General features: G+C 37.5%; 2 protein-coding genes across 8 annotated transcripts; one reads left to right on the top strand and one right to left on the bottom strand.

Annotated features, from left to right (window-relative positions):
- Positions 1 to 28,645: 28,645 nt before the first annotated feature.
- LOC117409198 (aminoacyl tRNA synthase complex-interacting multifunctional protein 1-like) lies at positions 28,646 to 54,973 on the bottom strand. 2 transcript variants are annotated; one of them, XM_034014835.3, is made up of 7 exons: positions 54,833 to 54,973; positions 42,439 to 42,572; positions 41,357 to 41,470; positions 40,520 to 40,681; positions 39,211 to 39,410; positions 33,068 to 33,236; positions 28,646 to 28,939 (listed from the first exon to the last, which is right to left on the bottom strand). In XM_034014835.3, coding segments are annotated over exons 1-7 (948 nt in total). In that variant the 5' UTR covers positions 54,835 to 54,973; the 3' UTR covers positions 28,646 to 28,772. The 2 variants fall into 2 exon arrangements, with proteins under 2 accessions (XP_033870726.1, XP_033870727.1); XM_034014836.3 differs by having other exon boundaries at positions 54,824 to 54,902.
- Positions 54,974 to 55,097: 124 nt separating this feature from the next.
- On the top strand, positions 55,098 to 141,746 carry tbck (TBC1 domain containing kinase). 6 transcript variants are annotated; one of them, XM_059000366.1, is made up of 27 exons: positions 55,098 to 55,249; positions 56,391 to 56,615; positions 56,836 to 56,908; positions 63,693 to 63,807; positions 64,176 to 64,249; positions 67,298 to 67,439; positions 68,895 to 68,955; positions 69,289 to 69,350; positions 70,744 to 70,805; positions 70,965 to 71,113; positions 73,277 to 73,412; positions 73,786 to 73,885; positions 74,060 to 74,109; positions 75,034 to 75,163; positions 76,139 to 76,237; positions 76,558 to 76,620; positions 77,524 to 77,650; positions 78,351 to 78,401; positions 78,723 to 78,806; positions 84,913 to 84,998; positions 87,780 to 87,816; positions 96,585 to 96,746; positions 110,954 to 111,129; positions 115,905 to 116,080; positions 122,024 to 122,183; positions 136,065 to 138,173; positions 140,186 to 141,746. In XM_059000366.1, exons 1-26 carry the CDS (start codon positions 55,237 to 55,239, stop codon positions 136,173 to 136,175), a joined length of 2,724 nt encoding a protein of 907 aa, XP_058856349.1. In that variant the 5' UTR covers positions 55,098 to 55,236; the 3' UTR covers positions 136,176 to 138,173; positions 140,186 to 141,746. The 6 variants fall into 6 exon arrangements, with proteins under 6 accessions (XP_058856349.1, XP_058856344.1, XP_058856331.1 ...); XM_059000361.1 differs by having other exon boundaries at positions 56,388 to 56,615; XM_059000348.1 differs by having other exon boundaries at positions 55,098 to 55,258.
- Positions 141,747 to 144,179: the final 2,433 nt, after the last annotated feature.

Below are 144,179 nucleotides of genomic sequence, written 5' to 3'. Positions count from 1 at the left end.
CTGTTATGGGAGTACAGCCTCCCTCCTCTCCCTACACATTTCAATACATTTTTCTGGTGACAAATACATCTTGTTAAAGAACAGCAGAGACTGCCAGTACTGCAAGAGCAAACTAGATCCTGTAAAAGCTCAGAAGCTGTATCAAGGATGGCTTTGTGGTGATGTCAGACCAGGAAGAGAGACACAGTTCTGCGAGGTATGAAGCGCTACTGCGCGTGTTTATTAATTAAATAAAAAGTCTGAATACAAAACACTGAACACAAAAACAAAACGTCACGGTGGCCAAAACAGACAGACACACAAAACAGTGAACCAAAGTAGCGTGCTGGTTTAAAGCCAGCATGAGTAGCAATTGTTAATATTTCTGTTTTCACTCACATTTCTCGTTCTTACACCCAACCAAGAGTGAGCGATCCGTGCCTCTTATGCAGCTGTGCCGGGACTCGATTGCTTGTTAATCATTCAGTCGAGTCCAGGAACAGTCTGCGCATGAACATACATAAATATTAAATAATAACAACACATAACAAAACACAAAATACGCACAGGGGCGGGGTGTACCCCGCCACAGGCCCAGAAAAAGCACTGGGACTATGTCAGTTTCCTCCATTCTCCTCCCATTGTCAGGTTGCTGAAATTGAGCGAAGCTTGCAGTGTAGGAATGTTCACTGCTGTTATAAATATATATACATGCTTCTAAAATTATAAGCCAATGGTTGCGATATTGTTGAATTAAACCAATTCTTAAGCCAGTTGTTTTAAATGTATTTCCAAATAAAATTGCATATTACCTGTCAGAAGAGATGATGATTGAGATGGAAAAAAGTTAAAATAGTTCACTGCTGTATTCAAGCTTAGTTTATATTATTTTTGTGGTTTAGGAATAAGCATAATATAATAAAATATAATTGCATAATACATATTAACAGTTTTATATTAAGGTTCTGTAAAAAGCATAAAATGGTAGTATAAAACAAAGGGTTAGAGAGCTTTAACTTTGAAGATCATTTTTGTTGTTCATACTTTCAATGTGTTTGTGTTTTTGAAATATGCAGCATTAAGTACAGTGGAACATACTTCTGGAAGGGCGGAATGTTGGGGAGCAAAATGGAAAAATGACATAAATCATTAAAGGACACACTGCTGTTAACTGGAGACACTGATTTGCCCAGCTTGTCTTTCATATGATCAGAAAGACTGTAATTAGTTTTATACATTGAATTAAGCATTTCAACAGTCTTCAATACAAGACTAACAATTGCCACATGTTACTAATTTCATAGTCAAAATTACCTCTTTTTTTGTGCTGAAAAGGGTGAATATTTTCATGAGTAAGGCCTTTAAAGGATTAAATTGTGTCAAAATAAAATTATCATGTTTCAACAACCCACCATTCAAATTTTGGTTTGAATAGGATGATCAAGGGTAAATTCAGAGCTTTTTTGTAATCTCCACAATTGTCATGTTTTCCATGTGTAATTTTATTGTTTAAACCAATTTTTACAAAAACTGTACACAGTACAACAGGGCTAATCTTGATCTAGAGAAAGTTAGCTTTAAAATGATACACGTAGCCTTGTGGCCAATGGGTCCATTAAGTCACTTTAAAACGTGCCCCATGTGCTCAGCTATTGGAGCAGTAAGAATTTGTGCGATTTTAATTTGTTCAATAATGGCTTTAGTTGAATCTGATATTCTATGCGACCTGAGGAAAATACGTTTTACAGTAAGATCCCAAGAAGAGATATGTTCAGTTGTTGAGGACGGCAGAATAACACTAGCACATTTGAAGAAAGATGGTAAACAATGTCTTGTTAATGATTTTGTTATATTGTATTTGTGTTTTTATAGCGAATGTTTCACGCCGGTGTAATGACTTGTAGAACTAAATACTACGTGGTTTTAAGGTTCTGATTTGCAAATCGATTATAAAAACTTGTATCAGCAATTCTGTAAATTGTGTGTTGTTTACAGTGCTAATGTTTTTTAATTGATGGTGTATATTTTACATAGCTACTGCAGTCTTATTTGAATGCATTAAAATGCCATCAGCGGAGGCATATATGCAATCAGCTGAACAAAAAAGCCAAAAAAAGTCATGAGCCGCCACTGAAATGCAGTAAACAATCATGAACACAGGATAATAAAAGGGTTTAATAAACAGTCAGGTAACACACACAAAGCTAACAGTCTCTGTGTATCTGACTAAGTAATTAAAAAAAAAAAAAAGCAGGTTCTCTCCCACAGCTCCAAAACTCACACTCTTCACCCAGCCCCTCCCTCTGCCAGGCTTACATTTCGCTCCATCTTGCGCGTTCTCCTGCAAATTCATGTTTGCGGTCGGCTGCAGTCTCGTTGTCCGCGCGAAGGGGACCGTTAACTCAAAAACCAGGGCTGGCCGTAGTGTGAGAGAATGTTCGTAGAAGGGGCACCCCCACCAGGTTTGTCTGCCTCATTGTTACAATATGTTAGTTTAATACCATTTTATTTTTGTTACTAAGAATTAATTTGATAAAAGCAAACATTTTAGCAACCTGTAAAACTATCAAAGCCTGAATGCTTATGTAGTGTAGTTTGTTACAAATAAATTAAACGTCGCTTTTTGATTGATTAAGTTAAAATACCAAATAGCTATGCAAACCGAGAATGTTGTGTCTGAGCTGAGCTTGCTGTGAAAGTGAATCGCTGGTTGCTGAAGCCAGGTTATTTATTATACGCCTGTATAGGATAAGGTTTTGTTTATTGTATTTTATGTCTCTTTCCATAAGTTATTAACTGTTCAAGTGCTGCATTTTATCCACTGTTCCGGGTTAAGTGCAATAGCAATAAAGATATTTCCACTTTTGGATAAATCCAGTCGTTTGTTTCTGTGAGTTCCTGCAACTTTAGCATCAGACCCTGGGTCGCCCTAACAGTAAGAGAAAGAAGCAATATTAATAACATTAGTATAAAATCAAATAAAACTGTTATAATGCCGTTGCTTTCTAAGTTTACATGCACTACCCTCCAACACATAAATACTCCCAATACTGTGTTCCCATCAGTAATCATCACCATATTAATGCTTGCCATGTAGGTTCTTTTAATTTTAAGACCATTTTTAACCACAACATTTGTATGCACTTAGTTTCCAATTATCAATCTATTCATGAAAAAGGATTATTTGTTGAAACCTTTCACAGGCAATTTCACCTGCCATCATCAGTTCTCACGCAGGCATTTATAATTCTACCAAATTACAAATACCTGAAACTCAACTTGCACTGTGAGAAGTGGGACACTGTCTTAAATGGTTGTTGCACTGCTGTTCCCCTTCCCCTTTTTTGTGTAGTCTTTTCAATAATCACATTACTTCTCTTGTAAAATTAGACTTTGAAATAAACATGTTTGACTATAGTTTATTCCATAGAGATATACTGGTCCAATTTAATTTAGTTTTATTGTTTGTCACAGTGCTTATACTACTACACCAGCAGTATGATTTCATGATGAAAATCTCATAGCTTGTCATTTTAGAGTAGGGCATGTGCGCATGGTGTTCTGAATAATCTTTATCAGAGCTGGGTGACTGTGAACAGGATGGCTTTGCAGGGGCGATGTCAGACCAGAAACACAGATTCAACACAAGGAATTGCAGGGGGAAAACTGAAGTGCAACAGCGCGTTTATTAAATAATATTTTTATTATTTGTTTATTTAGCAGACGCCTTTATCCAAGGCGACTTACAGAGACTAGGGTGTGTGAACTATGCATCAGCTGCAGAGTCATTTACAACTACGTCTCACCTGAAAGACGGAGCACAAGGAGGTTAAGTGACTTGCTCAGGGTCACACAATGAGTCAGTTGCTGAGGTGGGATTTGAACCAGGGACCTCTTGGTTACATGCCTGTTTCTTTAACCACTGGACCACACAGCTTCCTATAAAACAAACAAAAGATTTAAACAAACACAAAAGACACAAAACAAAAAGCGCGTTGGCCAAACGAATAAACAAATAACAAATAAGTATCGTGCTGGTGTATAAACCAGCACGCTTAGCAATTGTTATATTCTCTTTACCTCCTGTCTCTACTCTCGTTCTCTACTCCAAACACCCTTTCCCAAACAAAGAAAGCTGCAGGCTTTTATATTCTGGCCGAGGGACACCCCTATATATATGTGTGCTGGGGCCTCGCATTGATGGGTACTTCCTACGAAGTACAAGTGAAAGATAAGTGAAATCCAGCACGCCAGGATATCAGCACCCCTGTTTAGACAAGAGTAGTTCCAATAGGAGTACAGCTAGAGATGAACCAGCCTAAGAGAGAAAAGAAACCTTAATGGGCACAGACCAAGGGTTAAGTGGCCAAAAGCCTCTGTGAAAATGTCATGGCACACTGTTGACCCAGATTTCTGCTTTTGTTGGAGAACTTAAGTGTAACAGTAAAAAGGAAGTTGGATACGTTTTGGGATACCATCTATGCTTATGGATGTGAGAGGTTGGGAATAGAAGACAGAAAGCAACAAATAACTATGATTCCAGGAGAGTCTAGATGGCAGCTGGAGATTGAACAGCTGGTTAGAGAAAGGAGGCAACTGAGGAAGCAGTGAAGGAGGGCTGAAAAAAGTGAGAAGGAGCCCCTCAGTCTTCTATGAAAGGATTTAAAACATAAGCTTGTGAAGTTGCACAAAGCAGAGCACCTACAAAAGCACTGGAAAAAGGAGCAAGCAAGAATCAGCTTTTATAAAGATTTGTTCAAGTTTACACCATTTCTCCACTGTCCTTCACCATGGCAATGGAAGTCATTATAGGGCTTCGAAATGGGTAGTGGGAGGAGAATAGCTGGCTTCTGGCTTGTATGCACCACTTAGAGCATATATGGACGACATGACCACAATGACTACAATGGTAGCCTGCACCAACCGGTTACTTGGCAAACTAGCAGATAACATCAGATGGGCAGCAGGTGTGCAGTTCAAGCCCGTCATGTCAAGTAGCATCTCCATCATCAAAGGCAAAGTAGTGTTCTATATTGATGGCAAGGCCATTCAAACAGTGTCAGAAAAGCCTGTTTTATTTATTTATTTATTTATTTATTTATTTATTTATTTATTTATTTATTAGCACACGTCCTTATCCAGGGCGACTTACAATTGTTACAAGATATCACATTATTTTTTACACCTTATTTTATTATTTTTTTTTTACATACAATTTCCCATTTATACAGTTGGGTTTTTACTGGAGCAATCTAGATAAAGTACCTTGCTCAAGGGTACAGCAGCAGTGTCCCCCACCGACCCACGACCTTCCGGTCAAGTGTCCAGAGCCCTAACCACTACTCCGCACTGCTGCCCTGTAAAGAGTCATGGGAGGTGGTACGGTGGGGATTTAAAGGATACAGTCCGATTGGGAGAGGTGAAACAGCAGGCAGTGTAAGGACTGAAGATGATTGACAGTAGTGCACTACCAGGCAAGCTTAAAGTCTGGTGCCTGCAGTTCAGTCTTTTTCTAAGGTTGCTGTGGCCTCTTACTGTGTATGAGGTTTCCCTGTCAACAGCATAGAGACTGGAACCTTGATTAGTTCATACATTAGGAAATGGCTGGGAGTTACACGATGCCTTAGCAGGGTAGCACTCTACAGTAAAGGGAAACTACAGTTGTCAGTCTCTGCTCCTAGTAGGTTGTACTGAATGGGACCAACACTTTCAGTGCTGCAGAAGAAGCAGTGCTGCATTCATCGGAGCACTCACACCAAAATGAAACTATCCGTCATTTGACAGTGTCATTTGACATTGGTATTTTTGCCAGTTCTTTGGCCTTTTGCTCTCCAAACATTTCCTTTACAGTTTCAATGGCACATGGCTTTATCAACTCCTCAGCAATTTTCAGCACTACTATGTACAATGACACTATAAGCTTTTTATCCGCGGTAGTTGTGGATTTCATTATGGCTTCAGTACCAAGCAGTTGCTTAGCTTTTCACTCAAAAAATGAATGTTGCTTGTTTTTATATATTTCATGCTTGGTAATTAAATGTCTCTGTAATTCGGGGGGTTTCAAACATTCATTTCTACAATAAAATCTAAACGACTAAAAATAGTTTACAGTTGCTTAAGATACAGTAAAATTATTGTATCTGCTTTCATGAGTTATCATTGTTCAGGTATGGGTTACACAGGGACTTTTGTGTACTATGTATTGGCAGTTTGTTCAACATTCATAGTATAGTACATCTATTTGTCATGTTTTCCTATTGTAGTTATTTAACATTTTTGCTGTAACCTTTCCTGCTTTGTCCCAGCAACTTTTGGAAATGTTACATGTTCTATTAAAATCTTTGTTTAAAAATGTTACAGCCAGATAACATTAATATTTATTGCATTTATATAGCGCTTTTTATACAAAAGTATCGCAAAGCACTGTACAGTACATAGCAGAAAAAAAGAACAAACCACAATACATTTGTATAGCATGTCACACATACAACTGCCACAGTCAGACCGTTTAAATAAAAGTATACACAAAATACAAAATCAGCAATTTTAAAGTTACATTAAAACCCACTACGATAAGAAAGCCATTTTATAAAAGTGTGTTTTTAGTCTTGACTTGAAAACTATAACACTGTAAGGCAGAGCATTCCATAATTTAGGAGCTCAACAAGAAAAAGCCCTTTTGTTGACCCCAAGAATAACCAGCAGCTCCACATCCTGTGATCTCAGAGTGCGGTTTATAAGATACAGGGTCAGTAACTCCTGCAAATAACTAGGTGCTAATCCACTGAAGGCCTTGTAAGTTAACAACAAAATCTTAAAATCAATTCTATACTGCACAGAGAGCCAATATAAAAAGGCCAAAAAAAAGGGTACATTTTGTAAAGAAACCTGTCCTGGCTAGGTTGTGTTCTAACTGGATGCAGAGTAGCGTGTAGCTGCCACCACCTTTGATAAACCGGGACAGTCCGGATAAATAACCCAGGAAGCAGGATATTATGGTAGCTAGGGAACAGAGTGAGGCACCAGGAAACACCTATAGTAAAAGAGTATCTTTACTTCACAAAGTATCCTGGGACACTATCACCCTTCATGTAAATGTGCTTTATTTTGCTCTTATCTGCCCCCTATTTTACTGCATTTAATCCTGTACTTCAGAATACTGTAATCTGCCAAGTGTTTAACCTGTAGTACTTTGTATTTAATCATATCCTGATGTAACTATCACTATTTAATCATATCCTGATGTAACTACCACTATTATCTGCTGTATTATTGAATTGTGGTTTGTCACACTTGTACTTTGCTTGAACAAAAGTTATTGTATTTCTTGCTCTTATTGTATTACTTGTATTGTAACACTTGAAATGTATTTGCTTACGATTGTAAGTCGCCCTGGATAAGGGCATCTGCTAAAAAATAAATAATAATAATAATAATATAAATTAGTACAAGAAAATTGAACAACAATAGAAAACAGTTACAATAATCCAAAATAGTGTCTTGATCCAATCAATTCACACAGTAAGTCAAGTTCATATTCAAATCGATTGCCATATATTAAAACTAGGCTTTAAGTTAAATTACCATACAGCAATTAACCAACCTTTAATATAAAAGCAATCACATAAAAACCAATACCCAACCTATAACCAAAGATAATCACACAATTGACACACAATATTTCAGTGAAAAACCAATCACACGTGTTTCAATTATACAACACAGTGAATATACCAAAATTAAAAGTTAGGTTAATTGCTGCATGGATAATTGGCAAGATACAACAGCAAACTCAATCAATAAGCACTTAATTACTAGGTCAAAATTATCTGGCTGAAATTAATATTTTAAGAACTATTCAGAGTTTTAACACAGGCCTAATTTAGTTTACAAACCCAGTTATATCAGTAATTCATAAATTATTCAAAGCATTTTCAAATAGTGGGCAATACAGACTAATAAGATCAGCAATACATACACTCAATGAGGTAGGCAACAGTATTCAATTATCCACAGCTTACAATTGTACATAAACCCAGCGAAAATGTAAACACAAACAACACAATAAAACAATGATAAAAATACAGAAAGAAAACTTCTTTTCAATGAGTCCCCCCAGAGTCTCATAACAGCGCACAATTCAGTTCCGTTCCTTTCGTCTTGCACATCACCTTTATACAATCTTTATACAATCTATTTGTCTATAACAGTGTCCCACTATTGGTCACAATGTTGAGTTTATTTAAAGTTAACAATGCTTCACTTAATGCATGACTGAGCCTGCTGGCTCGTCACACTATGTTCACTTTTCCTGGTTTTGGTCAGAATTCTAGCGGCGGTATTCTGAACAATCAGCAAGCGGCATACCACGTGTTTTGGGACACCAGAAAAAAGTGCATTACAATAATCAATTCTAGATGAAACAAAGGCATGCATTAGTCTCTCGGCATCAGATACGGAAATAATTGATCTAAGTTTGGCTATATTTCTCAAATGGTAAAAAGATACTTTAGTAACTTCTCCAATATGAGTCTTAAATGATCTCAGGATCAAAGATGACCCCCAAACTCTTAATTTCTGAAGCTCATGTAATCCAATATTTCCTTTTAGTTGGTTCTGTGATCCCACTAGAATAACCTCTGTTTTATCTGAATTAAACATTAGAAAATTCTGTGATATCCAATGCTTGATGTCTGTAAGGCAAGTAGCTATTAACACCCAGGCAGAAGAAATTCCTGGTTTTAGGGATAAATATAGCTGGGTATCATCAGCATAGCAATGGAAGTTCACTCCGTGTCTGCGGATAACGTCACTTCACAGTAGCATATATAATGAAAACAGCAAGGTACCTAGAATGGAGCCCTGTGGAACACCACAGACAACTTCCGATAATGCCGATTTTACCTCCCCAATAGAGACGAACTGAAACCTGTCAGAAAGATAAGATTTGAACCAGGATAGGACAAGGCCTGAAAGTCCTAGTGTGCTTTCAAGACGATTCAGTATGATGGAATTGTCTACAGTATCAAATGCAGCTTACAAATGAGTTTATCAGCAGATCGTTTACAACTCTGACAAGGGCCATCTCAGTGCTATGTGAAGCACAAAGACCAGACTGAAACTTCTCAAATATACCATTAAGAGTTAGACATTTTTGTAATTGTATTGCAACAACTCTCTCTAGAACCTTATCTAAGAATAGTAGTTTGGAGATTGGCCTATAGTTATTGAGGATTTTATGGTCCAAATTGTGTTTCTTAAGCATAGGCTTTACCACAGCTAGGGGAACTATACTGGAGGAAAGTGAACCATTTATAATTTTTAAAATGTGGGTATTAATAACACCAAGAACATCTTTTAATAGTTTTGTAGGAAATGGATCAAAAGAGCATGTAGTAGCTCTCATATGTCAAATTAACTCTGTCAGTTCCTGTAAGATCATCAAAGAAAAAGCTCACATATTAACCTTAATAGGTGTAGTTGGTAATAAATTCTGCTGGAGTCCTCCTTAATAGGTGTCTGTGGGATCTCATTTATGATGTCTAGTATTTTATTTTTAAAGAAATGTAAAAAAGTCATTGCAGTGTTAAAAGGTATGACTGTTAGGGGGAGGATTAATTCATTTATCTAGGGTAGCAAAAAGAAATCTAGGATTATTTGTATTTGTTTCAATTAAATTAGAATAATATGATGATCTAGCCAACGCCAGAGTCTTCCTATATTTAACCAGGTGGCCCTTCCATGCGATGTAATGAACATGCAATTTTTTATTCCCACCATCTCTGTTCTATTTTACGACCCTCATATTTCATCTTAATAGGTTTTGTCTGTATAGTATCTTTACTTTCAAAAAAGTATGCTGTCAAATCTTGGTAGCTTTCAAATAAGTAATGCAAATAACAACATATATGGTAAGAATGGTGATATCTAAGAATGTGTTGTATATATTTACTGTAGGGTTAGGCTTACTTTCAGGAAGCCACATCTGTATTTAAAATTGTTTAGTAGGATTTTTTCATTGTTTAGTTATTTTTTTTCTCTACAAGTACAACTGTTTTCACATAATATTTAACATGAAAACATTCTTATTTGAATTTCCATGCTTTTTATTTACGTATGGCAAGACTACCTCTTTTCTATTGTTTTAAAGTGTGCTGTCTCATGCATTCTTTGTATTTAAGCCTGAAAAGCAATTAAAGTATAGAAAACATTTCAGTAAAACCAATAGAAATTAAAAAAATAATTGTTACCGAATGCACACACATATGGAGGGTTCTCATACTCTCGCTATTAGAAATGAAAAGTGGAAGATGCAATCCGAAAGTTGTATCGGAGACTGGGTGTATATGATACGACCTGAATTTTATATAGCGTAAGTAATTATTATTTATTTATTCATTTACTTATTTATTTTAATGGGAAACAACAGAGTGATCACACATTATTTAGTGGACACAGAACAAATTACAACCTTGGGATTATAAGGAAATACTGCATATGCAGATTGTGAAAGAGGTCAGAACATGATTTGTGACTGCCATCTTCTTCAATATTCTGACCCAGGTGAATTGAAGCCGCCTTCTGTATTTAAAGGCAAGATTGATGTCTTTGTTCTTTCCTATAAATCTTGTTTTTGTATGTGCTCTGAAATGCGGCTGTTAAAATAATAGAAGAAACACAATACTACTGTAATAACAGGCCCTTTTCATTAAATGCATTCTTTAAAACAGCTGCTTTTATTTCCCATTAAATTAACATATCTTTGTATTGAGTCTTGAGAGCCGACCTATGCTCACGAAGCACATGTTTCTCATTTGAAATCCCTGGGTTTACTGTACATGCATACTCAGGGGGAATGGGATAAACAACTATACTTTCTGGAGGAGACTACTCTGGTAATGCTAATACCAGAAAGACAGTGTGGTTAATTGTTACAGTTTTTAAAATGACTGTTCACCATATGCCCATTGGCGGAATTGGTTCTGATTACATAACACAGATAGGATATGCAAATATTTTTATTTTGTTTCTTACTGTATTGTGGAATTGTGTGTGTGTGTGTGTGTGTGTGTGTAAGATGACATTAGTAGACCGGAGTTACTGCTTGTATCTGTTACAGAGCACATCTAAAGAATAAAATGGCCATGTTATTATTATTATTATTATTATGGTTGTTGTTTTCGTTTTGTGTTTTTATTTGGATTATGCATTATTGTTATGATTTGTGTATGTGTTTTGTTTATATAGACAAAGACATCTGTTATTGTAATTGCTGGGTTTTGTTTTGTGTTTATAAATGTTTGTCGGCAGGGAGGGGGTTAGATTCATTCCACCATGGCAAAATGTGGCTGGAGCCTTAATGAGGTAATGGTTTAATTAATGGTTAAATAGGGATCCAGCCACATAATATAAGAGAGCTCAGACTCACTTGTGGGAGAGAGTTGGAGGAGAGAGAAAGAAAGCAAAGAGACGATTGCTACCAGTGTCAGTATTGCTGAAGATGTTTGTTTGTACTGTTTATTTGTATGTTGGTTTAGTTTGGCCCACATGCCTTTTCATTTTGTGTTTAAGAATCTGTTTTGTTTGCTTTACTTTGATTATTCTTTAATAAATACACTGCTACAGCAGTTTTAGCCCCGCATTTGCCTGTGTGTCTGTACTGCTTCCTGGCCCGTGATGTCACCACTACAGCCATCATTGTCACACACCCTTATCAGTAGATGTGTTTTTGCCACCTCTAGATAACCATTCGCAACCATCCATTTACTTGCCTCCTCCACAACTGGAGTAAAGTCAGCATCGATAGCTGGTCCACTTTTGCCAAACCAGAGAGCATTGAATAAAACATGTTTTTTGCGCACCTCTGGAGGAAATGGAATACCCTGATGACTCAAAAACGGGAACACCATCACAGTTCCAAAGTAAGGTTAGAGCATGTAAACCAAGATGGTTTTCACTAACAATCCTTTTTATTTCATTCCCATCAAAAATGTCTTCTACTACTTCCACATTTCCCCTGTTACATTTATCAATTAGCAAACTAGAGATGTTATGATTTTCCAAAAGATCTTGTAGTTGTGAAGCCAGCGGTAAGAAAAGACAAACGTTTCCTGCCTTTCTACATTCATTTAAATTGAATTTTGCATTACACTTGTCATTAGGACACCTTTCTATGTTGCTTGTTTTCGCCATGTTAAAAAAAAAATGCTGGTAGTTTGTTTACTGTACTATATTGCTGTGTCTTGACAATATTTTATGTTGTTATGTATTTCTAAAGTAACCAGTGTTACCGGACTGTTAAATTATTTAATGAATACGCTTCTTTAGAGCGATGTTTCTGCGCATGCACAACCGGGACAGTGCTCAGAAAATAGCATTTTTCATAATAATTATGTATTGTCATAATTTGCTAATGTTGCCGTTTTCTTCAAAAGGCCTTGGGCAAATGTGAAATCTACTTCAAAAGTTGTATGCATTTTTTTTAACATGGCTAAAACCAGCAACATTTCTTACGCCTGCATTGACTCTCCATAGAATTTTTTTGCCTAACTCTCTATATACCACAATGCTTTGCGCGCAGTGAGACGGATATCTCCATTGAAAATCAGTGGAGGCGAGTATCTTGTTAAATAGAATATCTTTTGAAACGCCCTTCTAAATATTATTGGCTGAAGCAGTTTTGAGTGAGGCTGGATGTTCATTGATTAAAATATTAGTGTGTGCTCCCATTGGCTAGAGAGGTTGCAGTGTTTTCGGCACAGTGCGAGATTGACAGTTGGAAGTTTGTCTATCTGTTGGGAAGTTTGTCTGGTTGATTGGAAATTTGCAGGTCCGTACAGCCTTTCGTATTAATGAATTGACAAATTAATTAATGAATTATTAGATGAATTAATAAATACATGTATGAATTACTGTATGAATTGACAAATTTATGGACAAATTGCTGGACAAATTGACCAATTCACAAATTGACAAACAAATTGACAAACTAACGGTTGGATAGTTTTGGCACAAATGGCGCTCCATTTATTTTCGCCCCTTAGTCGTGCCTGAATGATTTATGGCAGAATGTCCTTGCGGAGTCAGACAAGTTGGTGCCCTCGTGCTGGGTCTGGCTGCTGATTATTCTTAACCGTCATTTGTCTGGTGATAGAGAAATATGAAGTACGTCTTGTTTGACTTCTTTGAAGAAGGGACAGTGGAGATTGGAGTCACAGATTTAATCTGTCCCAGAGACGACATTCAAATGAAGCATTTTAACAACGTTGATTGGGACTTTGAGAGAGCTATCTCAACCAAAAACGTGTAAAATGTGTAAAACATTGAGGTAACTTTTTTTATTTATTTTTTAAATAGGGTTTGAGTGCATATTTGTGCAGCCAGCTAAATTTCAGTATGTTACGCTCCTTTTTAAAAAAAAATATTTTTGGTAATCATGCTGTTTGTTGTATTCATAAAATTTATTCAAAATGTTGTCAGGTGATCTGATGCTGGTGATCGGTTAAGTTTGCATCCATTGTTTAATTTTTACAACTTGTGTGAATGAAACCATAGAGTCATCTAGTTTTGTATATTATTTACTACATTTAAGTCATTCTATAAATCTACTGTTAAACTGCAAGAACAATTTGACTGTGATTTTACATCTTTGAAAATGTCTACCTAAGTAAATTAATATTATTATTTTTTTTTAATGAGGAAATTGCTAATAAGTACAGATAAAAATACACTGGTTCCTGACTACAGTATTTGCGCTCAACGAGCATGACTGTACAGTGCAGTGTTTCAAATGTTTTTGTATATTTGGCATTTCCCTGTTTGTGTTTTATGATGGCTAATTGAGATATATTTTTTTTAATTCTATACATTACTATTTTATTTCTTAGCAGATGCCCTTATCCAGGGTGACTTACAATTGTTACAAGATATCACATTCTTTTTACATACAATTACCCATTTATACAGTTGGGTTTTTACTGGTGCAATCTAGGTAAAGTACCTTGCTCAAGGGTACAGCAGCAGTGTCCTCCACCTGGGACTGAACCCACGACCCTCCGGTCAAGTGTCCAGAGCCCTAACCACTACTCCACACTGCTGCCCTACATTCCATGTTATTTACACTAGAACATAAAAGTGCATAGCTATTTGTTTTACGTTAGAAATAAACAAAAATCATTTATTTGGAAGTTCTTCTGGCTTTTGTGGTTAGTGTTTTCAATTTTTGTAAGCCTAATGTAATGTAAAAAATAGTTTAAGGCCTATTATTTGAAATGTTTCGACATTATTTATAGCTGCTTGGGCACACAGTCACTCAGCCTAGGTGTACATGTAGGTTTTAAATACTCATTCACCTTCTATCACTGATTATTATTATTTATTTACTTACTCTGTACAGTACAATATGATGCTTTGTTACACTTGTGAATGAAATGTTAGCTACGATCAGCCGTTTGGTGTGCATTCTGGGAGCTGTAGTTCAAACCGGAGAGCATTCCTAAGTGTTTGTATTGTGTGTGTACCTAAATTCAATGGTACTGTTGAGTGTTGACTCAACAAAAACGTCACTATTGTCACAACACTTCTGGGTATTTAGGAACGCTTCGTTGCGTCCCTAAACTAAACGGTAAAATTTAAAATGAGCGATTCTGCATATCGGCCTGCAGCGTCAGAATCTAAAAAGAATATTACAAAGTTTAAATATGCTGCATTACTCTGTAATATATGTATTTGCTGTGTTTTATTTGTTATACAATAATATATAAATAAAATAATTTATATATTTAAATATATATATATATATAAATATATATATATATATATATATATATATATATATATATATATATATATATATATATATATATATATTAATAATTACTGTTTTGAAGGCGGATTGCAGTATCATTATCTACAGTGCCTTGCGAAAGTATTCGGCCCCCTTGAACTTTGCGACCTTTTGCCACATTTCATGCTTCAAACATAAAGATATGAAACTGTAATTTTTTGTGAAGAATCAACAACAAGTGGGACACAATCATGAAGTGGAACGAAATTTATTGGATATTTTAAACTTTTTTAACAAATAAAAAACTGAAAAATTGGGCGTGCAAAATTATTCAGCCCCCTTAAGTTAATACTTTGTAGCGCCACCTTTTGCTGTGATTACAGCTGTAAGTCGCTTGGGGTATGTCTCTATCAGTTTTGCACATCGAGAGACTGAAATTTTTGCCCATTCCTCCTTGCAAAACAGCTCGAGCTCAGTGAGGTTGGATGGAGAGCATTTGTGAACAGCAGTTTTCAGTTCTTTCCACAGATTCTCGATTGGATTCAGGTCTGGACTTTGACTTGGCCATTCTAACACCTGGATATGTTTATTTGTGAACCATTCCATTGTAGATTTTGCTTTATGTTTTGGATCATTGTCTTGTTGGAAGACAAATCTCCGTCCCAGTCTCAGGTCTTTTGCAGACTCCATCAGGTTTTCTTCCAGAATGGTCCTGTATTTGGCTCCATCCATCTTCCCATCAATTTTAACCATCTTCCCTGTCCCTGCTGAAGAAAAGCAGGCCCAAACCATGATGCTGCCACCACCATGTTTGACAGTGGGGATGGTGTGTTCAGGGTGATGAGCTGTGTTGCTTTTACGCCAAACATAACGTTTTGCATTGTTGCCAAAAAGTTCGATTTTGGTTTCATCTGACCAGAGCACCTTCTTCCACATGTTTGGTGTGTCTCCCAGGTGGCTTGTGGCAAACTGTAAACAACACTTTTTATGGATATCTTTAAGAAATGGCTTTCTTCTTGCCACTCTTCCATAAAGGCCAGATTTGTGCAGTATACGACTGATTGTTGTCCTATGGACAGAGTCTCCCACCTCAGCTGTAGATCTCTGCAGTTCATCCAGAGTGATCATGGGCCTCTTGGCTGCATCTCTGATCAGTCTTCTCCTTGTATGAGCTGAAAGGTTAGAGGGACGGCCAGGTCTTGGTAGATTTGCAGTGGTCTGATACTCCTTCCATTTCAATATTATCGCTTGCACAGTGCTCCTTGGGATGTTTAAAGCTTGTGAAATCTTTTTGTATCCAAATCCAGCTTTAAACTTCTCCACAACAGTATCTCGGACCTGCCTGGTGTGTTCCTTGTTCTTCATGATGCTCTCTGCGCTTTAAACGGACCTCTGAGACTATCACAGTGCAGGTGCATTTATACGGAGACTTGATTACACACAGGTGGATTCTATTTATCATCATTAGTCATTTAGGTCAACATTGGATCATTCAGAGATCCTCACTGAACTTCTGGAGAGAGTTTGCTGCACTGAAAGTAAAGGGGCTGAATAATTTTGCACGCCCAATTTTTCAGTTTTTTATTTGTTAAAAAAGTTTGAAATATCCAATAAATTTCGTTCCACTTCATGATTGTGTCCCACTTGTTGTTGATTCTTCACAAAAAATTACAGTTTCATATCTTTATGTTTGAAGCCTGAAATGTGGCAAAAGGTCGCAAAGTTCAAGGGGGCCGAATACTTTCGCAAGGCACTGTACATTTAAATCCCATTCATAATTTTTATATAGCAGCTTGATCGCGGTTGTGGGTGTTGCCATCTTTCTGTTGAGCAGCTCACCAGCTCTGAGAGTCAGTGAGTTCATTGAGTCAGCGTTGAGCCAATGCTGCGCATCACTAGCTCTCAACGGTGAGTTTAGGAACGATTTTGAGAGTTGTTGCTTCTCAGCATTGAATTTAGGAATGTATCCATTGTTACAGGTCCAGTCAGAACTACACAAAAACAGTTACCAAATTGTACAACTGCGCATGCATAGCATTTGTTTTTAAAAGTACTTTTTTATATTAAAATACATATTTTTAAATCTCCACACCCACAAAAGGTACTAAAGACTAGTGCAGTAACTTGCCTATGGGAGTAGTAACTGTCCAGTAGTTTTTTTTACCTACAGGTGAATAATAAAAAACACTCTCTCGGCACCAAACTTGCACAAAAAACAACCCGGTTTTAAAAAGTGCTGTAGCTCAAGAACTACCGGACAGAATAGCACAAAACTAGTACAAAAAATTCAGCCTACCAATCAGACCTGAAATCCAAAACAGCTGGCAGATTGATTGATCTTAACCCCACTTTTGGAGCTGCACAAAATAGGGGCTTAAATTGGAAAGAACACTGCAACCATAACTATGTCTAACATAATCTTAATATATAAATAAGAAAGTTTGTCTGTTCCTTTATGTATTATGACCCCACAGGAGCCAGTGCGACCAAACTTTGCATGGCCTCCTCTTTCATCCAGGGGAAGGTCAAGGGCTATGTTTGGATCCAAAATTTTGACCCGGTGAGCCCAGGACACCCTGGCCGACCTAAGCCCCCCCCCCCCCCCCCCCCCGGGCGGCACTCGACCAATTGTGCGCCGCCCCCTGGGAGCTCCCATCTACAGTCGGCAATAGAATAGCCTGGACTCGAACCGGCGACCTCCAGGCCATAGGGCGCATCCTGCACTCCACTCGGAGTGCCTTTACCAGATGCACCACTCGGGAGCCCCCTTTCTCTTTTTTTAACTTTATTTTTTTTTTGTTTTTGCCATTTTTAAATTTTCTTTAATTTGTGTTATTTTTATTTATGTTTTGGTTTTGTGGATTTCTTTAATTTGAGATACATGGCTACTGTAGTGATCCAGCAATGGGGTTACTAAATTATTATTATTATTTGTTTATTTAGCAGATGCCTTTATCCAAGGCGACTTACAGAGACTAGGGTGTGTGAACTATGCATCAGCTGCAGAGTCACTTACAACTACGTCTCGTCCGAAAGACGGAGCACATGGAGGTTAAGTAACTTGCTCAGGGTCACACAATGAGTCAGTGGCTGAGGTGGGATTTGAACTGGGGACCTTCTGGTTACAAGCCCTTTTCTTTAACCACTGGACCACACAGCCTCCTTAAATAAAGTACCCCAGGCGCCTGCCTGTAAGCTGCCCAAAGCTGCGTTGTCCTCCGACGCTGTAGCTCTGAGGTGGCTGCACAGTGAGTCTGCAGTGTGAAAAAAAGGGGTTGGCTGACGGCACACGGTTAGGAGAACAGCATGTGTTCGTCTTTGCCACTCCCGAGTCAACGCAGGGGTGGTAGCTGTGAGCTGAGCCTAAAAATAATTGGATATGCCAAATTGGGAGAAAATAATAAAATAATTGGTGATTAGTACATTAAAAAAAAAAAAAGGGAAAGGGGTCAGAGTGCATTGTGCGACACCCAAGATAGGTAACTTATAAGAAACCATAAGGCTACCGTTCCCCAGTTTGTCATGCATGAAATATTGAAATTGAAGTGAATGGCAATTACATCGTTTCAATACATATTGATGGCACATTATATTATTTGAAACCGAGTTTCTAAGTAAGGTTTACCATTTATGATCAGCTCAAATGTCATGAAATATGAAATGCAGTCATTCAGTTAGTTTGTTAAAATTACTAGGAATAGATGCAAGATCATTCCGTCCAGTTGGGTCAACAAGACTTCTGTAGCCACATCTTCCAGTCCTGTCCTGTTTAATTGAACTGACTAAACCTCGATCCAGGTCCTAAATGAGGTAATTATTTCATGTTCCTATTAAACCTGGACTAGAATGGCCTTCCAGGACCACAACTAAACACCTCTGGTCTGTGCCCTTGACAATATTTTTACATTAGAAGCTGTCTACCTAAAAAAATGTGCAGACCTTGTTTAATCTGACTAGACCACATTCTTATTGTGTCAAAAATCCCAAATCAGATTACCATTGTCCGTTGTCAGAGAAAAATCTCCTATTCACAGAAATCTGTCGGCACCGTCTAACAACAAGTTTATTTTAGATAACACTTACCTGCATTAGCTGTTTATCTTGGCAATGTTTTTGTCAAAAACTGTTTTTCTGTCTAGAATTTCACCTATAGATTAGATTATACTAGTCCCCTTGTTTTAGAACAGTAAAGTTCCTGGCCTCAAACTTTCCCCTGGGGCTTTCCCCAGAGGTTAAAGCTTTCTGCATCACAGCGTTCTGGGAATATAATCTTTTTGAAAGCGTGCAGCATGGTGCCGTGAAAATGAAGGAAATCAATGCAGTCTATGAAACGCTTTGTGTCTGGTAATGTGAGTTCGATGCCAAGACTTCTGCATCCTAAATCCTTTTGCAACAGATATGTTCCTACAAACCACAGTGCAGACTCTGGAGCTGTTAAAAGACAGGGCAGCCTCATTATTTCTGCTGACAATCTTATACATGAAACATTAAATTGGGACCTCTTCAACTCACAATTTAATGTTTCATGTATAAGACTGTCAGCATACTCACAACCAGAATACCAAATGGAGGACTGCACACCTAAGTGAAAAGGAGAGCAAGCTGTGAAAAAGGCAAGGGCGTCATCATCTCCTGGGCCTAATGGAGTTCCATACAGTGTACAAGAGTGCCCCTGGTGTTCTACGAATCCTGTAGAAATTGATGAAAATAGCCTGGGAAAAACAGGTTGTACCAAGAGCATGGCGCCAAGCAGGTGGGGCGTTTATGCCCAAAGAAGAAGATTCTAGAGTATCAGTCAGTTTCACCCTATTTCCCTGTTAAATGTGGAAGGCAAGATTTTCTTCAGCATTGTTGCACAGACATTGTCAGCTTACCTATTGAGAACTGCTTCATTGACACATCAGTACTGAAAGCTGGTATTCCAAGTTTCCCAGGATGCTTAGAGCACATCAGTGTGATCTGGCAGCAAATCCAAAAAGGAGAGGCAGGAGCTCCATGTGACATTCCTGGATTTCGCTAATGCATACGGTTCAGTACCACATGAACTTATTTGTGCAGCATTTGATTTTTTCAGTGTACTGAGTACAATAACAAACTTAGTGAAAGCCTACTTCGGAGATTTGCAATTTTGTTTTTCAACTTCAGAATTCATCACTACATGGCAATGTCTAGAAACTGGAATAATGGCAGGATGCACCATTTCTCCACTGGCTTTTACCATGGCAATGGAAGTAATTATTAGGGCGTCAAAATGGGTAGTGGGAAGAGAATGTTTGGCTTCTGGAATGCGACTGCCACCAATTATAGCATACATGGATGACATGACAATCATGACTACAACAGTAGCCTGCACTAATCGGTTATTGGGCAAACTAATCAATAACATTGAATGGGCACAAATGCAATTCAAGCCCACTAAGTCAAGGAGCATCTCTATAATTAAAGGTAAAGTAGTGGATAAGAGGTTCTACATTAATGGTGTGGCAACACTAACAGTGTCTGAGAAGCCTGTGAAAAGTCATGGGAGATGGTATGATGGGGACCTAAACCTAAAGGACATAGTTTGTGTGGGAGAAGTTAGACAACAAGCAGTGCAAGGGTTGAAGAGCATAGACAGCAGCGCTTTACCAGGCAAACTCTGATGCTTTCAGTTTGGTCTACTGCCAAGCATTTTGTGGCCACTCACTGTGTATCAGGAAATGTTTAGGAGTTCCACACTGCCTCAGCATAGTGGGTCTGTATGGTAAGGGATACTGCAACTGCCATTCTCAGCTCTAACCAAGGAGTTTAAGTGTGCCAAGATTCGATTGGAAATGACATTGGTAGAGTCACACAATTAATGTGTTGAAAACTGGAAGAAAGTGGGCGGCAAAGGGAGCTGTGGAAGATGCAAAGGCTGCCCTTCGAATTGGTGATATAATGGGGCAAGTACAGCATGGAAGAGGAGGCCTTGGTCTCAGTTCAGCTCCTCCTACATGACACAAAGCAGCCCCAGCTCAACGGAGGAAGCTGATTGTCAATGAGGTGCAAAAGCAGGAGGAATGTATAAGGTGCGTAAAGGCAGTTTCCCAGGCCAGGCAGGGACGAGATGGGAGAGTGTTAACAATGCAAGATCGGCTGACGGGATCTATTGACAATGGAACACAACAGAATCAGTTTCCTCATCAGGTCAACATATGAGGTTCTCCCATCATATGTTGACCTGACTATGGGTAGGAGATGATCTGTGGTGTCCTTTGTGTTCATCACCAGCTACATTAAGACACATTTTGATAGGATGTAAGGTGAGTCTTAGCCAAGGACGGTTTACTTGGCGTCATGACCAGGTGCTGCGATGTTTGGCCTTAGCATTGGAAGACAAGCGCAGCATGACCAACAGGTTGCCACCAATGCCAGCAATATATGATACACAAAGAACAACATTCCTCCATCCAGGGGAGCAACCTCCAATAAAAGGTATTAAAAACAAAACTCATCTAGGACAACTGGAAGCTGCTAGAGACTGGAAAATGCTGTCAGATGTTGGACAACGGCTTATTTTCCCACCTGAGATTGCTACCACTAACCTTCGTGGATGAGGCGTATGAAAGGAAGAAACTTTGGTACGCTCAGCTAGGTGCTGAAGCATATCAGTGAGGATGGAGAGTCCAGGTTTACCCAGTGGAGGTGGGTTGTCGAGGATTTGTGGCACAGTCTACAACCTGGTTTCTCAGAGACGTCGGATTCAGTGGTCAAGAGTTGCAATGCATAGTGAAGAACTTATCTGAAGCAGCAGACAGGAGAAGCAACTGGCTTTGGTTGAGAAGAAAAGATTCTGGTTGAGGACCTCAAGCACTGTAGAAAAAAAAACGTCAATGTAAAGGAAGGTAAGTAAGCTGGGCTCAGCTGGGTGGGGGATGGAGCTGGGTGATGCTGGGATGCCAGAATCACTGTAAGGTGTTGTGGGCTAGTCGACGAAACACCAAGGCTGGAAGGTGCCCACTTGAAGACCCTAGAGAAGTACCCTACTCAGCTCAGTCCAGACGGTTGTCATGCTGATGCGCTAGTGAGGTCGCACTGCGGTTGATCCCTGGAGCTAGCATTGCAGCCACTGTGTGTGCTGATGCACCAGGGAGGCAAAATAGGCTGATCCCTGGAGCCAGCATTACACTTTAGCCATCAACACCAGGCAGAAGGATATCTACATCATTGGATGGAAGGAAACACAGATGGATCACATTAGTTTACAGTAAAAGAAGCTATGTCTTAGTTGGTGCTTGTCTTGGCGAGAGCCGAGTCCAATATCAGCATGAAGTTTTAACACCTACTCTCATGTAATGGAAATCATAATCACGTTGTAAATTCAGTTTCAGAAATAGCTCTTGTCAAATTTCATTCACATTCAAATAATTTCTAAAGCTTTTTAAGCAAGAGTCTATTCGATTGATCTAAATAAGGATGGATCTAAAAACAGTGTTATTTAAATCATTACAATATAAACCTTGTTTAGTGGTTTGGTTTCTAATTTCAATAAAATCATGATTATAGGGCACTGTCTTGGTACTTGTAGTTGAACTTGTCTGTACAAGGGGTGATTTGTGGTCAACCATCAAATGGTTATGCCCGCTAATCAAGAGTCTATTCTTTAAATAGATGCCTTTAAGATAATAAAGAGATATAGGTGTCGCTGTTAGGTCTTGAAAATGGTGTAGCCCTACTCTGTTGTTTACCTCAATAGGCCTATACGTGTATCAAGATTATGAAGCACCATACAGGGCATGTGAGTCTCTTTAGAGTTTCTCTTTCTATAAAAAAAAAAATACCGTTGGAAGCTGGGCTCTAACAGTTATGACATCACAGGGATGACACTGTTAAAGATAAGGCTGACTCCTGCTGGTGCAATGAAGTAATTGAATATATGCTCTATATTTACTTGTTCAACTACTGTAGATAAGATCCTTTTGTACTGGTTAAGACTGTCAGTTATGTGGTTCACTGCCATCCTCCATTAGTCACAATTACACTCACTTTCTTCAAAAACCCTGCCATATTTACTTTTCATGACTCCTGAAGAGGAAACTAATACGACAGCATGTTTATAACGTAAAGATATTTTTGCTCTACATGTTCTATCATTATTCTTTGTTCCTGAACAGGACACAATGCCTGTAATCAGTCAGCCTGACCCCATCCGTCATGCTAATGTTTGGAGTGCCGACTTTATTACTGTTTAGAGCTTTGCCGTTTTTATAATTTATGTTTCAGAATAAATGTCCTCTTGTATCCTTCTTTCAAAGACATTGTTAATGTGCAAAAGTACTGTAGCCTGTGTTTTACAAGTCTCTGCTTACATTAAACAAAGCTTCAATGCAGTAACATCTGTAATCAAACACCTGTTCTGAAAAGTTTTGGCAAGTTCATTGTTTTAATTATAGAACACAGAAACCTTTTTTTTTCTTAGTGGTACTGAGCTCCAAAGGAATAGTTGAAATTGATATTGACAATGTCATAAACTGGTCGTGAAACAAAATGGACCATCATAAAATCTGTAATTGGTAACCATGAGTTGCTTTACAAAGTTCCTTGGTATCAAAAACATATTTTAATTTGTGATTTATGTTTTCTTATCAATATTAATCAATATTGTGGTACAGTGAAATCTCATTAATTAAATCACTGGGGAACTGAATGAATAGCATATTTAATTCTGATCAGAAAATTACATTTCCTTTGCTATTTAACTAAAACAAAATCAACCACTTTATATGACCAAAATGAAGCTGTACAAAGTGCATCACATTAAGTGGTTTTACCTTATTTTTTAACAACATGGACCAATCAGAAACCATTTTTTTCTGTGTTTTAGTAAGTTTGGTCCATTTTTTCGAGGTACAGTAGTAGTAGAATTAACCCATACAGACTGATCATACTGGCTGGCATCTTAACATTGTAAATGACAAAAATAGAGATATGTGATATGAGCATTTTGTCTAAAAATGTTCTAGTTAAAATCTTCTTGCTGGTACATATGAACTGTGGTCCAACCTGGACCCGATACCAGATTATTTTTATGAAAGATAGTGTTGGGTTGGAGGAATATGTGGTAGTTTTTTATCCAGTATCCCAGGAATGAGCAGTCATATTAAGCTACTGAATTAAATCTAATTACATTATTAGCCAATAAGGTAATACATAATATGATAACACTTTTTGTTGTCTAACACTATGTCCAGGGCCCTTTATTCTTGCTGTTTACTTTTGAGGAGCCTCACTCACCTTTTAGAATAACATATTTATTCTGAGCTGTTGTTTCAGTTCTACATTGAAACATCATTAATATCTGTTGATTGTACAACAGGCTTTCCCTTTACTCTGCTTCATTTACATACCACCAGTAATTATTGCTTAAAGAAATCTGCATTTATTTAGTATAAAGCAAATCCAGGTTTCACTGATGACACAATTCAAAAGATACACTTGTAACACAAGTTCTGACATACTCAAAATGACACATGGGGGAGTATGGAGGCATATTTTATTACCACACGTCAGGTTGTAGAGTGGTAGGTTTTGTTCACAGCAGATTAACTTTCGTCTGTACTGCCCGAGAAAGCAATAGATGTCTGGTGCAACGACGCAGACACAACATCTTACAGAGGCCCATCAGTATTACTTTACCACCTTCATCTATTTCTATTTAAACTATGGTTAAATTGTAATAATTTCTAATCTATAAACCCTGGAGAGCAGCCGTTTATTTTCAAATACCCTAATAACACCGTGTGACAATTTTTTTTTTGGTTCCTGGGTAGTAAGTGTTATTTCCTAATTGCTTATGCCTCAAAAGTATAGAAAATGGCTATTATTCCCCACAAACTTTGCTTTTGTGACCAGGACAGTGATATTTTGAAATTTACCTATTTCCAATGAGAAAACAGGCGAATCTGTGTCTTTTCGTTCACATAAAGTCAGAAAAAACAACATATGAATCCAAATTAACATGTGTTTATACTAAAGTAATACAAAAATTACTACAAAACATTTAGAAGTGAGTAGTTTTTCGAGATTTACGATTATACTGTAAATCACTTTCACGAATCAGCCCCCAAATGTAGTTTCCCATCATGTTCTCGTTATACTGTCCTTGGTAGCGGCGTTCAAAGTCCAGTATATCCTGGTGATTGCCCAGGAAGCCCCGAACCACTGCAACAAAGCTGTTCCAAGCCGCTTTCTCCTTACTAGTGAGCTTCTTGGGAAATTCATTGCACTCCAGGATCTTCTTTATCTGTGGTCCGACGAAGACACCGGCTTTGACCTTTGCCTCAGACAGCTTAGGGAAGAAGTCTTGAAGGTACTTGAAGGCTGCCGACTCCTTATCTAGAGCTCTGACAAATTGTTTCATAAGGCCCAATTTGATGTGCAGTGGTGGCATCAGCACCTTCCGGGGGTCCCAGCCGTACTCGTCATACTTCAAGGCGTCCAGCAAGGTCTTGATGCTGTTGTAATCCTCTTTGAGGTGCACCGAGTGAGCCAGGGGAAGAGACGGGTACTTGTTACCATTATGGAGCAGCACGGCTTTGAGGCTCCTGGATGAGCTGTCAATGAAGGACAGCATAACGAGAACATGATGGGAGACTACATTTGGGGGCTGATTCGTGAAAGTGATTTACAGTATAATCGTAAATCTCGAAAAACTACTCACTTCTAAATCTTTTGTAGTCATTTGTGTATTACTTTAGTATAAATACATGTTAATTTGGATTCATATGTTGTTTTTTTCTGACTTTATGTGAACGAAAAGACACAAATTCGCCCGTTTTCTCATTGGAAATAGGTAAATTTCAAAATATCACTGTCCTGGTCACAAAAGCAAAGTTTGTGGGGAATAATAGCCATTTTCTATACTTTTGAGGCATAAGCAATTAGGAAATAACACTTACTACTCAGGAACAAAAATTGTGTTACATAGTGTAATTCAATACCTCATAGTGCAGGACATTTTAATATCAAGATAAATTACATTAAACACAGTCCAAAAATGTTCCAAACTGTTTTTGCTGATAACATGTATAACAAAGCATTACAAATATCTCACCAATTGCTTCAGTTGGCTTTCTTCACTGCCTGACACTGTCTTGGCCTGCACATACCTTGCAGAGGTTTATAATTGTACTTGGTATCTTTCTAAAAGTATACATATTACATTATAAAATCCACTTTAATTAGCATGCCATTGATTTGAGATATTTTTGTCCATTTAATCACTAACTATTTGCACTGTATATGTACTGTACTGCATTTTGCAAAACAGCAGTTGCATCACTTAAGTGCATGCCGGACCCCAGCAATAAAACAACATATAACTAACAACTGGAATAAATGAATGAATGAAAATGTGCATATGAACACTTTATCTTGCTTTTCCTTTACTTCTAGCCATCATTTGGTATGTGTTGTGTTTGCTATGCAAAATGGATGAGACGCCCAATGAGTACAGCTGTCTCCTAGCAAGTGAAGGTACCACTGTATTCTGGACGCTGTAGTTTATTCTAGGAACATGTCATCCGGGCATGTGAGATATCATTAGAAAGCCCCAAGCCTCCTCTTTCATTTGGCGACTGTGTTCCTAGCTCTTTCCGTTTTTGAGTTACAGGCTATTCCACTGCCGCTGACCTTGGAAGGGAGTTCCCAAGAGGCGGTGCACAATTGGCCAAGCACCACCCAGGGGGGGAGGGCTTAGGTTTGCCAGGGTGTCCTCAGCTCACTGCGCACCCACGACCCCTGTAGAATGGCCGGGCCCCAGCAGGCTTGCCTGTAAGCTGCCCAGAGCTGTGTTGTCCTCCGATGCTGGAGCTCTGGGTTAGCTGCATGACGGGCCAGCAGAGTGAAAAGAAGCGATCGGCTGATGGCACACGCTTCGGAGGACAGCATGTGTTCGTCTTCGCCGCTCCCGAGTCACTGCAGGGGTGGTAGCGGTGAGCTGAGCCTAAATACAATTGGACATTTCAAATTGGGAGAAAAATGGGGTAAAATCAATTCAACTACTAAATTTATATATATATATATCATAGATTTCATCATATGCCGATAAATGTAACTCACACTACCGCTACAACTTATTTCCACCTCACTTATTATCACTTTGGGAAATAAAAGTATAACATTAGCATGTTTACACATAAGTAAGTTCCTGTGAAGTTTCGAAATGTTCCAGATATAACAGACAGTCGCACAATATAACATACAGAACTATGCAATGGGTGTGTTTACAGCTTTCTTGTGTTTTTAATTATTACAATGTATGTTGTACAGTACATGAAAAAAAAAATACTACTGTAATCAGAGCAATATCTAGTACCGGTACTATATTTCAAGTTACATAGAAAACAGGCCTATTTGTTGTAATTTAAAAAACCACAAAAAAACAGATTATAAAACCTTTTAAGCGCTCCTTTAAATAGACAAACACAGCTCTGACTGAACTACTCTGGTTGCTTTAATGAGTCGCATGATTTCTGGCATCACAAGTGGTGCCCTGCAGTCTCTGCTTTCTGGCAACTTTCACAGGCACTTAACACAGAACAAATTAAAAACAAAACAGTCCATTGCAATTTTATTACCAATCCCTCAAGATGAAATTGCAGGCTTGGAGGCAGGTCCTGCTAGCCGGCCTGCTTTAGTTTGTTCTGTTTTTGCAGATCAATTCCATCAGGCCTAATGTACAGATTTTGGAAATGTTTGTCTGTGCCAAAAGAGAATTGGTAACTTTTCCTGTCCGATAGAATTGTATGTCTAACCTTTCTCTAAGGCACCAACAAAACTGTTGTTTGCAACGTGTTTTCAACAACATTGTGTTACTGAAGATTTAAAGATTTAGGGTTTGGATTTAGGAATGATTAATTTAGGTAAGGCAGTCGAGGGGTGAAGGAGTAGGGGTTGACAACTTGGCTGGAAATAAAGATTGTCCATCTCTGGCTCATTGCTTTTTTACTTACAACTTGTTAAACTGCTCCCTACTTTTGTGCAGTTTCCAAGTGTTAAACTAGCCCTAAGGCCTCTTTTTCTCGGAGTGTTCCCATTTCCTGCTTGTGCCGGTGAGAGAGAATTCTACTGCCACCTGGGGAATTCACTCATGGTCTAGCATCATGTCTTCAGGAACCTGTACTGGAATTAACCAAGCCCAATTTTCAAAACTGTTTAAATCACTGCAAGTGTGCTCCCTGTTTGTTTTTAATTGATATATAATGATAGAGATTATATATATATATATATATATATATATATATATATATATATATATAATTTTAACATTACCACAGAACATTTGCATTGTACATTGCATGGCAAATTTGAAGTTTCCCTTGCTTTTCTCATGATTAAATTATGAAAATACAGTACATTGCAGCGCCAAACTTATCTGTGATCAACGTATTTATTTTTTTTTGCATGTACTTTACCATGCTTTGCTGTATCACGAGTACCACATTTTGTATAAGGGTACATTTTAGTTTTCTTTCAATAGAAAAAAAATCAGGTTTGCTTTATATAGGGGAATAGTGCTTATACTAGAAGGTCATCGGTTCAGATCCCACCTCTGCCACTGGCTGATTCACTGTGTGACCCTGAGCAAGTCACTTAACCTCCTTGTGCTCCATCCTGCGGATGAGATGTTAAATCAATGTTCTATTGTAAGTGACTGCATATAATGCACAGTTCACAGCCTACCTCTGTAAAGCTCTTTTAGGGCAGCAATGTACTGTATAGAGAGCCCATCACACTTTTATACCATGTATCTGTACATTATATGAAGTAGGTGTACGTGAAGTAGTTCTATAGTCAATTGTTTACCAGTACTGTTTTGTTTGAGCAATTGGAAAATGTAAATGTAATAATAAAAAAGCATTTGGACTTTAAAAATCTTTATTGTGATTGATCTACAGTCATTAACCCATGCTTGGGGCTCCCCTTTATTCTGGCACATCAAGTGTTGTTCAAGGTAAAAACAGCATTGCCAGTGCACACCCCTTTTTTATTTAATTCCACTGTTGCTCATGGTCTGAGCTTTGCAGACTCCCTTCCCTGTGATTTCAAAGGCTGCCCCCTTGTATGTCGCGATGCACTGGCCATCAGTGCGGAGGTCAGGCTGGATCTGCTCCCAGACCTTCTTCTTGGGGTTCAGTTCCTTGTCAGGTTCACCTACAATATAGAAATAAAATAGACAAGGGTTATTATATTATATCATAGTGAAATAACATATAAACCAATAACTTTACCTGAAACAACACAGCATTTTAAGGGATCTGAGTTGGCTTAAATTAGTGATACTGTCTGCCACTGAACTGTGTAACGAAGATTCCCCATTGACAAGCATGTTATATGGTTCGCAGCAAGGGCCTCATATTCTTTCGAAATAATCAAAACACTGCAACGTTTGTTAAAGTTAGATTTGTACCTGTGGAGTTATTATTCAGGGAAACAAAAATCAAGAAAAGTAGATTTTTATATATATATATATATATATATATATATATATATATATATATATATATATAAAGAAAAAAGAATATTTCAGGTACTTAAAAAGGTAGAATAATTGAATACAAATCAATTATCAGGACGTTTCGGACTACAAGTCCTTCATCGGCTGAATACAAAAAAAAGTGCTTTAAGAAGTTGATAAAAAACAAACAAGTAGTCTTTTAAACAAAATTCCAGAATGTTGAGGACGACAATGATGATGACCTCAGAATAGAATGTTCATTCCAAATGGCTCCAAAGTGCCTAGTTTGAAAATAAGTTCACATTCCTTTTGTTTCCTGACAGCATTAGTTCCATAGCATTGAACCATCCCACAAATTGTGATGTCTTCTATAGTGTGGTCATTTCTGTTAAAATGTCTGGCGACAGGAAAGATAGAGGTGTTAATTCGTATACTTCTCAGATGTTCCACAAAGCAATCAGCCAAGCGTCGTTTTGTTGCACCAATATATAGCTTGTTACATTTGATGCAGCCAATGCAATATACTATTCCTTTACTAATGCAAGTAAAAGTATCATGGATAGTAAATGAGGATTTTGCTCCCTTAACTACTGGTGTTGCTGTGAATGTATTTACAAGTTGCACAACGTGACCTATTGCATGGAAACATACCCTTAAGACTGTCCAGATTGGATCGAATGTTACTGTGGACCAGATGCTCTCTTAGATTTTTGTCTCTTCTGTGACATTAGAGGAGGGTTATTGAAAATAGGAGCTGTAGAAGAATCATCTTGAAGAATGCTAAAATTTCTTTGTATGATGTGTTGTACTTTTTTGGTCATAGGATGATATGTAAGAACAAGGGGTTTTGTACAAGGCATCCTTTCTGTTTATTGTCGATACTCTTAACTGAGCTTCTCTAAATATAGTGTCTGGAAAACCACAGTTTTTGAAAAATGCACACATGTCATTTGTTTTATTCAAAAAATCACTATCATCACTGCAAATGCGTCTCAGTCTTAGTAATTGGGAGTATGGAATGGAGTTGCGACAAGCTTTGGGATGTGAGGAGTCGTATCTTAGATATGAATGAGAGTCTGTTTCTTTGTAGAAGATTGTAGTATTGATGGTACAATTAGAAACCGTGATGGTAATGTCTAAGAAAGAAATTTGTTTAGAAATATTCCATGTATACTTTAGAGCTGGATGAAACTGGTCAATAAAATGTATGAAATCCATTAAATCTTCATTAGTGTTATCGGAGATGCCAAATATGTCGTCAATGGATCCAAGATATAAGATATAAGATATAATGTTTGAGCCCTGAGTTTTGAGGGACGGCCTTTTCTTGGCAGTGCCTGGGTGGTGTGATGCAGCTTCCACTTCCTGATTATTGATCCAACTGTGCTCACTGGGATATCCAAACACTTGGATATTATTTTGTACCCTTTCCCTAATCTATGCATTTGTATTACTTTATCTCTAACTTCTGTAGAATGCTCTTTGGTCTTCATTTTCCTTCAGATTCACAGCCTGACCAATGATCCTTCAACAGTGGGGTTTTTATCCACAAAATGTGACACCAACTTTAATGGTTCACAGGTGGGGGCCAATGGTAAGGTAATTGTGTCCTCGTTAGGGCAATTTCTTTCATCGGTGTAAACTGGGAGCTTCCACAGCACAGGGGTTGAATACTTATGCAAGCAAGATATTTCAGTTTTTTATTTTTCTTAAAAATATTTCCCAACATAAAACCAATGTCACCTTACAATAATTGATTGAGTTTCAGTGTTTTAAAATAAAATATCAAACAGACCATATATGCGCGCATGGCACCGATAAGGAAAACGAAACACGAAAATTGGCGATTGCCAGTTTTTGTTATTTTAGACGATAATGTACACCAATATTCATGCTTGAATTTCTTCCAGCACAGAATTGAATGTTTGGTCAGGCGCGCTTACTATACAAATGACGCAAGAACACAGTGCTGTGTAACGTGCGATCAACCTGCAGTAAATATATCTCAAAAGAGAGGTGTTTGGATTTCCTTTTTAAATATCTGAAGACACTAGGATAGCCGAGTTGTGTGCAGCAGAACAGACTTGATGCTACATTAAAATCAAACGATGAGCTGCGAGTAGAATATTATTGTGATGCTTTTTAAAAAAAGCTCTCTTCTTTGAATACAGTAATCCATCATGTATCTGACTGTGGTGGGATCAGAGTAAGGGCAGATATGTAAAAAGGCAGATAAATGAATCCTGTTTTAAATACCGTTATACACAGCGGTAACAATTACTATATATTTTACACAATTATTGTTTTGAGATTTAGCTTTTATTAGGGAGCTCACCTAAATCCCTTTTTTAGAAAGATACAGGGTAGCCGTCTGCCACGTGGGTGTGGGAGAACAGGATTTATTTACATAACACACTGAACAGCTCACATGACACTACCAGCAATGGTTGCGCATGGAGCACATACAACACAGTGTACAAAAACTTTGGTAGGCTCTACAATCTCTGAACTAATCTTCTGATCAATAATAACACTAATGTTGCTGAAGAGATTGATCATGGCGGATATGTGACAGGCGGATACGCGATGGATTACTGTATTTAAGACTGGAGTGTTAGTCTACCCTGTGCTGCTCAGCTCTCTCCGCGTCCAAACACCAAAACGGCATTTTGAATCAGAAATTGATTACTGTGCCATCTTTTGTTAAGTAACAAATTCAAGTTCGACTGACTTTTGTAACCGGAAATTCAATATTTTATAACTTTTTTTTTTTTGATTACATGAACAATTTAAAGTTGTGCTGCATTTTTAAGCAGTGTATGCTTAAAATAAGAATTTAACGAACGTTGTTGTAGTTGACATTGTGTAGGCTACATTTATTTTCTGCTGTACAGTATAGGTGGAAGTTAATGTTGGACAGCAAGTGGCTATAAAAGTTAGTCACATTATATATTTTTTTCTACAGAAGTGCTTTTACTAGTTCAAAATGCAAAATGTTTGTGTGACAAACAAATGTATAAAATTACTGTCAAACACAATAGAATACTACATTATTCTTTGTATTCATTTTCTGAAGTAAACAATACCTGTTCATTTTTGTCAAATAAAACAAGTAAACGATATCTGTTCATTTAAAACAGGCAAAAAATATTTGCCCTATGCCTTGTTCTAGTAGTCTACACTATTATCGGTATAACCATTGGCTATCTGTATCAGCCAAGAAAATCTTTAAATCGGTGCACCCCGAATACAGGCAGGTATGCCAGTAATGTAATAATCATGGTATTGCTGGTTCTACAAATCAGAAGCTTCATTAGGAAAAGCAATGTGCAAGTATTTTTTTCCCCTTAAGACCCTTCTCTCTCTTTTCTATAATTGATTTGGTTGAATAACCACTCAACTAACTTCTTAAAAAAAGAATAAAAAATTCTTAAATTGACACCAAACTATAAATGACAGAGAAATCTTGGCATACAAATCAGAAGAAAACTGCCATAACACATACAAACCCTAGAATTTAAGAGGTCAGTCAAATAAATTAGTTTAAAATGAAGGTCCAATGTTATTAACTATACGTGTTTTGTGTACACTTGCCAAAGAGTAACTTATTTTTCAAAATCAACAGCACTTGATAATTTGATTGACCTCACTGAAAGGGTCTGAAGCTACCTGTATGAAAGTTAACTAGTTACACATTTTCACACAGAAGCAGGACAGTACTTGACACAGTACCTTTTTATTTCTGATTTAAAGAAAAAAAAAATTAAGACCATCATTTTTTACTAACATAGTACAGGGGGTTGTATTCTGGAACAGTTACATACCAGGAAAGCCCCGAAAGGTGACCCTGTCCCCAGGTACAGCTCCGCTGGGAGGATCGAGGACTTCCACCTTGTCAGGAGAACTGGCACACATCACCATGGCCTGCGATACCACCCCCCTCATCTTGGCAGCCTTCAGATTGCAAAGGAGCACAGCCATCCTGTTTTGCATCTGTCAAAACAAGAAGTTTTTTTTATTTTATTTTTTTTATTTTTTAAACCATTTAATTAATTGAGGCAGATTCATTGATGAAATACAGCCATTTACATGACAACACAATATAATTAAATTAGGACATCCGTTGATTCATTTGAACAAAGTAAAACAGTTTGACAAATAAAAGGATTCTAGTAATTTATGCAAGCACACATCTATGACCTAAAATGGGCATATGCTGTTATTACTGGACTTAAGGCCAAGTACCATCTGGGTTTAGGCTTTATTCCTCCTCTGCTACCCAGCGACATAAAATGTCATCAAGATGAGTTACGGAAACATAGCACAAGAGCTGAAATATTCTACAAGTAAAATTTCTTGTGGACTTGCAGTACAGTTTAGGTAGACTACAATATTCTTGTCTGACTGGCAATGTCTCTTTGATCCTTCTGCATTCTGGCCTACCACAGAAATACAAAACTATTAAAATGTGGCACAATCCTTGGGTGGTGTCTTAATAAAAGACAAACTTTTCCATGTGCAACTACTTTTTTGCAGCTACCAAAGTTAAGTTTATTTTTCTCAATATGGACAAGTAAACATAAAAAAAACTAGACTGAACAAAAACACATTATACTCCATGGCACTACGTAATAAATGAAACCACTGCGCCACATAACTTCTCAATATACTGTATAAAAACTGAACTTTTACAACTGTGCCTATTGTCCCCGATTCACTTTTTCTTCCATTGCAATTTGGATGTAGGAGACAACCTGCTGTGGTCACTAAACAATGCTGTAGGACAGCTGTCAAATATACTTTCAAGTCAATGTACAGCTACGGCCAAACGTTTTGCATCACCCTATAGAATTAACTAATTTTGCTTCATAGTGTCAAATGAAACTTGCTGAATGTTACGTTAACACACCAATTTGTAGTTTTCCTATATAACGAATTATATATATATATATATATATATATATATATATATATATATATATATATATGGCAAGGACTAACGAGGTGCCATCAGCCACATTTGTTTTGTTATTGTTTTATATTTTAAAGAGTTTGTGAGGATGAGTGACTGATCAGCTACTGATTATTTAACTCGCTGACAGTCATGCATCCTTATTAAACTCATGCTGACTATGGCTGAGGGGTAGTAAGATAATTACTAGCTAGTTAACCCCTCGGCCAGAATATAAAAGCCTGCAGCTTTCTTGTTCGGAAAAAAAAAAAAGTGTGTTCGGAGTGGAGACAGGAGGTAAGAGAGAGAAACAATTACTACGTATGCTGGTTTTGCAACCAGCATACTACTTGTTACTGTTTATTTGTTTGACCAACGTGGCTTCTGTTTTATGTAGTTTTGTTTAAATATTTTATTTGTTTATTTAATAAAAACGCTGAGCGCCGTAGCGTCTCAGTTTCACCCGTCAGTATCTGTGTTCTGGTTTCTGTTTCTGGTCTGACGTCACCGAATGGTTATCCCTGGTCACTATTGCGGACGGACAGCCTGAAGCCATTATTATATTTTTAAATACATAAGTAGTATTAATAGTTTTATTTGAGCTTCTGTTAACCCAATTCCAACACATTCTGGAGAACAGCAGATCTCGCCACATTTTTTCCACTGCTTTTTTCATTACAAGGCAAACTGACGATAATATAGCTGTTTTTTTCACAGCTATATGGGGACCCAGTTCTCTTTTGAGTATAGTTTCTACTTCCAAGTACAGATTATACTTGTCCACAAAATGTCTCCAGAAGCATCATTTCCACTATTACTGTACAGTTCCTATAAATATATACACACACACACACACACACTTAATACAAGATAATTCAAGAAAACATGTTAAATACAAGCATTTATTGAACATTAGTCACTAAATATGGAACAGATCAAAATACACAATCTGATAGTTGAATAAAAAATCTGTGTATGTATATATATATGTATATATAATATATATATATATATTGTGAGACAGCAGGGAGGGGGTTAATTCCTCCCTCTAGGAAAACATGTGCGTAAGGCACATTTTTGGTTTGTTAATTGTTTTGGTTAATTGTTTTGGTTAATTGTTTTATTGTTTAATTAGTACCTGCACCTGGCTATTATTGAAAATTAGAGCCAGGTGCAGGGTTTAAAAGGAAAGCAGTCAGTCTGCTCAAGGCAGCTGCTGAAGAGGGTAGAAGCCCGACTGTGCTGGTGTGTGGGTACAGCCGTAATTAAAAGAAAAGGTAGTGTGAAGCCTTTGTTTTGTGTGTGCTATTCTGTTTGTTGTTTGTTACAGGTAAACAGCTTAGCTGTCCTGTTTTCAGTTTAGGTTCCTGTTTTGTTTTAGAAGAGCTAGGTGTTTGTTTTGTTTATTTTTGTTTTTGTGTTTATTAAAAATAGCGCAACCGCGCTAAAAAAATCAATTTCTGTGTGTTGGGTCAGTGTTTTTAAAGGGGCAACGAACCGTGGTGAGTGCGATTCTTTTACTATATATATATATATATATATATATATATATATATATATATATAAATAAAACAAAAACACCACACACTTAAGCAATTCCAAATATTTGTTCATGACAAAAGTAATGGCACCTTTACAGTAAAATTCCATAAAAATATAATACAACTAATTAAATATATATATTATTTGAATGAAAACCATTACAGAGCAACTAAGCAGTGTTATAAAATCAATAGCCATCTGTTGAAGAATGGTTTTGGCAACACAGCAGATGGTCAAGGCAGTTGGTCTGGGAAAACAGAAAATGCGTGGTCACTGGTAGAAGCTATTAAGGTTCAGTGGACTGGCACATGAGGAATTGCGGGAAAATGAATATTAGAAGACTTTGCTTCTAGTGCCAGTCAGTGCGTGTCTGGGAGGGTGGGGAAATGCAGAGTTGCAAGTAGAATTACTTTATTACAGGGCGATCTGTCCGTTAAGACCTCAACTTCAGCCCTATTCCTTGAACATTGTGACACCTGTGAACCAAGCAGGAGATTCAACTCTTTTCCCACCAGCTTCTTGAATTAAAATAAGCATCAGTGCTCTTGGCATGTTCTTCTATATTAGTTGGAGATTCACTGCTGTACAAGTACACAAGCTTATGTTCCCTGCAAACAGTATCTCCAAATCACGTTTGTTGACCGCGCAGCATTGACAAAATTGTTCCATTTCAGTCCAGACAACGTACAAGTTAAGAAATTATTTACTGGATTCTCCATTGATTCAGGGGAAACCCCCCCCCCCCCCCAAAAAAAAAGACACAACAGGATATAAGCACCATTTGTTTTAATTTCAGGAAACTCCCAGGGTGTCACACAGAGAAACCTGTACTGTAAGTTTCTAATGTATGTGTTTTTCTATCAGACCATGGTATACTAGTGCATTACACTGACAAAAGTCAAGTTGTTCAAGAAGATGGCACTGAGATGATTTGTGGATTGATTTGTATTTTGACAGTCAAGCAATTACAGGGCGACCCCTAAAATGCAAACAAGGGGGATTTCCTGGTGCTCTAACATACTTGATATGGCATTTGTCTAAGGAGGAATTCAGCATTTCAGAATGGTTACTGTTTAGCGAGTTAAAACAGAGGCAGTAGTAGATTTGCAAATACATATACAGTAAGATCCCTTCACATAGATGCTTAAAAAAGAAGCCAGATTGTCACACATGGTGTTGTTGCCTTCGATAACATGTCACTATTTCATTTTTGGCTGTTTGTGTCTCCACCTCCCAAATGTTTCTTATTATATTCATTTCTTAAACCACATGCTAAATGCATGCCACGAAACATAGAAAAGGCTGGGCATGAACACTTACAAATCTCTACACTAAATTATATTGGTCTCAGATAATGCTGCCTCTTGTAGCTTGTTTTTTGATTATTTGCTTAAGACCTACAGCAGAGATTTTAGAAATGCAATTACAGTATTTAAACTTCAACTGGAAAATGCAAGCAATACAAACTTTGAACTAGTTTTATACTTCTGGTAATATTATAAAATGTATATGGTAGTAGTCATGAGGTTCTATTTTGTTGGCAGTCAATAGCCTAATGCAAGAGCTGCTGCTTTGAAATCACTGTTCACAGAGAGAGTAAATAGCATTATAAATAAGGCTATTTTTTTCATGGTTTCTGTGAAATTTACCCATTGCCATGTAATATGTAGTTCCCTGTGAAAATACTATTCTTTCAGAAATGGGGAAATATACATATCTTTTAGCACTTACAAATAAATACAGCAAATGTTTGCCTTATTGACACACTACCCATCTCATTTATGAACCTGGCAGCCAGTTTAGTTTGCTTCAGGTAAATGATTGAACACGGTGCATAAAGCTGCACAATTTCGTTATAATGCCTTCGACAAAAAAGATACCAACTGCATCAAAGATTGGAAATATTTCTAAACTCTGAAATGTAGTATTTACTATTGTTCAGGAAAGCATTTAAATATTTAGGAACATTTGTTGTATAACTACAGAATTATGAATTTTCAATGTGATGATGTTTATTTTTTCTGCTTGAATTGTGAAATATCTACTTCAACTTAAATGAGCAATTTTTTAGTGAAAAAAATAAATACAACCCAGATCATATACAAATAATTCAAAAAAAGTTTTACTATTAATCCACAGTCATTCCAGCAATTACTAAAATGTCGAGATCTCATCTCAACATGCGTTACCAAAAAAAAATGTAAATACCTAGTTTAAAAAAATAAAAACTATAATATTTTTATTTAGATCCACTTGCCCAAATGTGTCTAAGTAACAAGAGAGTTAATTTGTATTCTAGTTTATACTAAACATTTCAGAAAAGTACTAAAGTTCTCATATGAAGTGTAAAATACTCTAAGTTACCTTACATCTGTGTTAGAGACATGTAACACTTCCTATGCACCAAGAAAATAATTACATCCTAAATTGAGATCGAACATGTACCAATGTGCCTTTGTGTATCAGGCATCCAATCTTTAGAACTCGTTCCCTTCAAAGCTTAAAAACAGCCTCTTCACAATACCTTTTTAAAATCACTCAAATATTTATTATAAATCTTACCCAGGGTTGCAAATCCTGTAAATATTGACTATGACCAGGACAAATTGAAATTGTTTCACTATATGGTTTTATTTGTACTATTGTTTGAACTGCTTTTGTCCTATTTGAATGATTTATTGATTTTATAATGTTATTTCAAGCCGCTTTCTCTTTCCAGGACCCTCTTGAAATGAGATGTATATCTCAAGGGTTCTATCATGGTTAAATAAATACATGTGAATTTGAAATAAAGAAATGTGGTGTATATAGGGAATTGCATTGACTTCGATCTAGTTGCTTAAAAGATCTTGTAACAATTGTAAGTCGCCCTGGATAAGGGCGTCTAAGAAATAATAATAATAATAATAATAATAATAATAATAATAATAATAATAATAATAATCCAGTCACAATCCTAAGTAGTTCTTGCTGGTTTTATAAAGAACTATAATTAGACGAGATCGCTGTCTGATACATTTATATTATATTATTAATTAGGTTGCTATGTTCCAATATAAAAAAGATATTTGATTTTGTTTAAAAAAAAACCTGCTTACTGAGATTGGGAGTACAGGGAGTAAACTACACTGCTGGCAACCACAATAGAACTTTCTTATTTAAGAATTTTTAAATCATCATTCCGCCATCATACTATACTTTTGCAAATGTGCGTTCCAAGCATGGAATGTTGGGAGGGGGCAGCCCTTTGCCACTTTGATATGATTAACATCGTTCCATGGGTCAAAATGCATCAAATCCAAGGGACAAATTGAACAATCATCACCTTACTGAGACAAAAACACACCTTATCTCCTGTAATCCTTACCACACAACCTGAAAACAAATAAAGCCACTGAAACTCGCGATCATAAAAAGAGTAAACCGAAACATCTGAATTTTCTTGCAGTGTAAACTCTGGAAGTGTGCACGTACCTGTTCTATGGGCACATGCTTCACTAGGCCGCTGACGACAGTCCTGGGAGTTGCTTCTCCCACGTCTACCTCTTCCACATATAGAGAGTCTGCATCGGGGTGTTTCTTCGCTGTCACGATCCTGCCAACACGCAGATCAAGCCGAGACACATCAACTGGCATGGATTCATCCTCACCCCCTGTAGACTTCTTGTTTTCTCCTGCAAAACAGGGAAATACAATGTAGTTATAGCAAAACAGGGAAATACAATGTACTTCTAACAAAAAGCAACTTATCAAGTCCACTTTATGTAAGCAGTACAAAGGAAGTAAATGTTTTGTGTGCTGCTTTGTCAACTGTGACATATTGTACATGCGAGGCAGTGAAATAAATGTGGTCTGTTGTATGTTTTAAAAGAAACTAACTGTAATTACAAGTATCTCTGCCCATACTATTTTTTTTTTCTTTTCAGTCAAGAAGCCGTGTGACGTAACAAAGCAAGGCACGTTCTTGACTGTTTGAATAAAATAGCAGGAGAATCAAATAAAGTGAAATTATGAAAATGGATATTTCATGCTATTCATAAAATCTTAGGTCTCCAAAATTGATTCATAAGACTACATCGAATATAGCAACCTTAAAGATACTGACAAATGGAAGAATCTGGATTAAATACATTTGGGTCAAACATTTGATTGAAAAAATAAAAATTAATTAATTCAATAAATCAAACAATCAATCGGTCTGTCTGTCTCCTGGAACATATAAACAGAAATAATTTAAATCAATCAATCACAGTATTTGTTGTTGCCAGAAACACACATGGTTTTATTACACATCAGGATAAAACGATATTGTGTGAATTTAGTAGCAAGGCTATAAATAAATGTAAGACATATCTAAATAGGGCCCTATCAGATGTTTATAAGAGTTATTTGTAATAACTTAAACTTATGTATTCAGTAATTTATTTCTGTATACGGTAATGAGTGCTGTATGAGCTGCAACAGAATCCAAAATGGAAAGTTTGACCAACACAAAACATAATTACTTATATAAAAAAAAACACAACAAAAAAAAAAACTGGCATGCCTGAAATTAACTTGAACAATTGTGCCGTTTAAAAAATACCACATAACATTTTTATTTTCTAGACCTGCTCTACTTTGAAATACATTTATTGCAGAATTTAAAAAAGAATCAACTTTTGAATTTGTGTATGGTTTATTCTTGAATGTACAGTGTTCTGTGTGCCACACATCTGTTCTCCCACACAAACTGATGTTATGTTGCTGCCTCCATTTCAAAGCGGAAGGTCAATTACAGTACCTTTCTTTTCTTTCTTCTTCTTGTCTTCATTCGCTTTCTGAGCCTTTTCTTTGTTGGCCGGTACCGCTGCAGTCACAGAGGCAGCTGGTTTCACAGTTTCACAAACAAGCACTTTGGAACTGGACTGGACAGCAGCCGCTGCAGGAACTGCGATCTCTTTAACTAAAAGTTAAACACAGTTACGTGTCACACAATGAAATAAGTTCTACAGTTAATTGGTGTAAATGTAAGGGGTTGTACAGTGTGCTACTGTATATTAAAGCCATTTCAAAAAAAAAAAAAGGATAATATGAATTGTTTATTATTTACGTACTGAGGATAGGGTATGGGATATCTAAACAAATATTGTTAATTTAAATAATTAGTTTGAACTGGGGGTAAATAAAGAACAAATATCCTACCGAGTCATTTTACATTGGTAGTAAATGAAAATCTAGGTTGCTGTACTTGTGAGCCATATGGTTTAATAAAATGTTATACATTTGATCTTTTAACAGGGGATGACTCCGGGATAAGATATTTGACATGAATATAGTACATGTAACACTTGCTGGCAGGTTGATCTACTTCACAAGAGTGGAAAGTTTTCAATATCTTTTTGGCATACCTATGCACTGACATATACATAAATAAAATTTGTGAAAACAAAAAAAACACAAAAACGATTTCTTTCCGTCCAATAAACATGAAGTAATATCTGTTTTAATAGCCGAGTATCTGTCCCTGCACTTCTACTTTACAGCAGAAAACATTTGATACAGCAATGCAAATATAGTACTTATACCCTCTTACAGGTGGCTATACACAAAATCTCAAGTAATCACGAAGCCCGAGTACCTCCATTCCTTTTTTCTTTCTCGATCAGCTGTTTTTTCAGTTCCTCGACATCCTTTTTCAGTTTAGCATTTTCCACTCTAAGCTTTTTTTCCTCTCTAATAGAGGCCTGCAAGGCTAAAGTGACAAAAACAAGTTATTTAGCATTCTACTGATTGTACAGTAGAACCTGAAAGTTATTACATCAGAAAGGGAAGGAGTTCATAAGACACTTCCTAATATTTAATGACAATACATACAAATAAAAATACATTGAAATGTAAAAAAACTCATATCATATAAACGATAAAATAAGTCTGGTAAGCTGTGTACAACTGGGAAAACACCCAGTGCTCTGGACTCTTGACCGGAGGGTCGTGGGTTCAATCCCAGCTGGGGGACACTGCTGCTGTACCCTTGAGCAAGGTAATTTACCTAGATTGCTCCAGTAAAAAAAAAAACCCAACTGTATAAATGGGTAATTGTATGTAAAAAACAAAACAAAACAAAAAAAAAAAAAAAACAGTGTTATCTGTATAATGTGAAATAATGTATAATGTGATATCTTGTAACAATTGTAAGTCGCCCTGGATAAGGGCGTCTGCTAAGAAATAAATTAAAAAAAAAAAAAAAAAAAAAGATTCATCAGCCATTCGTAGTGTCCAGAAACCCTGATGTTCTTCTGCATACAGTATGCATATTGTTATGGCCAGATGAAATCAATATATGAATTGACAACTGACTTGCATTTGAAAAAATAAAATAAAATAAAAAAAATAGCACCATAAGCATATATTTACAAGGAAAGCAACTGTTACATGTTTTATCCTTTCTAAACAAAAACAAAAATAAAAAAAAAGTCTGATTACTGTATTTCTTCCCTTTACAGCTACAAGACCACCAGCAGAAAACCTATTTCATGTCTTTTGTGTCATAATGATCATTTAACATTTGCACATTTGGTAAAACTTTGTAGAAGAAATGCCAGGATTTATCACTTAAGTGCAAGTGAAAAGGAAAGAAAAAACACATTAATTTATCACCCCCAGATTCTACTAAGGTGTCCTACAAATCACAATATTTAATAATGCACATGTTATTCTTACTGGCTTTTTCCTTCAGCAGGAGAACTTGTTGCTTCAGGTATTCAATAACCTCGTCGGCTTCCACTGTCCTCTGCTCCAGTCTGTTCAGCACGGGGTTATTAGCGAACATCTTTATTAATGAGCGTGCTAAAAACCTGAAAGAGCAGCAATCCAGTTACCTATTGACAATTTTCCTCCCTGTTGTAAGATTGTATTATTCAAGAGAAAAAAAATCAATTGAGATCTGCAAAAGTATTCTAAAGGGATGGCACATATTGCCACCCAGTGAGAAAGCAATAACATTGTTTTACAAGGACAGTATTATTTTTTCTTTTGAAACAAATGAGGGTCCTATGACACGAACTCTGTATAAACAGCTGGTTACCAGTCTCCACTATCGTTTTACTTGGGATTTGGCAAGATCCCCTTTCTGACAAAGGAAGAAAAGAATTTTACGCAGAAAAATAGACTAAAAGAGAAAGTCAAGTCTAGGGTGGTGCTGGAAATAATAATTGGCACTAGATCAAAAATAAAGCTCAGATGAAGAAATTAGAAACATCAAAAGGCCTGGAGTTGATAATATCATGGATCAAAGCATTCCATTTGATGCTCACCATGAATTCAAACAGGCCTGCGGACAAGTACTATAGTTCTTCTACTCTGCCCATATTTTGTGGATAATTATGGTAAAAATAAATATCCTTATTTAATATTTGGCGCTTGTTAATTTAGCGCTCATGAAAGGCGAGCAACAATAGAAAAGGCTACATCGAGACACGGTGCTGGCAGATGCCAAGAAAGGTTCCACGTACAGCTCTATGAAAGCACCTTAATCCAGACATGAACAACCCCTGGGCCTCGCAAGCACAGACTGCCCATTTTTGCCAAATTATTATTTTTTTATTTTTTTATTTATTTATTTTAAAGCGGATTAATGTCCACTGCACCGGGAATAATAAACTGAAACCATCAATCTAATTTCTCCTGAGCTGAATTTGAGCCTTTGCCTCCAGAGGTTAAATCATTATGCTTATGATTCTTCTGTTTCTACACCACTCACTGGTGGCTTGAATGAACAACAGTCAATCCAAGCTTTCCACAGGGCCCTCATTTTAAAATTGACGAGTCATTGCCCGCTATAGAAATAAGCCCTTCAAATCTGATCCTTAAAGTGTTCAGCAGTACATTGCAAGAACATCCGAATACTGGTAAATCAAATTTGTGAGAGCCTCGTGATATAATAATGTTATATTGCATTCAAAAATTCCAGACCTTTTCAAATGAATTCAATGCAACTGTGCTTCTGGTAATTCAGAGACTGGCTTGGACAGCAGAGGTCTGTGCAGGGTGGCAATAAACAGACAGAAAGCAGCTGCAACAATTCCCGAAAACACAGGCAGTACTATACATGCACATAGCTTTGACAAAGGCAACTACAGACAGCAGCTTGTTTGAAAAATGCCTGTTATTCAAATAAACATATCAATATTGAAAAACAAATCAGCTCTGTTTGAAATAAAATTAAGAGGACCAGAATTAAGCTCAGGCATGATATGAAGGTAAAAAACAAATTGATTGTTTTGTAATTAACATCCTTTTCTGAGTTTAATTATGAAACAGAATCAGCTTAATTCAAGGGACGTCACCCGATTAAAAACTTCCAAACCCATAGGCGCCGCGTGAGTCTTTCGTTTGGGGAGGCTATTCCATACTTTTCCCCCTGCTTTTATTGAACCCAACGATGTACAGTAAGATACACACATTATCATTATATATATAAAAAGTTTAATTTATTGTGTTGAGTTTGAAAAATAGTCAGACCGATGGACACAAATAAGAGCCGTAAACCGGATTCATTCTTCTGCATCTTTTTGAGAACTTGTATAATAATTTATAGCACAAAACAGAACTCGAAACCACTCAGGGATGCTACATATTTGACATTGTTTTTCCCCCCCACCAACATTGGTGACCAAATAAATGAAGTTTAACATAGCACTAGCTTGTACTTTAAAACATTTTATGCCTTTTTAAGAAATTAGAAACACAGTAAGGATAACAAGCTGCAGTTTTTTTAAAACCTTTAAATCCGTTAACCTGTTCTGCAGTCCTACAATACCTACACCAATTTCGAACACCATTTCCATCACTTCACACCAACTTAAATCAATTACTAATACTGACTATTAAGCTTCTAAACACTTACTACTGTACTTCTAAAATCAAGGGGTCTTCAATGCATTTCATAGGGTATATTTGCAAAAACAATAACTACAATCTATATGGGGCTCAGATCGGCATGAAGAATGGACGGTAAACCAGCCAAGCATTGTGTCCTCGAATGACACTGAAATGCAACTAAATCCTGTATTTTGGACCTTGGTGATACTGCAACAGGACCGTCACAGCCTTGTTTACCTGTGTATCCGAAAACTGTCTTTGGTAAGCAAAACCATTTTCATCAGAATACTAAAATACGTTTTCATATTTAGAGTACAGTAAGCAGGCAGGCAGATGCGGTTTTCTGCTTTCCTTGCAGACACTTTTTCAAAAGTTCATAATACCCTGCTTTCATTGAAAATGGAGTGAAGGACTGGAAAAATCTAAAAAAAAAAAACAACACAGAAACATTTGTAATCTGGCACCACAAACAGTGTTCTGAAAGGTGGCAATTGTTCAAACAGTCGAAGGAAGTATGTTCTGACTGTAGCGTCACAGTAATTCTCACAAAACAGTGGTGCGTGAAAACAGACAGTATGCTACAAAAATATTTTTCCACAAGTTCTGTAAAATCAGATTCTGATCAACCCATTTCGGATCAAGCTGAAAAGGATTCAGAGTTTTCGTCGGCTGCCTCCTGCAGCGGTATGGGGGGGCTCAGATCGGCAGGAAGAATTGACGTCAATCCAGCCAAGTACTGTCTCCTCCAATGACACTGAAATGCAACTAAATCCTGCATCTGTACTACAGTGTTATCCCAGCTGCCCTAGCAGTCTGGCAGTTGTGCAGAAAAATAATATGTTTGTTAGACCTGCTTTGTGCGTTTGCGGGGGGAAAAAAAAAAAATCACCTCGCGCAAATATTTTTTTGTGTTGGTCAGAACAATTTCTTGTGAGGGTTTGGGCAATTTATTTTGGGAGGCTAAGCCTCCCAAGCCTCTTATACGTGCCACCTATGTTCAAGCCCTACTTCTGTGTTCGCATTTACTTTTTCCAAAATACTTATTTTACTTATTTTTAGCAACATGGACCTCTATTAATATGGGGCATAACACGTTATTTGAAAATAAAATACAGTGCATGGTGGGATACCATCGTATTCACCGCTCGCATCCAGTTCAAGACTCTTGTACTAGCCTACAGATGCCTTGATCAGACTGCACCCAGCTACCTCCAGACCCTCATCTCTCCCTACACCCCCACTCGACCTCTCCGCTCCGCCTGCACTAGAAGACTGGCTCTACCTCCGCTACGCTCCCCTGCCTCCCGAGCCCGCTCCTTCTCCACCCTTGCTCCGCAGTGGTGGAACGACCTTCCTACAGATGTCAGGACTGCCCAGTCCCTGACCACATTCCGGCGCCTCCTTAAGACTCACCTCTTCAAACAGCACCTGTAGAACTCCTCTGTTGTATCCTGGGACACTATCACCCTTCATTTAAATATGCTTTATTTTGCTCTTATCTGCCCCCTATTTTACTGCATTTAATCCTGTACCTCAGAATATTGTAATCTCCCAAGTGTTTAATCTGTAGTATTTTGTACTTAATCATATCCTGATGTAACTATCACTACTTAATCATATCCTGATGTAACTTTCACTATTATCTGCTGTATTATTGAATTGTGGTTTGTCACACTTGAGAATTATTGTATTTCTTGTTCTTATTGTATGACTTATATTGTAACACTTGAATGTATTTGTATTTGCTTGCGATTGTAAGTCGCCCTGGATAAGGGCGTCTGCTAAGAAATAAATAATAATTCATTTCCACTGTTCATTGCGCTGTTAATAGTGTGTGTACGCATTAAGCTTGACTAAACATGAAACGGTACTTCAGTGTGGATTAATTACAACGGTTTGAGTATGGTTCTCGAGATTGGTTATGTAGTGTGGACAGGGCCATAAAGGGACACTATTTAAATTACAAATCTGGTGATGTGCAGCAATAAACCTGTGTAGAGCAACGAGTCAGTCAGCATGCCTTAATCAATGGGCTTCATATTCTATCCTGGTTATTTTAATACCAGTAGAACTATACATTTTAGTTTCTGGAGTACTGTAAATAGGATTACTCAGATGACATTGCTGGACTGTTATGTTCAATATTTTCTATTGTCATTGTAATGCCAGCAGTAAGATAAAACTGAACTATAGTGTTAGTGGAAGACTAAATATGATTCTCTCACAAGTGAACATTTGTTTTCTGAACTAAGTTAAGTCTTCTGCTTATTTTAATGCCAGCAATGAACCAAGTGATGTTTATAAACATTATGACATGTTTGAAATGTCTTCAGGTGCTTTACTTACTATTATAGCAACAAGAGTAATTGAAAATCTTGGCTTTAATACACACTGTGACAGAGACAGAATGATTCTTGGTGATAAATCTCTCTCCTGATCTGTGAGGGCGCTGTGTAAAGGGAACAGAGTGCCCTGGACTGGATGGCCAGACAATTAATTCCCAGCATTAGGTGGAAGTCTGCCATCTAGAAAGGGGGCGGAGCTACGGTACACCAAGTCATCGACCTGGAAGGGAAGCGATGTGGCAGCCACGGATTGGAGAAGCGGTTGCAATCGTTAACCAAGGGGGTATGATTGACGATACATAAGAGGACGTAGCAAGGTGATCTGTTCCTTTGTATGGTTAATGCTGAACTGGAAGGAGAACTTAATTGTTATCGTGAGTGTTTCGTCTCGTCAAATCTTTTTGTTTGTTATTAGACGGCTAACACGATCCGAAGCTGTCGCTACAGGCCAGCACAAAACCCAGACAACCCTGCACCTTGATCATGATTAATTGTATTTGCACCACGAGCACTTCAGCACTCACTTTGTAATTGTGACCGTGTTTGTGCATTAGTGTGTATTTAGAAATACTGTGTATATTATTTCGGGACTGAACCCGTGGATTTGACGGAGCATTATGTGTTCGCTGTGTATTGCCTGTTCTCTTAATTATTTACTATTGTCAAGTGACTTTGGATTACAAATAAACCGCCATTTCACCAGTAACATTGTTGTCTGTCATTCTCTTGAGCACTGCATCACCTTTACACCTGTGCACTGCAAACCACTTTGCCACACACACAAAAAGAAAGAATTGTGGTTATTAAATTTACTTATATTTATGTTCAAATGCCATGTTTAAATATTATTAAGTTGATACAAAGTGGGAAGAATGGAATTGGTCATTTTTGAAAAATGGAATTGCTATTCTCCAGAATGAAAAATCCGTAGCCCTATAGTTGTTCCGCAAAATCATGAACTGGAATGGAAAACTGAAGTCATTACATGTATTGTACACCTCTCATTTTTCTTTTTTGGGTTTACAACAATTTGTTAGTGATTTAGATGTTAGTTTTTAATTTCTTGAAGTATAGATAGCTGAACCTGGCCCGATTAATCTAAAAAGAATATTAAAACGTCAGACATATTTTTACAACTAAGCTGGACAAAACTAGCAAGATCACCAACGTGACAGTTATATTTACTGTAGCAAACACTGTTAACACTTTTCAAACATTCATCCCAAGCAGGTTACATCTTTCACGAGTCACATTCACATTTTACCATGTGGTCTAACTGAAGAGTGTGGTTCTCTTTTGGAGGGAAAAACACACACACACACATAAAACTCACTGCGCAATAACATTTTTTTCCCCTCAAATTAACAGTGACATGCTTTTAAGTGTGTCTTGCACATTTTCTCTCGGTTCCACCAGGCCTACAGGGCTTTATGATACTGGCCTCGGATTTATTTGCTCGTTTTCTTTTTGGTCTCATTTCTGAGAAAAGTGACAAAGTAGAAGATTTAAGGTTCTAGTTACACCATACAATCTGAATTAAAATGAAGATGACACATTTTAGAGGAAAAACTCAATATAATGGAATGGGCCACATCAAAGACTCATCAAAAATTATTATTGTTTTTTTTTTTAAATTGGTATTTCTTGTACGGTTACAAAATTGTGCAATTGTTTACTTGAATGATCAATTCGAAAACTGTTAATTGTTTAGAAAATGCCTAAAATCGTATAATCTTGTATTGCAACAAATATAGCCTAAATGGTCTAAACACACCCATTAACCACACCAAGCCTGCTACTGCAATCCAATATATTACTATAAATAAATAAATAAATAAATAAATAAATTTCTATGGCTCTGAATTTCTCAAGCTCTTGGCAGATTTAAAAAAATAAATAAATAAAAATAAGAGCATGCTTAAAAGTGCAGGGCGATACCAATACCGTAGCTATGGGTAATGGAGGTGGTTGGAATGGACCATTGCATGTATTAAAACTATATTTAATTATTACATTTGACCAATACAAGAGACTACAAAAAATATATCTTACAAAAAAAATAGATATTTACAATACGGTATTGTCGGTAGTCATGGTATAATTACTTATACATAATCTGGTTGTGTTTAATGCTAAATCAGCAAGCCAAAACCAAATCGGAACATGAACAAGATTGTAGCCAATACAAAACTTCCGGTCTATTTTAAAAACAAAAAATGATTTTTTGGGGGGAATATTTTACCAAAGTAGACACTAAAACTGTAAAATCTATGCAATAAAAAGACTGAGCTACATGAACAGGTGTGTGCAGTTTTCCAAGGGACAAAATGCTAGAAAGATCTACTTGTCCTTTTTAAAAATCTACTTGCCCCCTCACCGTCCCACAAAACACACACAAATAGATAACTCTTAGGATTTTGCTTTTATTAAAACAATGAACAATCAATTACCGATTAATATTTTTTGCTTCACGAAATCAAACAAAGACATCATAATTCAGTCCAAACATACTTGCCAAAACTGAGCCCATCTAATTTTTGTGAATGGCACATGGCAAAACAGACTAATCTAATTAAACTAAAAAGACTAAAAATATGTCAGACTTCACGCACAAGGCCAATAGAGATTTTTTTTTTATTATGAGGTGAAGCAATTCAGTATCTTAGGTTTCAGTTCCGATTATCATACCATGATTTTAAAGCGCAGTATTACCGGAGAGCACACTAAATTGCTTTACAGAACAAAGAATGCTTACCGACCCAAAATAAATAAATAAATAAATAAATAAATAAATAAATAAATAAATAAATAATTTTATTTTATTTTTTTTTTACAGAAGATGTTGAGTTGACAGATCTATCTGCTGGTGAACTTCTTCACATTACGCACCCGTCAGAGAATTTGGTGTAAAATCAAAACCAGATACGGTACTTATAAAATGATTTCTGATCCAACCTAGAGAGTTGTGGATACCACTGATACTTTTACAGTTTTTCGGTAGGAGATCACTAAATTACACTTATGGAGACATTTCTAAAGAAAAATGAATTTGAGTACATTTTAAAACTTATTTTTTACATTCAAACTAGGTAATCGTAGGATATATTTCATCATAAATTGAAAACGTTATTCTCTTAATAATCTTTAGATACTCAGCAGTTTAGAAAGGTACAACACGGTATACTTTTGGTGGACATTTGTCCTGATACCAGTCTGTTCATTTTCATTTGTCCTGATACCAGTCTGTTCATTTTCATTTGTCCTGATACCAGTCTGTTCATTTTCATTTGTCCTGATACCAGTCTGTTCATTTTCATTTGTCCTGATACCAGTCTGTTCATTTTCATTTGTCCTGATACCAGTCTGTTCATTTTCATTTAAAGTGGGAAGGTTAGAAATCCCAAGTATAAGGCAGTGGTGTATGGGGTTCCTCCCCCAGCACAGGTGCAAGTGGCAACACCTCCCCACTGAAAATGAATTTCAGGGTTTTGCAGGGGTCTAAATCTGCATATCCTGTGCCTTAGTAGGGACCCAAAATTCAAAATAAGTGTATAACTGTTCATTTTATGCTTTTAAAGCCTCAAGATTTAAAGAGCATGTAAAAGTTACGTATGTGTCTATAAAAAGTAATTACAAAATAATTTATTTACATTAGAATTTTAAAACCACAAACTTGTCTTGGCACACAGTAAATTTCTAAGTAAAGTCCACATATTTAAAGCAAAGTCAGTTTAGTTTTGCAATAATTACACACAGAAAAAAGTGGTGAAAGAAAGACAGAACCAGACACCAATGAAACAGAGAAATTATATTTCAGGCACAAAAACAATTATCATAATACCATAATACCATGTGAGACAGAAGAGAAAAATGTGAAGCAATTTCTAAATTAATGACGATAAGAAGCAGTATTAATTGGTAGTAAATTTAAGCCATAAGCTGTATTTTGTTTTCCATTTTTTCCTTTGCATTTTATACATAAAAACAAAACAAAAACAAGACACATTTTAAGTTTCTAAAAATATTAATCGGACCAACCAGTTCTTAGATTTATTTGTAGTCTTCCAAGATTCTGAGTATACATACTTTCCCATGTCGCCGTTTCTCATTAACTACAGAATCCGAGAATGCGAAAAAGTGCATTAATAAATAAAAATACATTTTTAAAAATGCACTAGCAAGAACTGCGATTTCAAACACTGTTGATTTTACATTTTCTGTAAACATTTAAGCGATTTCTACAGCAAGTTGTATTTTTTCTTTGGTTTAATTATTATTTTTTAAAATTCTGTTATCTGTTGCTTGATAAAAATAAATACAAATAACAATAAAATAATGCATTGGCATTTACTTGAACAACGTAGCTAGAAAGTAAAAGTCCACTACATAAATATCAAGGTATACGAAACGGAAAAACATGGAAACTACTTCAAATGGAAAATAGTAATGTTGAGAAACGGAAAATCACTTTGGTGTACCAATTAAATACACAAATGGTTTTGGACATTTCTTAATTTTATTAATACAGAGCAGCACAAACCGACATACCACTTCTTTAGGAGATTAACATGAGCTACTATAGGAAATCTGGAGCAGCTTCCCTTTGTGGCTGGTGCTTGCAGTCTGCCACAAAACACTGCAATACACGGCTAACTAGCTTTAATTTCTTACTGTAGAAAACACATTAATGTTTATGTAGTACACTGGCTGGACAAATATAAAAGTTATTAATGTAGATTGTAAACACTCTAAGACTTCCAATGTAATACTGTTGTAGCTCAATTTTGCCGAACGTGTTGCCATGAGAGGCACTCGGATCAATGAGCCAACTATACTGCTGGTGAGTAGGTGGGAATAAAAAGTTTCAAAGTGAAAGCAAACGCAGAGTTAATCCATTCATTAATGACTACATTTGTATATGGTGTATCTATGTTTGCATAGATACACCCTAAAGGGCCTGGACACGCTTTTTTTTTTTTTTGACGAGCAGTAAACAGTGCCACACCAGCGCAATATATAATATATATATATATATATATATCTTACAACAGGGAACCATTTGTAATATTTGAAGAAAAAAAAAGAAAAGTGTATTTGTTTTATTGATTAATGGCACAGGTAAGCTTGTAACTTGCTTAGAATTTGAACGTGTAAAAAAAAAATGGTATTTTCACTAACATTTCAATTCTGGTTAGTGTGATTATTATTGTTAATGTTAATGTATAATGCTATTCTATAGCCATATGTTTGGCAGTCTTCCAAGAGAAGGGGTAATGCTGATGTTCAGTCTATACTTGTAACGGTTAGGGCCTAGAGAATAATAATGACAATCATGGGGTTTCCATGCAAGTTTTTTTTTTTTTTTTTTTTTTTTTAACTCGAGACATTTACACGAGAAAAATGTCTTGTGTTAAATGCTTTTTTGGGTTTCCAGTCGCTCAGTTTATTTTACTCGAGTAAACAGGGCTTTTCACCCGACGTCATGCAAATGAATGGGAAAGGTGGGGGTTGATATGTAAATTAACTATGCTTAAAGTACTCGTGCTGTTTTTGAAGATTACTAGTGACATTTTGTGAAAATGTGGTTTCTATGCGCAGAGAACTGGTACACGAGTGAATCTAAGCTGCTGTAAAAGCAAAATACCCTGTGCCTGCTTGGTTAATAATGTGCGTTACTGCTCTTGACCAAACTGATTTTCAATTTGAGGAGGCTCGTGCTGTCATAGATGCTCTCCTTTCTTTTAAGTTGTGTTCGATTTACTGCTGTGTTAAATATTAATGATGCAAACAAATAAAACACAATCAATACTTTCATTTGCAGTTTTATTTGGTCAGTTCTGAGAGGGCATCAACAACTTGGATGTTGTTGCACTGTTTTGGGCGATCGAGCTGGCTTATAGTTCACAAACTATATTTATTAAAGTGGAGGGCAGACGCACGCGTTGTCTTTGGACATAGTTGGGATCAACAAAAGGCCGGGAATTAATTCAGTTAAGCAGCTCACTTGCTCTTCGTGTTTAACTTTAGCTTAGTTTTTACAGCAAGGGTATTCTCAAACAGCTGCTTTAATACTACAACAAATGCATAACGCAGTTTGTGGTAAGTGGTGTTATTATTATTATTATTTATTTCTTAGCAGACGCCCTTATCCAGGGCGACTTACAATTGTTACGTTATTTTTACCCATTTATACAGTTAGGTTTTTACTGGAGCAATCTAGGTAAAGTACCTTGCTCAAGGGTACAACAGCAGTGTCCCCCACTGGGGATTGAACCCACAACCCTCCGGTCAAGAGTCCAGAGCCCTAACCATTACTCCACACTGCTGCCCTGTTATACAGAACTGTAAACCCACAAGATTTATACAACATGACAGACCAGACACAGCAAAAAACAATAATATAAAAAGGCCGCCCGTATTAGCATTAATAAATTCGCCCATCAGCCACTACTTTCTGTCGTCTTGGAATCGACAGTAACAACTGACCTGCTCCCTTGCAATATTTATAGTTAAGGATAAACACGTTCATTAACATTTACACGTGAAATGCGGATTTCCATGCGAAACTGGGCGTGATTTACCCTATCCCTCTCTTTGGCCACAAACCTGATTTACCCGAGTAATTCTTCCAAACGTGCATGCGCATCCCTATTTCACGTGTAAATTGACCCGCATGGAGACCCCATGAATGACAATGAGTAAACAATAGAATAGTTGAACAATCGTGTTTGTAAACAAAGGTGGTATTCATGCAGGTTAAACAAATACTTATAACTGAGACGAAACATATGTCATATAAATTATATGAACGTTTATTGTAAATGGAATACATGTTAAATAATAGTTTATTTTATGATTCCAGGTGTAACCGGTTATTGTGTGTCTTAAAATGGCGATGATTTCTTTAGCTGCTTGCTTTTACACAAACACATAAAATACTGTTCTCATCCACACATATTAAGATCGTTGATGCACCATGCGAGGGTGGAACCCTCAGTGTAATATTTCAGTGCTTGCCCTTTCAAAAATATACTAATGCTAACCACTGAGCCTTAAATGGTAAGCAATGGTAAATAATGGTAGCAAATAGTATTCTTAATAGTATTAAAATGCACAATGGTACTTCAATGGTACTTTTTTTTACATACCATTAAGTCTCAGTAATATTCGAATGGTATAAATGATAAATGTACACAATGAATGGGCAGTTGTGAATGATGTCAGAATAATAATAACCATTAGTTATGTGTTGTATAAAACGCTTTGAGTAAATCGATGTTATTTTACAGACGTTTTGGGTAAATATGAATTTTAAAATAAAATTTATATTAGAAATAGGGCTTTATTTTGGTCCGCATAATTAATTACCGCCTATATATATATATATATATATATATATATATATAGTAACAACTTATTTTTGTTTTTCTGCTGTTAGAATGTACTTTCAAAGTTATTTTATTTACTAAATTCTAACTGATAATTAGTGGTGTTTGGGTTACTGATTCTAAATGATGCATTATTATGCCAGGGAATTCTTTTTTCAACCCAAAGACCGTGCAAGCGCAGTGTATAGACTTAAATTCACAGGTTATTTCTCTCTGCGTGTGTTTTTTTTTTTAAAATTATAATAAATGAACTCTGCTTTTAAATTTACTGAAGTGTCGCTTTTATTAAGACAATATATACCAACACGCACACGAGAAAAGCAACTGTAAACTGGTATAGTAGCGTTACCTGTAGAAAAAAATACACATATTACAAAACTACATCAAAATAACAAAACAAAAACAAAGCATACGCACACCACATACCATGACAACGTATACGCTTTACTTAATACAAAAAAAGTCGTAAACAATAATAAATTAAACACATACATTACTCACATGTAATTGACACTGAGGGCATACACGCCGGCTTCCGTTGTTTCATGGGGCTTTCGTGAACAGAGAAAGAAAGTTGTCTCTCGAGCGCCTATATTTATTTAGTTTTGTTTTTTTTAACGTGATGTTTAAGAATTGAGTAGATTACTATTATTATTTGTACTGTTTTATTGTGAAGAACAAAAAAAATAAGAACAGTATGTATGTTGCTGCTTATCACAATTATGTAATTGTAATTTACCTCGGGTCCTTTTTCGCATCTCTATTGTCACTGTGATATGAAGAAGAACCGACCGTAGTCCCGAGTCTGTGACGTACAAATAGCTGCTACAGTCACTGTCAGAACTTGAGAAGGAAAATTCAATAACACGATCCAGTCCGAGTACGGAAATAGAGTAATAGGATGCATGTTTGATGAAGGTAAAAAATGTAAGTTTTAAAAAATAAAGGGAAATGTATGACCATAAAGAATGTACACGTATTAATGCACATCTATTCATAGTTATTCATTGATATCAATGGAAATGTGTTATTAGTTATTACATAGACCAAAGATATAACTGTAAGCCTCCAGGCAGCATCAGTTATAATACGCCAACCTACAGTAAAGCGGGTATTTTTGACTAGATAGTGTGATGCTCACATGATCGATATGATCTGCAGTGTGGGACTTCATTCGTGCATCCAGTTCATAGTATTGGTGAGTGATTATGACAGTTTAGTGATCAGAGCAAGATTCTTTATTATCAAAGATGAACATACAGAAGTTGGGGTGTTGCATGCATTTTGGAGATTGAAATGAATGCGGGAACACCAGCACACTTTGTTCGGACTATTTATCCGGAATTAAACATTTTCATTTATAGTTTTCATGTTTATGTTAATCTGTTGATTAGATCTGGACAGATAAACGAGGAGAAAAATGATGACCTAAAATAGTTGCCTTCAAAAAGAGCAAACAGCAAAATAAGAATAATAATAAAAGAAATATGTAGGCACGCCATATTTTTTAAGTGATGTTTTTTGATTGGACATTTGTATGGTCAGATTTCAATTTAGGATTGTCTGCTGTAGATGTGTAATGTAGGTTAGATGAGACAGTGTCCTTGTATTATTAAGCATAAGCACAGTCTAGTGCACATAATTGTGTATTGCAGGATAAATAAAAAAAGCCACTTCGGCTGAAGAACCACTCAAGTAAAAGCACAGAACTGCATAACATGTGTGCTAACATACAAATGGAAGGAGGCAAGAAAATAAAAAAGGAAGAAAATGGAATTTGAAGCTACTTACTCTTTAAATATATTTATGCTTTGAATACAATAAATAAAACTTCAGAATACTTAGAGGAAGATACAAGACAACACAGAAAAATGTCCATGTTGTGTTATATGTATTTCTATGTAGTAACTTACAGTACTTGTATCAATGCCTTGCAACTGTGAAGCTACACATTGAGTAAAAATAAATAAATAATCAAAACCAAACACCCCAAATAAGAATTTCCCAGTATTGAATTCCACAATACTCACACATTTTTTTTTATCTTCTATTACAGCAGCATTGCGATTGTTTGAGCAATACCAACATACTATGTTCCCCTTAAAAGATGCGCAGCTTGGAGCCTTCACCTTCTTTGCTTCTGCTCTCCCACATGATGTTTGTGGGAGCAACGGGCTGCCCCTCACTCCAAACTCCATCAAGATACTGGGGAGGTTCCAAATCCTAAAGACCATAACCCACCCCAGGCTCTGCCAGTATGTGGACATCACGAGGGGAAAGCACGGTAAGCCGCTTTCTCTTTATCTCTGAGTGCACCATTCAGACAAATTGTGATGATTAAAAAAAATTATAATAATTTGATGTTGTTATGGATCCCCCCATTTGAGAAACATGTGCTCTGTACTTTCTGTAGTTATTGACAGATGACAGAAAGAGGAGAGTTCAGTTTTGAAGAATCACAATGTGTGATGTTATATTCCAGGCTGTCATTTCTATTGTTTCAGAGAGATTGGTGGTAGTAGCTGAACACCATGAGAGCAGTGTGGAAAACTTGCAGAAACAGAGGAAACCTGTCAGGTAGTATCTAACCATACCATAACAGAGTTTTTGTAGATATAGCAGTGTAAGTATAATAGTTATGACAGCTACAACATAGTTCAAATAGAGAAGGATGGGAACTGTTTCTTTAGATGTTTAGGTATGGTTTTATATGGTTCACAAAATGACCATCAAACAATTAGACATAATATAATAGAACTAATAGAAAGCAATATAAAACTATTTGAAATGTACATCAACTCAATGACCCATATTGAAAAAATGAAATTAAATGACGGGAGTATAGATTCTTGAGCTACAGAGGCAGAAGTACTGACAGCTGTCGACCTCCTAAATAGGCCCATACATAGACTTAAAGAATAAGGATTGTTTTAAAATACGAAGGCACAATAGAAACTATTAAAAATAAGAACAATCTAATTAATCTTTTATATAACAATGACCATTTCTCAGTTATTGTATTTAAATACAATGAAACTGGAAGAAAATCTGAATACTGTGGCATAATTAAGAAAGATAATCAAAATAAATCTAAAACAGTAAACAATATACCAGTTTAAAATAAATAATAAAATGCAAAATAGAGAATTAAACATGAATAGGACAAAGAATTCAAAAATGGAAATGGTACCAAGTACACTAAAGATAAGACAGAAGACATAGTATTTAATTTATCAAGTAAAACTTTAACCACATCCCAAAAAGCAGTATTGAGTAAAGGACTTAAGTTTATACTGACTAAAAAATACATAGCTAAAGATACACTGGCCACTGAATTAAAGGAGTGGGAGAGGTGCATGAGATTAGTAGAATATTTTTTCAATGAAAGAGGGTAATTATGAGCATGGGATTAAGGTTAATAGTACAAGCACATGGACTCTTCCGGATGGAAGAGATAAATGGTTAGATATGTATATTGAAGTAGTTAAACAAGAAATAATAGTAGGACTAAAGAAAAGATGTAAACTTAATTTAACCAATATTGAAGAACAAGCTATGACTGAGTTGTTAAATGATGACGATATAAGTTTAAGACCAGCAGATAAAGGTTCAGGAATAGTGATAATGAACACAGATGACTATATGAAATCTGTAGAATGTGAATTAAATAAGAATACAAATGAAGAAGTTAAAAGCAATAAGATCAATAAATCAGTTAAAAGAGTTAAGGAAATTGCAGAGAGACTATACAATAAAGGAATTATATCAAAAGAATTATAAAAAATACATGCAGTCACATAATGCAAGAACAGGCCTAGCAAGAGGAAATCCTAAAATGCACAAAGAAAATCACCCTATGTGAATGATAGTCAGCACTATTGATAATCCAACACACATAATAGCTGAAATAGCGGAAAAACAACTTAGGTCACACATTGAGAAATTACTAAGATGTTAAGGATACAGCACAATTTTTAGTGATTCAAAAGACTTGAATCACTAAAGCACAACCTTCCACAGAATACAATTTTATTTTGCATGGATGTAAAATCCTTGTACCCAAGTGTCCCTCGTAAAGAAACTTAGAAGTTTGTCAAAAAGCACTAGATAATAGACTAGATAAATCAATACCAACAGCAGAAGTGCTGAACATGATCAATGTAGTTTTAGAAAACAGTTATTTTACATTTGTTGATAAGCATTACAAACAAAACAATGGTACAGCAATAGTATCTAAATTAGGAATGCATTTTGCCAGTACATACATGGGGAAATGGGAAGAACAATTACTTAGAAAATCAGAAAGAGAACCTTTAGAATACATTCGGTTTGTAGATGATATTTTTGGGGTTTGGACACATGGAGAAGAATCTCTTTTCCAGTTTCATAAAATGGCAAATGAAATACACATTAAGGTGGACCTTCGATGGACAAGAAAAGAAATATAATTTTTAGAAACCATAGTAAAACTTGAAGAAGGTTCAATTGAGACTGACCTCTTCTGTAAACCTACTGACATGCACCAGTATTTACACATGTCCTCTGCACTTCCAATACACACTAAAAGGGCAATCCCAAAGGGTCTAGGAATAAGAATACGAAGAATATGCTCAAAAGAAAGTGACTATGTCAAACAATGAAATGCATTAAAAACAAATCTTAAAAAAGAGGATACAAAGAAAGAATTATAGAGACAGAGTTAAGAAAGGTGGATAAACTAAAAAGAGATGATCTACTTAACTGAGAGAGCCTGTTGATGCGGGCTGAACCGTGTGGTAGATGACCGCGACTGGAGTTATGCTTCCCGAGCCGTAGGCGAGGGCGCTAACGAAAGTCAAGGTCATCTACCACACAGTAGAGCATGCATCGAGAGGGCTCTGTCGCTATTAGAAAACTATTTATTTATTTATTTATTTATTTTCTCTTTAACTTTATATTTATCTTGAACTTCTGATATTTCGCTGGGTAACCTTTGGCTAAGGAATAGTCCTCAGCGTAATTAGAATAGAAAAACAACATACATGTAGAGAAAACGATTTTTATTATTAGTATTTGGCTAACATATTTATTTATTGAGGTCTTACTCTTTCTTATTATAATTTATCTGGACATTGCCAGAAAAATTAACTGTACAATTGTTGAATAGTCTGTATAATATAGAGTCGGACTCGAAACTTGTTGATGGAGGCGGGGCATCATTCAAGCTGGCAGGAAGTGGATTGGCTGGTGCGGAAAGAACAGAAGCAGGGTTGGCAGTTTGACTGGCTGGTTTTGAGGCAGGGTGTTGTTTGGATCCAGCTGATGACAGAATTGTGGACCAATCATGTCTTTCCTGTTGATTTGCTGTCCAGTAGCTGCGAATTGAGCCTTCATTACGGTGTCCTGTCACAGACGTGATTTTCTTTGTCTCTAAACCAGCGTCAGAAAGTATCAATGTTTATGTAGTTTTTTTTATGTTATAAGATTAGTTGTAGATTAGAATGTTAAGGGAAAAAAGGCGGTATTAATGCGCGGATTGATTTAAAATTTAATTCACAGTTAAGCACTTCAACGTTTCAGCGGGCATCTATGCAAAATAGAAGCCTGCTAGATCTGGAAGCTGATTGGCTGTTCGCACTCAGTCATTTCCTATATATATATATATATATATATATATATATATATATCTACAGTCAACCCTCTCTATACCGCCTGGTAAGGGACATGGGCAAAAACGGGCAATAAGCGAGGGTGGCGTTATAGTGAGGGTGAAAAAATAAATAAATTAAAAAAATAAAACCCACACACCCACAACCGTTTTTATTTTGTTAGTTATACAATTACAGTATCTCCAGGCCATTTTAATAAAACATTAATAAAACAACTACGGTACTAGTTCTTAAAACAACAGTAGGTCTACTAGTGACGTTTTATCATCTTTTCCCATCTGTATGAAACATACACGGTTACTTTTGAGGAACAGTTTATTCTTAAATAAAAATAAATAAATAAATAAACACTCATTTAGTGACAAATCACCCAAACAACAATTCCATAAAAACAAAGCGTATGATTATTTATTTATTTATTTTACTGTTGATCATTTGAATGTTTCAGGTATTAAGACCTTGGCACACTAAAGCTCTGTAGAGGGTTTGGTTCGCACTCGGTACGGTTCTGTACGTTTGGTGTGCAGTATGAACAATAAAGTCAGCCTGGGAAACGAACCGTACCGAGTCCACCTAAAGAGGTGATCTTGCTTACTTGCAAAACGTCAACGTGAACAACTGCTGGACTTGGTCCTTTTGCACATAGGAAACAAACTATACAAGGTTTATAAAATGGCTTTCTGGAACATAAGAACATAAAAAAGCTTACAAATGAGAGGAGGACATTAGGCCCATCTTGCTCGTTTGGTTGTTAGTAGCTTATTGATCCCAGAATCTCATCAAGCAGCTTCTTGAATGATCCCAGGTTGTCGGCTTCAACAACATTATTGGGGACTTGGTTCCATTAAAAAAGTGCCTCCTATTTTCTGTTCTGAATGCCCCTTTATCTAATCTCCATTTGTGACCCCTGGTCCTTGTTTCTTTTTTCAGGTTGAAAAAGTCTCTTGGGTCAGCATTGTCAATACCTTTTAGAATTTTGAATGCTTGAATCAGATCGTCGCATAGCCTTCTTTGTTCTAGACTGAATAGATTCAATTATTTTAGCCTGTCTGCATATAACATGCCTTTTAAACCTGGGATAATTCTGGTTGCTCTTCTTTGCACTGTTTCTAGAGCAGCAATATCATTTTTGTAGCGAGGTGACCAGAACTCAACACAATATTCTAGATGAGGTCTTACTAATGCATTGTAAAGTTTTAACATTACTTCCCTTGATTTAAATTCAACACTTTTCACAATATATCCAAGCATTTTGTTGGCCTTTTTTATAGCTGCCCCACATTGTCTAGATGAAGACATTTCTGAGTCAACATAAACACCTAGATCTTTTTCATAGATTCCGTCTTCAATTTCATTATCACCCATATGGTATTTATAAACATTTGTATTGCCGGCGTGCAGTACTTTACACTTTTGTATATTAAATGTCATTTGCCATGTGTCTGCCCAATTCTGAATGCTGTCTAGATCATTTTGAATGACCTTTGCTGCTGCCGCCACAGTGTTTGCCTATTTTTGTGTCGTCTGCAAATTTAACAAGTTTGCTTACTATACTAGGATCTAAGTCATTAATGTAGATTAGGAAGAGCAGAGGACCTAATACTGATCCCTGTGGTACTCCACTGGTTACCTCGCTGCATTTTGAGGTTTCTCCTCTAATCAGTACTTTCTGTTTTCTACTTGTTAACTACTCCCTAATCCATGTGCATGCATTTCCTTGAATCTCTACTGCGCTCAGTTTGAGAATTAATCTTATCTTAGTGGGCTTTAAACTTTAAAATGGCTGGTTTTGTATTATGTGTATACTGTTATTTAAATCTGTTATTTAAATGGTCTGATTATGGCAGTTGTACGTGTGACATGCTATACAAATGTGGTTTGTTCTTTTTTTCTGCTATGTACTATATAGTGCTTTGTGATACTTTTGTATAAAAAGTCATTTTTTTTAGAATCGGCAGTGTTCTAATTGGAATGTAAATTGTTCCTTTTTGTTTAACTATTATGCACACCGGTGTTTTTAGTTATTGGATCTTCTGTTAAAAAAAAAAAAAAAAAGGAATGTATTTGATTTTGAAAAATAAAACCTCAATGCATTGATTACCGTTGATAAATGCCTAAACGAATAAGAAATTAGGTTTCGGATTGCACCTCTAGTGCTAACCAATTTGATATGCAGTCGATAGATAAATAATTTGCATGCTGATGAGTATTTTGCCATGCTGGGCACATGATGGTCTTTAATATCAAGTCTTTTTGCCAAAGATGTGCAATTTGAAAAATGGTTTGGTAAAAGGAAAACAAGTCTATTAACGAGGTTAAAAAGTGTTTGTTTTTTTTGTAACATTAAAAACTAGATTGTTCTGTTTGCAAAATGTGTTTCAGTTTGCACTTTTGCTCCTGTTTCCAGGTCCTACCCTCCCCAAAAACTTTGAACTTGCACCCGACCTGTGACTGGTTGTGTTAATCAATAACATAGGAAAATGGTTTGCTCTCTGTGGCATGTTTTCAGATCATTTACTCCAGTATATCATTTACTATTTTTCCAGCACATTACAAATTGGAGAAAACATCAGGCTTTTAAAGTTGTATTTTTTAAATACTGTCACCACCTTAGCCACATTCAACAGCAACTATAAGGATTAGATTACTGGTGATGTTAAACACAGATGTTTAATGTAATGTAGTGTTTTATTATTTGAACAATGTAAGGCATTTACTCTGTTTACTTTTCTCTTATCAGCTTCCGGGGTTTATTTTGGTGCCAGTAAATTTGAAAGTTCTCTGTGGAGATTTGACACTGTGATGTTTGATCACTTGGAGATTACTAGTACTATCAAATTGGAAACATACAGACTAATTAGCACTAATCTTGGACTACGTAACCGTGGATAATGTAACCCACATTGTATATTCCAGCCATGAGAAATTCAGTTAGAAAATCTTAGCAATTATACTAATTCCTTTCTTAATAAACCATATAATACATTTACTCTGAACAAAGGTAGGGGGGCAAAGCATTTCGTTTTTGCATTTTATTTCAATGGAATGCCAAAGGTACCTTGCAATTTATTTATTTATTTTTGGCCTGTTTCTGTACCAAATTTGGTAACAATTGGAAGAGCAAGGTGACTTATTGTTCTGAGCAAGTTTTCTACTGTTGAAATCTGTTTTATTCCGTTTAAAAAATGTGCCTTTTGATATAGTGTCCTATATTGCTGAGAAATATATTTAATAAATCATGCAGAAATATTTTGAATAGATGCATCCATTGCCATCTAGTGGAAGCAGAGATGAAGTGCAGTTCATATCTTCCTTTATACAGCATGATTTGAGAGTACAGTACTTGAGAAGAATACTGCCCTCTAGTGTCTGTAAAATATGACAGCCATGTGCTTCTCAATAGTGTTTAAATCAACATGATGTGTTTGACACACAGAAAATAAAACTGGTATTGGTGCATTGCATAACTTTTTCAACACAATAGACCCAAGTCTAGGAAAGATTTTTAGATCCCTAGTAGTTGTGGTATTGATCTACTGGTGTGCTACAGTTATCTACTAAATGTATAACTCTGTTACTGCAGTATGCCGGATGAAAAGGGTTTAGGGGTAGAAGGTTACTATTGAATAATGTTCTGAACTAAAGAAAATACATGATTTATATACTCATCTGCTTGACCTCCTAGTAAGTAACTCTCATTGCTTTTGTTCCAGTCATGTGAAGGTACTCCAAATTGCCTATGAGGTATTAGAAGGACTAGAATACATGAACAGGCATGGGATGGTTCACAGAGCACTGGGACCTCGCAATATCCTCATGGATCAAAAGGTGTGTTCTTTTTTTAATTCTATGGACAGATTATAGGTCTATATGTTTATAGATAGTGCATATGTACCTTGAAGATGCTCCATAACCACTGTATTTGTTTTGTGGCATGCTAGGATATGTGTTTGTGTCTTAAATTATATTATCGCCAATAAAACAATAAGTGGGCTGCAGCGATGAGGTTACATTCAAATAGGTTTCTGTCTTGTTTTACAACATTAATGGACTGCAGCAAAAATATAATACAGTATCTGTGTTATTGTTCTGTAAATGTTTTTCAAAAGTGCATATGAAACCTGTGTTTATTTAATGCTTTTCCGTTAGATGCTTAGTCTATACATTAACCTGCATGGTTTTCTTTTTGGTTTCAGGGACACATAAGACTGGCCAAGTTTGGTCTGTACCACATGACTGATCACGGTGCTGATGTGGACTTTCCTATTGGGTGTGCACAAACTACATCTGCTATTCTTTAAACAAACAATCTGACAGAACATTTTAAGAAGACAATTCCCTTTACATTTGCAGAGCTTGGCCTGGGTTTTAACTTTTTCTTACCCCTGCATTCAAATACTTTACTACTTTAGGTTTAGAAAGCTTTTCGTCACACACATGCACATGCGTACACATACACACACGCACACGCACACACACACACACGCACACACACACGCACACAACCAAAGCTTCTTTTGAAAATCTCACTTTTCAACCTTTGAACTGCCAACTACTTTTTACATGTCAGATAATATAATACAGTCAGAAACATGTGAAGATTGTACAGTGGCTTAAATTTCTACACTTTGATCGTATTTAAGAAGATGCAAAGTCTTGTAATCAGATTGTGTCTGATAGTTGAAGCTTAATATATATATATATATATATATATATATATATATATATATATATATATATATATATATATATATATATATATACATATGTGTGTGTGTGTGTGTGTGTATATATATATATATATGTGTATATATATATATATAGATAGATAGATAGATAGATAGATAGATAGATAGATAGGTAAATGAAAGGCAGTTTAATCCCATCTGAATCTATTTTGGGGCCCCCACCTTCAATCCCAAATAAAAAATGTGTTTCAATCAAAAAGCTTTTCATAATCATACAGTAGCCCCTCGCTAAACCGGATATGTTTGTCTGACATTAGGAGGTGTCAGGTTTAAAAAAAAATAATAATAATTGCACACACATACATTTATAGTGCTCAATGTATTTTAAATGTATAAATCATTGCGCTGACATAACACTAATGTGTTTTGGCTAGGCTACACATTACATTATGAAATACAGTATACTGTACAGTAGTAAAATCAAATGAACACCTAGCGCACTTTCTTTTTACTTTAGCCTGTAGGCTACCGGTAACACAAAATAAATCTTGCTGCTGCATTGCACACATTGGTGTAATCCAAATAAAAGATTATTTAAAATTGAAACTAAATGATTTTAGCATTTTTATATTATTATTATTATTATTATAATTATTATTATTATTATTATCAACTTGGCAGCCTAGACAGTTAACAAAAAATAGATCATGGTGTCGCATTGACAAGTTATGATACTTACAAGAGGACAGTCAATTTTCGTTAATATGAATTTCAAAGGACCAGCAACACATTTTGCATTATACCACTAATTCATATTATCATGAGTAGCCTATGAGCCAAATGTATAGTCAGTTTTTATTTAAGTTAGTCAGGGGTGCAGTGCTAAATTGTGCACAATTACAAACCACCTGCACATTAATAGAATAGGTGTGTTTCCTATTCCTATACAGATGCTCAGAATGAACTGGGTGGGGCTAGCTCCACATGTGTGCAGTCTATTGCTCCCTGGTTTTAGGGAAAAATAGGTATTTCGCTGTTCGCCTCAAAAATGCTTGAGAAATGGCGGACTGGGAAATGCAAGTAACAATTGCGACTGTTTAAAACATGCTTTCAAAAGTTCTTAAAAAATGAAGCAGTTGTAAGTGTTGCAATTGTCTGCAGCTTTCGTACAAGTGACGCTGGGCAAGAACCAGACAGCTTCACATCTTTAAAAGGCTCAGTTACCAGTTACAGTACCTTCTTATATTGCAGTCTGGACTATATATATCATTGAAGAATATGTGACCTCAATAACTGGCAGACAGGCACAATCACTGTGCTTTTGCCTGTAAACTCCCCTAGTTTCCAACACAGTTACTTTTAGTAGTTGAATTACTGCTTTTCATTGCACACTGTTAATATGAAAATGTAGACGACTGAAACCTATTTCACCCAAACATCATACTTGTATTGTAACACTTGAATGTATTTGCTTGCGATTGTAAGTCGCCCTGGATAAGGGCGTCTGCTAAGAAATAAATAATAATAATAATAATAATAATAATAATAATAATAATAATAATAATAATAATAATAATAATAATACCTTAAGAAACAGACCCTATAATGAGTGCGTTTTTAGTCACAGCTGCCTCTACTTACAATTGAACCCAGTTGTGGAAAATCTTGGGGACTACTTCAGTGCGTTTGGCCATGTGTTTATTGCTTAGAACTGGAGCCACATTCAAGTCGACCAATGCTGTAAAGCATATTTCCGTAACATCCTATTACAGAATGGAATGGAAGCTGATTGTCAATTTATTTGTGTGTTGAAGAACCCCTTAAGCCATGGTATCCACTTTCAAAGAGACTGCTGTGGAAACCTAATAAACCCAGGCATTCTAATACTGTGGGATTCCATTAGCATTAGAGGGATACTGTTGCTAACAATTTTGTGATATGGCTGAACTAGAAAAGTTTAGTTTTAGAATTAACAAATATATGACTGATTATATATATATTATACTGATTAGTATACTGTATATGTAAACTATATACATGTTCTAGCATTTACAGTTTATATTTATACTATTCACATGCTTAAGTGTAAAAAGTAAGCTAATGTTAGGCATTTAAAGTGTGATTTGTCTTACATTTTAAGACTGTTCCTTGTAATAAGTAATATGGGCAGTTTTGGACAGGGAGTATCTGCAGTTCTCTAACAAAATCTATCAGTCTTGACTATTGTGAGTGCTATTTGCAACAGGGAGCTGCATATGTAACCAAATGGCAGGGATTCCATTAGCATTAGAGGGATAGCCTGTTGCTAACAATTTTGTGATATGGCTGAACTAGAAAAGTTTAGTTTTAGAATTAACAAATATATGACTTTTAGAATGCATCTCACATTATTGTACCCCTACACTGCAGTGGTATGAACTATACATGCATAGTTGTGATAGACAGGTGAAAATAAACAAAAATAAAAAAAATAAAAACCAGCTGGGGTTTTTTTGTATTTTTCTCTACATTTTTGAAAGAATTATTGTCCCAGTTTATAATTATGTTTTAATATTTTGGTAGCTTGCGGGGCTGAATGTGTGCAGCAGGTGGTGACACTTTGCTTTGTGATGTATTTATTTTCCCTGCAGCTACCCCTCCTACCTGGCCCCTGAGGTCATAGCTCAGGGCTTTGTCCACCCGACTGATCCCACACGGAGTGAGAAGCCCCTGCCGTCAGGCCCCAAGACAGACGTGTGGTCCCTCGGTGTGATTCTCTTTGAACTCTGTGTGGTAGGTAGAATTGTGTGCAGCAGGTAGAGCCCCAGTTACAAGAGATCACTGTAAATCCCTGCAAGCTTTCACAATATTGATACGTGGGTGAGTCATCTTTTTAGAAGCTGCATCCATTAGTTCACATATTACCTTATTTTAACCTATTTTTTAAATGCTGCTTTCCAGTAACAACATATAGTATATTGTTCCTGTATCTTGCCTTGTAAGTTTGTTTTCTACTCTTCATGGTAAGGTGTAACTGAGACGAGTCGGGGACTAACGTTATAGATTATAGATTTAAAAAAAAAAAAATACATGTGTGTGTGTTGCCTAAAAACAGGATGAATATGAAGACCTAAATAATTAAAAAATGAAATACAATTTATAGGCTGGATTCACAGACCCTGATTAGCACTAGTCTTGGCCTACTGTACCTAAAGTAACATTAGGCAGTCCAAGACTGTGGTCTGTGAAACCAGCCCTATATGTTTTGCCTACTCCAGGCTTACAATACAATAATTGATGCAGAAAGCTACAGAGTAGACTGAATACAATTGAACCTAACTACAATACAATATCCAATATGATACAGTAAATTTTCTGGTGCCACTACATTTGTAAATCTTCTACCACAGTATTATAATCCTTTGTCCTCTTGCACAAAAATACAGCATATTAAATGAACAGGCAACGCCTATGTCTGGCCATTCAAGGCATTATTAATTCCTGTTTTGTTTAATCATGTGTATTTCATCCTGTGCTGTGTAAACAGTGTACAGTTGGTTTGTTGAGAATAGGGCGGAAGAGGTGTGCCACATCAAATATGAAAAACATGTTTTTTTCCCAAACATACTGTTTATTGACTTTAATAAATCATACGCATGTGTTTCTTAAGATATTAGGCCCTTCTTACAAACACCTGTGAAAAATGCCTTGGAAAGTGAACTGTTTATGGTAAACTACAGGTGCAAGTTTTGTTAGGCTGTGCGCTCCACATATGAGTAGGTGTTTGGGGGGTCTTTTTTATCAGAAATTGTATAGGTTATGCAGGACTGTGGTGCCAATATTTGTTGACACCCTGTAGATTCAGGTACTCTATCAATCATGTATCTGTCTTTTTACTTGTTTAACTTATAAATGGCAGTACTCATTTTTACCATTAATCTAAAATAAAAATGAACAATACAATTTTTAGTAAAGAAACGTCTGATTATAAGTACTGACACCCATTCTTTTTTCATTTATCACAGCTTCTAGACAACTTAGCATTGTCTTTTCTTTAAGAATGTCCCTTTTAAGGAGAGAGTACCAACATTAAATGTATGCAATAAAATCAATAAAATGTCAATGTAAAATTTGATAAATTAAACATGCTGCTTTTTAATATGATGTTTATTAATACTGATGTAATTCTGTTTTCAATGCAGGGACATTAAATGACTTCTGTTCTTTTATCTTCTTTATTATTTTTAGGGGAGAAGACTTCTACAAAGTATAGAAATAAGTGAGAGATTAAAATTCATTCTCAACCTGGGTAAGTTTTAGATCCCTCATAAGGTTTAACAAGAGGTGCAGCTTCAGATCTTGTCAGGGAGCCCACAGAAAGCGCGGCATTGGTTTTTGCGCTCCTGCTTGCATAAGCCAGGGAGAGTTTACTCACTCTTCAGCAACCCCTACTGTTAAAGCACCTGGGGAGTAGATGTCTAGATTCTGCTCGACAGTGGGAACAAGAGTTCATCTCTGTTAATCTTCAGTCCCCTTGATCAGTAAATGGGTTGCAGCAGTGAGATACTGTCAAATTGAGAAGAAAAACAGGGATAAAAGAAAAGAAAAAGCATGGTAATGTTTTGCCTGCATTGTTTTGCAGGTTGCATGGATGACATTGTGACGGTCCTGGCTGAAGAACATGGCTGCTTAGAACTAGTTAAGGTTTGTTTATAACATTCATCTATCACTGTAACAATTACAAATCTCACCGGTTATCTCAGCCAATGAGATTCCAAGGCCAGTGGCCAATATGTCATGCATAAAACCCACTGTTTTTATAAATAAGATAAGAGCACTGTCTTGAATATTACTCCAGTGTGGCTTTGGCTTTGTGCTTCAGGTCATTGTCCTGCTGAAATGTGAATTTCCTCCCTAGTTTCAGAGTCTTGGCTGACTCAAACAGGTTATCCTCAAGGATTCGCCTGTACTTTGCACCATCCATTCTCCCTATCCTGACAAGCTTCCCAGTCCCTGCTGAAGAGAAGCATCTCCATAACATGATGCACCTTGCTTGACAGGGGATGGTGTTGACTGGGTGATGTGCAGTCTTGGGCTTGCGCCAGACGTAACGCCTGGAATTTAGACCGAAAAGTTACATTTTTGTCTCATGTCTGCAGTATCATCTATGCTTTTTCACAAACTCCATACGTGCTTTAAGATGAGGCTTTTTGAGAAATGGCTTCTTTCTTGCCACCCGTCCGTACAGGCCTGCTTTGTGTAGGGTCCAGCTTATTGTTGATGTGTGAACACTGACTCCCATCTCAGACATAGAACTTTGCAGATCTCTCAAGGTCATTGTTGGCTTCAGAGTGACATCCTGAACCAGTTTTCTGCTTGCCCGGCTGTTCAATTTGGGAGGGCGACCTGATCTGGGTAGTGTCTGGGTGGTATGATGTATCTTCCACTTCTTAATGATGGACTTCACTGTGCTGAGAGGGATAATCAGCGATTTTGAAATTTTCTTGTACCCTTCTCCTGCTCTGTGCCTCTCTACCACTTTATCCCTGACTTGTTTCGAAAGCTCCTTGGTCTTCATGGTTGCTTTGTTAGATCACTATGTGAGTTGCAGCTTGAAAGTCTTTATATACCTGAGGGAAATTATGTACAAGTTAAACCACTTTGAGTACACACAGCCTGAAACCATTTCACTAATTTTGTGACCTTTCAAACAAATCATTTGCACCTGAGCTGATTTAGGGCTGCAGTAGCAAAGGGTTTGAATACTTATGCAACTGAGATGAATCTTTTTTACTCTGTAAATCTTACTTATTTATATTCTATATGCATTTTTTAACTTTATCAACGTGGAGTAGTTTGTGTAGATTCTACATGTAAAGTCTAATTTGAAAGTGTCGTGGAGTACGCTCAGGTGCCAACAAAATGTGAAAACTTTGTAGGAGGGTGAATACTTCTGCAAACCACTGTATATATATAATATATAGTGAAGTCTTTTCTAAAGCATGACACTTTTTCTTCTTCCTTTTAACAGTTGAGTGTTGTACTGTACTGTTCGTTTCCAAATAATGTAATGCTTTTGCCTTTTCATCTCTGACAGGAGCTTCCTGAAAATGTTTTAGCTTTATTGAGGAAATGCCTCACATTTCTGCCTTCCAAAAGGTAACTATATTGTACAAAAATGGCTTTTGCTGACATTATTAGGATTTTTTTGTGCAAAGCTGCAAAATCAAAATCTGAATAACAAATATACATGCTAGATGGTATTTATTAAGTAAACAATAATAATAGTATGTTTTTCCACTCTTTGTTGTTTTATAGACTTACTCCTGCTGAATTGCTGAGGGACAGTGTGTTTGATGAAATTTCTTCCTTCTACAAACCTTACCAGAAACCAGCCAGTCTTTTCTCATCCTCTCTGCGTTGTGCTAATCTAACACTCCCAGAGGACATCCGTGAGCTTTGCAAAGGTACATGTATTTTCTGTAGCCTTTACATGAAGGCAGGCCTTTAAAAACATGTGGTTGTTAGAGAGCTTTGTAGTATTTATTTATTTATGTATTTATTTTGTTTAGTTTTTTTATAATTGCTGTATATTTATAGTTATTTTTTTTACTAACATGGTGGCTTTATATTTCTGAATACCACTTTTTACTTTTATCCTAGTAATTACATATCTATCTATCTATCTATCTATCTATCTATCTATATATCTATCTATCTATCTATCTATCTATCTATCTAGATTTTTTTTTTTGGTGACAGAAACCATGAATGTGGTTCTAGCTAATTAAAAAAAAAAAAACAACATCTTACTTGTCATGCATTTCCATTCATAATGTAGATCACATCTATGCATTTAAAAAAAAAAAAAACGCTCTGTTGTTTGGGTTAGTCTTGAACTTCCTAGATCATTTGACCTGTAGAATGAAACTGTACATTGAGAATGGGAGCACTCAACAGGTAGGATATACTGAATGGAATTATTTTACAAGATATACAGTAAAGCCTTAGTAATTGTTCAGTGAACAAATTAATCAAGCTTAGGCTGTGTTCACACTGGATCCGTTTACAGTGTTTGGTCCGCACTCGGTATGATTCGGTACTGTCAGGATGTGGGTGGTGCGGGGTAAGGATACAATGTCCACAAATAAGTTGTATTTAACATAAGAAAGTTTACAAACGAGAGGAGTCCATTTGGCCCATCTTGCTCGTTTGGTTGTTAGTAGCTTATTGATCCCAGAATCTCATGAAGCAACTTCTTGAAAGATCCCAGGGTGTCAGCTTCAACAACATTACTGGGAAGTTCCAGACTCCCACGATTCTCTGTGTAAAAAGTGCTTCGTATTTTCTGTTCTGAATGCCCCTTTATCTAATCAGTGTCCTGATTTATTTAACTAACTGTCCCCTCTATCAGCAATGGTATTGGGGATCAAATGGTGGGCTTGCAGTCCCAATCAATAATAAAACAATAAACAGTAAATACAGTCCCAGGTGCTCACACGTGTTGTGGGGGTGTGCCAGTGCAGGTGCTCCAAGTGCTGGTACAGTTGCAGTGATATGGCAGTGCAGGTGCTCCAAGTGCTGGTACAGTTGCAGTGATATGGCAGTGCAGGTGCTCCGGGTGGTAGTGCTTCAGCTCACGAATCCTCTCCGTCTGCGTACACAAAACAATAACAAACACAACAGCAGCGCACCGGATTGGTAACGTGTCAGCGCAAGGGGCCGTACCCACGTAGCTGCGTCCCCTTTGCACTGCTAAACTCCTCATTAGGGTTACCAGACATCCTGGGAAAATTGAGATTGTCGCAGTTTTCATCCTTAATTATTTGTCCTGGATGGAAACAGTAAAATTGTTAATCGCCCCGGTTTTGCTCTTGTGTGTGTGTGTGTGTGTGTGTTTGTGTGCGTATCTATATATATATATATATATATATATATATATATATATATATATATATATATTTTTTTTTTTTTTTTTTTTTAGTACAAAACTGTATCAGCACCTCAGCAGGTTAATAGCAGATTAATGTATTAGGTCATGCAATATATAAGAATCTAAAACATGTTCTATCAAAAACCGGAGCAATACATCAATAGCTGCCATCTTTCAATATGCCTTGCAGGATATTGTAAACGTCACACACCATATAGACGAACCAAGTTCACTTGAAAACTGCATTGTGAACACAAACAGACTCGGTCCTGAAAAAAATGTAAAAGCACTAAAAAAATCTAACTTTAGCTTGCATCCAAACGAACTCGGTCCCTTTGCTCGTAGATGAGTGTGAACAGCAAGCACGTTGATACATTGTTTCAAACTAAATGAACCAGACCGAGTCCGTTTGAAACTGACCCAGTGTGAATACAGCCTTAGAAGACAAGTACAAGTGGAAATTGTTGTGTGCTCTCAGATTAGCAGTATTATCCGCGTCACAAAACCTCAACACAATTCAGCATACATGACATTGGGCATCTTTGCAGTTATTCTAAAAAAAAAAAATTGGTCAAAGATAGGATAGGCATGAGGACTGTTCTCTCACAAGACTGCAGGGTAATGTAGAAGATGGAAAATGGTTTTATATTTTTATTAAAAAGTGTGTGATTAATGACTGTTAATTATCTTGCAACAGAAGAAGAGGACTACCTAGCAGAACGATCTGTTGATGAGGTATATTACTTGTGGTGTCTGGCTGGAGGAGATTTGGAAAAAGAGCTCACGAATAAGGGAATAATCCAATCAAAGCCTCCCATCTGCACATTGCCCAAGTACGTTTGCATATATATGTCTACTAATGTCCGTTGTTTTCATTCATTCAATGTCGGTATGCATCAGGTAAAAGACTATGAAATACAGTTGGACAGAATGGGCGGGTTAATGTAACCCCAATTTTGCTTTTAGTATTGACATATAGATATAGCCATAATGGTTGAACTAGGGAAGCAGATGTACAAGCCTAAAACCTATGGCTAAAACATTTTTTATATAATAATTACATTAGTAAAAGATTGCTGTCATGAAAGTTTTGGGTGTTGTGGTATGTTACTACTTGAGTACTTAAATGTTAGTGGAACCTGAATTCAGCAAGTTCATTTAAACATAGCGCCTCAAAACAACTATTTTTTTTTTTGTATGTTTAAGTTTTCTCTTAGAAGATGGAGAAGTATTTGGGCAAGGAAAAGACAGGAGCTTTCTCTTGGATGATACAACTGTGACTCTATCATTGTGCCAGCTTAAAAACGTAAGTATCTCATCAGCCTCCATACACCCCAAAATAGTTATAAATAACACTATGCTGGCAAAAGACCATAGATGATTTACAAATTTACCGATGTAAAGTAAATGTATGTATATTGAATCAGTATATTAACAATTTAATGTATTTGTAATATGCACTATTTATTTGTCTTTGCAGAGATTGAAAGATGTTGCAGGAGAAGCGTATTATCCATTGCTGGAAGATGAGTAAGTACATATAAACACTTCAGTGTACACTTTTACTTTTTAAATCTTCCACTCTACAGGGCCATATGTTTGACAGTACGTTCCACAGTCTAAGAGTTGTTAACAAGTCCAAAACGCAATTATCTTGCCTTTGTGAGATGATGTCTGCTTTTAAACAGTAACACTGAAAAGGCAAAACAGATGCATTTAAAACCTTTGTCATAATCCCCCATGGTTTATTTCATTTTTGATGCCTTACTCATTGTCTTACTCCTAAAGGGAGTATGGGCTTGGCTCTGCCATTTTGAAAAACCTGTTATTCACAGGAAGTGACTACTCTCTGAGTCCAACAAAATGGCTTTTCAGGAATCTCTGGAAGCCCCCCAACATACCACACAAGCAGAATGTTTCTATATGTAGTTGGTCACAGAATCGTTGATTTTGGCCCCATTGGGCACTTCGACTATAACACATGCAATAAAATGGGGCAACAGTACTTAAAGACGTGTATTCCACAAATATGGACATCCAGTTAAGTACTAATAAATACAAGATGTTGTTAAATAAAGAGACAACACATTTTAACAAATATTTTGTCAAAGATTTAACAAAGATTTCCTTACATTAGAATTGCAGTGATTAAAAATGTTTTTTTTTTTTTTATGCCAACTTTGAATGTAAAGAGACCTTTGAGGTCTGAAAGTTTGTGATTTAATTATTGTTTAGTTAGTCCAATAAAAGGTATCACATCTCCTTCTCTTTGTCTGTCAGTGTCATGTGAAATTGAAAAAAAAGTGTACATCATTTTATAACAAACCAAAAGACCATTAACCCACACATGCATAAAACCATGTTTAAAAAATACATGAATCACAGGGAGTCTTCTTTGGCCTCCCCCTGTGTGGCACAAAAGTGTACAAGCAGGTTGCTTTTTTGTATTCATAGGCAGTCAAATTTACCCCAGTCAAACAGCAGCAATGAGCTGTCAACCGCTGCAACTCTTCCTCTCATCATTCGAGAAAGAGACACTGAATACCAGCTCCACAGGATCATTCTGTTTGACAGGCTTCTGAAGGTAGGGACTTAGAAATTCATAATCATTAAAAAGTGTTTGTCACAATTTTAGCGTCACCAATTAGTAGGTTACAACACAAACTGCCAAATCCAAAGTGAGGTTAATTACAATGCAATTATGCTTACATAAAAATTTAGAACAAAATTCTATAGGGGGTTGTTTACTGCACATCATATTTGCATGGACCATACCATGTTCATAATATACAAGTGAATGTCCTAAATCATGCAATATATTCTTCATTTATGAGAAATATTAAGCCTTGTCCAAAATAAAGAATCTGTTTTTATGACTAAATTAAATGAAATGCTGCAGTTAAAGTCACACCAGGCAAGTATAGTATATTTGGGTTATCACTAACCTGAGAGATATGCAATATACTGTAGCTTCGGTTTAGGTTACTACTACCAAACATTCAGCCGTTCAACATAGCCTTATACTAAACCTACAGATATCGGCCATTTAATTCATTCAGTATGTTCAAGTTTTACTTTTTCATTGTATGGGATGGTGCCAGTATTATGCTTCTTTGTAAGTGAGAAATGTTATCTATTTTTTTTTTTTTGTTATTATTATTATTATTATTTATTTATTTATTAGCAGACGCCCTTATCCAGGGCGACTTACTTTAAACTGTGTTCATCAGCGAATTAGTGTTGCCTCGTTCTCAAACTTCTGTCGGGGGAAAAAAAAAAAAGTTTGCGGGTTGTTTTACCTACTACCCAGGTTGTGAACTTTGTAAAGGTGTGAATAAGCATTGCTTGGGGCGTAAAAGAAGAATTATACACTGCACTGGTTTCTAGAGGTACTGTTGAATCTTATACTGTACCTAAATAACATTAAAGTATAAATGACAAACTAATGGAAAACTCTTTGCAACTCTTTGCAATCTGTAGAGAGGGTGGATTAGACAGGTTTTAGTGTAATCACAGTTGTAATGCACTTAGGTATGGTTCTGTTCTCTTGTCTTAACAGGCATACCCATACAAAAAGAATCAGGTTTGGAAAGAAGCACGAGTTGATGTCCCCCCTCTATTAAGAGGTCTGGCCTGGGCGGCACTGCTGGTAGTTGAGGTGAGGGTAAAAATCATCTGGGTGACCTATGGCCCTAATTTATAAGGGTTGGTGCTTATGTGTAGTATGTAGTAAATATGCATCACTTTCAACGCCTGATATCCAAGAAATCATCTGAGAGATATAGATTTTATACTGAATAAGCAGCAGCAGCAAATTGTTATAGTAAAAAACTTAAAAACAAAGACTTCATACCTTTATTGATGTATTGCTATGTATTTACCAGTGTATTTATTGTTTGATCCTTAGTGATGTGTCAAAACTGTTAATTATGGATTTAGTACCAATTCTATTATAATTCCCTTCTGTTCTTTCTATAGGGAGACATTCAAGCTAAGTACGATGCTACTGACAAAGACACACCTATCCCAACAGATAGACAGGTATGTGGTGCAGAATTGTATATGGGAACAAAACAGTTCTTTCTCAAGCTTATTAGTTCCATACCTGTCAACTTCTCAGTCTTCTAGAATGACGGACAAAGATAGAGATTGAATGGAAATACACACATAACTATTTATTTATAAGCATGTGCCAAAAAGCTTTACCTTCCCCTAATTTGTGGATTGCTTGCTTAACAAAAGAAGTGATTTACTTCTGTTCCCTACAGATTTTGTCTACAGAATTCAAATTTGTTGGTATTCACTTGTATTTGTTTCTGTCTACATTACAGTAGATAACAGTGATGATGTGCATCCCCAGGTCTTGTTTTATTGTTTTATACTAAATAGTAAAAGAATGTGAGAGCTCACAACCCCAAGTTAAAGTTGTTTTTTGAAAGTTTAACTAGGGTAAGATGATCCCATATTGTTTTTGTACAAAGCCTTCAAATCTTTTTCTGTGGTGCCAACATGGCATTCATTCTGCAACGGCCTTCAGTCTCATGAGAACTTACTGTAGAACAATGTTATTTTTTGCAATGTATACAAGATAAAAATATTATAGTAAACACAAGGACACATTTTGTATTAAGATTTTAAAAGCATTAGCAATACTGGACAACATTTCTAACCAACAATCATTCCACAATATTTAAAATCTGACCTTGAGAATACTCACAGTAAAAAAAACTAAATTAAAAAACACGCAAAAATCCCCCGTAATTACTTGTTTCTTCATTTTAATACACTTGTGTCAATGCTCCTCAAATGTGGGGCCCTCAAAATTCAATTTCTTTTTTTTTCTGTTATGTTGGCACGACTTCCATTTCCTTCCTCAGTTCTGAATTTCTGTGGTTCCATTATGCATGATTTTATCTGCATCTGTCATTGTTGGATGTTTCACAGATTGAGGTGGATATCCCAAGGTGCCATCAGTATGATGAGCTGCTTTCATCCCCCCAGGGCCACGTAAAGTTCAGACGGGTACTAAAAGCATGGGTAGTGTCTCACCCAGATCTAGTGTATTGGCAAGGTGAGCCTTTCTGTCACCATTATTATGTAATGTCTCTGTGTGGAGGCTGGTAAATGTCATGCTGTTAAATAATGATCAACTGGTTGCATAATTATTCAATACAGAACATTGTGGGGTCTTTTGTAGTGATCTAACCACCCCACTTCAAAACTTTTACCTCACAAGGGTTTTTTATATCACTATGTAAAATAAAAATATGCTGGTAGATTACTTTGGTTTTAGGTTTGGCAGTAGTTATACTTTCTACTTTTTTTTTTATAATATATTAGATTACAATCATTGTTGATAGTAGTAAAACCAACAAAAAAAAACTTTTTGTGTATTTTATATCAGGGTTCTTTTTTTAGACTGCGTACGTATTTTTTCTAAATATCTGATTTCTATGATTTATGGATATGTTGAAATTGAAATGACATCCATGGATATGATTAATGTGATTTATAAACTTTGAAGTAATACAACGTAGATGTCTTTGCCTGTGGATGCTGTCATTGCCTTTCCAGTAATAGTATCCATATATAAATTAATTTTTGTATGAATCACAATACTATAGTATATGGTGAAACCCTTAATTTGGCCTGTCTGCAGCTTAATGTATAAACAACATTGGTTTAGTGGTTTGTGCTAGTTCAAGTTATTGTGCATGAATATTGTCAAATGTATAGTAATAAAATACATTTTAAATTCCTTTTTCGTATAGGTTTAGACTCCTTATGTGCTCCTTTCCTGTATCTTAACTTTAATAATGAAGGTAAGTAACATACTGTATTTTCTATATATCATAGATTGTAATTGAAGCCATCAGTGCTAGTACTTGCAAGGTCCAACTTCCTTTTAACTAAGATTCTTTTTTTTTTGATGATGATGATGATGATGATGATGATGATGATGATGATGATGATGATGATGATACAATTTTCCGGAAGACTCCCTTTCTTGTGAACAACTCCATAAAAAAAGACTCTTAAGATAAAGAGATCTCCCAGCTCTTTATTAAGATTGTTTACTTGTATTCAGTTATAGCAACACAATGCTTGTTTGGTTCATTTACTCTTCTTCTTTCTTCTTTCAGCCTTGGCCTATGCCTGTATGTCTGCATTTATCCCCAAATACCTTTATAACTTCTTTCTTAAGGACAACTCGCATGTCATACAAGGTACGTGATCTCTCTAATGTTCCTTGAAATGCAAATGGTACAGTACATTTTCACAAAACTCAGAAGAATATTTCAAACCTCTCAATTCACATAATATTTAGGGCAAAGTATAAAAGCTTGAAAGTAACCGCAGTGGCTACTTTCATGCCAGCCTCATAACAGAAATGACACCTTGCTTTGACTACTTTAAACAAGAAAATTATCCGTGGGTGCTGAAACAGTAAAAAAAATAAAACAAATAAAAAAAAAAATATATATATATATATATATATATATATATATATATATATATATATATATATATATATATATATATATATACCAGTAAACAGTATATATTATGTACAGAGATATCAGGAGAAGAAATTATAATGAAGTGAAATGTGTATGGCTCATATCTAATTGTTCGGTATTCAGAGAAAATATATGAACATTTTGTGGTAGTGCTGCACTTGTGAGACTTGCGCAGTAAGTGTATTTTAACAACAATCAAAAAAATAGACTAAGGGGTTTAAAGAACAAAGGCAGGCTCAATAGACTCTGAGATATCTATTTGTATAGTACAGTACAGTCATTATTGTATTTTCTTTCTTTTTATGCGCCTTCTTTTATAAAGAAAACCTATGTAACCTATTATTTATTTCTTAGCAGACGCCCTTATCCAGGGCGACTTACAATCGCAAGCAAATACAAAATACATTCAAGGAATAAGTAGTTGGGTTGGTTGCATAAAAACACATACATCTCAGTTACTTACTTTGCTAGCAACATTGTTTTCTACCTTAGGCAAATTGTATAGCCACTAACAAAATAGACAGATGAAAAGAGTAATTATAGTAAAACCTCCGCCTTGCATGCTCGGAAAGCAAGAAAGTTGGGATAATATTATTTAAAGATTATGGGCTTTGAATAAAGGTGTTATAAGCAGGCATGCTTAGATCAAGAAGGTTGTTTTTAAATCCTGTGAGAAGACTGTTACAATTTGATATGTGTAGGGCTCAACAAATTACACTGTTTGTGGTATGAGGCATGCTTTTTACATGAATGGGCATGTTTATCTGCTGTATGCATGTTCTTCAAAATAGTTTTGAAAAGCAAAGTGAATGAATTCAGTAGAGGTTCTAGAGTAAGTAGCAACCGAAACAAACAAAGAAAATGAAGTTATGTATATAAATTGTGGCCAAATGTTGTTGGCGAAGAGTTATTTCAGACTCTTTCAGTCTTTTAATTGAGCACATCCCGCCTTGCAATTACATTTTTTTGAGTCATTTGATGTTTGAATTAGTGAGTACTAGAAACATTCTAAAATTATATTTTGTTCAGGCCAGATTGTTTTATAATGGAAGATGTGTGTCTGGATTAAATCAAAATTATAGCACTGCCATAGTATTCTTAAAGTATATATATATACAGACATGCTCAAATTTGTTGGTACCCCTCCACAAAAAACGAAGAATGCACAATTTTCTCTGAAATAACTTGAAACTGACAAAAGTAATTGGCATCCACCATTGTTTATTCCATATTTAATAGAAATCAGACTTTGCTTTTGATTTTTTATTCAACATAATATTGTAAATAAGAAAACAAATGAAAATGGCATGGACAAAAATGATGGGACCGCTAACCTAATATTTTGTTGCACAACCTTTAGAGGCAATCACTGCAATCAAACGTTTTCTGTAGCTCTCAATGAGACTTCTGCACCTGTTAACAGGTAGTCTGGCCCACTCTTCTTGAGCAAACTGCTCCAGCTGTCTCAGATTTGATGGGTGCCTTCTCCAGACTGCAAGTTTCAGTTCTTTCCATAGATGTTCGATAGGATTCAGATCAGGACTCATAGAAGGCCACTTCAGAATAGTCCAATGTTTTGTTCTTATCCATTCTTGGGTGCTTTTAGCTGTGTGTTTTGGGTCATTATCCTGTTGGAGGACCCATGACCTGCGACTGAGACAGAGCTTTCTGACACTGGGCAGTACGTTTCGCTCCAGAATGCCTTGATAGTCTTGAGATTTCATTGTGCCCTGCACAGATTCAAGGCACCCTGTGCCAGGCGCAGCAAAGCAGCCCCAAAACATAACCGAGCCTCCTCCATGTTTTACTGTAGGTATGGTGTTCTTTTCTTTGAAAGCTTCATTTTTTCGTCTGTGAACATAGAGCTAATGTGACTTGCCAAAAAGCTCCAGTTTTGACTCATCTGTCCAAAGGACATTCTCCCAGAAGGATTGTGGCTTGTCAATATGCATTTTAGCAAATTCCAGTCTGGCTTTTTTATGTTTTTCTTTCAAAAGTGGAGTCCTCCTGGGTCTTCTTCCATGGAGCCCACTTTCGCTCAAAAAGCGACGGATGATGCGATCAGAAACTGACGTACCTTCACCTTGGAGTTCAGCTTGTATCTCTTTGGCAGTTATCCTTGGTTCTTTTTCTACCATTCGCACTATCCTTCTGTTCAATCTGGGGTCGATTTTCCTCTTGCGGCCGTGCCCAGGGAGGTTGGCTACAGTTCCATGGACCTTAAACTTCTTAATAATATTTGCAACTGTTGTCACAGGAACATCAAGCTGCTTGGAGATGGTCTTGTAGCCTTTACCTTTACCATGCTTGTCTATTATTTTCTTTCTGATCTCCTCAGACAACTCTCTCCTTTGCTTTCTCTGGTCCATGTTCAGTGTGGTGCACACAATGATACCAAACAGCACAGTGACTACTTTTCTCCATTTAAATAGGCTGAATGACTGATTACAAGATTGGAAACGTGTGATACTAATTAAAGAAACTAATTAGTTTGAAATATCACTATAATCCAGTTATTTATTATCTTTTCTAAGGGGTACCAACAAATGTGTCCAGGCCATTTTAGAGTATCTTTGTAGAATAATCAATAATTCATCTCTTTTCACAGCTTCTTTGCTTTATTCTATGACATACCAAAGGCATGCAAGTATACATGATAAAATAGCTTTTAATTTCATCACTTTTCAGGAGGAATGAAGCATTATTTCAATGAGCTGTAAGGGTACCAACAAATTTGAGCATGTCTGTGTGTGTATATATATATATATATATATATATATATATATATATATATATATATATATATATATATATATATATATATATATATCCATTACATCATATAAGAATAAATCATGGATTTGAATGTAAACAATAACAAGTAGTTGTCATGCCGCCAAAAACCTATAAATACCTCAAACACAGATTCAAACACAGGCTCCCTTGAGAAAGATATGTACAACATATAGAAACATTGGGCAGCTGGCTCTTTGAGCTAAAAGCTAAAATATTAAGTATATATTTGGTTGATAAGAAAGGATGTTGGGAAGTAAACAAAATACTTTCATAAGGATAAAAAGCAAGTAGCTTCAAATGTCATTTTGATTTATTTTTTATATTGTGCATATTTAGTGGTGTTTTCTGCCATTCTGAGGTTTCTGAATTCTGTTGCTCCAATATTGAGTTGGAATTTGTCGGTAGATCTGCTGATACTTGGCTTCGAGCTAGAACCTTTCTCATTCCATCCAAATTATGTGACAATGTGACCCTTCAGCCGTGCCAGCATCACCAACTCTCTGTTTTTATAAATGAAAAGTAGGTGGGGCAGTGACAGTAGAGTTGAGAGGTGACATTGTCGCATGATTTGAATGAAATGAGGTAGGCTTGAAGGGTACATCAGCACTATTTGAAAAATAAAACATAAACTATCCCACCTTGCTGTTCCAAATGTATTTGGTCATTGTATAATAATCCATATGCGCCCAAACATCTGCATAATGCCACACTGCTATGTCCAAAATCACTGTTCTCGAATATCTCTTCTGAGCCAAAAAACATGACTTCTTTTTTTTATTGAATGCAACATTAATTATAATAATACATCAAAATACAACATGCAAAAGAAACATGTACAGTGTGAAAGATGTCTACTACACAACGAAAGCAGGTACAAGTTCCTTCCTTATGGAAAATTAGACAGACCATGTTTGTCACACAGACTAGTGTGTTTCCACACTGAGGTAATATAGCTTATGCAACGCTTCATTGGGCATGCACGGGTACATCTGAGACTACACGTGGAAGTCAAGTTTTTTGGCTCAGAAGAGATGCTCCAGGAGAATGATTTTGGACATTCGCAGTGCGGCATTATGCAGATGTTTGGGCGCATACGCATTATTATACAATGACCAAATACATTCGGAACAGCAAGGTGGGATAGTTTATGTTTTATTTTTCATGTAGTGCTGATGTACCCTTTGAGAGCAAGGTTATAGCCCGATTTAGAGAAAATTACATTAACTCAATATTTGAGCAACAGAACCCAGAAAAAATTTAAAAAAAAAACAAAAAACTGTTAGTTACCTTTGAACTCCTTCCTCTTTAAGAAAAAAAGTGAATGTTTGTCACCAAGAGCATATCCATGGATTCACATAACTATTATCATTAGGTTCTCACGTGAGTACCAGCACAAATGATTTGGTACGCACCAAAATTAGGGGTCATCATCCAAGTCTCTGTCTAGCTCCACCTCCTCCTACCACAGTTTAAACAATTGGGATGTGAAGGATCTGGGGTGCAAATTTGGAGCTAGATTCTAGCGCCAGGGTACCTCATATAGCGAGAGCGACATTAAATTCTGGCACCAGTAGACATGTTTAATTTATTATTATTATTATTATTATTATTATTATTATTATTATTATTATTATTATTTACCAACCATAGATAATGATAATTTTTCATTGGGTCTGGACTATTCCAATGATCCATCCACACTCATCCACATACACGTGAGAGAAGGTTTGTGTAGTTGTGAGAAGTTGTAAGGGAGGCTTCATCAGGGCTGTATTTAATAATTTAGCACCAGTACAGTAGGCGGTCTGGTGTTAAACTTTCAAAACAGTTTAGCACCACTTCTCAAAACGATTTGCACCCCTGTCAAGGATGCTGGGTTCAGGATCAAAGGTGTCAGTGGTCATCTTGCACATAAAGGGCAGAAAGGCGTGAGGCTGCTAGGCAGGAGCGATATTTGTTTTTTTTAAATGCTGACATGTGAAACGCATGCTCACAATCAGCACTGATTAATGGCAGTGTCACAGACAACAGCAATAGTTTATGAATGTTTAAGTAGGAGTCCGGATTGCTGGTTATTTCAATTTTTAACAAATCATCATGCATTCTCTGTTTTTTTCAATAGCCTATATTCTGTGAATCTCACAATTAAGTTCTATTACAGGCATCTGGTCATTTCAGTAATCTTTTTCAGATAACCATTTTATTTAAATGTTTACAAAGCTTTCAAACACATACCATTCCCCTTATACTTTGCCCCCACAGATCCCATTTCTAGTTTGTTCTGTACTGCATGTCAGTTTACACAGATGCAGTTTTCCAGTCAAACAATGTGCTGTAAATTATTGGTAGCAGTATGTCAAAATATGCACAAAAATTACATTGCTATTGAAGACCATTTGGTAAGGTTGATTTCTTTATCTTAAAAACCATGGTTAAATCAATAGCTCAGAATCCAACAAGGCTCTTTTAAGGAAATACTTTAATCTGAGCGTTCCAATCAAAAGGCCACAATGTCTGAATTATGAATAACTTGCAGGGGATTCATAAATGCTATTGTCACCTGCTGGATTTGTTTGCATTTTTTATTCTCCACCTGTACAGCTATGGCCAAAAGTTTTGCATCACCTAGAATTTTAGGATTGAGACAGAGTAAAAAAATTAAAAAACTATATGAAAATAATTTAAATCTTTTATTTAACATCATGTAATCAAAGAAACTACAAAATGATATTGCAAAAGTCTACCAAAAGCCATAGCAGTAGTAAAGTATTTCAAGTTCGATTTCAAAATGTCACATTTTTCAATTTTTGCCAGTTTTTTCGTTAAGTATATGGAAAAACGGTAAAGCGACATATAATTCAATATATTAACATACCATTATTCAGCAGGTTTCATTTGACTTTATGAAGCAAAATTAGTTCATTCTATAGGGTGATGCAAAACTTGTGGCCATAGCTGTACCATGTACGAAGTAATGACTGTTTATAAAATATTCTACATTCTGTTCATCTTCCAGAGTACCTAACCGTGTTCTCCCAAATTATCACTTTCCATGACCCTGAGCTGAGTAACCATCTCAATGAAATTGGTTTCATACCAGACGTAAGTATTTGGTCATTAGCATTGCTCACTAGAGGACATTATGTTGCAAGACCTGTGGTTCTGACCACAGTGAAGCTTGGTCAGAAACAGTGTTTTCAAATCTCTGGTTTTGACCTCATTACCTAGTCAGAACTACGACTGGAGGCTGGTTGTAACTGTGGAGATGTAATTTCAAAATTGTGGTTTTAATTCATAATGGATAAGTTCATTCTTTTTTGGAAATAAATAAATAAAATCTAAAGTGTAGTACACATATAAAGTAAACAAAAAAGTAACCTAGGCTTTATTCAGATTGATTGGTTGGGAAAAATAAGTTCCACCTGTAAGAATGTTTTCTATTTGACATTATTGTTTTATGTGTAATACAATCAGGGTAAATCCTGAGACTGGCACATCCATTTGCCTTAGCCTAGGCAGTCCTCTAAGACTCTCAGGAAAGTTATCAATAACAGCTAAAATAAATTCACATACTTTGAAAAATGAAATGGCTCCTGTGCATCTCCCCATGTCCCCTGATAACAAGGGATTTGAGTCACTGAGCCTTTTTGGTTTTCTCTCCCAAACCTCCCTATTTATTTATATAAAGTTAAACTAATTAAAGTAACAGTATATCCTTGCAATGTTCCTTAAACTGCCATTTATCGTTGAGATTGCCTTGAATAAAATGGTTTAACAATTGTTAATAGGCTTGACTAGCCTTTGTGACAGTATTCATGAATAAATAGAGGATATATAACAAAGCAGTCAGCCTCAGAGGGTGTGTATACCAGTAAATATTTGTTATATTGTTTTGTCTGAATGTATCTTTGGACTACACTTTAAAGTGTGCTGAATAGGTCATGGTATGTTCATCTATATATATATATATATATATATATATATATATATATATATATATATATATATATATATATATATATATACAGTGCCTTGCGAAAGTATTCGGCCCCCTTGAACTTTGCGACCTTTTGCCACATTTCAGGCTTCAAACATAAAGATATGAAACTGTAATTTTTTGTGAAGAATCAACAACAAGTGGGACACAATCATGAAGTGGAACGAAATTTATTGGATATTTCAAACTTTTTTAACAAATAAAAAACTGAAAAATTGGGCGTGCAAAATTATTCAGCCCCCTTAAGTTAATACTTTGTAGCGCCACCTTTTGCTGCGATTACAGCTGTAAGTCGCTTGGGGTATGTCTCTATCAGTTTTGCACATCGAGAGACTGAAATTTTTGCCCATTCCTCCTTGCAAAACAGCTCGAGCTCAGTGAGGTTGGATGGAGAGCATTTGTGAACAGCAGTTTTCAGTTCTTTCCACAGATTCTCGATTGGATTCAGGTCTGGACTTTGACTTGGCCATTCTAACACCTGGATATGTTTATTTGTGAACCATTCCATTGTAGATTTTGCTTTATGTTTTGGATCATTGTCTTGTTGGAAGACAAATCTCCGTCCCAGTCTCAGGTCTTTTGCAGACTCCATCAGGTTTTCTTCCAGAATGGTCCTGTATTTGGCTCCATCCATCTTCCCATCAATTTTAACCATCTTCCCTGTCCCTGCTGAAGAAAAGCAGGCCCAAACCATGATGCTGCCACCACCATGTTTGACAGTGGGGATGGTGTGTTCAGGGTGATGAGCTGTGTTGCTTTTACGCCAAACATAACGTTTTGCATTGTTGCCAAAAAGTTCGATTTTGGTTTCATCTGACCAGAGCACCTTCTTCCACATGTTTGGTGTGTCTCCCAGGTGGCTTGTGGCAAACTGTAAACGACACTTTTTATGGATATCTTTAAGAAATGGCTTTCTTCTTGCCACCCTTCCATAAAGGCCAGATTTGTGCAGTATATGACTGATTGTTGTCCTATGGACAGAGTCTCCCACCTCAGCTGTAGATCTCTGCAGTTCATCCAGAGTGATCATGGGCCTCTTGGCTGCATCTCTGATCAGTCTTCTCCTTGTATGAGCTGAAAGTTTAGAGGGACGGCCAGGTCTTGGTAGATTTGCAGTGGTCTGATACTCCTTCCATTTCAATATTATCGCTTGCACAGTGCTCCTTGGGATGTTTAAAGCTTGGGAAATCTTTTTGTATCCAAATCCGGCTTTAAACTTCTCCACAACAGTATCTTGGACCTGCCTGGTGTGTTCCTTGTTCTTCATGATGCTCTCTGCGCTTTAAACGGACCTCTGAGACTATCACAGTGCAGGTGCATTTATACGGAGACTTGATTACACACAGGTGGATTCTATTTATCATCATTAGTCATTTAGGTCAACATTGGATCATTCAGAGATCCTCACTGAACTTCTGGAGAGAGTTTGCTGCACTGAAAGTAAAGGGGCTGAATAATTTTGCACGCCCAATTTTTCAGTTTTTTATTTGTTAAAAAAGTTTGAAATATCCAATAAATTTCGTTCCACTTCATGATTGTGTCCCACTTGTTGTTGATTCTTCACAAAAAATTACAGTTTCATATCTTTATGTTTGAAGCCTGAAATGTGGCAAAAGGTCGCAAAGTTCAAGGGGGCCGAATACTTTCGCAAGGCACTGTATATATATATATATATATATATATATATATATATATATATTATCTACAATTTATCTTCAGAATGTTTGAGTGTTTAAAGTATAGATGAATAGTAAAATGGTTTACCTTAGTATTAATGGATTTTTTTGAAAATATACTTTTTCCAAGGCCTGCTAGGTGGCAGTGTTTGCAAAGGAGATTCTGTGAAACTGAATTCATTACCCTAAAACTTTTTTCTTTTTATCTAGCTCTATGCCATTCCGTGGTTTCTCACAATGTTTACACGTGAGTGTTTCTTAATTATTCTTTATCAATATCATCTATTTTTTTATATCTTGAAAATCACTTTGCATCTCCATACCCCAATGTCCAATTAATGTATCATTATAATACAGTATTTACAAAAGCTGAACTGATATGTATGCGCCCCAGTCACAGTATTTGATTTAATAAGGTTTGGATTTTAAAATAACTAGATATGTCTAATCAGTTTACACATAAATTGATTGATTGATAAAGTTGCACAAATCCTTTTTGAATCCCAGTTTAGTAGTGAGCTTACAATAGACATACATAATTCACATGACTGGACAAAAAGGTGCTACTAGGTGCAAGCCAATCTGATATCTGTGTTTCATGCATATTCTTTTATGTGGGTCCTGCAACACAAATCAGAGAATTCAGAATCCAGTTTGAACTTGTTATACCGGGAAACAATGACTACTTCCTTAAAGATACCTGACAAGATAAAGCCCACCTCAGACAGCTAAGACTATGTAGAGAAACTTCTCAACCCCAAAACACAGCTGTAATTAAAACAGTACATTAAAATGGGAAGCTAGGTCTGGCATTCTGAAAGCTAATCAGTCCCCTCATTAGGCTCTTCCTAACCTCTCTTTCTCAGTGTTTATACGATCGATTCCTGTTTCCCAATCCATTGCCTTAGAGCAAAACTACACTGCCAGTCACATCAACACTGGCAAGACATATCCTGTCACTGCGTTTCTTACATAAAACTCGGCTTTAGACTTGACATTGTGAAGTCATTAGCACAAAAGTCCTGTTTTGTTTGGCAATGACACTATATCATTGGCGCTGTATTCATCTTGCTTTTTAGACCTACAGGTACGATCTAGCACAGCCACCTCGCTTCAAACAACCCTCTGCTTATGTTTTAAACACAGTTAGATTTTAGACCCGAATAGCACGTTTTCTTTCTTTTGACTTGGTACTAATAAAATTAATTCCTGGATGGGATAAACAACATGACAGTGAATGTGCTGCATATATGGCCTTGATTATAGATTATACCAGATACCTTTGCGTAACCAAGTTTTGAGACTGTTTCTAATTGATTTCCACATCTGTATAACTTGGCAAAGCTTTGCCTTACACTTCTCACCAATTCAGTGGATGCAGACATGCAGTCTCAATGTATGGGCAAGTCTTCGCAACACAGAGACAGAGAATGTCAGCAGCAGCAGCTGCTGGGGGATGTTGCATGCTTGCCTTTAACAGATGACAGCACTCCACTTTAGTAAGGAAGCAAGTACCACTATTTTTAGGCTTTTATAGTGCTCTGAAATATTATCTACTTAGGTTTATTTAATTTTTAAACATGTCTGCGAAATGTCTGGGAAATCCTAATTTTATTCCATAACCTACCCAGGAAAAATATGTAAATTCTCTGCGATTTAAGTAGACCTCTAATCATGGATGATTTGCTTGCTATTACTATAATTTCATCCATTGAGAGGAAGGGTATATCAGGTATGTAATATTATTTTCATTAATGCATTACAGAGCCAGGTGCAGGTAATGATTAATCAATAAAACAATTAAACGAAACAATTAACAAAACAATTAAACAAGACAAATGTGCATTCCGCACATGTTTTTTTTTCTGCAGAGAGGTTTTAACCCCCTCTCTGCCATTTCACAATATATATATATATATATATATATATATATATATATATATATATATATATATATATATATACAGTGCCTATAGAAAGTCTACACACCCTTTCAAAATGTTCACCTTTTGTTGCCTTATAGCCTGGAATTAAAATGCATTACAAACTTTTTTTTCATTTATCTACGCATCCTACCCCACAACTTCCAAGTGAAAAAAATATTCTAGAAATTTGTAGAAAATTAATTAAAAATAAAAACTGAAATAGCTTGGTTGGATAAGTGTCCACCCCCCTTGTAATAGCAATCCTAAATGAGCTCAGGTGTAACCAATCGCCTTCAAAATCACACACCAAGTTAAGTGGCCTCCACCTGTGTTAAATTGTAGTGATTCAAATGATTTCAGGATAAATTCAGCATTTCCTAGGGTCCCTCTACTGGGTAGTGCATTTCAAAGCAAAGACTCAACCATGAGCACCAAGGCGCTTTCAAAAGAACTATGGGACAAAGTTGTTGAAAGACACAGATCAGGGGATGGGTATAAAAAAAAATATCAAAGGCCTTGAATATCCCTTGGAGCACAGTCAAGACGATTATTAAGAAGTGGAAGGTGTATGGCACCACCAAGACCCTGCCTCGATCAGGCCGTCCCTCCAGACTGGATAACCGAGGAAGAAGGAGACACAGCGCATCACCCAAAGAGCACCATCCCTACTGTGAAGCATGGTGGTGGCAGCATCATATTATGGGGATGTTTCTCATCAGCAGGGACTGGGGCACTAGTCAGGATAGAAAGGAAAATGAATGGAGCAAAGTACAGAGAAGTCCTTGAGGAAAACCTGCTGCCCTCTGCAAGAAAGCTGAAACTGGGATGGAAGTTCACCTTTCAGCATGACAATGACCCAAAGCACACAGCCAAAGCTACACTGGAGTGGCTAAGGAACAAAAAGGTAAATGTCCTTGAGGGGCCCAGTCAGAGCCCCGACCTAAATCCGATTGAAAATTTGTGGCATGACTTGAAAATTGCTGTCCATCAACGCTGCCCAAGGAACTTGACAGAGCTTGAACAGTTTTGTAAATATGAATGGTCAAATATTGCCAAATCTAGGTTTGCAAAGTTGGTAGAGACCTATCCCAACACTCACAGCTATAATTGCTGTCAAAGGTGCTTCTACCAAGTATTAACTCAGGGGGGTGGAGACTTATCGAATTATGATCTTTCAGTTTTGTATTTTTAATATATAATTGTTTTCTCAATAAAAACTTGTTTCCCCTTAACAGTGTGGAGTATGGTGTGTAGATAAGTGGAAAAAATTCTCATTTAAATGCATGAAACTCTGAGGCACTGACACAACAAAATGTGAAAAAAGTTCAAGGGGGTGTAGACTTTCTATAGGCACTGTATGTGTGTATATATATATGTGTATATATATATATATATATATATATATATATATATATATATATATATATATATGTATATATGTATATATATATATATATATATGTATTTGTGTGCAGACAGACGACATTATTGTTTATTGTTTGAGACCGGTGAAAAGTCCGGTTAAATCCCCATCCCAGTAAAGCCTGTGGGAATGTGGCTGGAGCCTTAATAAGGTAATTGTCTAATAGGTAATTAAGGCTCCAGCCACAGAATAAAAGACCCACTTCAGACTCATTAAGGAGGAGAGAGTTTAGGAGAGAATTAAACAGTAAGAGCAAAGTGTGGAGTAGTGGTTAGGGCTCTTGACTCTTGACTGGAGGGTCGTGGGTTCAATCCCAGGTAAGGACACTGCTGCTGTACCCTTGAGCAAGGTACTTTACCTAGATTGCTCCAATAAAAACCCAACTGTATAAATGGGTAATTGTATGTAAAAAAAAAAAAAGTGATATCTTGTAACAATTGTAAGTCGCCCTGGATAAGGGCGTCTGCTAAGAAATAAATAATAATAATAATAATAATAATAATAATAATAATAATAATAAATGCTGCCAGCCAGCGAACAAGGTACTCGTTTGTAAAACATAGTTATTGTTTGTGTTATTTTACTGTGGCCAATGTGCTTTTTGCTTTGGTGTCAGTGTTTGTGTTTTGTTGAAACTGTTTGTTTTATTATTTAATAAATATACGTGCAGCAGCACCGTTTTTGCCTGCACCTACCTTTGTTTTGTACTGCTTTCTGAACCTGACGTCACCACCCACACGCACCAGTCAAGCCATCCGTAATGTACATAAAGAAAAATAATGTAATGAATTTTAGTACAGCGTGTGGACCTAGTCAGCACATACAAGGACAGGCCATTGGCCATATGACACAGAACCAAAAATAAATAAATAAAGTGGGAAACACACATAAAGCAATAATGTAGGGCACAGCAATTAGCCAGGACCAGAAGTAGTGGATTGTGGCAAAGTGGCTGAGTGGATACAGGTGCAGGAGTGATGTAGTGCGTTAATGAAGCAGACAGATATGTTTATAATCCAATTTGGAAAAGGTTTTATTGTTATTTTTTTATATCCAGGTCTGGTGATTAAACAGTAATCCCCCGGCAATACACAACAATGTGTGTTGCACGGAGTAAATAACAACGGGGTTGCAGTCCCAAATAATAAACACAATATATCCGCCCCACAATATACCAACACAGTCACCAGTCCTGGGTGCGTGCAGTAGTGCTCGTGGTGGGTGATACAAGTTTATTAGTGACAGTAGCGCAGTGCTGTTCCGGGTTTTGGTGCTGGTCCTTGGCAACAGCTCCAAAACGTGTTAGCCGTCTAATAATCACAAACAAGACAGTTATAGACAAACAAACAAATACTCGCGATACGTATAATTCACAGGGTCTCTCATGGTCCTTTCAGGTTTCAAAACACAAACCAATGCCGTCACACATGACCCCTTGGTAAACGAGTGCAGCTGCCCCTCCAATCTGCGACTGCCACGTCGTTTCCCTTCTGGGTCAATGCGTTAATTCAACAGAGTTCCGCCTGACTTCCCTTAAACCCTGGGAAAGAACTGTTAGGCCAGCCCGTCCAGGGTACTCTGTTCTCACTGCTTAGCGCCCTCACAGGTCGGGAGGAAGATTTACTACCAAGAATCACTGTATTTCTGTCAGATGGATGATTGAATGTTAACAGATATTAATATAACAATCTCCTGTGTCGCGAAGCAAGGCTTCTGTATTCTCTCGGCGAGTGACCTACCACTTGCTGTTCTGACTTGCGCTGGTTGTTCTTGCTCTGTGCTACTGCCGCGCGACGTGATCACCACTTCTACATTCAAAATCGAAGTCTTGTAGTGACACTAGCACATTCTGTCTCTTAAAGGGATTGTTGCCTGGTCTTGATTGGATAGCAGATTCCCTAACCTACTCAGTATTGATTGGCTGGGCGCTGTCAGTGCGCCACTAAACGAGCTTGCGCTGGGTTTTTAATATCATTGTGACAAAAACTGTCACTAGGCCTTTCCTTGGGCCTGGTCATTAGATTTTTGTGATTTCATTTTCATTTGACTCATGGATTGTGAATTTAAGGACTGTTGTTGAATAAAAGATAAACTGGGTCAGGTTGAAGATTAGCAGCAGGACCGAACATCAGTGTGCACACCAACAGCCATGGAAAACAAAGAGACAATGAACTGGTTAATTATATCTGAACCAAAACCCAAGAACATTTTAGTTTTACCGGTGGAGAACAAGCTGCCTCTCACAATCATCAGAATCACACTTTTGGAGAAGCCACTCCCTGCGGGTCAGATGTGATTGACTTTAACCACTGTGTTTGCGATTGCACTCATTTCATCAGAATAGGGCCCTTAATGTATAATAATAAAGTTCAATTTAACATACATGTCAGTTTCAGTGTTTACTAACTTGTAGGGACAGATATTTTCAAGTTTCAGTTTCTTAACAGGTTTGAGAGACTTCAGTCTTAAAAATGTAGACACAAACCGCCCGAGACACACCAGATTATTTTGTTCCTTTTTATTTGCTTATATTTGGACCATTAATATCAAGTGTATTTAAACATACCTTCTATAGTTTTTCTTTTGCTTATTTTGACACTATTGGAGAGCTGACACTATTATGGAGCTTTGGCACAGGTCTTGCACATCATAACATTGCTTAGTTTAACATTACAGAATGTTACATTACAGCTACTTTTAAGTTCAATCATAATTGCTAGTGTTTCCACTACTACCATGTTAGAATTTTAAATGACAGTTGTATTACAGAGCTAAATTGTTTGACCTAACTGTATTAGGAGAATATTTTCTAACGAAATATAACGAAAGAAAGTTTTAACAATAGAAAAGATCATTACTGATTGCAAGTATCTATTTGGGGGTGTAACAGGGCAAGGAGCCCTGTACAGTTATGATTTGTTTATTTTGAGAACGGGGTCTCCCCCTCCGACCCTGTGCAAGTTATTGTTTTGTATTTATTTGTTTTTGTATTTATGTATTTATATGACGGCGAAGCACCGCTGGTTTTGTTGTTGTTTTGTTTTGATTTTTAAAACATGTTCTGGCAGAAGCGAGATTGTTGCTCGTCCTCTGCCAGGAATAATTTAAAAACCTTGTGCAGAAGGTGACCATCTCCCGAGTTTAATTAAGTGATTAATTTGTTGCTAATCGGGAGATGGTCACCTCCATAAAAGCCTGCAGCTCTCTACCCTCGGTGTGGGTGTATTAGGAGTGAGAGCGGAGAGAGCGAGGGGAGAGAAAACGAAACTTAAAAATTAAACTTGTACAGTCAGTAAAGGCTATTGCTCAGCCTGACCTGGGTTTTGTTTATTTTGTGTTTGTGATTTTGTTTTATTTAAAATACTTATTTTTCTCTGCGAATGGGAAGGAGGCAGCAGCCAGAACAGCTGTGCAAGAGGTGGTGGTCCCAGGTCCCCAGTCAATTTGGACCCCCGGACTGGACAGCTGAACAGGAGCAGTGGAGGAAGGAGGGCGTTCTTATGTGCGGCGCAGGTATCCGCCAGCAGAGGGAGAATACCTGCTGGTTCCACCTCCACCACCCTGGGAGGACTGTTTGTCGCTCCCACCACCAGCAGAGGGAGAATACCTGCTGGTGCCACCTCTCTCCGCTGTGGGAGGACTGTTTGTCGCTCCCACCTCCACCAGCAGAGGGAGAATACCTGCTGGTTCCACCTCCACCACCCTGGGAGGACTGTTTGTCGCTCCCACCTCCACCAGCAGAGGGAGAGTACCTGCTGGTTCCGCCTCCATCGCCACCACCAGCAGAGGGAGCATGCCTGCTGGTTCCCCCTTCACAGCCAGAAGGGGAGGAGCCCCTCCCGCCTTCACAGCCAGAAGGGGAGGAGCCCCTGCCGCCTTCGCAGCCAGAAGAGGAGGAGCCCCTGCCACCTTTGCAGCCAGAAGGGGAGGAGCCCCTGCCGCCTTCGCCAGGAGCAGAGCAGCAGGAGCTGCCCCTGTTTCCACCACCACCCGAGGGAGAGGAGTAAGAGCTGCCTCTCCCATCATGACAGGACGGATTGGGACAAGATGCTGGTGGTCCGCAGCTGCCCTTGCATAGGCTGCTAAGCAGAGCAAGGGGGAAAACCACTGGGTCGCAGTTGCTGAGAAAAGGGCCAACCCCAGCACAACCGCTGGATCTGGCTCCCCTCCTGCAATCATCTCCCGAGGGTGCGCTGCCGCCGTCGCCTCCTGAGGGAACGCCGCTGCCCTGTCGTGCATCGCCCGGGGATGCCAGTTCGCCATCGCCTGGGGATGCCAGTTCGCCATCGCCCAGGGGTGCCTGCCTTGCACCGCCCGGGGGTGCCTGCCTTGCACCACATAGCCTGGGGCTGCCTGTTGCTCCGCATCGCTGGGGGCTGCCTGTTGCTCCGCATCGCCTGGGGCTGCCTGTTGCTCCACATCGCCTGGGACTGCCTGTTGCTCCGCACCAGTTACAGGGTACGAGGGAGAAGTGGAGCTCCCGCTGTCGCCTCCATGGCCAGGGGCTCCCCTCCCGAGTTCGCGTCCCGAGGGTCCGCTGCTGCTGCCGTCGCCTCCCGAGGGTCCGTCGCTGCTGCTGTCGCCTCCCGAGGGTCCGTCGCTGCTGCTGTCGTCTCCCGAGGGTCCACCGCTGCTGCCGTCGCCTCCCGAGGGCCCGCCGCTGCTGCCGTCGCCTCCCGAGGGTCCTGGGGTCGTCGTCAGCGCTGTTTCTCCTAGGGTTGCTGCCTGTCCTGCTTCGTCTGGGGTCGCCGAGGGTCCTGCTTCGCCTGGGGTCGTCGCCGGCAAGGAGCCCTGTATGGGGGTGGGGGGTCACTGCTTTATTGGGTAACTTAGTGATGCATTTATATTTATAATATGTGAATGCTGGAAAATGTCAGTAGGCTTAGACTCTGAAATTACAAGCGCCCAACATGAGAGACTGGCAACACACAAGTGCACTTAGTCTCTGGTCTTGACCTGCTGTGCTTCATTCCTTAGGAGGAAAGCCAGCAATGTTTTTCTGTGCCCAGTATGGATGAGTCCCAGCTGGATGTTGATGGGGTCACCTTGCTGAGGTCAGGAGGATTGCAGAGCTGTGCAGTTACATGCTCTCCCACAGGCCGTGTATTTATACAGAATGTGGGACTTGCAGGCAATAATTGGAAAATATTCTCTGATTACATCAAAGCAAGCATTATACTTGAAGCTTCTTTTAATACCATGGTATATACATGTCTACAAAGTATCATGTCTACTTGTATCTTTATCTTTCAGTTGATGCTCTACTATAATACCTATTAGGTTAAAGTGGTTGTTGCAAACAAAAAAGGCATCTTGAAAGTAAGAATTGCAAACTGTTTGCTGTAATACGCCTATTTCAGAATTGCAGAATTGAGATCTAAATAGCAAACTTAAATGCTCTTAATGCTACAACCACTTTAAAGAGTGACTTCTAATCTAATGATCCATAACATGAACAGCTTTCACTTTAACCTATATTATAAACTCATTGTCAGGATCTACAGTTCATTAGACATGGCATCTTGTACATCCTGGTTACAAAGAGCTGCACTGCATTAGGAACAGAAACAAAAAAATATGCTACTTATTCTGAAATGATGTAATACAATTATGAAACTGTGGAACCACTTCCTGTTGTGACTTCTTTGTCATCTTATTTTCCTGCAGATGTGTTTCCCCTGCACAAGATTTTCCACCTGTGGGACACTCTGCTCCTTGGCAATTCATCGTTCCCATTCTGCATAGGCGTGGCAATTCTCCAGCAGCTGAGGGACAGGTTGCTTGCCAATGGCTTCAATGAATGCATCCTTCTGTTTTCAGATTTACCAGGTAGGCACATCCTCCCGATCAGCATTGTATCTCATTGTATTGATCCTGGTTCCCTTGCTCATCAAAAGCTCTCAAGGGAAGACCATCGTAAATCAATGAGACTAGTATGGCTTTTAATTTATATGATCTAAACGGCAAGGAGGATGTAGTGGAACCGGTCTTACGTATTTGCATATATGTGGAGAACTGCTTGACCATTTGTCATGAATCTTGGTATTAAGTTCATTTTGGCATACGTTATTGAGAATAGCAGATTGTGGAGATATATGGAGGTGTCTGTCCGTTCATGCATCTCTATGTCATACATTTTTGAGGAAACACCAGCAGGATTAATATATTTTTCTGCATTGTGCTATGAAACCCAGTGTGTTTTCTCAGATAAAACAATATGCGATCTCACTGCGTGGCTTTTGACAAAAATGCAGTGTTAGGCACAGTTGCCAACTACAAGTGATTTTCTGATAATGTGATTCCCTTTCAAGTTGGAAATGTAACCATTACCGTATGGCTATTAACCTTGTCAAGACCCGAAACCTGAATAAGATATACCAAAGCTGCTCGGCGAGCCTGTGGCGCAGTCATGCCCCGCCCCCGAGGGTACAAGAGGACTGCACTCACAGACCTCAGTGTCATTTTTCCTTTCAAAAACTGACCTGATCAGAGAGATTAGTTCAGCTAAGTACTTGTTACCTCTGGCTGTATATTTTTTGCAAATTATTGTGTTTTTCACTTAATTTATGCGATATTACATTAACGCTGTATCAGTTTTTCTAATTACGTGTATTTGTGCACTACAGCCTGTTGTTTGTTACCTCCTACTGCGGCCTTGTGCCCCTCGTAAAGCCAGTTGCTTGGGTCGCTCCTTCCAGGGATCCAGCAACAGAAGTCGGCTGAGATTGTGCTCTCCCCCAGGCTGCATAGTTCCGGCTGGACTTATTTTATTTCTTGTTTTTGGCTTTAGCTAAAATACAAGACTTTTTATATTATTTATGTAATTGTGTTAATTACTGTATTTTGTTGAGAAAGATTTTTCTCTTGTGTGTTTTTTACATAGACTATACGCAGGCCTGTCTTGAACGTGGTGCTACAGCACACGCGCAGCGAGAGCAGCTGGGCTCAGCAGCAGTGCGCAAGACTAAGATACTTGCTTCGGTTGTGGTTGCTTGCCATCTCTTTGTCACAGATAGCTTGGTGGTGACGTCAGACAGGAAGTAAACAGACACAGTACTGCGAGTTGAAGCGCTGATGCGCGTTTATTGTAAAATAAAAGATTTAATCAAAACAAAACACTTTTCAAAAGCAAATAGCACGGTGGCCAAAACAGACAATAAACAAAACAAACACTGAACACACAAGTGTCGTGCTGGTCCAAATCCAGCACGAGTAGCAATTTTATTTCTCTTTTTCACTCATGTCTCTCCCGTTCTTTCTACCTGAACACCCAACCAAGACTGAGGGATTCCTGCCTCTTATGCATCTGTGCCTGAGCTTGATTGCTTGTTAATCATTCAATCGGGCTGAGGCACATTCTACACGTGAAGTGATTTGGCAGGGAAGGCAATTAACCCTTTCCTGTCGCCCTACAACAGCAGTGCACAAATACATACATTTAAATAATAATAACACAACAAATACAAAATACGCATAGGGGCGGGGTGTACCCCACCACACATCTCCCTCTTTGTGCGTAGCACACATGGCCCGTGAGGCCACCTCCCCCTTATAACCCTAAAAAGTCTCGGTCCGGGTCCTGGCACATAAACAGCGGTAATAATGGGCCCATGGGCAGCAACGGTGTGAGGCCCTTCTCCAGTAACAACGCTGGCAGCAGAAAGGCTGTCCTCCTTTATTGGCGATGCTTGCAGGAGAAAGGCTGACAGCGGTGCGACACACTCTGGCAGCCTCCTCTGGACGTGTAGCCAGCAGTGGCAATGGCAATGCTGCCAGTGGCAAGGTTGGCTCCTCCAACAAAGGCAATCCTGGTAGCAGAAATGCTGCCAGTGGCAATGATGACAGCAGCAATGCTGATAGCGGCAAGGTTGGCTCCTCCAGCACTGAAAGACCCCCGGTGCTGACTACTAGGCTTCACCGGGCGGTGACAAACAGGCATCCCTAGGCGATGCGGGACAGGTGTCACTGGGCGATGCGGGACAGGTGTCACTGGGCGATGCGGGACAGGCGTCACTGGGCGATGCGGGACAAGTGTCCCCGGGCGGTAACGAACAGGCTTCCCTGGGCGGTGACGAACTGACCCTCGGGAGGCGACGGCAGGAGCTGACCTTCCGGAGGTAGCTCCAGCTCCTCTGACGGTGGAGGTGAGAGCAGCAGGTAGTCTCCCTCTGGAGCTGGAGGTGGGAGCAGCAGGTCGTCTCCCTCTGGAACACTAGAGACGGGTGCGGCTCTCCCTCTGATGCTGGGGACTGGTTCGGCTCTCAGCAGATTCGGAGCAGATGAAGAGGCTCTAGGCAGCTGTTTCCCATCAAGGAACCGACCTGAATTACTGCTAGAACGTTCAGCATTTCCTGCCCCGCCTGAGCCTGCAGCTCTGGGTCTGGCCCCTGAACGGCTGCATTTGAGCCATCTGGGGCTTTCTAATAGGGTCATTGACACCCTGCAAAATGCCAGAGTTTAGCAGCCTCTCGGCTTAGCCTTGTAGCATTTCAGTCATTCTGTAATATTGCCCTTGCAACGTTTTTGGTACGTGCACCCATACGGTAATGGTTACATTTCGTACTTGAAAGGGAACATAAGGTTATTATCTTAACCCTGGTTCCCTGAAATAGAAGTGTAACCATTAACCTTCAAGGTCGCTGCATCCATGATTGCAGCAGGCTTGATGGACAAATGAGATGAGATCTGTGAGCGCAGTACTTTTGTGCCCTCGGGGGCAGGGCATGACTGCACCACAGGCTCTGCAAACAGCTTTGGTATATCTTATTCAGGTTTCGGGTCTCGACAAGGTAAATAGCCATATGGTAATGGTTACTTCTATTTCAGGGAACCAGGGTTATGATAATATGTTACTTTGTGTTGACAATAATACGTTACTTTGTGTTGCCAGTTAAAGTGATGATGGTGATTGAAACAAATGGAAGGGTATTAGTTTTCACATTGGCACAGTGAAACAAAATATGAATTCTTCTCCAGAACAAAGAAAATAAAAATCTTAGGTGTTGCCATAGCAAAGAAAAGGGAGAAAATGCCTCAGCCATTTATCGGTCACAGTCCGGTAGGCCGGAATATCATATATGTACCATTTAACCTGGCTGCTGTAATTAAAGCATTTAACTTTGGTTGTTACTATTTGTGATTTAAATACATCCCTGTTACGAGTTTTATCTTGAAAAATACCCTAGGCAATGTTGATTTTGTAAATGCTCCCTGTTGACAGAGATGTTGATTACCAAAAATATGATATTAATGTAATCTTCAAGAAACACAGTCTGTTACCCTTCATTAATGATTGTTTGCTCAAAAGTCTCCTTGTCTTTTACAGACTATCTCTTAATTTTCCAGAAGTTGTTATTTTTGCTTTGAGTGAGGTGAAGTAAGAACACTGAACTAGTATTCAGCCTCATAAACAGTTTCTGACTCTTGACCGGCATCTACACATCACTCCTCACTCAATTCTTTACGTTAATTGCAAATGTATTGTTGTCTTAAAAAATCAAACATAAAAATAGGGGCATGATGCTGGTTCACATCACTACGCTAACCACTAAGCTAAACAAGACCATATAAAATTAAAGATTCAGAATCTTGTAATCCATTTCCCAGTGGAATAAAAACCACAGCATTGCTGTCTTATTGAAGAAGCATGCTTAACAAAAATAGCGTGACATATATTTTACCAGAATAGCTGTAACTTTGCTGTACTAATTTTAGGATGCAGACAGTCTTATCCACAGTAAGTAAAATATTTCCATATAAAGGTAAAATATGATTGCCTGAGGCAGTATAAACACTGACTAGCACTGCTTTTATAATGAAAAGCCCATATTGTGGCCTCTGGCTGTCAGCAGTTACAGCAGTTGAATAGGTTTCTCAGTTCAGGTTGAATCACTCACCAAAAATCTTTTACCGTATGAAAAAAAAAAGAAAGAAAGAAACTTTTCCAGTACACTTGTGTTTCCTGTTACTATTCAGCACTGTCTACTGCACTGAAATTCTGCAAACTGTCAAAGCCAACCACCACCACCACTATTCTTCCTACTATCTGAAGCCAAAGCAAATGACAGTGTTACACAGATACCAGACCTGAAACCGAAGAGCTGGCCCTGGAGAACTGTATATACTTTAGCTGTTATGCAACTTTAAACAATACCTGTAGTGCTCAGTGCCGGCGCTAGGATTTACTGGGCCCTGGTGCAAGACTGTGAAGTAGAGCCCCCCCCCCCCCCCCCCCTCCCCCCCCTAAAAAAAAGAAAAAACTTGCAGTGCTGCTGCAGCACAACCTAAAAAAAACCTTTTGAAAATATAAATACATCAGCAGCAAAATCTGAAGCGGTCTAAAACCAACAAACCATATTCTAACGTTATTTTAAGATGACTGTGAAAAAGACAGTAATCAATCAACTAACAGTAATAATCATTTTAATTTAAATAATCAATTATGTAAGCTAAATCATTTTTTTTTCTCATAACTCAATTTAGTTAGCATTGAAACATATTAATAGTTTCAAATTAGTCACAAAACATATTAATCATAGGCATCAACTGGATTTCTAAATGAATGTTATCAAGTACAAAAGTTAGTATGAAAACATTTCTATAAAAAAAAAACACGTCTGCATCTCAACTTAGCCCACAGAACAAATGCATTTGTTACAACTCATAAGCGAAAACATAATTCTATGAACACATTTAAATTAATAATACTGAATTTTTACCATCCGTTACTTAAGGCGGAATTTCGTGAGGCGGACAGACTCGGACAAGTTCAATGTGGAAACGGTTTGAGTTTTATTTACATTTCTGTTCTAGCATCATGGCTGACACCGGTTTGGGGATGCTGTTTGTGCCTGTTGCCAGAGCGGTTGCTCTGCATCCCGCCTCCAGATATTATTATTATTATTATTATTATTATTATTATTATTATTATTATTATTATTATTATTATTATTATTATTATTATTATTTATTTATTAGCAGACGCCCTTATCCAGGGTGACTTACAATTGTTACAAGATATCACATTATTTTTACATACAATTACCCATTTATACAGTTGGGTTTTTACTGGAGCAATCTAGGTAAAGTACCTTGCTCAAGGGTACAGCAGCAGTGTCCCCCAACTGGGATTGAACCCACGACCCTCCGTTCAAGAGTCCAGAGCCCTAACCACTACTCCACAATCTGTCAGATGTGATTTGCGAATATGTGTTTTCATTGACAGTTCGCCAATACTACCCCGCTACTGTTTCCTTTTCTAATCCCAGTAGATTAGACAGCGCCTATATCATTTTTACGTATAGTCATTAATGTGGGCTCAGAAAAAAAAAAAAAAAGAAATGAAAGCTGTGCCCAGGTGCAGTTGTGTACGTGTCACTTGTATGTGTCCCTTGTACGTGTTCCTTGTTCAGTTGCTGGAGGATGCAGGCATACTTTCCAATTTATGTCCGCATGTACGTGGCACTTTTCATATACTGTATCTAGAAAACCGCTAATTATCTTTTTTTGGCACAAGTTATTGAGTGTATCCAGCGATTACACCTACATTTTTACATACCCAGAGAACCGCTTATCTAATTGGGATGATACTTACTAAGAAGTTTCACTATAATATAAGCCATATAACTCATTCACAGAGCTATCTAGACAATTGCTTTTCCAATTGTGATGAAATATTTCAAATTATCCTTTAGTACATTATGGGGGTGATGTAAGTATAGCCACAGTGCAAATAGCTGCGGATGCCAAATTCAAATTGCATTGCGGTCGGGCAATTATTTTGCACTGCACCCTAATGATTTCCATTACACGAGAGTAGATGTTAAAACTTCATGCTGATTTGAACTTGGCTCTCGCCAAGATAAGCACCAACTAAGATGTAGCTTTACAGTAAACTAATGTGATCCATATGTGTCTCCATCCATTTACGTTTCCTTCCATATGATGATGTAGATATCCTTCTGTCTGGTGTTAATGGCTGAAGTGTAATGCTGGCTCCAGGGATCAGCTTATTTTGCCTCCCTGGCGCATCAGCACACACAACGGCTGCGATGCTGGCTCCGGGGATCAACCACAGTGCGGTCTCCCCAGCGCATCAGCATGACAACCGTCTGGATTGAGCTAAGTAGGGTACATCTCTGGGGTCTTCAAGTGGGCACCTTCCATCCTCAGTGTTTCGTCGACTAGCCCACGACACCTCAAGAGGGCTCGACGGTGATTCTGGCGTCCCAGCATCACCCCCCTCCGTCCCCCACTCAACTCAGCCCAGCTTACTTACCTGTACATCAGCATTTCTTTCTTTCTACTGTGCTTGAGATCCCCAGCCAGAATCTTTCCGTCTCAACCACAGCCAGTTGCTGCTCCTCTCTGCTGCTTCAGATAAGTTCTTCACTGTGTTACGCAACATTTGGCCACTGAATCCGACGTCTCTGAGAAACCGGGTTGTAGAGCGTGCCACAAATCCTCGACAACCCACCTCCACTGGGTAAACCCGGACTCTCCATCCTCGCTGTTCCGCTTTAGTGGCTAGTTGAGCATACCGCAGATTCTTCCTCTCATTACCCTCATCTACAGCATCCTCCCATGGCACCGTTAACTCTACCAGGTGAACAAGGCGTGCTGATCCAGACCACAAGACAATATCTGGTCGAAGGTTAGTGGTGGCAATCTCAGGTGGAAAAATAAGCCGTTGACCAACATCTGCCAGCATTTTCCAGTCTCTAGCAGCTTCCAGTTGTCCTGGGCGAGGATTGGTTTTAACACCTTTTCTTGGTGGTTGCTCTCCTGGATGGAGGAATGTTGTCTTTTGTGTGTAATGTTTTGATGGAACAGGTGGCAACTTATTGGTCATGTTACGCTTGTCTTCCAATGCTAAGGCCAAACATCGCAGCACCTGGTCATGGCGCCAAGTAAACCGTCCTTGGCTAAGAGCCACCTTATATCTTGTAAGCTTAAGAGCAATGCTTTTTTAGTCAACACACACAAATAATGATCTGCAACGATGATGAGGGTCTCAATGAGCGCATTGGTCTATTTAGCGGTCGCACTTGCAGAGATAGGAGTACAGAGAGCATTAGTCACTGTAGGCTTATTCATAAAAGTTCTTACCATTTTTTGCAATACCAAGCAAGCCCAAATTTCCCACCGACTGCATCAGCAGCACTGTTATACTGTATATTGTAACGCTCCATGAAAATAAACAGGTTTACACAGTCAGTATTCGTCCAAACTGTTTATTGTGAACATAGGTAAAAGAAATAAAAAGAAAAGGACTGCTGTCAGCCACTGATCACGGCAAAGAAATAATAAACTGTCTATCCTCAGTCTTTCACTTGCTCTCCGCTTCACAGCGCTGTTTCAAAATGATTATGCCAGAGAATACGTTGTTGTGTGAGTATATATTTATATTAAACATGTTCCTTCATATAAAGCTACAGATTATGTAATTTTTTTTTCAAAATAGGCAGTGTTAATCACGGGTATGTCAAACTGTAAAACAGAGCAAGTGTAGTAATAAAATAGGTCTTTAATAAAACAGTCTGCCGAGGCTGTTGTTAGTTTAGACTTGACTGTAGAAAGCGTTCAATAACTCCTAGTTATCGACAGCATTTTGAGCTCTCCCTCCAGACATTCCAACTGTGGTCTGAAAGGAACCAGAGGCTAAGTAGTTCAGAGAACACAGCACTTTCACATGTGCAGGGATAGCAGTCCCTAGATTGACATGGGGGTCTAGCTCATCCTTCAGTTCAGCTATGAGGTTAAGGATGACTTGTGGAATGAGACGGTAATGTTTTAGCACTGCATCCTCTGGCATCCCAAACAAAGTGACCCTGGGATTGAATATGCAGTGTCTTCTTCATCTAGTCCTTCTCCTCTGAGAATGTTCCTCTCTACTCAACAAGAGCCAAGTGTCACTGCATCAGGAAGTGTACCACAGCAGCCATCCTGAAGCCAATGACAGATCTCTGCAGGTGTGTGCTTTTATACAGCTCTTAGTTATTCTCTTCTACAATGGTTTGCACCTTGTAAGAAGAGATGTAAAGTTTTTGGAGGGTCAGCAATTGCATAAGTACAAGGCAAAATCCTTACATTATAATGTTTGCGCCCGCTTAGTATCCAGATCCCACACAATTCCATGCTGTTTTCTTCATTTGAATGCATTTCAATATACTTTTAATGGATGGCAAAGTGCAAATGTGATAGCGGGTGCAGAACGCCATGTGAACACCATTCTTTACATACGTCGCATTTGTAGCCGGTAAAATCAGACTTTACGGCTGCTAAACACAGTTTACGGCAGCATTATGGGAGTTTTACACCCGCAAATCACTTTGCATGTATCTTTACATCACCCCCTACGTATCAATTATTGAAAGTATCATAATCATGTATTGTGATCCAATGTGAGCACTATTAAAGTTAATATGAATTAATTACAAGTTATTTTTTTTTCGAATATGATACAAAAATAATAATAATAATAATCCTGCTGTGCTTTGTAGCAGTTTCACAGGAATTCCTCTTGAGCTGCACAGCAGGTGTAGTCCACCTCCATAGCAGGAGAGATCACTTATTGGGGCGTTGCTGTGTTCGTGAGATAGAGCCACAAAGTAGTACTGTACCTATAATTCTGGTGCTGGCACTGAGCCAGGTAGAGAACTGGGATGGGATAAGTATATGTGATTTGCGGTGCACACCTGCTCTCCTGGGATGGAAACTCTTCTGTCATTCAGCAGGATTGATGTCCTTATACCTGAAGCTGAGATTCCTTTTGTTTAATTATTCATGCTTTCCCACTTGTAGCTACATGATTTCCGTGTGTCTGCGTTAACAGCTTCAGCTCAGCAAAGGATTCAGAATATAACAAACATTCCATCCTCAGCCACCCCCAACCAAGCATACAGTGCATCCATTTTATTTAACAGTACATGCCTGTTTTGTTATTTTATTATTGCTTAGTCTACCTGTGTCTCCTTCTCATTTTTGAACATAAAGTTTAAGCTTGTACATTGTAGATGTCTGGGATGAGAATTTTTCACAAATGTACCTGTTTTTTTAACTTTGTTTTTTAATTATTTTATCCTGTACACTACATCTGCCAATACTCTAATGTTCTACATATAACTTTTTTTTATAAAGCCTTGGGTTACCTGCCTTTGGTTACATTCCTTGTGTAAAGCTCAACTCTATGGACCAGCCTTTTCTCATTCCATTTAAAGTATATGACAATGTAACCTTTCAACTCTGCCAGCCGCACACATTCTACCTTTATGTAGACAAAGAGCACACTTGGGGGTTGGCAGAGTTTAAAAGGTCTGGCTTTTTTTAGATTTAATGTTTGATATTTTTCTTATTGTCTTTTTTTTATTTGTGTTCTTATTTACAGCACTTTGTGATGTCTTGTCATGAAAGGCACTTTATAAAATAAAGATGTAACTACCATTCAACCGGCCTGATCTCCTCAGGAGAGGAAGGTTAGCTGCCTTGATCACTGTAGGTTTCTGTTCTTCTCTTAATGCATGAAAAAGTTCATGGTATAGATGAAGTTACAAGCCAGTGGGTTTTAAATGTTCCAGGCACTCTTGTATCTGCAGACACTGGATAGCTCTGCTGACATTAATTATCTTTGACAAGGCTATTAGAGTAACCCCTGAGAGGGATGCATTCTTTAAGGGGCTCTGACTATTAGTGTCTCAACTCATTTCTAAGCTACATAGCCACTGTGGTGCCTAAGAATGGGTTTAGAAATAGAATAGCCACACTAATCTTGACATGTAGCATCTAGAATGTCAAGGCAAGTAGTCTTTTTCCACATGCAGTCAATTCTCGTTTATACGAATTTCAAGGGACCAGCACAAAAAAATGGTATTATCAGGAATTCATATTATCGGAAATCAAAGCCAAATGCACACTGTTAGTTTTTATTGAAGAGTGACACTGAAATCAAATTTCACTTGCAGAACAATAACAACTATTATACAGTTAGAATTACTGTGCATTTGATTGTAAATACAGTTATAAGTGAACTTTTAAAAAGTATACATTGCATATGAACTTCACTTGAAACCTGCATGTCCTATTCGGATTACAGGCATTTTTAAAATGCAAAAACAAGCAATCCTCAAGTCGGAAATGCTGACGACTTGCATTCACAGTTTGCTGTTCATAGGCCTGTATTATTGTACCCTAGTTTTTTCAGACTGGTTAACAAACTGTTCACAGAAATGTTGAAATGTATTTTTCTTGTATGGTGGTTAACCACCACTTTCAACACCTCCACTTTTGTCTGCAAGGATTGTGCACATTTCTGCTGTGCATCCTGGAAATGGCATTGATCCATGAGCACTGTGGCAACTCAAAACAGCACTAAAATACAGAACAGAGGCACTAATCTGGATGCAAGTGGATACGTTTACCAATATCCTTTGCACTCAGCTGTTCAAACAAGGGTGATTCATTTTATTCACATTTTTCTTCCCGGGGGTGGCTTCTAAATATTTTGCAATTCGTGTTACGTAAATAAGAAGTAACTTACAATAAGTTTGTAAAGGAAATAAGTTTTTACAAGGAAATTTGTCTAATTCGAGTTTGTTTTAACGAGAATTGACTGTATATGCAACACATTCAATGTTAAAATGTCTCTACTGTGAAAATAGTTGATTGAGGAAACATGTCACGTTAAAGTTCTGCATATTTATTACATTGATTTACATGTCGGGAAGGAATCAAGAATGGTGCATGTTTTTCAAAAGAACCAGTAGTTACCCTTACCAAAATAAATAAAGTAAGTACAGATGACATGTCGGATGTAAATAGACACCCAGAACATAGACATGTTTAGTCTGCCTGAAATTGAACAGCAGAGATCACTGATGTCAGTTAATACCTTGTGTATTAGCATTATGTCTGACACAGACCTGATTTAGATGTCCCTTCTCCTGGGGTATGTTGATCCATAAATGAACAAGAAAAATTCATGATGAAATTGGAAAACAACCCAAACCCTGGCCAGTTTGCAATTGTCACAAATAGATAAGGAGTGCAGTTCACAATCATGTAAATGTTATTTATTAGTCACTGTTCACCATTTTTGGTTTGAAGCAGAATACAGTATATTGACTTACAAAGTATACATTTTCATTTCTCAGTACATAACAAATAAACAAAAAATAGGAACTTTTTATATTGTATATAAATAAATGCATTGTACTATACAGTAGTTCTGGCTAAGACAACACCCCTGGGAAGCAAGCAAAGTGTTCACTTAGCCGAAGCGTTCTTTTATACAGAGTTGGCCAATATGAATCAATCAATAAATACATATTTATTACTTCTCATGACGCAGGTGCATCAACATATGAAATGAATAGAATAAGTAAGAAAAAAGCAATAGGCAAGTGTATGTTAATAAACTATGATAATAAAGTAACAGAGAAACTAACTAATAAACTAACTGTCAAACTAAATGAACACATTACCCCTTCACATGTTAAAAAAATGCAACACTTGCTCTAGACTAATTATGAATACCTCTACAGGAGCAATATTCAAGACATGCACTCAATTATTTAACAGAATGGTGAAGCAACTCACAAGGACTGAAAATACCAAATTGCTTGGTGACTTGTATCTGATTCAGGTTTTTTTTTTTCAGGAGCTCAAACAATTTCTAACTTTTTGTAACGAGAAACAGCGGTGCATGCCATTTTGTAGCGATGCGGTGCACTTGTGGAAATCAGAATACAAAATGAGGCAATGATATGATGGTAGAAAGAGTTAATAAACCTATAAGTGTGCCTCAAGACACACTCGCGATGACAAGTCACATTTGAAAAGATTGAATAAATCACTAGAATTTAAGTTTGATGATGGTAAATTATCAGGTTACAAAACAGTACTGTGTCAGCTGTGAATGAATAGCTATCAGTGCCAAAAAGGTGTCCTTTTAAGTGAAGTTCCTGTTCTTTAGGCGGAGCACTTACAGAGGGAGAAATCTATTTCACCACAAAGGGTGTAAATTGTTAACCTTGTCTGTTTAAAAAAAACAACAAACAGTAATTTGGATTGATTTAAGAGCTGATTTACTTGTCAGCCATGTTCTGTAATCATTTCCCATGCTGCTTGTCTTAACCGTAACTTCTACATATCCAATGTGGCCCATCATAATCCCTGAAACGAATTATATTTAATGAAGTAATGCCTTAAAATAATACTGTAAGAGGTATTTCCTAAACTGTCCTACTTCGATTCTGTCATCAAGTTATCATTAGTGACAGGTATTGTATATCCAGCAAGTCTGAACTATTCTGTTTGGCTCATTTACAGGGGCTAGACAAAACAAAGAGAAATGCCTCCTATAACAAAAGTCAATAGTATAGGACCAACAAGGACTGCCAGGACAGGACTGCTTCAATATGGCAAGTCTGCAAGGTGTTTAAATTGTTCTGGTCAGATGCGTAACTGTTCCTTGTTAGTTGTGGGTAAAAATCTGCAGCAACGTTTGATATGGAAGCACCTACAAACCAAGTCATAGTAAATAAACCTTACTTGGTGTCCTGTGTGACTGAATACAGAACATGTATCAGGAATTATATTTCCGTATTAAAACAGTCATATGAGGGACCTGATGTGGACCTGAAAACATCCACAACAAAGCCAAAGCATGCAAACTGGCTTATGTCTGTTCTCCACGAACTAGGAAAAAAAAAAAAAAAAAAGATCATTTCAGGCTCTTTCGGGAATGTTGAATACAGTTAAGGAAACCCGCACCAGGAAAGCCTTACAGTTAAGGAAAGCCTACCAGCACAACTGGAACTGGATTTGAAATTGTTTTTTTTAGATTGGTTTACAGTACAGTAGCTTCATATTTGGTGCAATTTAGATTATCTTCTAAGTAATAAATAAAGGCTACTGTAAATGTATTCATTTTCATGTTTTTTCCTGTGGTATAGTATAATTCTGTCAAATCCATGTAACTGTGTGGGTGGCAGTTTTTGTTTGTTTTTTTTAGAACATTCCACATAGCTTTTCTGTGACCCTCTCTGTTCTAATTTTAAAAATAGAATGTTTGGTTTTAAGATGCTATAAAAAAAAAAAAAAAAACAGTTTTAACTTTGGTAAATACTTTCTAGTAATATTTCTGTTGATTTACTATGATATCAAAATGTGCATTCAATTCTGTTTTTGAGTTAATATTGCACTGGTAGGCCTATACACTGCATACAGCACTTTAAATGTCGCTGAAGTTGTTTGTGTACTTCTTGCATTAGAAACAGTTTTGGTTGATTGATTTTCATATTAATTTTCCTGTCAGTAAATTATATTTTGTATGCAGTATTGTGTGTCTTTCTTTCTTTCTTTCTTTCAAACCCTATGATAACCTATTGTGTTACGTTAGCCTGTGTGTAAATGCGCTATATAAATGAACTGTCCATCTGTATGTTACACCTACGTTTTTGCATATATCTGGAAAACCATTTATAAAGCTGATGAATAGCATACGTTACTGGGTGTAAGTCAGTAATTTTCTTGCAATTTACAATTATGCTAAAACCTCATTTGCTTACCTAATGACATCTAGGTCTTAAATACCACTTATCCAATTGGGTAGTTAGGGGTGGGCAGGTTGGCTAGCTGGCTATGACCACCCTCTGGGTCCATTAATCCTTGTTTAATCAGATTCAATCAGAACTGGGTTGAATAAAATGTCTTAACAGCGTTTTGTCAGTAATCCTGTACGCTTTGGTGTGTGGTACAAAAATAAGGATTGACAAGAAAAAATGTAATTTAATTATTTTTTCATGTCAAGAATTTTAATTGACCTTCTTGCTGGAAAAAAAAAAAACATAATTTAAACTTGCAGTACACTCACATGAAATGGTAAAATTCAGTTTGTTTTTGTATATGTTTTTTTAATGTTCCTCCACAAAAAAATTACATAAAAAGATGTATAGTAGCCAAATATTACAGACATATCTAGTTACCTTTCCACAAATGCTAACCTACTGATATGTTTCCTTTTTTTGTTTGCTTTAAAGAAATTGATATAGAACGATGTGTACGGGAATCAATCAACCTTTTCTGTTGGACACCCAAAAGTGCCACTTACAGACAGCATGCCCAGCCACCCAGACCTGCTAATGACAACAATGGATTTAACAAAACATCATCTTATTACTCCACGGACTATCAAGAGCTCCCTAAAACAGACCTGGTAAGTGCATAGATCCAAGAATCTGATGCTATACAGTATCCTTTTCCAAACCATAGGTAAGCACGAGGTAAGCTCACATACATGACCATCTACGATGGCTTCGCGTGCAGTAAGCCCTCCCGGTAAAAAATAAAAAATACAAATATTGATGCAAATTTCAAGCTTCTTGAACAAAAACAAATAACTCAAATAATCCGTAGCAACGCTGGAAAAATGCCTGTTTTCATTTTTGATTCGTGGGCGGATTCTCCTTCCAGAAATACAACCAAAGTTTCCATTCAGGATGGAGAATCCGCAGTGTGGATGATATAAATTGCAATTGAACAGACAATTTAATGACGGATGATGAATTTGGCTGGAGACCTTGTCCATGGGTGTTGACAGCTTTCCGTAATGCTGGCCGATTGGCGAATGCACGATGACATCATACTGCCGCAGATAGGAAGTGGCTCATAGGGTCACCTATGAGCCACTTATATAATTCAAATAACATCTACAGTAGAGGTCAGCTGTCATACAGTTGCAGAATTCAAATAGGCTACAGTTGCGTTGATAAATTATTGGAAGTAACATTATTGGGTGCAACTAACAGTATATCATTTTAGCAATGCAACAAACATTCTGTAAGGTTACAAATGGTTAAAACAAGTGAATAAATCTCATTCATAACCACAAGTATAGAAAAGGCTAAAATATTTTCATATATTTTCATATACAAATATTGGATTATCTAGGTAGTCTGTAAGAAATTAACTCTGGTCCTGTGCACTCTCTCTGTATCGTCGGCGTCACAGCCGCGGTCTGTGAAATTTCTGTTTCAAGGTGAGTTATGTACTCTTTTATTAATTAAAACCCTCCTTTTCCAAGTGCAAATTAACTGCTGATAAATTATGACAATTAACACACATTTGCTTTTAAATTCCCACGCAAACAAAAGAAATAGTCCCAAGCACCCCTGTTCGTTAAGATATTAACATTATTTCTAAATCAATATAATTTCGGAAATCACATTAGGACAATTATTTAATAACAAAATAGGCACAACGACCGCTTGAAAATGCCAAAATCAATGCTACATACCGATTTCTTGATTAACACTGGAGTTATCATTAACAAACTTTTGAAAATCCTGCCCAAAATATCCTACTGTAAAGCTATCACACTTAAAAATATAATCATTCTTGCCAGCAGGGATATATTCTGAGGGACCACATTTTTTCACACTAAAAAGTTGCTGTTGTTACTTACAGGGAGCTTATTATCTGTAACTCCTGGGTAGAAATATTGACAGGTGTATTTTCTAGAATTGAACCCCTGTGTACTACTGCCTATTTCTAGTGACCTTCATTTTAGCCCGTTTTAGCCCGTTTTATTTTATGAGGTGGTCAAAGAACTGCAAGCCAATAACTAGGCAGTAGGCTGAGATATTTGCTCTCAGTCCATTTTACTCCCTGTTCCACAAAATTATCTCTATTTTTTTCCAGTTCAGTATGAGAATGTATGCATGTCATCAGCTGTTGAGGGTTTGTACCTCTGTTGGTGTCTTTCAGGTTTTAAAATTAAGTCTGACTCACTGTTTGAAAACCAGATCACAAAATTTGTGACATTCTTATGTTTTTGAGTAAAAATGTGAAGTCTTTTGTAGATGGTACTGAATGTTTCAAAAAGGGCACTGACCCTAAAACTGAGTGGTTTTCAGTAGTGTTATAGTGGGATTTTGATACCTAAAATCCCAATGGGTTTGTTTGCAAGATTTGTCAAAGAATGACTTATTTTCCATCCTTGTGGTGTTTGGGTATTTGAGTTTATATTGATATAATGACATGCAATCTTTAAGTTTAAAAACAGAAGTTACTTATGAATCGTCACCCGTGTATTATTATTATTATTATTATTATTATTATTATTATTATTATTATTATTATTATTATTATTATTATTATTATTATTAGTTTATTTGTCAGACTCCTTTATCCAAGTTTGATATTTTTGACACTAAAGCATGATTCGTACAGGACTAAAAATCAGGTGTCCTCAGAGTCGGTGAAAAGCAGAGGATGTCTAGTAACCTCCCAGATGTGGTTTTTCATCAAGGAGAGTCAGTAAATTCAGAATGTGGTGTGGCCAGAGAAGGCACTTTTGTGCATGATTTGTAAGCAATGTACCGGGTGTAAATAATTTTGTTGTACCTTCTTTTCCAAAGGCTAGAATAACCATTTCATCCCTTGCTTGATATGTATTTCCCTACATATTTTCAAATGCACCTTTCAAAGCATCCATTTTTTAAGAGTCAGCAATTATGTTTTGTATTTTCGCCCGTCACCAATTTGGTTATGCCCAATCATTATGTTTTACTGAACTGTAGAATCTCAGGACAGATCATACCAATTTTAATATTATGTTATGATTTATTGTAAAAACTGGTATATCCCAGAAATGCTGGATGAATTCTAACATAACACTGAAATAGTCAATTCGCACGGAAGTAAAAAGACACAGGACGCCTGAGTTTGAAATTTTACAGAAGGCCGTGATGTCCTGTAAAAAATAAAAAATAAATCCACCAGTTTATGTGGTGATTTTTAGTCCCATGCAAATCAGACTTTTGTTCTGTTACCTAAAGAGCAACATAGTAATATCTTCTTGTTGTTTAGATTACCTTTAATTTTCTGTTTCAGTCATCACATCCTGGTGACTTTTTTAAAGCACCTGTGTTTTCAATAGCACTCTCAGTATCTAACCTCTGTTCATCTGGTACACCACACTGTAACCATTAAACCGTACTCTTTCATTAATCTGCCCTAGCAAATGTAAAAAAAACCCCACATTTGTTCTTTGTGATATTTCTTACTGATGTTTTTCTTACACCCATTACAGGGGGGTTGCAAGGGCAGGTTAATGGTTACTTCGTGGTGCACCAGATGTATTGGGTGGTTAGACATAATTCTGAAAGCTCTATTGAGACCAGAAAAAGTAGATGGGATGTAATAACATAAATAAAATGCTACAAAGTAAACCTAAACAACAAGAATATATTAGTTACAATAACCCTGGTATTTCACACCGATACCAAGTGGCTCTGTATGAAATGGCCTTTATGCTTCAGACTCAGTACACCTCATTCAGGCTCTGTGGTTTCCAGTGAAGCATGACAGTCTTGTAAAATTTCAATCTGTTGCAATTCAATAGGCTTCATGGTGTATTTACCGATACCACTCAATCCAGATGGGAAACAGTAATTCTGTTAAGTTACAAAGGTTTATGGGTTTTTGTAGTTAATCTTTAGAACCCCTTTGGGAGACAATTTTAGTAGTGTGGACTATAAAAAAATATTACAAAAACAGAGATTGCAATTTTGGAGAATGTCATTGTAAATTAAACCCAAGTCCGCGATAAAAGTAAATTGCAGGTTGTTGTACAGTTGTTGCATTATCTACAAAGGGAAGACAGTGGTGTTGAATGAGTGATTTTCTAGTAGACCTTAGTCGATTCTACGACATACAGAGCTACGATTAATGTAGAAACAAAGCTCACATCCTAAGAAGCATTCAGTTTAATTATCCAGTAGCCTTGTTTATTGATTTTTCCTGTACAAGTATCCTCACAGAACTTGGCGTCTGTTTAGAACATAAGAACATAAGAAAGTTTACAAACGAGACGAGGCCATTCTGCCCATCTTGCTTTTTTGGTTGTTAGTAGCTTATTGATCCCAGAATCTCATCAAGCAGCTTCTTGAAGGATCCCAGGGTGTTAGCTGACACCCTGGCTGAGTTGGTGCCTGACTCGCGGATACTTTGCACTGCATAGCTTCACTGGCAAGTTCAACGTTTTGGTTGTCTCACCTGTCCGCCATCTTTGACCAAGGTGTTACTGCTTCGCATCTTGTTGTAGTAATGATGCCAAGTACAGAAGGTTAAGATACAGTTAGGTTGAGAGGAGTCAGGGAGTTGTATATGCCTTGGAGGGCAAGCTTTGTGCAACAGACCCCAGCTCCTGCGATCAGCATATGGTCTCCAAATAACAGAGGTGAAAAATCTCCACTGACTGGAATAATCTGATCCTGGATCCATAAATTAGGCATCTATAGCTCACCTTTAAACTGTGATCACTGTCTCTGCCTTTATTATAAATGCTTTCCTGTTAAAAATATACTGACAGTACACTTGCGTCTTATACAACAATAACTAAGTCTGCATTTTGTATTGGTCCGTACGCGTACCTGCATACCTGTTATGTGAACCCCTGATTATGGATCAAGAGGGTACAAGGCATTGGAAGCAATATTCTCTGCAGAAAACATGTAGACATAGTAAATACTCATCGTAGTAACTACAGCCTGTCGTCTGCATTTTCTTTGTGACCTGATGTTGATGGAGAGACAAACATGGTGATCCAGGGAATTATAAAATACACCCCATGTTTAAACAAGCATTGCCAGACATTTGATTCCCATAGAAGACAGAGTGAAAAATCAAGAGGGAGTCATCAAGCCTCACCAGTGATAGAATTACAGGATTCCCATAAGTGAAGGAAATTATGAAGCTATTTTGTGTTGATACAGTACGTTTTATTCCCACTCATTGCTGTCTGTTTTGTTTCATAGTGTCTTCAGTTTCATTTTCAAGTCAATTGCCTTGTGCAACACACATTTTAAAAGATTAATTTTTAGTGCCTATTAAGGAGTGGTATAAGAAAATGAGTCTGACACTTGTAGCCTCACCTCTTCCAAAGTGGGTAGCAGTAGAAGATAACAGGTGTTTCTGTCTTGTCACCAGTCTCGTGAACCTGTACGGCTAAGCGAGCTGAAGGCAGAGGTGTCCCCGCGGATTTCAGCAGAAGATCTGATCGACCTTTGTGAGCTGACAGGCCTCAGCCATTCCAAGACTCCCACCAAGAGGACCAAATCAAGCAAACCCAAGATACTGGTGGTCGATATTCGCAGTGGTGACGAGTATCCTTTTCCATCTAATGTGTTTGTATGTCCAGATTGAATACTTTGCCTGTTAATGAAAGAAGAAATGGGAATTAGTTTTAGTATTTAAGTTAAATTTCCCCATTTTCACTTTTGCCTTTCAAGTAGCCACTTTATCACAACGTAAGACTTCCTGAGTTAACACAGGAATGGAGGGGGGAAAAGCACGTCCATCAGACTTATAAGTAGGGATTCTGTTTTTCGGGTTTTATTAATTGTATTTTTCGATGTTTATTTTTAGCTATTTTCGAGTTTTATGTAAAAAAAAATTTCGGGGCTTTTGTTTTTGATATACTGTATGAAATTAGTGTTTTCGGTTACTTTTCAAAATGTTTGAGCGTTTTTTTTTTGTTTTATTTCTGTCAAAATATGTATAGTAGTAACTCGACAGTACTTGCACACTTAAGTTGTACCTTCTTTCCTTTGCTGTCTTCCACAACAAAATCCCTATGGTCACGGGCACATTCTTCTGGGGTTTTTGTGTGTAGGCATTTTTGTACATTTCGCCACAATTCTGTTTTAAATCCTCTGTATCGTAACTGTAATACAGCTTTAAATCCTGGTAACAAGCCTCCATCCTGATTGTAATCTCATTTAAAATCTCACAAGCGGAGTCTCCAATAGAAATGTAGGAATGTGCTGTCACTCAGTAGTTGGGGCGGGTTTAAAGTATTGAGAACGAATCAATGATAGATGCAAGTCAGGAAGGCGGGACATTGCCCAGCAGCACTGGGAAATGTATTTATTATTATTTTTGTAGTGTAGGTTTTATTTTTTAATGGGAAAAAGGTAAAGTCAACGTGAATTGATTAACCATTTCCACGTTTTTTCCCGTGTTTTCCAGTGTTTTTTGGCTAGCCACCGATTTCATTTTTTTTGCATCGGGGGTGTTTTATTGAGTTTTATCAGTTAAAACTGAAAATCAGAAGCCCTACTTATAAGGCTATGGTAAGACAGGCTCCATCACAGTCAAAAAGTTGAAGTGGTGTCTGGAACACCAAAAGATCAACAGAGGACAATAAAGGCTCGTGTTTTTGGACAGAAAGGGCTTTTTTTTCATAAAGAAAGCTTTTTATTAAAAAAACAAACCTTGTATTTTAAAATGTCAATATCCTATTTCTATCACTTTTGAAGCTTGACAAGTTTTTGTGAAAATGTTTGCTAATCCCCCATTCAACGAGAGAAAAACTACTTTCAAAGACTGGATTATCTAGTCCATATTGCACAGCAGGTCATGGAAATATTGACATGGTAGTAATCCTCATTTTATCGTAACCGGTTCAGTTTCTGCATGATTTGTAAGTGGTCTGTAGTGTGCAAATAAATCAAGATGAAATAATAAGTCTAAGTAGGTTTCTGCTATACAGCATAAGTAAATTAAGCTTTATTATGTGTCGCATAATATGTGAAATGCTCTCAAATTTTAAAAAATGTTTATTCTCTTAATTAAACATAGAAATAAAGGAATAATGTTGTTAGTTGTCTGGAGAGCAACTTTTCAATGTGCTTTCTATTGTGATTTTTGACACTTTGAGTCTGCCCCCCCCACACACACACTCTGAGCCAGACTGACACACGAATGTATAATCATTTATCTTACAGAACATAACATTTTATAACTGCAACAAAGCTGTGCCCTATAACTTAAGTTCATTATCATTTTAATCGAACTACCTGTTCTGTAGTTGATAAAATTACTGGTGATTTTCCCCAGACGTGAAAGACATATATTTAGAAAAGTCTTTAGTAAAATCACATTTTTATGATCTCACTGAGAATAAATGTCTCTCTAGGCTATGCCTATTTTTCTTTACTTTCATGTGTGCCAAATACTTTAAGTGTCACTTTCTCATTTTATGTTTTAGGCAGAGAGGGTGAACCATACAGTAAATTGCAGTAGCAGCAGTGTGTAAGATTAAACAGTCTTTCTGCAATATAAATTCGCCCTGTCGAATGAATGAGTGCCGATGACATACAGATATAATTTAGCGTCAAGTATCAGAGCCTGGCACCACATTAAAAGTGAACCCTCAACATGAACTTTTGTCCAAAAAACATGCAGATGATCAAAGTAGTTTGGAAGTGCATAATGTTTTGTTTTTTTTATTGTTGTCACGCACCATTAGATGTTTAAAGCTTCTCATGGATTCAGATATCCCAGTTGTCTGGAAGTTAATTCCTTCTCTGTTATACTGTCTAATGGACCGATTGGAATTAATAACAGTAGCTGCAGGAAGGATTTAAATTTTGCTTTAAGTTGTAAAGTTCCCTTTTTATTTCTTCTGACCAGAGTCGACAAGTACTGTAAATGGTACCAAAGATATTAGCAAAAGCAATTTGATCTAATATTTTTAAACCCAGAGATTGTGTGAGGCAGGTCCCGCACTCTAAAAAAACAGTTTACACCCAAGACATGTACAAAGTGAATGTTATAGTCACTGTTCAAATAAATAAAATAGTCGAGTATAAAGACTGTTTCATAACAGACTACTATTTTATTTTGCAAATATGATTTACTACCATGTAGACAGTCACCATAATCCATTTGTTTGACAGTCTGTTTCATGTAGATCAAAGAAAGATAGCTCCAGCTCAAAACTATTGCTGTATAAATTGGTACCTTGGTCCAAGGTATGCCCATGTTTAACTTTGTAATGAGTTTTTTGTGGAATATAGAAACTTTTCAATTATTTATTTTAGGGTTACCCTTATGGATAGTTAGAGTTAGAATAACTGGTTGGTACTCTGTAATTTGGTGCAATATAATCCCTAAATTGTCTTTTGAATTTTTGCCTGCTGCAGTGTTGTGTAATTTACACAGTAATGTTGTTAAATCACTTTCTCTATGCTGGTTGTTCTTTGTTTTGCATTTTGCCCTGGTTTGTTTTTAAAAATGAATAACACAACAAATCTTAGATTTTAGGTATGATTAAGCTCTGAACGATCACTGGTCCACCAGAGTTCTTTCAAACTCTATGCACCCTTTATAATTACTTTTAAATATGGAAATCAATCTTGAATTATCATTCGTGAATTGTATTCTAACATCCAAGTTCATTTGCTTTCTTTCATTTGTGGTAAAATCAGTTTTTTAGTAGAAATTTGGTAGGAAGAAATAATTAATGATTCAGTTTTAAGAACACATTTTGCTGCACATTTCTTTCCCTGGAGGAATTAGTGACTAAATATATACAGGAATGGTTATGTAACCAAAATATTATGAACACCTGCAGACTCATCACATCATATAGGAGGCTGTGTTGTCCAGTGGTTAAAGAAAAGGTCTTGTAACCAGGAGGTCCCCGGTTCAAATCCCACCTCAGCCACTGACTCATTGTCTGACCCTGAGCAAGTCACTTAACCTCCTTGTGCTCCGTCTTTCGGGTGAGACGTAATTGTAAGTGACTCTGCAGCTGATGCATAGTTCACACACCCTAGTCTCTGTAAGACGCTTTGGATAAAGGCGTCTGCTAAATAAACAAATAATAATATCAGTGCCACCCTGGCTGCCTATGAGAACCTTTTACCATATTAACAGTGTTATGGCAGTTGTTAGCATTTCTTTTTTCCAACCCCTGAAAATACATATACAGTACTCCCTCTTTATAACACTGTAGTCTGGAGCCCTATACTGTATAGTTGTGTTCCGTCTTGCAAGAATGTAAGTATAAGCAAAGTGGCATTGCAGTATTGAACCTGTGACTATACTACTTGTATATATATATATATATATATATATATATATATATATATATATATACATCTTCCCATTAAATTATATATATATATATATATATATATATATATATATATATATATATATATATATATATATATATATATATATATATATAATTTAATGGGAAGATCACATAGAACATTATTTAAGCTGTAAAGAGTTCATGTTTCTTTTTTAATTAAACTGTGCTTTAAAGTTTGAAAACGAAATACTCTTTGAGGTCAGTGAAATGTTTGAGCTAATTGTTTTAATAGATTTATAGAACTGTTAATCTTTGTGGATTAGTGGAGGGGTCTTGTTAAGACAAGCCTTGATGATTAAATCCTTCAATGGGTTCCCAGAAGAGGGGTTCTTGGGATGGATGGTACAAGAGAATAAAGTAGATTTAGGTACTTATAATTTATTTCTTAGCAGACGCCCTTATCCAGGGCGACTTACAAGATATCACATTATTTTTACATACAATTACCCATTTATACAGTTGGGTTTTTACTGGAGCAATCTAGGTAAAGTACCTTGCTCAAGGGTACAGCAGCAGTGTCCCCACCGGGGATTGAACCCATGACCCTCTGGTCAAGAGTCCAGAGCCCTAACCACTACCCCACACTGCTGCCCGTACTTGGTACCAGCATTGCCTCATAGGATTTTAATCTATGATTTATCCAGAGCTATAATGTTTACTATAGTAAAAACTTAATTATGTGTAAAAAGTTCCAAAAATAAATACCATGTTACTATATTACACATTTCTTACACCTAAATCTTTGAGAATGTTTTTAAATGTTTCACTTGAGTGCAGGCTAATTCCTTCTTTATATTTTAATTTTCTAGAAGTGCAGTATAAATACAAGAACATACCTAATTTGAAACACTTATTGCCATTGAATGTGCATACAAACCATAATACTGTACTACACTATGCTATACTATACTACACTACACTACACTATATTCAATGTTTTCTGTTTTCCTTGTTTCCTGATTTTGTCCTGTAAAACCTCTGTATTACTCCAGCTTACAGGACTTTCGCTTCCAATAAATATACATATATCCCATCATAAACATAGCAGAACAATTATATGCTGCTTGAAGTTCTGATAATAAATTCGGAACTGCAAGAAAGAGAGAGATTAATTGATTCTGACTGGAATGCACTGATTACAGTGAGCCCTTTGGCACAAAACCCAAAATGCTACCTTACAAAAATTAAAAAAAAAAAAAAAAATAATGTTTTGACAGTTCAATTTATGACACAAGAAAGTTTACTGCATAATAATTTATCATAGAACCAGCTACTGAAAGGGAAAGCTTCCTCTTTCCCCTGTGGGATTGGCTGGACTGACTGGCTGTATAGAAGCAAAACATCCCAAACCAAACAGATTGCCCAGTGAGCCACAGTGAGGTTAAGATAGAATGCCCCTAATAAACGTAGTGTTTTGGTAAGTTTATTAATAGAATGGAAAGAAATAGTTATTGTTCTGTAAGATCAGTACAAGTTCATGTTTTTGTTTAATATCAGTTTTTAGTATGCTATATGTAGGCTATCTGATACTAGGCCTAATTTTGGTACTGTTTTGTACTTTGCGATACCCACTGTTTTTGCGCTTTCGCCTTGATATCTTAGGTTTGATAACATTTTTGGTCTAGTTTCATTTCCTTTTTGTAACCCCGTCTCCTTTGCCCAATTCCTTTAGCATGTGGAAACAATATAAAACTAAATATAAATATTAGTGTTCATTGCTGCAATTTTTTTTTTTTTTTAAGTTTTGCACTGGGATTATACAGAAAAGGTGATACTTTAAAAATACTTAATTCATTTTAACAAGACCATTTAGACAGAAATGGTTTGTTTAGAAATAAAACTGGGGCAATGTGATGGAGTATGGTTGTATCTGGATTTGAATGACATTTTCAGTTAGCGATTATCAGCTATTATCTTGAACCATTAATTATGACTTCCACTTGTTTGCGGTTCTTTATAAAATGTTGTGTTTTTTATTTCAAAATTATTTAAGAATAGTAATTATTTATTGTCATTTTTACTTGAGCATATTGAGACATTACAGTATGTAAATTATAATCGTATTAGTTTGTTGGGATGAGGTTTCCAGGAACATACAGTAGCAATGCATCACAAGCTGTACCGCCCATGTTCAGTTTTGCCTTGACAATGTTCTTTCCAGTTTTAACCGGGGCCATATATCGGGCAGCATAAACATTCACTATAGCACAGCCTTCGGACCAGAGGGGGAGCTGGTCCAGTGTGGTGCCACAACAACTCTCCAGAGCTTCAAGGGAAGAGTCATTGTGGTTGTCAGCCATACAGTGAAGAGTGCAGCCATTGTAAGTATCTTTCATCTATTCATGTATTAAGCGTTATGTACATAACTTACACTTATGTATGAGAGGGTCAGTAATCAGTGAATTTCTTTCCCAAATGAATATGCTAGCATCAGAAAATTATATAGTGTCAGCTTGGGAGGTGACAGCACAAGTAATCCAATGTGGGACAAAGTGTTCTTTCTTGCAGTATGTATACTACAAGAGTTCGAACTGTCTAACCAAGGTAAAAAATATAAATAGTTGTTAAGGATGCACTTGGGGAAGGCTGACAGTGCCTCGTAAGCAAATAAAGTCCAGTAAATCAGAGTAGCTACAGTATACCAAATAGAAGTGAAAGCGCCCTTACAGCAGTTCTTTTAAAGAATGGTATGAAGACTTGTATTACTACAAGCTTGATGTAAAAGCAATAGTAAAATCAATTGAGACTTAAAGCAGGTACACTACAGTATTATTATTTACTCATCCATGACAAACACAATTGCTTCTCTAATTTCACAATAAATGTAGTTTAGATTTAAAAGCTTAATAAATGTGTGAGCACTAGAACACGGTACAGATCAGTTCCGACAGGTACACTAAGCTTTGAACTTTGATCCTCCTGAATCCCTTATTCAGTGAAATCTCAAGCACAGGATGATGTTTTTAAAATTGCGTAAACAGAACAAGAGAAACTGAAGATTCATTGCATGCTCCTTTAGACAATACCCCAAATGTTTGGTTGGAATTTGACACATGCTGCAATAGACAGATGTTTTGTCGATATTTATAATATGTTTTAAGTGGATTTTCTTCAGTGTTTTTTTTTTTTTTTTTTTTTTTTACAAATTGGTCATCCAAAGCACCAGACTCTTAAAGAACTAAAAGTTAATGTAAAAGCAAGGCATTCAAAATGATTGCTAATTAAGTCTGAGCCACAAATAACATTAATATAATATTAGCATGAATATATTATTAGCCTGCTTTCACATTTAGTCTAAAAAAAAAAAGAACTGGTTCCGGAATGTTTCTTAAATCTGAAATGGCTTGATTGTCTTCACTTAACAAGCAGTGATCTTAAAGGGTAAGTTTTTGTGGAAATGATGAATGCCCATTTTTGTTATTAGCCTAATTAACCAATGACTCTGTCTCCAGCATCTATAGAAACATCTATTTGATGACAGTAGAAAAAACGTTTAAATTAGGCTTTTCTTATAAGTGGCATGCATCAATGCCTTAACTTCTTGTCCTTTTCAAAAACTCTTTTTTGCTTGAGGTTAACTTGACTTAAGGTTGTTTTACAGGTAAAAGTTATTGTGATTGGCACTGCTACCACTGCTGCTATCTGCTTGTGTTGTTTAAAGTGACTTGTGATTGTGATTCGAACCATCATATTCCAGTTGTTTTGAACAAAGTAATGGTTTGATAAACTCAGGAATACTTGATTTCTGGGGCTTCTGAGTGGCGCATCCAGTAAAGGCGCTCCACGTGGAGTGAAGCAAATGGACATAAACCGTGGGTACGGTATACTTAACTCACACATTCAAAAACACAAAATTCTACCAAATTGCTCACCTTGACTTTTATTATATTAAAATTTTATTATATTAAATATATTAATATTTTATTATATTAACAGAAAGAAAAATGCGGAAAATTCTAAACTTATTTACAAAACTATAGTAAAATACAGCTGTACTGTACATAAAACTACGGCTCTCGTTGAACTCGCACAGCTTCTTTTTTTAAGCACCCAAACAAAAAACAACTCTAGAAACAACAACTATCCTTAAACGGGATATCTTTGGGAAATCATATTTTTAAAATCTTCTTTTTTCCCCCTTCAACAGAACTAATTGAACTTCATTAAGTCGATATAATCAGTAAAATGTGTGGATTATAAACAGATTCCTAAATATATTTAGAAAATATAGCGATACAAGATACCGCTGTACTATTCATTTTTGACCAGCATTTGTTTGTGCATCTTTTTGGGAAACTGAGTTAATAACAATAATTAATACATTTTGTTCCGTGTGACGTCAGTAGCACAGCTCAGTTCTGCAGTGGAAAAACAACTGTCCTTAACCACACCGTGAGGGCTTGGTACGGCCCCGGCGCGGCTTGGTTGGACAGTGGAAAAGAGGCATTAGTATCCCCAAAGTGGCCCAAGTGGACCTGGTTCTCGACACTGGCACAGCTCCTGTGTTATTAGCCGTGGCAGCTGCCGGCCCGTCGCGACCTGCACAGCCAGTTGAGGGACTCTGTGGCATCCATACCCAGCAGCTCTGCAGCTTTGGGTCTGGCCTCTGAGTGCCCTGGTGGGACATTTTTGAAGGGTGCTCTGATGTTAAGACCCCCTAAAAAGGATCTTCACCCTCACTGGCGGCTCAATTTACTGCTGGATGCGCTTACAAGACTGCCATTTGATCCCCTACATTCAGCAGAGCTGAAATTTATGTCCTTAAAGACAGCTTTCCTGCTTGTTATTACTTCTGCAAGCATTCTCAACATTTTGTTTTTTGCAGAGGCCATAACTAAGGTTACTCGCTGCACTAACCCTGCTTTTCTCCCTAAAAGCATTTCTGCTTTCCATATCAACTAGTCAGTGGAGTTGGAGGCCTTTCATCACCTCCTTTCCAGTCTGACAGGGAGAGAAAGCTCCATACGCTCTGTCCAGTTAGGGCATTGGCCTATTATGTTAACCGCACCCAGAGTTGGCGGCAAGCCGAGCAATTGTTTATTTGCTACGGGTCTAAGTTCCACGGACACGCCCTGTCTAAACAGCGGCTGTCGTGGTTGATTGTAGACACGGTCAGGATTACATATGATCTAGCCAACCTGAACCCACCAGAAAAGGTTACTGGTCACACCACAAGAGGCCTTGCAACCGCGTTATTCCAGGTCACATCTGTCACAGACATTTGCAAAGCTGCAGTATGGCCACACCTCATACTTTTACTAGATTATACTGACTGAATGTCGTAGATCAGCAGAACCCTGGTTTCGGGACCAGAGTGTTAACAGCAGCCACTCATTCTGCGTTTTAGCACATTTTAAGTCCTAGGGTAGTTAGCCACACACCTCTTTGGACTTGTGGTGTTAAACGCTGAGGTTACTTAGTGTAACTTTGCAGCATATACACTACATGAGGGCTCTCCCTCACTGTGCTGTGGACTATATGCCATGGACCCTTATTCGGTCCTCGGCCAGGATGCCAAATTTATCTTCCTATTTAGCACTTCTGTCGTTGCTGCAAGCCTTTCACTTGCAACGGCTTGGGTATTGTATCCCATTCGGTAATGGCTACATTTCGTACTTGAAAGGGAACGTTAGGTTATTATCATAACCGTGGTTCCCTGAAATAGAAATGTAACCATTACCCTTCAAGGTCACTGTGTTCACTCCAATGCAGCAGACCTGAAAGAAAATGGCACTGAGCCTCATGCATCACTCGTATTTATCTCCTGGGGGCGGAGACGATGTCTGACGCACATGGGGATCTTAAATGAGCAGCTTTGATATAGTGTTCAGGTAATTCGGGCTATAAAAGATTATATCCCATTTGGTAATGGTTACATTTATATTTCAGGGAATGTTGTATATACTGTATTTTACTGGCAGTTGGTTCAAATAAGTAAAAACACAAAATCTTGACTTCAACACATGTACACAAACTTAGCGTCAATGAAATAATCTGTCAATCTTTTTATGAGGCATTTTTCACGGTTTTATTATTAATGGTAAAGAAAAATATAAAATATACACACTATATACATAATTGTTAAATCAATTAAGACTCAACATTTTAAGGCAACAATTTCCAACACATTTCCAATTATTGCTGTATAATATATCGTTCCCTGTGAAAATTCACATTTCTGTACATTTTTTTTTATTACTTAAAAATAAATACAGGAAACATTTGCCTTATTGACACATTACTTGTTACACTGCATTTAGGAACCTGACAGCCGGTTTAGTTTGCTTCCTCCTGGTAAATGATTGAACACATCATATAGAGCTGCACAATTTCATTTAGATGTCTTCAACGAAACAGACATCAGCAGCATCAAAGATATTTCTGCTAAAGAGCCCTGTCCAGTACAAGAAGGGGACATGTCACATGTCTGTTCTTATTTTTACATGTACTCATATTTTTATTTTGTTTTGGTAATTCACTGATGGTGAAAATATAATGTCTTTAAAAAGTGGGTATACAAAACTAAATATTCTACAGTTTAGCATTTACTGTTTTTCAGGTAAGCATTTAAATATTTAGGAGCATTTGTTGTATAATAACTCTAGACAAAAGATACATTTTCAATGTGACGCTATATGTATTTTTTTGCTTTAATAAATATAATGTTTAATCATGAAATATCTTGAAACGCCTATTTTTAGACCGTGAAATGAACCGTGAAAAAAATCTACAGCCCCAATCATGGGAAATGGATGGTTGCTCTGCAAGTATGTGATTATTTACAGATTAAAGAAGGAGGGCCACCTTTCAAAGACTATGCTTTCAAATAAGATTTACAGCTAAGACTTTGGCCTTAGGTAGAATGAGCTGACCTCAACGATAACTATTCTATAGTTAACAAAAGTACTGCACACACGCCTAAGCTTCAGGGTAAAGTTTAGATGGAGTCACATCTTTCCTCACTGCGTCAAGTGCTTTAGATATTTTCAATGATATTGTGTTTTTTAAACACGATTAAAGCATCAGTTGCTGCTTAGAAGGACATCCAACATCATGTTTAGATTCTAAACTTTAACCAAGAGTGCCATTTCCCGTAAATAGAAAGTACGAGCATCATCACAAACTTTAAGTCTAGGGCAATTCTGAGAGTTTAACTAAGGAAGTAAATGAATGGTGTAGCCTACAACAAATACCATTTTCTAATCTTTTTCTCAGTAGCAGGGTTACAGTTGACAAGCATAGAGGAACACTTAATTTGGTACTCATTGTGTGAATTGAAGTTGTAAGAGGAAACTGTTACATTGAGAAGTGGTGTAGACTGAAGTTTATATGAGGGGCCTCAAAAAATAACTTAGTGCTGTAGGAATTTCCCGGCTTAATAGGGAGAATCTTATCAGTGCCTCAGCAAATTAGACAGATGTGCTTTCAGCTGTGCTGTCGCATGATAATTTGAACGATGGTCCTGTTTTGTTTGTAAACTATAAAGGCACTATTTGGTAGAGGGTGTATTTCATGAACATTTCTTAAAACTAGCCTTTGCAATGTAACCCCCCTACTTTTGTTAATTTATTCCAAAAACAGTCTTACCTCAACACTGACTAAACAGACAGTGGCCGAGCACAGATTTGAAAAGGTGCAGTAGACAGCATGTCCAAAATATAACAATTAATTCAATTTTCAGCTCTCAGTTGATGTAATGCATTGTCTCTATAGGACCTAGCAACCAGAAAATATAAACAGGGACAGTAGTGATGACACAGAGGGGGCTTAGTGTGCATAGTAACAGGAGAAAAACACAGGTACATTCCTTAAACTTTTCCACCCTTTTCTAGTAAACCTTGTCAAACACAGATTAACAGCCTTAGCATGTCAAGTCTGTTGTCATTCATTCTGAGTAGTTTGTCATTAAAACCCTGTTTGTGACAGATAAAAGATTACTCAAGAAAACCTACAACTGAACTTAGAAGACAGTATTTCAGAAAGAAATGTGACAGTATTTTGGGCAACTGGAATCAAAATGACAAATACAGTAACAAGTTAGTATTCTGAAACTTAAAAAATCCTACTGTGTTGGCCAGTAAAAATTGACCGTTCACAAACACATTGAGATGCCATTCCCATTCAGTCTATTTTATGCGACTGAGCGACTTCTAAAGCTTTTTCACCTCAAAGTGTAAATAAAAAAAAAAACATTGAATGCACCAATTAACAAATTTGCAAATAAATAAATAAACTACTTACAAATGTTTGGCCTTTTGAAGTGCTGTCTTTCTAATTTTGGAATATTAAGTCAATTGTGCAAATTACACTTTGAAACACATGGGTTAATGTTACAAGATCAGTGAGACCCGTTGTAACACTTAGTTCACAGGATGGGAGCAGAGAGCTCCCTCAGGGAATCTGGAATTAGGTAGAAGGTAGAAAGGTTAGTTGGGGCATTGAGCGCTAAGCACACAGCAGGCTAAAACCCGAGCAAATAGTATGAAGAAAGAATGAGCCTCTGATTTGAGGTAAGTAATAGCGCATGAGTTGTGAAAGGATAGGTGTCCGGGGCACTGACTCATACGATGAGAGGTCTGACCCGAGGTTGGGGCAGTGAGATCACTTGCCCCCCAAAAGAAGGTCCCCCGGCTCCATAGAAGTTCCCCAAAACAAGAGACCACGTGCTAACACATAGGAAAAAACACATAAGACAACAAAAAGAGGGTTAGATAGATTTATGGATTATGTGAATGTATAACTCTACCTTTATCTCTCGCTCAGTGGAGAGGAAAAAAACCCTGGTGGGGGGGAAACCTCTGGTGTTTCTGGCAAAGAGACAGCCCTGACTCTGGGCAAGCTAGCAATACTTTGTTGGGCTGTGGAAATGTCAGAAATGTAAGAGTGAATTTACAAGTCAACTGCTGAAGAGGACCAGTGCCCCAGACTCTTAATGAGATACTGGTTGATTCTCGCCTTGGCTGCTGATGTTGCTGCCCCGATACTGAAGGATTGAGGGGCGTAGATCTGGGGTGGGAGGCCTGCCAGAGATCAGGGAGGCCAAGTGGGAAGAGAACCAATGTCTCGATACAATTGAGCGTGAAGGATCCACGACCAACGGGTCTGATGGGAGGAGGGGTTTTCTGTTTGTGAAGTATCTAGACATGGAGATGTAAGGGCAGAGAGGAGAGCTGGCCTTGACGGAGCTGATCTGTCTTGGAAGTGCGTAGTAGGAGAATGAAGTGGGATCCGGGAACCAGTGAGAGGTCGCAGGAACAGATGCCGATGGAAGGAAAACTGGCGATTGATGGAACTGTGAACTGGACCGCTGGTTTTCTCGTCTGAGAGGGGGACACCGAGTGCAGAGAATAGTGTTCTGAGCTTAATGATTGCTTCCGCTGGTGGATCCGAGGAAGGGGAGATCAGGAGAAAATCATCGAGTATGTGAAGCAATAATGGAGTTGAGTAGGCAGGAGTTGAGTTGTAACCAGCAGAGGGCTTCGGAAAACGAGTCGAATATCTTAGGGCTGCTGCGGCATCTGAAAGTGAGTTGAGTGGAGAAGTAGAAGTTTCCATTCCAGCAGATTCCACATAGGTGGCGGAGGGAGGGATGAATAGGGATGAATGTACTGCAAGGAAAACTGGTCATGAGGTATGAGGGGGGCATAGAGATCAATAATGAGGCACTTCTTTCCTGACATTTTCCAGGTAGCGATGTCAATGGGGTTAATTCTGAAAGTGGGGGGGTTATGAATGGTCATGCCATAAACCCTTTTTGTATCTCAGATTGAATGAGAGTGCTGACTGATTGAGGGTCCAAAGTTGCTGAGTGTAAGTTATTGCAAATATGCAATGATACTGGGATTCTTGACAGGCCGGTAGGAAATCCATGCTGCAGACCGTTGATGAGGTAGGTTGTGAATAGCTGGTGTGGGTGATGTTCGAGGGCTTCAATCAGAGCTGGGGTGATTATTGGGGTGGAGCATGTGAGCAGATTTGAACGTCATTTCTTAGAGGCGGCTGGGCAAACTGACTGAGAGTGGGTGTGGCCACAGTAGTTGCAAATATGAAGATTCCTGCAAAACTTTGATGAGCAGACAGATGAATTGAAGTTATTACAGATTTGCTTGGAGCCGGTAAATGTGATTTTACGACCGTATTTATCTGTGTTCCTGGAGGAATAAGGTGGAGCTGTTGTGTGGCCTGCTGAAAACAGAGCCGTTATCCTGTCCCTGAACCGGGGTAGTGGAAGGGTCCGCTCTGTGGGAGGTTGATGGCAATGCAGTCTTAGGGCACAAGGAAGTAGAATGTGCTGTAGAAGTGCAGACTGTGCATGTGTTTGCCCTTATCCCCGCCGAAGACTTTATAGAATAGATCGGGGTCGGAGGCAGCCCAGTTGATGATTATGTTTTTTGATGCTAATATGGAAGCTGCTTTTGCTGCGAAAGCTTTGTGATATTCATAAAACATTGTGCCTGCGTATCAGACTGCTAGATCTGTAATGTGAAATAGGTAGTGATCTAGATCCACGTGACGATGAGGGTAGGTAGTGCATATTATGTCCTGATATACAGAAAAAGCAAGCAAGATTTCCCCCAGGGTAAGATTTTTGAGCAGCCGGTGGTCGCCAGTCTTAAGTGTGACAGTGATGTCCCTGTAGTCGACTGTATGCTGATCTAAACAATCAGAATTAGCAATGAGGATTGAAACTAGGTTTATGTCCTTGCCTTCAATGATTTTTCGCCTGAGATGAGGAGCCAGAGTGTGATTTCTGACAACAGGAGTTTGCTGTGGAACATTGAGAGCAGCTGTTGCCAGGTTGTAGGTGGGAACGTCAGCTGCGGGGACCGGAAGTGCTGGACCGGTATAGACGGTGGACAGGGCAAAAGTACTGAGCCTGGAGAAATGGCGATTGCTGCAGAGTTGGAAGCGACTTGTTTGTCCATATCTTTGACGGGTATTGATTGAAGCAATTGAAATGGCAATGGGATGTATTAGGGACTTCATGTTCTTGAAAATGTTGTTGTGAAGTTGAAAAATTGGATCTGATTCAGCTGCGCCTCCATGTTGCTGACCTGGTGTGCTAAGAGAGGAGGCAGGGACCATGACTAGAGAGGAGGGGCGGCAGTGGCTGCCTGTCCTGGGACTGAGCTGGCGGGTTCACTGAAGTGCGTCTGCGAAAAGAAGGGAACGTGGGTGTAGCAGATATGAAGGTGCAATATATTTTAAACAGTGCCATATGATTGCTTCCAGCTGGGATGCTGATGTTGTTATCATGCATGGGTTTTGAAAGTTTGGCAAGCTGCGAATCTTTATAAAATAGCTGCTACGGAGGCTGAGCCTGCTGGCGGGAGCGTTTTGATCACTGTAGTGCTGGCGCAGAAGATCTGGTTGCTGGGTAGTAGATTTCCATCTATAAATGTGAAGGAGAGGTTTTGAGGAGAATCCAGCAGGGATGATTCCTGGTCCGAGTTGTCAGGGAGTTGATCCATGCTGAAGAATCGCCTGATGACAGATTTTAAATTCAAGCAAATGAACGGGTCACGGCGCATGCAAAAGCAAAACACTTGACAAGGGAGATAGATGTGACTAAGCTTTAAATAGGATTTAGATAATGATTGACATAGAGATTAATGATGATTGACAGGCTGAAATAACAAAAAACCGTGGCTCCCGCCCCCGAACTCTACCTAAAGGTCAACATAACCTCTTAAACATGGTGTATACATTGATATAAAAATCTTTGAAAATAACCCTTAGTGTATTTTTACAGGGAAAACTTATTAGCTAAGTGAAATGGCAGCTGTCTTAAAAACTTTTAACCACAAATACAATAGTTTCATTCCACCAAGTCATTTTTTCTGATGGCTGTAATTATTCTAGGTATTGTCGTGAGCAAGACCTTCTCCACAATATGCGTTTGTATATTAAGGTACAAAGTTTACCTTGCATGATAAATACAGTATATATAAAAATAAGAAACTTTTGCAAAACAAAACAAAAAAGGACTTGTTTTCGAAATATAACTACATGCATTCAATGAGATTTGTTTTTTTTCAGTGAATGCACTTTGATTTTATGCTTTATTGATATGTTCATAGATAAGGCTTTGGAATGTAAAGAGGGGTTGAACAAACGTCTCTTGTGTAATTTGGATATTATCTTCTGGTGTCATCCTTAGGCTAAGATTAAGACATAACACATGGGGTACACTGCAGTTAGCAAGGAGCCAAAATAATAAGCTAGATGCCTAGTAAATAAAAGGCCCTGCTGCTTCTTCAATTTCGTAGTTTAGCGATGTGAGATGTACCCAAATGGGTCCCGAGGATGTGCAATTATCATTTTGGAAGCCGGACAAGATATAAGCATTCCTCAACCTTTTGTGAAAAAAAGAAATGTTATCTTTCTGTGCAAATGTACCAGCAGGGACCTCTCCCCCACCTCCCTCCTTCTGTTCTAATGAGTCGTGTTTATCTTTGCTGCTGGAGATCACAGAGCGTTTGCATTCCTGGGAGAGGGTTTAGAAAGCAGATTGGCAAGCCTGATTTGAAGCCATGTTTGTGGAACTTGACGACCTAAGTGGTCCCATGACATGGTTAACAGCCGGTCTACAGGTGGTATCTTACAGTCAATCTGAGGACAGCTTTCATCCGCACTTTGAATCTGCACTTAACTCTAAACATTTAACTAGAGATGCAACCAAAAATTGATTGATTTTAATGAGGTAAAGATGAGGTAATCACACCCGTGGAAGCACTATGAATCATGACTAACATAAGCATAAATTTGCACATGTGTTTTAGCAGAGTTGTGTAATTAGTTGAAAATTAATTAAAATTAAGTGTCTTGGCTGAGAATGTTAACTTGGCTGACACAAATAGAGACCCATAATTTAACAGTACAGTGCATTTCAATAAACCAGGAATTTACGTGGTGGCCCTAAGTGTAAACAGAAACTAAGACAATTTGACCTTTAGGTGTTTAGTACAGTACAAGTATAGTAACAATTGAGTTCCTGCAGATTTTTGACAGTTGAAGGAAGGTAATGCAGTGTTTTGAATGGTCTTGTTAGAAAATGATTCAGTACGGTCAGTTTCACATAGACAGTAGAAGCCTGCTTGAGGTCAGTGCATCAGCTATAATTCAAATCAACTTTTCATCTTGTAAGCCTCCCAGTGTCCATTGTAAACTCAACTTTCGCTTATCAGTGAAAGTCTGTACCTGATTCGCTGCTGCTGTCTACACTGTGCTACTACAGGCTCTTCAACTTGTCTTTCATTCTCTCACAACTCATATTAGATGTATTATAGGGGTTATTACCTTTTTATATGATTTTTATTTATTTATTATTTATTTCTTAGCAGACGCCCTTATCCAGGGCGACTTACAATTGTTACAGGGCAGCAGTGTGGAGTAGTGGTTAGGGCTCTGGACTCTTGACCGGAGGGTCAAGGGTTCAATCCCCGGTGGGGACACTGCTGCTGTACCCTTGAGCAAGGTACTTTACCTAGATTGCTCCAGTAAAAACCCAACTGTATAAATGGGTAATTGTATGTAAAAATAATGTGAGATCTTGTAAGTCGCCCTGGATAAGGGCGTCTGCTAAGAAATAAATTATTATTATTATTATTACAAGATATCACATTATTTTTTATACATTTTTTTTTACATACAATTACCCATTTATACAGTTGGGTTTTTACTGGAGCAATCTAGGTAAAGTACCTTGCTCAAGGGTACAGCAACAGTGTCCCCCACCTGGGGTTGAACCCACGACCCTCCGGTCAAGAGTCCAGAGCCCTAACTACTACTCCACACTGCTGCCATGTACATGATGTACATACCTCTGGTATCCAGTACAGATGATAGCCAACAATTCAACTAACACAATGTGTATCCCAATGCAGTATCCTTTCCTTTTGTTTTCTTTCTTTTTTCCCTGTCTTCTGTGTGTTACATTCCATAGTTATACTTTAACTCTTTAACTCTATATATATATATATAAGAATCCCCCCCACCAGTTAGTTAATAAGTGTCCAAATCACTCATGTGTCTGTGAATAGATGTTATCAGAGGTGTTTTCATAACTCACTTGCCACTTTAAAGAGTATTGTGTACTGTACGTGCTCCAATCTAACCAACTGGCCATTAGCAGAGGTACAGCTGCAGTGGCAGAAGCGGCCCACTACAAACACCGTTGATGGATGATCTAATCTAAGCAGGCTTGTAGGGCAGCAGTTAAATTGGATCCATGTACAGAATGGCACAAGATGATTGGTGATGTGTTAAAAATATTGAACACTAGAGGGCTCCAGAGTGGCGCATCCAGTAAAGGTGCTCTGTGTGGAATGCAGGATGTGCCCTATAGTCTGGACGCCACGAGTTCGAGTCCAGGCTATTCCTTTGCTGACCGAGGACGGGAGCTTCCAGGGGGCGGAGCTCAATTGGCCGAGCGCCGCCCGGGGGAGGGAAGGTTAGGCCGCAGTGTGTAAAAAAAAGTGGTCGGTTGACGGCACACGCTTCGGAGGACAGCGTGTGTTCGTCTTCACCCTCCCGAGTCAGCGCAGGGGTGGTAGCGGTGAGCTGAGCCTAAAAATAATTGGCCATTCCAAATTGGGGAGAAAATAATAAAAGCAACGACTAAATTTAAAATAAATAAATAAATAAATAAATAAATATTGTACATTAAATAACACTTTCACAAAACTCTCTGAAAGAGAAAGGGGAAAGGGTTGAAACCCCTTGCTGAGTCCATTCTGGATTTTGAATGGTGTACAATAGTAATGTACCTCCCTAATTATTTGTGGAAAACAATATGAACTGGAGAACATCTTGCGTTCACTTGTAAAATGACTTGGCAGGGATTAAATAGCACTTAACACCAGTTACAGACATGAAAGACTTCATTAAAAAATATTTAAAAAGTGAACTTTTAAAATAGTCTAAACCTATTCCTAAATATACCAATAAGTTTTTATTCTGTAAAACAAACTCAAATTAGATTAATTAGATTAATTTCTTAATTTTCTACATGTCACAGACAAATTTAGCAGTCACTCACTGTAAATTACTTCTTGTAATATGAATTCACTTAACACAAATCTCCTGTTGGTGTAAATTAGCCCCTCCAGGGAAGAACATTTTTCAGTTAAACAAATCGCCCTAGTTTGAACAGCTGATTGCAAAGGATATTGTGAAATGTATTAACTTGCATCCAGATTAGTGCCTCTGTTCTGTGTTTTAGTGCTGTTTTGGGACTACTAATCCTATGGTACATATTGTTGCCATAGTGTTCATGCATCAATGCCATTTCTATGAAGCAGGGCAAAAACGTGCATACATTACATACATGAAATGCCAGGGAACTACCGGTATTTACTGTATGAATACAATGCCAGTGAGTGAAGTATATACATAAAATGTCAGGAAATAGAACTCTAGTAATCAAATGCCAGGGAAGATAACTATGTAAAAATTCCAGGAAAATGAACATGTTTCTTGTAACTGTTATTTGCTTTTGTTTTAACTCCAAAAATGCCATGTAAGCAACACAAAATCTGATTCCTAAAAAAACAAAACCAATGCAATTTATAGCAGAATTTACTTCAGATGACGTTGCTTGAAATTTAAATTGACCTCAGATGGGGCTCAAATCTTAGATTCTCTCTCTCTCTCCTCCCCCCAAAGCCAAGCTACAATCTCTAACTGCAAAAACAAAACATATGTTTTTTAAATTTCTTGTGAGGTATAAGCTGATCAATCATACTGCTGCCCAGAGTGAGTTGCCACACATCAGGAAAAATTAGGGCAGTATTCTTTTCACTATAAAAAATTGCTTATTTCACAGCATTTCACAGTCTAAAAATCGGTATTTCAAGATATTTCAAGACGCTGTAGTGCACTGACAGTGTAAGGATTATTGCTCACGTTGTCAAACAGGTAACACAGCAATAATGATCCATGATGTGGTACGGAACAGAAAAGCCAGAGCACTTATTATGTTTTTGTTTTGTTTTTTTTAATCGCTCTTCCTGAAATTATTTAGAAGACAAATCTCAAACCCCAGTGCACTAGAGCAGCCATTTTAAAAAGTTATTATTTAAACAGTTGTAGCAACACGTAGGGATGTGTGACGCTATATTTTTTAGAACCCTGCTACTTACTCTTTAAAGTCCTGATGTTTGTCATCCACGTGGCTAATCTCTTTTTTTCCTGTGCTTTAGTTTGCAGAGCATCTAGTGAAGGTGTCCTACCCACGGGTTTGCATTCTGGACGGAGGCATCAACAAGATGAAACCCACAGGCCTGCTCACCGTCCCCTCTCCTCAGATCTGAGCAGCAACTGAACACAAAGCATTGAGTGGGCCGACTGTAGTGCAGGTTATGCAGGTTTCAAAAAGAGATGAAAGGGCATTAAAATAAAGGGAAATGAAAGGGCATTTTTTAATTTAAAGGGTCATTTATCACCTGTAGAATACAAATTTATTTTACAAGCGCCAATAGTGTATTTACTGTATCCTGCTCCATTTTTTTCAATCAGCACACCAGCAGTGTTGGAAGAGGGAGCATGAACTGGGTACGCTACACTGCCAATAAAAGTAAAAGTTGAGGAACGTATTTTTAGATGATTTATGACCTATGTGGTTTTACCGAATTATAGTATGTATTCAATTTAAAATGACCATTCAGTAAAGAAAGTCACTAATCAGCACTGTTTTTGAGTGGATCAAAACATGGAACACAGATCATTATTATACATTACAAAATCAAAGCATTGACTCTTAGTAAAAAGGAACCCTTATCAAGAGTACAAACATTGTCACATAATAAAAATCTAATCAAAAACTAAGGGAGCAGGCTACAAAAGTTTGTATTTTATTTGATTGTAGACACCCAACCTCATCCAACTGCTTTGCAGTTTAGTGACATGAAAGTAAAATGTCAAGCAAAACATATTTATTGGTGTGCTTGGAAATGATATGTTCCTTGATAAAGATCTGATCCTCTCCTTTTTAATTCCAATTTTAAACTGCTACTCTGTTAAGTGTGTCGGTGCCTCGTTTTATGTTTTACAAATCACTGTTGTGCATGGCTTGGCAGCAAGATTAAAGTGTTTGCAGAACGCCCCACTACAACATTTTCTGCTTTTAGAAGGATAAACGGGATTTTGTTTACCTCTGGGCATAGACTTTTGGATGGTGTTGAGTCAGAAACCTGCAAATGGTTTAACTGCTGCACACTTCATGCTCTAAATGTTCTGATGTAACTCGCTTAAAATAAATACGGGAAATTTGAAGTAAACTAAGATCTTTGCAAAGGTAGTCATACAAAATGAACTGCTGACTGGAATAGCACAGCAGGGGAGTAAGGCATTCTAGTCGACAGGCATCATATTATGTTATTATATTTTTTTTATGTATGCAAGATAGTTACAAAACTATGGCCCATATTCATAAAACTTACCGTCTCCTATCTTGTGCCAGTAATATTGTTTAACATGACAGTATTTCATCGGGTGATGCATAAACACCATTTACTGTCAAAAAACATCACTCATCGTGATGTTAGAATAACATGCCTTTTTGCTGCATGGACATGTCATAACCTATTGTGTCAAGATGTCACACGCTGCAGACCTGAATACAGGTCTTACAAAGATAAGTCAAAATTGTAGACCGTTCCAATCCAGTACTTTATACTGTAGTATGAAAGATAACTCTCCTTTGACAATAGACCAACAAATTCATATACTAATAAAATGCCCATCTTTATTTTGTTTTTTTGTTTAGGACACTGAAACTACAGGTATTTAAATACTGCATCAGTTTGTTTTTTTTAAAGTTACTTAGCCCTGAAAGAGTTAATAACTTTTTATCTGCACAACTCCCTACAACTCTAGAATTGTTTGTAATTTATAAACTATAGAGGATTACTTTATTCAATCACAGAATTAATCCAGATTTTTCCACAGTTGAGACAGCAACTGGAAAATACAAATGTCAAAACGCATTCATGCTTTTTGTCTTGTTTATCTTCTGTACTCCTTTTAAAGAGCAGCTGACTGCACTGTTGGTATTTGGGTTTTCCTGATTGGAATGAAATGAGATATAAGCCATTGCTTTGGAATGTAATCAGACAGGAGCTAAAGAAGAGGAACGTTTAACTCAAACTGGGAAATCGAGGACCACTGTGTCACGTTTTCAAGAAATTGAAAACAACATGATCTATGTGCAGTCGGACGTGGCAGGTTACCGATGGAGAAAAGCAAAGGTTGCAGAGGATTGAAATACAGACAGTAGTCAATACGACCAGTAATCCAAAGACTGAATGCAGGTATTGAATTAGCTGTAGGGGTTAAACAATAATTTTGTAGTTTTTCCATGGTTACACTATGCATTCACCATGGTTTGCTGGGTTTTTTAATATGCTTTACCATGCCTCTCTGTGCTTTACAGCATACCTACCGTGCTTTCATTATGCTTTATTACACTTTGCTATGCTTTTACTATGGGACACGTTTATAATGGTTGTTGTTATGAGTAGATTGTTACTAGTTTTATGTCAACACTAGGTTTGCATGTCCACAATATTGCTACCTACGCTCCTTGATATCAGTTTAGAAATGTGCTTCTGTTCTCTGCAGCCACACAGTGTATGAGTAAACTATTAATCAGATCATAACAACCTTGAAGCTTTCACTTTCTAATGTTACCATGCAATTAGAAGGCAGCCTAACAGAACACTGCTAACCTCCTGCCCTTCACAGTGTGTGCATACTGTAAACACTGTAGTGACGTCTTCCTTGGTCTCTGTGCCAGGGCTGTTCCCTGATAAGCCACACAGCGATATAAACCTGGCACCACAAAACAAAGAAAGCACTGTTATATATGTTATAAAAAAAAATCAAACAAGATTCAGATTCCGACATTTCAAGTAAATGAACTGCCTTTTTCATGGGAGATAACCATTTTATTTGCTTATTTTATGTGGGCATTTTAGGCGTCACAGGTATTTAACTTGGGCTGATGTTGAAAATGTATTGTGAGAGATTTGCACAGTCAGAGACAAAAGTATTGGCACCCTACACTTAATATAAGATCATTCAAGAAAGCATTTAGTCAACATTAGCCACTCATTAATATGATAAAGACTAAAATGCACAATTTCTGGTAGTTTAACAAACAATCTTTATATATATTTAAAAAAGCAAAAGCATTTAAGCAATTTCAAATATTTGTTCATGACCAAAGTATCGGCACCTTTACATTAAAAGTCTGTAAAAATGTAATTGAACTAATTTAAAAAATGCATTAATTGATTGTAAACCATCACACAGCTGAATTATAAAGTCAATAGTCAGAAAAATAGGTAATTATTTCCAACATCTGTTGAAGAAAGTTTTAGCAACATGGCAGACAATGGTCAAGACAAAGGAGTTGGATTCACATATTGAGAAAATCACTCGTAGCAAACTACAACAAAAAAAAAACGTTACATAACAGTATCAAAGAAATCTGGAATACCAAAATCCACAAATCAGAGTAATAATCAAGAAGTAGCACAGAACAAATTCAACTGAATCTCTTCAAAAAAAAATAGTTGACTTGTGTTTTTGATGCAAGTTCGATCCGCTTTTATTGTGCCTGAAAAACACAAGTCAAGTTAGAAGAAACAATTGGGGCAGCCTTGGCCCCCATCGGTTTTACAGTTGTGCCTATTTGCTTGGTGCTGGGCAAGGTTGCCCCAATGGTTTCTTGAAACTTGGCTTGTGTTTTTGATATCTCCACTTTAAATGGATGGGCACTTTTGACAACTTGCCGTTTTTTTCACATTTCCAATTTGTTTTTGTTTCAGATATCACTTATTTTTTCACTTAATGGATACACACACATTATGGGAATAGCAAAATTGTTCAACCTTTATTGAGGCAATGTATTGCTGTTTGGATAGGATAAATGTAAATAGTAGCCTAATCTGTTGAAAGGGTTAAGATGTGAATCTGTGTAGCGTAGCTGGAGTGAAAGTATGACTAGTTAGGGTTCAAATCCTGCCTGATAGATAGATAGATAGATAGATAGATACTCAATGAAAGTGTCATTCATATCAACTACATTTTTTTTCACTTAAAAAAATGTGTTTGTTACACACACACACACATATATATATATATATATATATATATATATATATATATATATATATATATATATATATATATATATAGTAAGATAGCGGGTTGTGTGAGACAGCAGAGAGGGGGTTAAAACCTACCTGCGAGAGAAACATGTGTGGAATGCACCTTTTTGTTTGATTGTATTGCTTTGTGCTGGGTCGTGTTTTTAAAGGGGCAACGAACCCGAGTGAGGTGCAATCGTTTACATTTGGTGTCAGAGAGTGTGGGCGCCCCTAAGACCCAGAAGACGGATTTGTTGTACCTGATCGAGCAGATCGCGAAGAATGCCGTTGCTCAGGGAGAGCAACTGGAGAGATGGGGGAAAGAGATGGGGTTGGCACCGCTGAAGAGACAGGAGCGGGAGGCAACCGAATTGGAGCAGTCTCCCGAGCCAGAGAGGGAGAAGCTGCTACCGCTGCTTCCGGAGCCCAGAGGGGAGGAGCCGCCGCTTCCGGAGCCCAGAGGGGAGGAGCCGCCGCTTCCGGAGCCCAGAGGGGAGGAGCCGCTGCTTCCAGAGCCCAGAGGGGAGAAGCCGCTGCTTCCGGAGCCCAGAGGGGGGGAGCCGCCGCTTCCGGAGCCCAGAGGGGAGGAGATGAACAGCATACCTTCACCACAGCCCCGACCACCACCCCTACGGTCCAGTCCAGCGTCGCTGCATCCGGTCCCTTGCCCCTTGCTCCTGGACACCCTGTCGGTTGACCTGGACCTCCCTTCACTAGACCTAGAGCCCAGGAGTCGGCAGAATCGGTCACAGTTCTCCACCTGGTCCCCTGCTCCACTCCTCCTGGACACTAAGACGTCGCTGCTCTGCTCCCAGACGTCACTTACGCTTCCCCTGGTCACTGCTTCGCTCCCCCTTGGTGATCGGACGTCGCTACACTGGGTCCCAGCTGCAGACCTCTGCCCGCTGCTGCAGCCTCCCGTGCCCCGGTTGTCGTTCCGGTCGCCTGTGGAAGAGGGCGAAAATTGACATTTGTGGACTCGAGGGTGGGTGGTTGTGTTTTAGAGGAGGAGGTGGTCGTGGAATGGCCGTCAGTGTTACCGAGGGTTGGTGGTTGTGTTTTAGGGGAGGAGGTGGTCGTGGAATGGCCGTCAGTGTTACCGAGGGTGGGTGGTTGTGTTTTAGGGGAGGAGGTGGTCGTGGAATGGCCGTCAGTGTTACCGAGGGTGGGTGGTTGTGTTTTAGGGGAGGAGGTGGCAGTGGAATGGCCGTCAGTGTTACACACTTGGGGGGGGAGGATATGTAAGATAGCGGGTTGTGTGAGACAGCAGGGAGGGGGTTAAAACCTCCCTGCGAGAGAAACATGTGTGGAATGCACCTTTTTGTTTGATTGTATTGCTTTATTGTTTCATTTAATTAGCTAATTAATTTGTTTAACTGTTTTGTTTAGTTTAACTGTTTTATTGTTTAATTATCCCCTGCGCCTGGGCAGTAATTGGAAATTAGAACCAGGTGCAGGGTATAAAAGAAGAGCAGTCAGTTTACTCGAGGCTGCTGAGTAGGCAGAAGAGGTGCTCTGTCTCCGAGTAGCCAGAGTTAAAAAAAAAAGTAAGTGCGGTGTCAAACCTGTGTTTTTGTAAGGACGGGAAAACAGCTTAGCTGTCCCGTGTTAGACAGTGTGTTCCTGAAAGTTGAGTTAGTGCTCCAAGAGGAGTTAGGTGTTTATTTTGATTTTGTATTTGTTTGATTTTGTGTTTATTAAAAATTAGCGCAAACACGCTTTAAAAATCCACTTCTGTTGTACTGGGTCGTGTTTTTATAGGGGCAACGAACCCGAGTGAGGTGCAATCGTTTAAATTTTATATATATATATATATATATATATATATATATATATATATATATATATATATATATATACAGTACTGTGCAAAAGTTTTAGGCAGGTGTGAAAAAATGTTGTAAAGTAAGAATGCTTTCAAAAATAGACATGTTAATTGTTTATATTTATCAATTAACAAAATGCAAAGTGAGTGAACAGAAGAAAAATCTACATCAAATCAATATTTGGTGTGACCACCCTTTGCCTTCAAAACAGCATCAATTCTTCTAGGTACACTTGCACACAGTTTTTGAAGGAACTCGGCAGGTAGGTTGGCCCAAACATCTTGGAGAACTAACCACAGTTCTTCTGTGGATTTAGGCAGCCTCAGTTGCTTCTCTTTTTTGATCATACACCTGACTATATGCCTACAAAATCCCTGACTTTGTACCTAGAAGAATTGATGCTGTTTTGAAGGCAAAGGGTGGTCACACCAAATATGGATTTGATTTAGATTTTTCTTCTGTTCACTCACTTTGCATTTAGTTAATTGATAAATATAATCTATTAACATGTCTATTTTTGAAAGCATTCTTACTTTACAGCATTTGTTCACACCTGCCTAAACCTTTTGCACAGTACTGTGTATGTATGTATGTGTATATATATATATATATATATATATATATATATATATATATATATATAATTTTAAGTTTGCAGTATAAACCCTGTGTGGGAATCAAACCCAAGGCATACTTTCAATGCAGCTTTCATGCCACAAAGTTTGTCCTTCCATTTTGCAACATTTGCAAGTAGTATAGCAGTAAAGTTAGATTTTAACAAGTAACGAGATTAACAAGATTTTGTAAATAATGATTATGTATTATCCCGATTGTATTGAAAGCTTTCATCTGATTTTGCAAACCATGTTTTAGTCTTGGCACGTTCACTGCATATTCTCTCCAGTCACAGCCCACATGTTTGCTCAGTCACACCCTCAATTTCGCTTTCAAGTTCAGCGCTGGACTGTCTCCAGTCCCCAGGCTCATGCACCCCCTTATTTAACCTCCTGTCATTTCCCGCCGCTGTCAAACTCATCAACCAGTCGCATCCATACTCTGCAACCCCCGAAAACAGCAACACACATTCTCCCCACTCATTCACTCACTCCCCTTTCCCATGCTAAGTAATGGAGTGACCTGGGCCCCTTACAATACATGTAACATAGTAAAAGACAGACAAAACAAACTGAACAGACATCAAGTCCTGCAACAAAGCAATTGTCCGGGTCATCATGAAAGCATGATGACCTTTATGTCCAAAAATCTTCAGGAATATATAAATTGAACAAGAACTGTTGAGTATTTATTTTTGTTTCATACAGTATTAAATGGCAGTGTTCATATCTGATAGTGAAAAATAAATAAATAAATATCAAGACATAGAAAGGAAGATAGAAATGTCTATGTATTCATTTATTTCAATATTTATTAATGTATTTATTTATGTTTTAGTTTTACCAAATATATAGGCTATCCTTCAGCAAATAGCTGAAGGATAGCCTATATTTCTCAGAAATGAACGTTCCTTTTTGTCCAGTGGGGACTGCAAATAGCGTTACTCTCATCAACCAGTATCGCGAGAGGAACCGTACTTCCTTGCGTCAATAGGGACCACAATGAGCGTTACACTGACAGGAAACCAACATTTTTCAGAGATCAAGGTCAGAATCTCAGAATGATGATGATGATGATGAAGATGACTTGAAAAATCTCCAAAATAAGTCCTGAGAATTCTCAGCTGGCTGACTTCATCTTTCAAAATACTGTTTGCAAACTGAAGGCTATGTTATAGTTTCAAATCCCACACATGCCAGACCTTTTTTTTTATATTTATATGGACATGCAAATGTTCCAGTTTAAAACATAAATAAATTATTTAATATCATTGATACAGACGTCAAAATAAATGCATTCCCTAGTATATTTCAGTGTTGACAAAACAAGTTGATTGTTCTGTAATATACATATGCGTGGATAATAGTGCCTGGGGTCTGCAAAAGTCTGCAAAAAAATACGCTGGGAGAAAAAGGAGAAGGACATTTGTACCTTACTTTGGCGACTTATTTCTCTTCTGTATGACAGGTATTGACTTTTTTTCTACATTTCACCTAAAAGTGTTTGGAACTACAAATTAAAAGTGAAATAGTGCTTTTGGCTGATTTACTTTTGCTTAGCATGCTTTTACTGTGGAGCAACATAAGTATTTTTTTTTTAATTTTAGTGTGTCCAATTATAATTTTCCACCAATTTTCTCACAATTTGGAGTGCCCAATCGCTCTTCTCCTAACCACAGCAATACCCCACTTGGCTCAGGAGACCCGAAGATTCAGTGGCCGTC

This window comes from Acipenser ruthenus, chromosome 2 (assembly GCF_902713425.1).
Source record: "Acipenser ruthenus chromosome 2, fAciRut3.2 maternal haplotype, whole genome shotgun sequence".
Lineage (NCBI taxonomy): Eukaryota > Metazoa > Chordata > Actinopteri > Acipenseriformes > Acipenseridae > Acipenser > Acipenser ruthenus.
Note: the sequence above shows the minus strand (reverse complement) of the source record. Positions and strands in the feature narration are given on the sequence as shown.

Bases quoted from the DNA above. Each gene is read 5' to 3' on its own strand.
- LOC117409198 (XM_034014835.3), bottom strand. The intron at 41,471-42,438 runs GTAAGAATAACA...TTGTCACTTTAG, and splicing joins CCTGCTGAAGGAAAAAGCCA to CCTTGCAGGCCTCTATTAGA. The intron at 39,411-40,519 runs GTACTGTAATTG...CCTGTTTTGCAG, and splicing joins GAAGAAGAAAGAAAAGAAAG to GAGAAAACAAGAAGTCTACA.
- tbck (XM_059000340.1), top strand. From the start codon at position 55,237: ATGTTTGATGAAGGTAAAAAAT. The intron at 69,351-70,743 runs GTTTGTTTATAA...CATCTCTGACAG, and splicing joins GCTGCTTAGAACTAGTTAAG to GAGCTTCCTGAAAATGTTTT. The intron at 76,238-76,557 runs GTGAGGGTAAAA...TTCTTTCTATAG, and splicing joins CGGCACTGCTGGTAGTTGAG to GGAGACATTCAAGCTAAGTA.